At 36.7% G+C, this 144,179-nt stretch overlaps 7 protein-coding genes and 1 long non-coding RNA gene across 24 annotated transcripts in view; 2 read left to right on the forward strand and 6 right to left on the reverse strand.

Annotated features, from left to right (window-relative positions):
* Nucleotides 1–248: 248 nt before the first annotated feature.
* On the reverse strand, nucleotides 249–29,996 carry rpa1 (replication protein A1). Its single transcript, XM_051863983.1, has 17 exons — nucleotides 29,815–29,996; nucleotides 29,334–29,381; nucleotides 28,392–28,470; nucleotides 27,819–27,927; nucleotides 27,089–27,177; nucleotides 25,143–25,217; nucleotides 22,341–22,458; nucleotides 22,135–22,237; nucleotides 21,989–22,057; nucleotides 21,658–21,850; nucleotides 20,950–21,086; nucleotides 20,001–20,149; nucleotides 12,539–12,668; nucleotides 7,265–7,441; nucleotides 6,082–6,189; nucleotides 5,692–5,778; nucleotides 249–924 (listed from the first exon to the last, which is right to left on the reverse strand). Exons 1-17 carry the CDS (start codon nucleotides 29,845–29,847, stop codon nucleotides 820–822), a joined length of 1,809 nt encoding a protein of 602 aa, XP_051719943.1. The 5' UTR covers nucleotides 29,848–29,996; the 3' UTR covers nucleotides 249–819.
* A 911-nt stretch (nucleotides 29,997–30,907) lies between these two features.
* Nucleotides 30,908–37,731, reverse strand: serpinf2b (serpin peptidase inhibitor, clade F (alpha-2 antiplasmin, pigment epithelium derived factor), member 2b). 2 transcript variants are annotated; one of them, XM_051863996.1, is made up of 10 exons: nucleotides 37,220–37,435; nucleotides 37,061–37,090; nucleotides 36,154–36,225; nucleotides 35,675–35,752; nucleotides 35,288–35,588; nucleotides 35,011–35,154; nucleotides 32,278–32,466; nucleotides 31,970–32,112; nucleotides 31,682–31,886; nucleotides 30,908–31,492 (listed from the first exon to the last, which is right to left on the reverse strand). In XM_051863996.1, the coding sequence occupies exons 3-10, from the start codon at nucleotides 36,208–36,210 to the stop codon at nucleotides 31,161–31,163; spliced, it is 1,449 nt and encodes a 482-aa protein (XP_051719956.1). In that variant the 5' UTR covers nucleotides 36,211–36,225; nucleotides 37,061–37,090; nucleotides 37,220–37,435; the 3' UTR covers nucleotides 30,908–31,160. The 2 variants fall into 2 exon arrangements, with proteins under 2 accessions (XP_051719956.1, XP_051719955.1); XM_051863995.1 differs by having other exon boundaries at nucleotides 37,061–37,731.
* A 15-nt stretch (nucleotides 37,732–37,746) lies between these two features.
* On the reverse strand, nucleotides 37,747–54,217 carry wdr81 (WD repeat domain 81). Of its 2 annotated transcripts, none has more exons than XM_051863978.1 (12): nucleotides 53,972–54,217; nucleotides 52,513–52,921; nucleotides 47,293–50,810; nucleotides 47,053–47,160; nucleotides 46,757–46,950; nucleotides 46,379–46,560; nucleotides 46,083–46,248; nucleotides 45,757–45,922; nucleotides 44,845–45,672; nucleotides 41,343–41,488; nucleotides 41,024–41,206; nucleotides 37,747–39,669 (listed from the first exon to the last, which is right to left on the reverse strand). In XM_051863978.1, the coding sequence occupies exons 2-12, from the start codon at nucleotides 52,869–52,871 to the stop codon at nucleotides 39,343–39,345; spliced, it is 6,177 nt and encodes a 2,058-aa protein (XP_051719938.1). In that variant the 5' UTR covers nucleotides 52,872–52,921; nucleotides 53,972–54,217; the 3' UTR covers nucleotides 37,747–39,342. The 2 variants fall into 2 exon arrangements, with proteins under 2 accessions (XP_051719938.1, XP_051719939.1); XM_051863979.1 differs by having other exon boundaries at nucleotides 52,513–52,911; nucleotides 53,972–54,201.
* A 410-nt stretch (nucleotides 54,218–54,627) lies between these two features.
* slc13a5b (solute carrier family 13 member 5b) lies at nucleotides 54,628–66,235 on the forward strand. Of its 3 annotated transcripts, none has more exons than XM_051863984.1 (12): nucleotides 54,628–56,702; nucleotides 57,735–57,863; nucleotides 58,834–58,970; nucleotides 59,086–59,297; nucleotides 59,697–59,868; nucleotides 60,470–60,592; nucleotides 60,673–60,885; nucleotides 61,113–61,219; nucleotides 61,373–61,485; nucleotides 63,453–63,614; nucleotides 64,077–64,214; nucleotides 64,525–66,235. In XM_051863984.1, the coding sequence occupies exons 1-12, from the start codon at nucleotides 56,601–56,603 to the stop codon at nucleotides 64,648–64,650; spliced, it is 1,734 nt and encodes a 577-aa protein (XP_051719944.1). In that variant the 5' UTR covers nucleotides 54,628–56,600; the 3' UTR covers nucleotides 64,651–66,235. The 3 variants fall into 3 exon arrangements, with proteins under 3 accessions (XP_051719944.1, XP_051719946.1, XP_051719947.1); XM_051863986.1 differs by having other exon boundaries at nucleotides 59,724–59,868; XM_051863987.1 differs by having other exon boundaries at nucleotides 59,727–59,868.
* Nucleotides 59,104–70,205, reverse strand: LOC127496238 (uncharacterized). The gene is made up of 4 exons (XR_007925273.1): nucleotides 69,950–70,205; nucleotides 61,107–61,210; nucleotides 60,625–60,867; nucleotides 59,104–59,252 (listed from the first exon to the last, which is right to left on the reverse strand). It is a non-coding gene; the product is annotated as an uncharacterized LOC127496238 (long non-coding RNA).
* A 38-nt stretch (nucleotides 70,206–70,243) lies between these two features.
* slc47a3 (solute carrier family 47 member 3) lies at nucleotides 70,244–78,140 on the forward strand. 8 transcript variants are annotated; one of them, XM_051863988.1, is made up of 17 exons: nucleotides 70,244–70,539; nucleotides 71,163–71,264; nucleotides 71,407–71,475; nucleotides 71,558–71,706; nucleotides 71,846–71,888; nucleotides 72,096–72,140; nucleotides 72,215–72,312; nucleotides 72,411–72,508; nucleotides 72,615–72,728; nucleotides 74,350–74,417; nucleotides 74,492–74,600; nucleotides 74,788–74,863; nucleotides 75,592–75,661; nucleotides 75,873–76,005; nucleotides 76,866–76,960; nucleotides 77,050–77,092; nucleotides 77,177–78,140. In XM_051863988.1, the coding sequence occupies exons 1-17, from the start codon at nucleotides 70,423–70,425 to the stop codon at nucleotides 77,389–77,391; spliced, it is 1,644 nt and encodes a 547-aa protein (XP_051719948.1). In that variant the 5' UTR covers nucleotides 70,244–70,422; the 3' UTR covers nucleotides 77,392–78,140. The 8 variants fall into 8 exon arrangements, 7 of the variants coding, with proteins under 7 accessions (XP_051719948.1, XP_051719952.1, XP_051719949.1 ...); XR_007925272.1 differs by lacking the exon at nucleotides 75,873–76,005 and having other exon boundaries at nucleotides 77,177–77,380; XM_051863989.1 differs by lacking the exon at nucleotides 71,163–71,264 and having other exon boundaries at nucleotides 70,245–70,539.
* On the reverse strand, nucleotides 78,001–108,957 carry slc47a4 (solute carrier family 47 member 4). 3 transcript variants are annotated; one of them, XM_051863980.1, is made up of 18 exons: nucleotides 93,183–94,802; nucleotides 92,674–92,942; nucleotides 92,095–92,196; nucleotides 91,925–91,993; nucleotides 91,252–91,400; nucleotides 91,089–91,131; nucleotides 90,921–90,965; nucleotides 90,725–90,822; nucleotides 90,533–90,630; nucleotides 86,080–86,193; nucleotides 85,648–85,715; nucleotides 85,446–85,554; nucleotides 85,254–85,329; nucleotides 85,015–85,084; nucleotides 82,940–83,072; nucleotides 82,725–82,819; nucleotides 82,503–82,613; nucleotides 78,001–82,013 (listed from the first exon to the last, which is right to left on the reverse strand). In XM_051863980.1, the coding sequence occupies exons 2-18, from the start codon at nucleotides 92,812–92,814 to the stop codon at nucleotides 81,711–81,713; spliced, it is 1,824 nt and encodes a 607-aa protein (XP_051719940.1). In that variant the 5' UTR covers nucleotides 92,815–92,942; nucleotides 93,183–94,802; the 3' UTR covers nucleotides 78,001–81,710. The 3 variants fall into 3 exon arrangements, with proteins under 3 accessions (XP_051719940.1, XP_051719942.1, XP_051719941.1); XM_051863982.1 differs by lacking the exons at nucleotides 78,001–82,013; nucleotides 82,503–82,613; nucleotides 82,725–82,819; ... (12 more) ...; nucleotides 92,095–92,196; nucleotides 93,183–94,802 and adding exons at nucleotides 96,293–96,445; nucleotides 96,523–96,585; nucleotides 98,036–98,130; ... (12 more) ...; nucleotides 108,391–108,492; nucleotides 108,739–108,957 and having other exon boundaries at nucleotides 92,737–92,942; XM_051863981.1 differs by lacking the exons at nucleotides 78,001–82,013; nucleotides 82,503–82,613; nucleotides 82,725–82,819; ... (12 more) ...; nucleotides 92,095–92,196; nucleotides 93,183–94,802 and adding exons at nucleotides 96,125–96,445; nucleotides 96,523–96,585; nucleotides 98,036–98,130; ... (12 more) ...; nucleotides 108,391–108,492; nucleotides 108,739–108,957 and having other exon boundaries at nucleotides 92,822–92,942.
* A 9,716-nt stretch (nucleotides 108,958–118,673) lies between these two features.
* pitpnm3 (PITPNM family member 3) overlaps nucleotides 118,674–144,179 on the reverse strand; it is a 111,018-nt gene continuing 85,512 nt past the window's right edge. For all 4 annotated transcript variants that reach the window (XM_051863107.1, XM_051863106.1, XM_051863104.1 and 1 more), the window contains 10 exons: nucleotides 139,849–140,052; nucleotides 137,351–137,499; nucleotides 133,615–133,731; nucleotides 129,992–130,108; nucleotides 127,696–127,844; nucleotides 127,296–127,445; nucleotides 126,772–126,955; nucleotides 125,407–125,535; nucleotides 124,912–125,300; nucleotides 118,674–122,367 (listed from right to left, as the gene is read on the reverse strand). In XM_051863107.1, coding sequence (XP_051719067.1) covers nucleotides 124,980–125,300; nucleotides 125,407–125,535; nucleotides 126,772–126,955; nucleotides 127,296–127,445; nucleotides 127,696–127,844; nucleotides 129,992–130,108; nucleotides 133,615–133,731; nucleotides 137,351–137,499; nucleotides 139,849–140,052 — 1,520 coding nt within the window. In that variant the 3' untranslated portion in view covers nucleotides 118,674–122,367; nucleotides 124,912–124,979. The remainder of the gene's footprint in view (nucleotides 122,368–124,911; nucleotides 125,301–125,406; nucleotides 125,536–126,771; nucleotides 126,956–127,295; nucleotides 127,446–127,695; nucleotides 127,845–129,991; nucleotides 130,109–133,614; nucleotides 133,732–137,350; nucleotides 137,500–139,848; nucleotides 140,053–144,179) is intronic.

Below are 144,179 nucleotides of genomic sequence, written 5' to 3' on the forward strand. Positions count from 1 at the left end.
GCAACGTATGAAGCATCGCTCACACAGAAGCCACTTTCAAACCAAATGGCTTTCTGTTGGCAAACACAACAAATCCATGTGACAAACTCAAAACAGTTGTGAGATATGCATGGGGAAATCGTTTTTCGGCCTCGTGTGAAATTCCTAATAACATGGATTCCACAGAATGGTAAATGTAACCGCACCTTTAAGCTCCCAACCCATTTTCTGAAGCAGAAAATTCATAACGCAAAATAAAGCCACAAAAATAGACTCGAACACTAACAGCTTTATTACTTGTACAACAGAATTTTCAGAGACATACAGTGTACATCTTTATAAATACAGTGTGTGCATGGTAAGCACATGAGTATGAATAGGCTTATCAAGGTTCTGCAGGTTTAGTCCAGGCATTCTTACATGAAAACAGGGGTTGTACTTTCCTCTAAGATCGCAGCAGCTGACCTCTGAATGTACACTGATCTATAATTCTCCAAACTCCAAGTCCATTTCTTTTTCTATTTGTCTCCTACAATCCCTCCTCTACTTTATCACAAAATGCATCGGCATTTTTTTTTTTTTTTTATTAAAAAAAAGAAACTTCAGGCCCTTTTCAATCAGTCAATTCTGGGGACAACAGCGCGAGCTAATCCGATCCTGCAGCATTTTAAAAAAATGAAAAGTTGTATTGTGAAATTAATGGCCAAAATACAAAATGGGGAAAAACAGTAACAGAAAAGAAAAACAAACAAAAACAATTAGTACACACGATACTATAAGAAGCTCAAAAAAGCCACACAATGGCTGTGGGATTTGTTCTGTGTAACTGTGGCAGTTCCTCTACTGTGCAGCCAACTTTCTTATGTTGATGATCAGCCGTTTGCTGTATTCTCGGTGGTCCACCGGCTTGGCATCGACCACTGTCACTTTAATGCGAGATTCATCCTATGAAGATAAAACAAAAGGGATTATAATCCATGTCTCCAAATTTTTCAACTCAACCCCATCCAAGAGCGGTTGTAAGAAGGGACGTCCTGATTGAGTTTGTGCAACTGATCTGATCAGAGTCATTGAATGTTGAATATCTGCCAATACACAATCCTGGTCCGATACTTGTATTTTCCTAGTGCTTGGTGCATACTTCAAGTACACTGGAGTTATTAAAATCAATCCAATGTATACAGGGATGTGCAGGGGTTCAAATGTAAAAAAGGGGCATCTATCACTAGGAGTAATTCTAATATCTCAATTATGACAGTAATTATATTTTAAGGCCTATATTGTTATATTCTAATAATAAGATACACGTATATATACACACACTGTATAAAGACATTGGTAGATGACGTAAATGTTACAATGGTAGACTTTGTAAACAGACTGGTCACATTTATGAATAATATGGGACTACTGATATAAACTTCTTGTATTTTATATGAACAATAAGCAGAATAATTGCAACAAATAGGGGAAAAAATGGATTTAAGGTTAGAAAGCATGAAGCTCATGGTACCAGAATGTCTGTTAGTTAAGTCTGAAAAAAGACGCAACCCATAGTACCGCGTTATGGCAACAATGTCTTAGTCTAATTGCAGATAAAAATACACAGTAAATAAATGACTTTCGAGTTATTCATTACAAGAGTGCGCATCAAATATGCTAAACGTGCTTGATCGTGCGTGTGACACTAGAACAGCCCTCATTGGTTCTTGCACGTACACACATTTGATCTTTTCCCTATAATGGCGTTTGGCAAACCCACTTGAAGGCGCATACCGCTACCTAGTCACTTGTATGACAGCTGACGTTACGGATCAGGCTTAGGACAGCCGATACCGATCAGTAAAAAAAAAAAAAAAAACTTAATTGGCCTCAATACCAATCCTTGAGATCAGCTCGGGATCAAGAGTTGTAAGGTCTATAAATGGAGCAAATGTTTTCATTTTGAATATGAACTGTTGCTATTTTTAATCACAAATTAGTATTTATAGTATTTTAGTATTCATGAAGCAAGTAGAAACAGTGAATGATCTTTTTGGGGGAAGTGGTGTGGAGGCTCAAGCTAAGATTGACCTGTAAATAGACTACACTCACAATTTTGGAAAAATGATGAGCATCTTCTAACGACCCCTTTGAAAACTCCTATCACCATTAGTTTAACCTAAAACCCTATTTAGCCACAACTGCAGGCATTAAACATCTTTAAATGTGATATTTCCTCAGAGACAGAGAGGGCAGATTAAACGTAAATCTGCTATACATTAATAAGCTTTAATAAACTCATTCTCATTAAGACCCACAGGATACAAAAACAATCAAATAAAATGAAAATAAATAAGCATTTAGAAGGTTGTTGTTTTGGCATTGCAGAACTAGGTTTAGCACAAACTTCATTGCTGAAAGCAGATGATGGGAAAAGAGCCACAATCCACTGCCCGAATTTTAACAATCTTGTAGTAGTCATTTGTAAATTCAATCTTCCTTCTTGAGTCCTTGATTACATGAAACCTAACCAACCACATACACTTCTGCCTCAAGCCACTGATCGAATATTTTTCAGAGATAAAACCTGGCCATATCTTCCCAGAAACTAGACCATCATTCCTATGCAAAACCACATGAATTTTGCTCTGAGCACTGGACTGCACTTAAAAGCATGAGTTCATTGCCTGTTTCATAGATAATGCTTCTACTACTAGTCTATTATAGCACATACTTAAAAGCCTCCACAAAAAGTGTCACCAAACAGCCTGTACATATATGAACCATATTATATATATTAACCCTGCATTAATTTAACATTATATTACATATATTAACCTTACTGTAACCCGACAGACAGAGCAGTAATGAGAAAGATGAACAGCAATCTAATAGCAATCAAATTATTGCATACTATTTAGCTGTTATTTAATAACTATGAAACTAGACAGCTTTCTATTAATTTCAATTTATTGCAGTTTGCCTAAGTCTCAATTACAATTAGATAATCTGCAGGGGAAAAAAAAAAAAGTGGAACCAAATGAAAAAAAGAATTGCTAGTTTCAGTCTGGGTTAAGAGGCAGAAAAACATCTATGTTTGGGTTCATGTGGGTTCACTGGTTTCATTTACTAATTGCACAAAGTGTTCTTTTGCGTGCAGAAAAGTTTTACACACACCCACGGGATTCACAATATGTGCGTACACAAATTTCTGACATTTGGGTTATTCTAAATAATAATAGTAATTATCAAAACACATGTTCCAGTTATGTGCGTTTCAACATTCATTTATTCTACAGGGTTCCCAATACCTTTAACTAATGAATTTCTGAATAAAATAATAATAATAATAATAATAATAATGAGTAATATTATTACCATCATCCATTCCACACAATTATTTTTATATCATTTTAATATTTTGTATGAGATTATAAAATTATATTGATTTTAATAATTTTCACCAATTTTCCAGGTTTGATAGTTCAAACCAGGTTTTTATACTCCAAACTCTTGTACTTTTCCTGTCTGTGTGTGGAGAAACTCCTAAATCTGATAAGCTCCATATTTTTATACACCCAAGTTAAAGGTGACCTTCACGAGTGCTGACTGTGGCCTTGTATTCTGATTTCATTACCTGAACATGCAATTTAACGATCTCCAGAAATGTGATGGCTGGGAATTCGGATACTGATACAGCATTTCAGATGCATACTAATTTCCCTGCAGAATAATAAATCGCATTACACAGAGACTGACTGCAGCAACGCTATATGCCTAACTCGATTAAAGAAATAAGTTAACCAATTTAAGGCTATAAATGAGATGTAGCTAATATGGAATAGAGTCAAATTTAAGTTGATTTGAATTTTGAGAAGTAACATATGAATCTCAACTCAGGTAATCAGAAGGAGGAAAAAAAGGTGATGGAAAAGAAAACAGCCCCGAGATGTTCTTTGCATTGGGTTTATGACCAGGTGTGTTTGAGGAAGGCAAATGGAATAGGTGGCGTTTTTGGCTTCAGGTTCACCGAAACAACACAAACATCCCTATTATTCACAGCTAATCTGTCAATGCAGTTCTCACACAGATCTCGTGTAGCACGTCATGTGGAGAAAGGCACAGAGCAATTTTCATCAGCAGCGCTGTGATGGACGGGGCGGCAGAGATGCTGTCAATTTCCATAAATCACATCAAAGATGGAAAAAAAAAAAAAAAAAAAAAAAAAAAGATTCCTTCCACCTTGATCTCTATGCAATTTCAGCAAATATTTTGGCTTGAAAAGTAACAATGAAAAAAGAAAGATACAGCAGGGGTCTTCAACACTTTTCTTCAACATTACTGGAAATTAGAAATACAAAAAAAAAAAAAAAAACCAATTGTCAAATATTACAATTTTAAATATTACATTTCTTATTATCAATAGTTTTTTCAGGATTCTCTAAATAGAAAGTTAAAAAAAAAAATGCATTTATTTATAATAGAAATCTTTTCTAAAACTTAAATATTTATTGTCACTGAATTCATCCATTCTGAATAAAACAATGGCTTTATATTTAAATAGTTATATTTTATTTTTACTTAACACATTTTAAAGTGTGAGGTACAATGAAACATTTAGCTGAACTTTATATTTGGTTATTTTTTTTTTTTAACTTAAAGGGATAGTTCACCCAAAAATGAAAATTATCCCATGATTTACTCATCCTCAAGCCATTCTAGGTGTATATGACTATCTTCTTTCAGACACAATCCGAGATATATTTAAAGATATCCTTAGTCCTCCAAGGTTTATAATGGTTGTGAATGGTAGGCCAAATTCTGAAGACAGAATAAATGCATAAAAAAAAATAAAAAATAAAAAAATTAATCCATACGACTCCCGAGGGTTAATAAAGGCCTTCTGAAGCAAAGGGATGCATTTTTGTAAGAAAAATATCCACATTTAAAACTTTATATATTCAAACAACTAGCTTCTGGCGAAAGACTGCACGCAGAATGCGCAAGTCGACTTGCGCCAAATGAGTAATCCGTTGACACGATGTATGAAGCAGGATGTAGGAGTATCGTAAGTTTAGACACCTCTCACGGTTCAAACAAATACGGCTGGTCAACAAACTCAAGCTCCTCTTCTCTTATATCGAAATCCTCAGACATTTCTCTTTAAAAGTTTTGCTCTCTCCTCTGCACCCCCGCATGCGTCATCGCATCAGGTCAAAGGTTGCTCTTCCGCCCAAATTGACGTGCGCAGTATGCGTACGGTCGCCCGCCGGAAGCTCGTTATTTGAATTTATAAAGTTTTACATATGGATATTTTTCTTACAAAAACATATCCCTTTGCTTCAAAAGGCCTTTATTAACCCTCCTGAGTCGTATGGATTCATTTTTTTTTTTTATGAATGGACGCATTTTTTTCTGTCTTCAGAATTTGGCCTACCATTCACAACCATTATAAACCTTGGAGGACTAAGGATATTTTTAAATATATCTTGGATTGTGTTCGTCTGAAAGAAGATAACTGCTTGTATCAGGTCATATACACCTAGGAGGGCTTGAGGGTGAGTAAATCATGGGATTATTTTCATTTTTGGGTGAACTATCCCTGTAATACAATGTAGTTTTTTCATAAAATATTAGTATTACATCAAACTGTAATTGGCACACTCCCAGCTGTATCTCCACAGACCACATGCTGAAAGCCCCTGATATGTTTTTATCTGCAAAACTTACATTGTAGGTCTCCAGCTTCACTCGGTTCCGGAAGACAAACGTATTGAAGTTTGCATGCTGAAAGACCTCATCAAATGCAGCTTCGTTCTGTAAAAGCAAGGCAAGACAATATTATAAGAGGCTTACAAGCAAAACATTTTAAAGGAACATAATTTTTGTCTCTTAATATAGAGCACTCCATGAGAAATTGAATCAACCTCTCGGAGTAAGACCTTGTTAAAAATCCTTGGGCTTGAATGCCTATTTCATAAACGCACCACAAAAAGAACTCCAATTGATACACAATGTGCTGCTCCTCAGAGCATCTCGAGGCCAATCCTCAAGGCCACACTTTCATGTACCACACGGATGGGGAAAAGAATAAAAGTGAGGCAGGAAGAAGAAACTCACTGAGTCCTTGAGTTGGCCAAGATAACTTGAGTTTTGGCCCAGAAGGATCTCAGCACTGTCCTGAAAGCAAGTCACCCATTGGTTGTCTCCAAAATCAGCAATGTTGGCCTGACAAAGAATGAGAGGACAATTAATAAAAAGCACAAACGAATGAATTCATGCCTAATTCATTAGAAGTCAGTCCAACAACGATTCAGCAGATTTGGCAGTGAGGAAATAGAAAAATGAGACCTTTAAAGGTTTAGTTTAAATTCTGTCATTAAGTACTCACCCTCATGTTGTTGCAAACCCGTAAGACTTTCGTTCATCTTCGGACCACAAACGATCTTTTTGATGTAATTTGAGCGCTTTCAACTTTGATGCTTCAAAACTTTCATAAAGAGATGGGAAAACTAATCCATATTAATTGAGTGGTTTAATCCAAATATTCTGAAGAGACTCGATCACTTTTTATGATGAACAGATTTAATTAAGACTTTTACATGCATAAAAACTCAGCTCAAACAAACCTGAATGACGCACAAGAATGAACTTCTTCCGGAAGCTCAAACATGCTGCGTAACACGAGAAAAGAACACAAAAAGATCTTCATTTGCGTTCCAAAGATGAACGAATGTCTTAAGGGTTTGGAACGACGTGAGGTTGAGTAATTAATGACAGAATTTTCATTTTTGGGTGAACTAAACCTTTAACATCAGAGCCTCTAATGTTAAAGACAGTGAAGTGCTGTGCAGATGAAAAAAATAACTGAAGAGAAATCGACTTTAACAGGTCTGGACGATGGAACCAAATAGAGCCTAAATGGAGCTATAACATTTTTAAGCTTCTATTTTTCAAACATTTTTGGCTGCAGACCAGCAGCAAGAATTTGTTTATTTGCCCATTCCTGCCCTGTCCCAGAATTCAAGATGCAGCTTTAAATACAAAAAAGGAGCAATTAACAAAACACAGTCTGAGCTGATTAACAGCAACACAGAAATAAAGTGGCCTCAAATGAGCGATGCATTTAGAGCAGGAAAACAGCAACAAATTCTGCTAGCAATTCATTTCGTAAATGACTATTTTCAGAGAGCATAAAGAAGATGGCAGAGATATTTATTTTAGGACAACCAGAGAATACTGACTGGAGGAGCTTCATGTGTTATTTCAGAAGGGGCAAAAGAGCCAAGGGCAAGTCCCTTACCGAGAGCATGAGGCGATATTTGAAGTCTGGGAACTCTTTGTCGCATTTCTCACAGCGGTACATGCCATTCTGCTGGTCCACCACCTTCTTGTTGCAGTCTTTACTGGGACAGGCCTGATACAAGCAGTTCTCTTTTCGGATGTAGACAATGGTGGCGATGCAAGAGAAATAATCAGCCTGGGAAAAGAAAGACAATGGACAACACTTTAAAAAAACAAAATATACAGGATTTTTAGATGTATAAAAGGAGACATTAGTACTGTTTCTGCAATAAAGCTGATTCTATTAAACACAGTAGCAGTTTAATACTATTTTGCACATTTAACTATAATAGTCAAGACAGAGAAGGTGTCTCTAAAGCTGTAGTGATAGATGCAAGACTTACATAACATGATATATAGAGTTTAAAAAGAGAAAAACAATGCAACCTAGTTGCAAAATGGGCCAAGCAGAAAGGCATATAAAAACTCTATAGTTTATTATATAGACTTTTAAAAGTGGAATATGCAAAGCAGAGGATATGCATAAACATAAAAAGGGCTTCTGAACAAGGCTAGAGGCAGAAGGAAAAGAGCAGCCGTAGAGCACCTGGAGGGGAGGTCAAAGGCTCTGTGCTAAATGTATGCAGAAGAGACAATGGGAGGACAGGAAGTGCACAGCCACTGGGGCTAGAGATGAAATGGGAGACTGTGATACTAGGAATTATTTTGTGCAGTTGGCACTTTCAGTGAATACGGCACACTTTGGTGTCCCAATGACTTTTCTGAAAGCCTTAGGAGGCACAAACACCGTGTTTTTATTAAATTAGCTAGATAAACTATTATCTAATAAAAATAAGAATTTTGCATGGGAAGATTTAAAATTTATGTTTTTTTTCCAAACATTTAATGTTGACTGCCTTCATCAAGCTCAATCATTCAATCCTGTTACAGAAGTCATTGTAAGAAAAAAGGTCAAATATTTGCTCTCCTTAATATAGGAAATACGTTTATCAACAACTACAAACCAACATTTGGTCCTAAACATGCTTAATTGAGGTAAAATTCGCAAATGGATTTAAACAGGTAACAGGGTTGGAAAATTTGTATACAGAAAATAAAACCACCATTTTAGGCCCTATTCTGTAGCCTTTTCATGGGAAGTACCTCATGTAGCACAGTAGATGGGTTGAAATAAGAGAAAGATTGCATGTTTGGGGGTGAGAAGATAAGGGAGGTGAAACAAAGTCTTAAAGAATCAGCTAAGGGCACCTTACTGTTTTATACACATCGCACATTAAGAAAAAAGATGGAGGACAGACACAGGAGACTGCGGATTACAAGGTGAAAAAGGGGTCAGTGGCTGGACCTGAGCATGACTCTGCTCTTCACAAGGCTCTGGAGAAACGCATTAAATCAAATCTTTCTTATACAAACACACACAGCACCCATGTTTACCCTGGTGACAACGGTGCTGATGAGAGCACCAAGATGAAATTCCTCTGCAATGACCTACAATGGGCTTAAGAAACATTCCTCAGAACCACAGGTCTTGATTCAAATTTCTGCAGTAAAACTGGCTCTTTAATGAAATGCAAAAAAAAAGGGCACTTTGCCTTTCCGTGGACTGAGAATTCAGCTCGCAGTGGATTTATCTCTCTTTGGACCATAATCTATACAGAGCCTCTGGCAAAGTCTTAACCCCATATTTTCTAAGGAAATGGGATACGGAAAACAACAACAAATGACAAAAATGTGTTACTACTGTAATTGATTTCTCTTCTAACAGGTTTACTGCTGACCACCCAGTTGTTTCGCTTTGAGAATTCAACCCCAATTAACTTCTCGAAGGGCTAGAATTGATATTCCGTGTCACTTCAAATAAATAAAAAGCCTCTCAGGAAATGTGAACGACAAAAGGCAGAAAGCGGAGAGAAAAAAGGCTTGCTATTCAATAAGTGAAATATCCTCGTAAATTACTGTCATTTCACTTGGTGAAAAAAAAATTCCCTCTGAACATTTCTGCCTCTCTGAAATACAATAATTAATCCAGTAAATACCTATGTAATTATTGTCACATTTGTTTGGTAGATGAATGGGTCCTCACAGAGCAGAACATTATTTCTAGTTGGCTGTCAATGTGGCTGACAATTTCACTTATTTTATAGAAGATAGAGTTGCTATTTGTGAAGTTAGAACTTAAAGTTATTTGTTTCATCTATCAGCATAGATGGAAAAAGCATATGAAAAAGCACATGAAATCCTTGTTTCCAGTATATTTTAAAAAAAAATGCTCTCTTTTTAATAAGAACCCATTTTGAATTCCCAGCGTGGTTTCCATACCTTTTAAACAATGCATTTCCATGATTTTCCCTGATTTTAGTTGTTAATACTGGATAAGAATAAAAAATATATAATATCTTCATAACGACTTCATAACGAGTGCAATAGCTTGCTGATATAAATATACATTCACTACAGAAATATCCATGACTTCTCCAGGCCTGGAAATCAATTTTAAAATTCCCTTCAAATAACTTTGACAAGGAGTTCCATTATGGCAGCATGGGACAGAAAACTAGGACAAACTTTTGTCAAGGAACGTAGTTAATTACAGAGAACTGGCTGTGAGCTTTTAGCGACCTGACCTTGGTGTCCCAACAGAGCAGAAAGGATGAGATCAGGGTGAGAACATGAGTGCATCTCATCTCAGAGAAGAAACTCTTATGAGGTTAACGTCCAGGCCAGTGGTCCATCAAGGCCAGGTATTAGAGCAACTATACAACTTAAAAAGAAAATCCACTTAAATATGCGCAAAAACAAAAAACATCCAGTGTCTCTGTGCTAAATCAAATACTTTTTCACAGTACAGAAAGCATACTTCAGAGATTTACAATGATGAAAACAGTGTAATTTACTTCTTTAAAAATTGATGTCTAACGTGTGAAAATAGTCCTCTCATTTTTCACTCTCTCATCTGATATTGAGACTTTATTCTGTGTATGACCCTCCCCCTCCCTTTTTTTCCATTGTTGTGCTCAAGCTGATAAGCTTGTCATTTCTCTCTCTTTTCTGGACATCACCTCTTTAATATTGCTATCCAAACAGAGATTGTCATCTCCCATCATTCACGACTAAAAAAAACAGCCTGTTATGTTTAACTCTTGTTCTCAGTTAGAGAAGATCCTTGAAAACAAAACACTGGATATGGCAATTGCCATCCCTTATTAAAAAAAAAAAGAAAAAAAAAAAGGCATAAATATTAACCCAACAATATTACTATAAACCCTCTACAACCAAACAAGAACACATTAGGTAGGTAAATACATTAATACACATTTATTTAGTTTAATTAATTTAGAAAAAAAAAAAATGAAGTCCAGTTATTTCTAAATTAAAATTCTTTTGCTGTGATATTAAAATTGGCACTTACAATTGTAAAATTTCTCTGCTACTGGTATCATCCAAAACGTTGGTATCGTGACAACCCTACTCCCACATATATGCCTGAAATTACTGAAATAGGTAGCAGACAAGGTCAGACTTATTATGCAGCTTATCTCTAGTATAATCTCTTAATTATTAGGCTCAGTAAATGGAGTCCTGCTAATCTCCATTCTCAATCTTCAGCTCTGAATGTGAGTAATGCTTAAGCACACACCTTGGGAAGATGGGAAGGGCATTACAATGTGTGATTAATGAGCAGAGAAAAAAGTACCAGTGTAACTAAATGACTGCATCCCTGTGTCTTTTGTTTCAGAACATGCACCATGCAGGACAGACTGATTCCAACTAATCAGATGAACAGACAATGAGACAACCTATTAAGGTGATGCTCCACAAGACACTGTACAGAAATTCCTAAATAGGGTCATATTTATATAGGGTCTTATTCCTTCTGTTTTTGGCACAAAAAAAAAAAAAATAATAATAATAATAAAAAATAAAAATAAAATAAATAAGGCCATTTTCCACCCTCTCTCTGAACCTCAGAATTAATTAAGCCTGCTGTGCAGTCTTTTCTTATGCTCACCAGGAATGCATTTATTTTAGGGCTAAAACGATTAGTTGACATTAAACATAAAATTGTCAACAAATATCTGTCAAATAATGTCAACCGACCATCTCTTCCACTTTAGTACTAGTTACAGCACAAAATAAACATTAATGAACATCAGAAGGTATTTTGAAAGATACAGTACAACTTACCAAAATCATGTCTCATGTAATTGCTCATGTAATGTTTCAATCTCAGAAACACGTCAATAAAACAATGGTCACGTAACGTGACATTTACCTCAGAAAAGCCATTTAAATGTCCATAAACTCATTAATCAGACTCCAGAGATGAGCATTTTGATAAATAGATGCACTATATAGCATGTTCATTGCATTTTTACTTTAACCTGTTCTTCAATATTTAATATGTCTGAATAAATGTCATGTTTTATGACAGCTATCATTTAAATGTTTATATTTCAAGAAACAAGTAGAAACAAATTACACATAAAGAAGTTTTAATAATAATAACAACTTTTTAATGACATAATTAAGTAGCCTACACAAATCAGTTAATTTTAACCTATAATATTATAGTAATGTAACAACCGGGCTCCCTGTATAGTTTACAGTATTAGTTAGAAAATTATCTTTATCCACGTCCAGTAGACAGCCTCTGTTGTGGCGTGGCCTTTTTTTTGAGCACCAAATCAACATATTAGAATGATTTTTGAAGGATCATGTGACTGAAGACTGAAGTAATGGCAAAGCAATTTTCAGCAACCATCACAAAAGTAATTTTACAATTTTTAAAATTGTAATATTTCACAACTTTTTCTTTACTGTATTTTTGATCAAATCAATACATCCTTGGTGAGCATTTAAGACTTATCAACATTAAAAAAAAGAAAATCTTAATTCCAAACTTATGACCGATAGAGAAGGTTTGCTATATGCTACATAACCCATAATAAATTTTATAATAAGCTTTGTTGATGTATACGTGTGCAGCCGTGTTTTGGGTTCATGACATTAGAAATCTGACAATTTCAGAATAAGATGATTTAAAAATATTTTTTAAAAAAATGTAATTAAATATACATTTTAAATATAATCTTTTAAATATTAAATATTAGTAAATATTATATAAATAAACAAATAAAGGAAATAAACATTATTTTGTATTTTTTTTTTTGTATTCTAATATGTTCTAATGTATTCTAATATATTCTCTTCACAGACAAATAAATAAATAAATAAATAAATAAATAATACTAATAATATTTGGGCAACATACTTTGTCTCCATGGCCTAAGTGTTCATTCTTGACTTCCGCCAGGGTCTTCCAGTTTGTGTTTCCACCACCACCAGGTCCTCTCAATTCAGTCATCGACTGTCCATCCATAGCATGTCCTTCCTTATCATACCTGTTTAAAACAGACAAAAAAAATAAATAAATAAAAAATAAGCCTCTAATGGTGTCAATCAAAAAAAATGAATCAGTCAGACATCTGTTCATCTCTACATACAAGGCTATAGCTCATCTGTTCAGGCAGATAAGTAGCTGATATCTTAAGTAAATCTACAGAGACGAGAAGAGGCATTGACTAGCTAGGGAGATACAAGCGAAAAACAGCAGCGGTGGCTGCAGAGGTGCTAGGGGCTACTTGTGAAACGAATCAACAGTGTAGGAATGGTTCAGGGAGATGGGGTCAGGCCTGCAATGGTGAAATCAGAAACCCATTTTCACTCACGCTCCGGAGTGGCTAGAAAGACAGAGGTTGAGAGAGAAAAAAGAAAAAACAAAGCTCTCTCAGGATGAAGCCGTGTGTCTGAGGAATCGATACAGCATTATAATCTAGAGACCGTAGGACTGGGTACCGGAGGGGTAGGACGGGGTGGATCGGTAAATACAAGGGTTCAGGGCTTGTTTTGGGAAGCACGACTAATTGAAAATATCCAGGTTAATAGACAAGCGTGTGGCCCTGGATGCATAAGCTGTGTAATTTTTCCAACTGAAAAATGGGTTTAATTCTAAAGCACGGCCTCTCACCTATGCTTTCAGCTTCTTTGTTACATCACCACACTTATGTACTTCCTAAAATAATTTTCCAAATATAGCGCTAGTCATGCATTGCAAAAAGGATCAGCCTACTTCTGATAAAAAAAAAAAAGAAAAAAAAAAAGATTTTTGTCCCCAGCATTTCCAGCACGATTCACGATTCCAGCATGACAAGTGGATATTCAGAAAAGGCAGGCCTGTTGTCAAGCATATTCATATAGAGTGAAAAGTGATACTATGCTGAAAAGTAATAAACTAATTGTGAATCTTGCAGATGAGTCATAAAAATAAACAATACAGCAGGATAAAACAAACGCTTCACATGGCCAAGACCTGACGGTGTGCGGTAATTGGCTGACTGAGCTCGAATGTATGGATGACGGGCAGTGCCATCGAGGAAGGCAGAATGAACACCAGAGGAGCAAATTGGAAATGGCATGTGCTTTAGAGCAGTGGAGTGACAGGCTGGCACTCAGTGCAGCGTGTCTGAACTGAGCCGAGCAGACAACAAGAGGAAAGCAGCGAGATTGAGCACTGAACGGACTGTCACATGTCAGAGGACATGAAATACTTGTGACGGGAATAGTAAGAGGCGCAAGGAAAATGATAATATGCATGCATCTATCAGGGGCTTCCATTAATAAGTCTTGGCTGAGTGCTCTTTCGCAATAGTTTAAAAAAAAAAAGTTCTGCTTTCAAAAATGATGCATAAATAAACTATATTTGAGCAACATGTGTCAATAAGCACCTTCACCTAAAACAAATAATTAACTTGAACTTACTTAAACTGATTACAACCAAGTATACAATGCATGTCATAAAAGGCTTCATCAGCAAGATAATGAAAGGAATAAGCCATGTCTTCCCAAACCCATTTTTAATTTCCTTCTGTGTAACAAAATATGTTAGGAAGCTATCCAATCATCTCTTTATAATACAGTGCAGTCTTCTGAAGCCATAGAATTTGTATAAGAAACAATGATATTTTATATCTTCTCCTCCTGCCATAACTAAGTTTATGGGTAAAAAGGCCATTGTCAATAGTGTAGAGATGTAGCACAGTTCACACAGAAGTGACTTTGAGCTTTCTGTTGGTCAACACAACAAATTTGTGTGACCAACTTGAACTTAATACGAAATATGCTGGGGAAATCTTTCATCTTTAAACAATTTCCATTCACGCAGATTCCTATTGAAAATTATTTAAGTTTAACAGTGAAAATTCACTGAATAATGGCACATGTGGCTGCACCTTTACCAAGATTATTTGGCTGTATTTTTTTAGCACATCAAAATAGGGCACATGATGCATGACAATTTTGTTTTCCTTCAAATGGTGTAAAACCTGACATTACACATCCAAAGCCATATTTTTAATTGAACATAAGTGATGTGCCAGATATTTAAAATAAGATGCTAGTTATATATATATACACATATATATATATATATATATATATATATATATATATATATATATATATATATATATATATATATATATATATATATATATATATATATATATATATATATATATATATATATAAAAATAAAAAAAAAACTATTTGTGTTTCAGTTTATTTCTTACACAAAGCTATCGTATGGCTTCAGAAGACTTATACACACCATATAAACACACCAGTTACTTCGACTGCTTTCATGAAGCTTGGCAGTATAAATCCTCTTCTGCTGTATGGAAAAGCATAAACATTCTGCCTAAGATCTCCTTTTGTGTTTCACAGAAGAAAATAACACTAGGTTAGAACGACATGGGGGTGAGTAAACAATAACGTTTTCATTTTTGGGTCAACAATTCCTTTGACCTGGAAACAGCACGGCAGCCAACATTCTCTTACAGCTTACTGTACAATACAATAGTGTTCCTCAGGAAGAACTTTGGTCATGACAAGTGAGCCAAGCAGGCACCACCCAAAATTCCTTTAAACAAAACAGACTCACTGAAACTCGTGACCCTCGCTTAATATCTCAAATTGAGTTTGATGGCGATATCTAGTGTAGGTACAGGTGAGTGCAAGCACAGACTCCTGGATGTGTGTTGCTTTATTCCTCATGCTGGTTTGAAGGCTCTGACAGGTGGGGTGGAGGCAGGAGAGGTTTCACTGCCTCTGAGAAGACTGTCGAAAATGAGCCAGTCAGAGTAATTGGCAACCTATGAGTAAGAGTGCATCAGTGAACGAGAAAGAATGATAATGAACAGGCGAGAGTGGCAGGGTGAGGAGGAGCGACGAGAGGCATGACGGATGGATTATGAAGTCCACTCTGCCGGAGGAGCAGATTGAGAGTGGTTCTAATCTCTGACGCCATCTATTGGACAAAAGACGACTTGCATCATAATGCTAACATGTTTATTACCTAGCAGCATTAAGGGTTAGTTTATAAACTTATGAAAGCTTTGACCTAATATGTAAACTGACTGCTACACTAAAACCAACCGAGGTATGGTACCAAGCAGTAGCGACTGACCAACATGGGTTTTTCCTGATTACCGATGTTTAAAGAACTAGCTGCAGGGTGCAATGTGCATATTAAAGATGGACACCATTTGACCATTGAAGTTCCATGACTTTTCCTGTTGTTACTGATTACACTCACAAAGAGCAATTGCTTGCCAATGAAATATTTTAGAGCTCAGCATAAAAAGAAAAATATACATTCACTATAGAAATGCCTATAACTTTCTCAGGCTCGGAAACCACAAAATCAACATTTCTTGATATATGCAAGTCTCCAGAAGAGAATTACACAAAATTGACATTTATTTACTCAAAACACTATTTACACACGTGTGTGTGTGTGTGTGCGCGTGTATGCGTGCGTGTGCGTGCGTGTGTGCGTGTGTAAACAAAACCATGTGTCTCAGACTTTCAATCATTAATGAATTATTAACATTAAATAAAATAACAGAAGTAGGCAGGAACATGCATTAAACTACATATTCCTTCAATTCCTGCACTACAACTTCTAAAGAAATGAAACACTCACATTGTCTTGAGTGTCAAATTACACAATGCCAGAAATACTGACAGTAAAGCAGCACAGCGACGACAACTCCCCCTACACTGAGCTCCGGAGCGTGAGAACGAAGGATCCTCAATCAATGTGATTAATTGGATTGACTTTAAATGGCAGACAACATCTGAGTGTCCCAACATGTTCAACTCCACGAGGACCAGACTTCAAGGGTAAATCCCACTGGGCCTACAGCTTAACAGATCAAAGATGGACACGTCATTTAGAGTTAAAATGAAACTCCCCCTACACATTGCACTTACATGATTGTAAGGCATTTCCAAGAAAAAGAGACGCAACTGAATAAAATTCAAGGGTATGTGTGACAGATAGTTGGAGGGTAGGGGCTTAAAAAAAAAAAAAAAAAAAAAAGTGCTTGGTGACGGTCAGTCACAAGAAAAAACAAAGTATTAGACAAACTTTCCTTTGGACTACCATGCACGATAAGACTGGGAATGTGCATAAAGAAAGCAAATAGGGTCAGAATTTGGATCATATAAGCTGAACATTTACAGAAGCGTTAACAGTAAATACTGTAAAAGACATTCAGGTACAGTAATAGTTTGGTTCTCCAGTAAGTGACCATAACAGATGAATATCATTTATGGACAAAAAAAAAAAAAAAAAAAAAAATAGTACTTATCTTAGCACATTTTATTTTAACCACTGGCAGCAGTAAAATGGACTGCTACAACAGCATCAAATTAAAGTTACAACTTCGATAGGTCTCAGAAGTAGAGAACTGGCACAGTGTGTCAAGTGGCTGAATGAGTCCTTGTACTGCAGACCTCAACACCTCCAGGTTCAAAACACCACTTACTGTAGCTCTGCTAATTGAAGGACGTCTATCGATTCCACAGTGGCCTGCTGGACCTTCAGATATCTGGCCAAAAGGCCGTGCACTGCACATTGGCCCATGATTTGAAAGCTCATTATCACTGGCTTTCCAAGTGAGAAGAGGACAGACGTGACCCCAGAGACTAAGCGGTTGAACTTACCTACGACTGGATCAGCAAAAAATTCTGAAACGGTCGCTGACAAAGAGCATTTTTAGTCCTTCAAAAAATGCAAGGAAATGTGCCGGTCCAAGCCCTACGCACAGCCATGCATAGGAACCAGATGCTTTGAGCTGGCACTCTAAAACTATAAGGAAAGCTGCTCTACCTCACCCTGCTGTGTGCAGTCACATTCCACTACCCTCATTATGTAAATTAAGCCTTCAGATCCCCCCAAAATAATTACCCTCTCAAAATGGTAGACTAGAGGCTGGCGAAACAGGTTTTAATCGCTTGTCAAAATGTGCAAAAAAAGTGGCAGAAAATAAAGTGAAATTCAACTCTACAGCCCTGTTATGTACCACTTTCATCTTATTTCCCTTCGAGGCTGGGGGTCTGTGTTACAAGGATGTAAATAAATGGAGCACACAGAGGAATTGATTGAAACCTGCAGGGAGAATGAAGAGAGACACTCGTGGACAGCTTCGGCCAGGTGGGCTGGTTAGGTGGCGAATATGGATTGTAAACACAGGTGTGAAAAAGGGATTAGTCAGTGTGGTACTGTAACAAACAGGGTTAAGTGAGGTTCACGGCTGAGTAATACTTCATGAGTAGTCTACAGACCATTTAAAAAGATAGTTCACCCAAAAATTAAAATGGTCATTTAGGGTATGTTCACACTTGTAGTTTGGTTCGTTTGGTCTGGACCCAAAAAAAAAAAAAAAAAAAAAAAAAAAAAACATTTATTCCTGGTCCATTTAGCGTTCAGATTGGCATTTTTATCACCGAACCAAAAGATACCAAACCTAACGTTCACAATCTGATTGGTCAGCGTTTAAGACACATTGTCTATTTTGAGACGGAACTTACCGAACATTCCAAAACAATGCTGTGCGCTGGGCTAAATGCTCTTGTTGTGTGTGTGTAGCCTGCATATGATGCAGCATTTGACCAGCTGAGAACTCGTGAAGAGCTTATAAAATGTGTAAAGGAGTCAAAACAGCAGCAGGAATCCCTCCGTCACACACACACACACAATCTGCTGCGAGAAGATGCGGTTCTGATGCCTGTACCAAACTGTGATGGGCAACATCACAACTATTATGAGAAAAAACGTTATGCGTGCACATTCTCTCCTTTTTAGTCCGTGTTGCGTTCATATATCATTCAAACCGCACCAGAGTTCATTTGGAAGCAGACCGAGACCCGTCTTTTCAGCGGCCTCGGTCTGCTTGTTTGGTGCGCACCAGGGTTCAGATGGCAGTGTTCACACGTTCAAATGAACCGCACTAACAGAGCAATCGCACCAGAGTTCGTTTTAATCGAACCAACCATGCCAAGTGTGAACGCACCCTTACTCACCCTCATTTTGTTCCAAACCTGTATGATTTTATTATATTTTGAGGAACGTTAGGTTTGAAACAACATTGGACCTCACTGACTTTCATTGTATAGACAAAATAAAACAGGCATTTCTCAAAATATGTTCTTTTGTGTTCCACAGAAGAATGAATACAGGGTAAGTAAATGATGTAAACGATTACTTTAAGGGCAAACTACCCCTTTTTTGAAAATACACAAACCCTATATAATGTCACAGCAAGACTGAAAAGTTCCCATGATGCCTTGTGTAAGCATGGATCAGCTCCAAAAATATTTGCAGGTAATAAATTATTAAACAAATAGTTAAAATTAATTATCTAGTTAAACTAGGTAGAAGAAGTGGAATATTTTATATTTAAAAGGGGAGCTGCTCCACACTGAAACAATTTTAGTGGTGCACTATTAATATTATTACATTATAAAATAGTAGAAAATTGATGATCCCAGTTCATCTGCTGCATTCACCTAAAACTCTACAATAGAAAAAGCGCATTATTAAATGGATTTCAATATTCAGATGACAATTTCTGTTTGCCACTGAAAGTGCACAATGATTGTGGCTTACTCAAATCATCACAATCTGGTGATTATGTAATAACTGTGACAGGTCTATTTGGGATATTTTAAGATGCATAATTATAAATTTGGCAGCCCCAACACAAACCTGAATTGGCAAGAGAAAGCAGAACACCACATTAAATGAGTCATAAGTTTTTCTTAATTCCTTCAGTAACCTATAAAAATGTATGAGGATTAGGACAGCCCCTGTGCCCCCAAAACACAGGAAGTCATCATATACTCGTTGCTGTTGCCTTGTATGCAAGTATTTATAACATCATCATCTCTCAACAAGGCGTTCAGCGCCGTAGTTTCCCCATCTTCCTTGTTTCACATCCCCAGAGCAGAAATAAACATTCCTGTTCTCAAAGGACCCGAGTCACACGAGTCCACCAGGAAAATTGAACATCTTGGCAGGGGATTAGCCATGATTTGCATTCCTATATCAGCCTGAATGCAAAGCCCACCAGAGCGCAGCTGATAGAGCTAATCTTGATATCAAAGGCATGAGCATGCCCACCCTCTCGGAGTTCTGGAGTGTGCATTTTAGTGTCTGCTCTCTGCTCGTCCCAATTCTCACAAGTGGAGAAATAAAAATAGGGGAGCATCAGAACGCATCTGTTTTGTCTAGGACAAACACTTAACAACATATGCAGTGTATTTTCTGTATTGTACAATTTGAGAGACAGAAATAGAGAAAAAATAAATAAATAAATAAATTCACTCACCAGCCCCGCAGTTTGTATGCTTCAGGAATATCAGGGTTGATCATGACTGTGCTGCTGTAGAGAGTGGAGAGAGAACGCCCACCAAAGTCAGATAATCTTGCCCCCTTAATGGCCAAGATGGGCTGCCCACTGCCATCAAATGTCTCTGCCTGCAGAGTGAGGAAATAAAGGGGGAATAGTTAAGCACTGGAAAAAAAGGTCATATATTCCTTCTACAGCGTAAACATCTTTTACGTGCTAGCAGCAGTGGATCAAAAGATTTATAAGCATTTGCAATCTAACTGTGGTTTTATGCATTTGGTCTTTCATGGCAAATACTGATGAGATGAGAATGGCTGACATGTGAAATAGAAGCCGAAATCTGGCAGTTGTAATGGAAGGAGGACGTTTTTCTCCCACTGTTTGAGAACATCATCTGGTACAAGATCACAGTGTTTAAGGCTGGATGTCACTGTTTGCATGAGGATTCCAGTCAGCTGTGATTACACTACCGTGGTCTGCGGTCAATACTTTTTTAAAATGAAATTAATATTATTCAGCAAGGATGAATTAAATTGATCAATAGTTACACGTTTTTTACGTTTTCAACACACACACACATTTTATTATATATATATATATATATATATATATATATATATATATATATATATATATATATATATATATATATATAGTGTAGAGTTGGCAATTAATCTAGCTTTTAAAAATGAAAAGTCTATTGTAAAATACTGTATTACAGTTTTACGGAGAACAAAAGTATTCTGACAGTCTTATGAAACTTTATGATCCAAAAAACAATATATAAATGGTAATGAAAAAAAATGATCACAATATTATTACAAATTCCTAATTTTTAGAATATTTGACATTTTACTCAGCTGTACTATAAGGCACTGAATAATGTATAATATAAAATGAATAAAGATTGATCTGGTCTGTTACATACATCATTACCCCACATTGTGAGCTGGATGACTCTGCCGGACATGTCCATCAATTGGACGTTCCTCTTGGAAACCTCACGACTGTTCTTGGTCGTGATGCGCGTCACATCCTCTGTGTTTTTACATACTCCGATCACATCTGTAAACACATACGCCACACGGGTTCACAATCACAACTGCTACTCCCCCAGATTTACCAACAGCAAACAGGTTTGGGATGACTATAACACTCATCCAGAATGTAATTCCACAACATCCGTCAACGCTCCATTACAGCGCGCCATCTTAATCCTCTAATATCAGACGCCGTTATGAATCATTTAGCTGCCATTAGGAGCGTTTCACAAATCACTGCCAGCACCTGACTCAAATCTCGGATAAGAAATATGCCTGCTGCACCTCGGCATGCTCCGACTGCCATTACCATAATTAGAGGCATGCTTATTGACTCTTCATTCTACCAGTGACAGCATCTTTCTCCTCTGGTTCTGCTAGAACCCGACAGGGACACAAAGTCAATCAGCGCCACAGGCCATTACTGTCATAAGCATTATTAATATTGCGTTCATCATCAACGTTATAATTACCACAACCTCCTAGGCCTCAACACATTTGTTACACAGAGCCACACTACTGTCTCCAACACGGTTAATTATTAAAATGCTGGTTATTGATGATGCCAATCGCACAGGCCAGGGGGAGATGCTCACCTACGATGGTCTCTTTCTCCCTGGACTCCAGGTCAGCAATGGAAATGAAGTCACACTGCACCATGGGGACATCATGGCTGTCCTCGCAAGGGATGATGCTTGTCTCACCATTGAGAGTCATCTCGTAGTCGTTCTTGAGTGAAGAGAACTGTTTGTTAGCAATCTTCAGGGTGCCTTTGGAGATGTAGTAGACCTAAGGACAACAAGAGGGAAAAATCTGGTCACTTGACCAACAGCCGGCTTAACTTTTTTGTTCTGATAAATTCTTTAGCCCTACTTCCACGCCACATTATTTGACAGCTAACACAACTGATAAGGAAGTATGCCTTACTTTTCCCTGCTCGATGAGGGAGTAGAATTTGTCCACCTCATGATTAAATCCAGTTGCTCTGATCTCACCCTATAATAAAGCAAGATGTCATTACATATTAATACTCTTACAAGTTTCTGATCTGATCACTGCTGATAAATGCTTACGCTTTCATCCACAAGCTCCATGGAGAAAAGCTTCCCATCTCCCCTGGAGTTACTCCATGTGCGGATGGAACTCTTGTTGGTGACTCGGGCTCTAACAGTCCACCTAAAGAAAACAACGCACACTTATGAATTATGCACAACACAGTGTGATATTCAAAGGTCAAAAACCCTGGAAAGAGGGAAGTAGATGTGAAATTTAGACTGACTTTGACTGGTATGGATTGAGGCCAGCAATAGGCACAACTTTAGAGCTGCCTCCAGGAGTGTTGGGGGCAGCCATGGGCTTTTTCCCGAAGCTCTGAGCAGGAGGTCTGTTCATTGAACCTAATAAGAGTAGAGGAGAAAACAACAGATCACCACAAAGAACTAAAACAGAGTCAAGATAAATCACAAGATAAAATAGACATCAATTTTGCATTTATGACGTGATGTTATGTCATGACACGACACCTCTAAAACAATCTTCTGTGACAATCTTTTAAGTTTGAATTAAAACGGCTGTCTAACGCAGCTTTTAAATCCACACTGAAGTTAAAAATGTCACCAAGATTATTAAACTCTGTGCCCAAAATAAATGAAATTAAGAAGCCTTCAAATGCCTTCATTTTTCAATAAAAAAAAAATGGGTAAATACATGTTAAAATAAAATGAACATCACCTCGGGTGTGCATTATTTTTCTAATAATTCAGCGGCCCATCGTCAATTGTTCCTTACATGTAGATTACTTTGTGAAGAAATATTATATCCCACCTCAACAAAACCACATGGTTTGAAATTCACAGGACAAGTTTACATTTAAGTACTCATAATATTCACTATTTGTTGGATCAAATCTCTGACAAGAACAGGGCCCTATGATTTCCGCGATGCAGAAAACGCGGACAGAATTGCAGAATCCAGTCATAAAAACGGAATTTAGTATATAACGCAGAATGTCACGGAATTTGTCAAATTTTTGTTTAATGAATAAAAAGCAGGTCAGTACACTTAAATCAAATTGCGATATAGACTAGTGTCCGTGAATATTACACTGCAAATAGACTATAATATTAAATATGAATACTGCATGTCTGCGTGCCTCTGAAACACGCACTGAAGCACGTGCGACGCTCGCGATGTTTTCATCCTCTGTCGCCTCACTATATGAGGAAATGAACGCACGAAATTCATCTCCAGAGCCGCTCTGAGTCACTTCATCAGCATTTAACCGCTTCGTTTGAGAAAACTATCATGAACACAGAGAAACTCAAAGCTCTCAGCAACCCGTCAAAATAAAAGTTTGATTTAACTTGACAGAAACAGTGTTGTACAGTAGAATTTAGATAAGTTAATTTAATAAGTTATTAAAAACTATCTTTTTAAGGAATAATCTCAGTTTTTCTTCAATGTTTTAATTTTAACAGTAAAGCTCTGTGCAGCACATTGTTTGACAAAAAAAAGTTGAATTTCATGATTAAAAGAAATTAAATGGTATGCGTTCATTTGATTGCCGAAAAAATTAAAATACGGAACAGAATTTCTGAGGGAGAAAAAAAAAAAAATTAAAAAAAAAAAAATTCATAAAAACACTTTTTTTTTTTTAATAAACTTTTGCTGTTTTGAAGAATTCAATAAATTAGACATGCTTTTTGATTATTAAATTGTAATTTAACCATTAAAATGGAACCCAGAAAAGTTCAAACAGAAAACAGAATTTGCTAAAAATAAAATTTGGGGAAAGAATAAAACGGCTATCATAGGGCCCTAAAAAATTTAATTTTTTGTTAAACTTTTAATAAATTGTTGGTAAATTGGATAAGTTTCATTATTTCCATTAATTAGACATGCTTTTTGATTATTAAAATTTAGTTTAACCATTAAAATTGAGAAAAAAAAAAAAAAAAAAAAAACGGAATCCAGAAAAATTTAAACAGGAAAAATGGAATTCAGGAAAAATAAAACGGAATTCAGGAAAAAATTAAACGGATTTCATAGGGCCCTACAAGAAGTACAAGCAACTGCTTAAATGAAAAAGTTATGCTTTCCTAAGGGGCCGTTCACATATCACATATTTCTCCTCCTTTCCACAAGCGCTTTCGCTCCCGTGGCGTCTGTCGTTGCTATGCAACCATGAACTGCGCTCTCCACGACAAAGAGGAAGTATCAGCAAAGGATTAATTGATTTCTAGCCCTTGCATTAGCTTTACTACTAGATATATTGATGGAGATGAGAAATAAAAACCCGCCCTGTACAGCTATGATCAGCTGAGCTTTCAGTTTTGTTACAGAAAGGCCATAGCTGATCGGTTGGTTCTTGTCACATGACCTGCGGTGCGCTTGCGGCATTCTGAAAAGTTGAGAATTTTTCATCTTGACGCGCCTGGAAAACGCACCGCATACGCGTCGCTTCCATTATGAGCGCACCTGCCGCAGCTACATATGAAACAATGAATTTGTGCGCGCAAAAGATGCGATATGTGAACGACCCCTTAGAAAGCACAACTAACAGTAATAATACTGTAGAAAATATATAAACGCACAGCAGACAAAATGGCTCCTACCTTTTCTACTGGTGTTCTACTTAATACTGTTTCTGCTTTATTCTCAGTATTCCACGCATCCAACAGATGCTTTAAAGTGTGTTATTTTTTTTTTTTAATTAATAGGTAGTTTGTCAGTTCACCTAAGAAAACCGTTGGTCAGTGTTAATTTTCAAATCAGTTACCATAGTAACAATCATTTTGTCATTTTATACTTATGGCCTTAAATTTTGTGAATTTTAAGACATCAACACTCTAGGACCTATGGGTGTCTTGAAAATTTGTCAGCTTTCAACTAAAATATTTTAGTTATTTTAGCATTCATATGGTTATAATCTACAATAATTTAGCAATCCAGAACTCCGTAACACAACAGTCAGCTAATGCATTACAGCTCAGTAACATTATGTCAATGTAAACATTTTAGGGTTTTTAAACAAGCACCTACACTAAATAAATTAAATACATATCAATGTTCATTTCTTTACCATCACTTCCATTCTGAGGCTGCAATGGACGTACAGTTGGAGCTGGAGCTGTACTCTGTTGTGCCTTTGATTGACCTACAAAACAAAAAATTTTATCCCTTAAAACTCATCTTTGATCACCAAAATGACACATTTAAACATTTTTTTGTGTAAAAAAAAAACAAAAAAAACCTTCATGCATTAAAATAGCTTGAATGTAACCCTACACCCTTGCTTCATTTAGTATACGCGGACCTATGAATAAGCTAGATAGCCCCACCTCCATTCACTCGCACGAGCTCAGAGATCCACTCAGTCAACTTACTGAGGTAAACGCTGCACAATAGTAATGTAAACGCTTTTTACAAAGTCGGACAGATGACGGTAATTAATATGATTAGCCAGGACAATACCATCTCGTCTAATATCTTCATGTTTTCTCCCGATGTTCCAAAGCAACTGACACTTGATGTAAAAGGTCTGAAGAGCAAATTTTATCTTCTGCAGGTGCAAGACATTTAGGCTATATTTGATGTTGCACTGCCAGAGAAAGAGAAACTAAATCACCAGCGTGTGTGAAATGTGCTATACAAATAAACTTCACATGCCTTACCAAGTCTGTGTTAAATAGAACTTAATGTACAAGAAAAAAGGTATCTGTCCTACAGCGTTTTTCTACTTTACCACAGTAAAGGATGTGAATATAGTAATTAAAAGTGAATGAAAGGAAGAAATGTTTATAATCCCCTGCGGAAATGGGTGAGATGTAAGTAGATATCTGGAAAAAGAAGAGATTTCATGTCCAGTAGAAGAAGAAGAATAATAATGGAATATTGTTAAATTTGTGGAAAATCAGGTGACCAGATTGCAAAACAGAATACAAAGCAGACAAACGGCTGAAATTTATGGGCTCATGTACCTCTGTCATTCGGCACAAATCCCAATGTTTCTGTGGCTGCCATGTAACATTTAATTTGTAACCTATTATTTCTTTTATAAAAAAAAAAAAGCTTTATGCTTCACTCATGTCATAATTTTCACGTTAAACAGCATTCATAAAATATGTTTTGGCACTCTACCACTGTGGTGTGGCGGTTGCCAAGTTGACCAGCCCCATTCACAGGGGACGCATATGAAATGCATGATAATACCAGGTCTAAATGGTAATGCTTCTTGGTTGACCACTTGTGATCAGATCACCGAAAGCACATTAAGTAATATAACATTCTTTAATAACATAATAAGTGCCATTATTAAAAGAAGCTTTTTTCATCTTTGGTCTATTGCCAAATTAAAACAGTTTCTTTCAACAGGGATGCAAACAGGTAAGGGGGAAAAAAAAGGTGAGAACATTGCGGGGGCATGCTCGCACTGAATGCTTTTTTAAAGTTATTTGCTTTACATGCTCATTTGTAGGAATTTTTTCATTTATTTTTTATTACCCTATATGTCAAAAACTTCCATTCTCTGTGAAGTCCTCTACCACATTGTCCACATTCAAATCTAGGTTGAAGACACATCTTTTCTCCTTAGCCTATGGTGTTGCTTGAGCTGTATAGTGGTTTTAGTTGTATGAGTCCTACTTGAAATTGTATGACTTGTTGATTTTAAGTTCTTTTATTTCCTCTCTCTCTCTTGCTATCTTACTCTGTTAATTTTAGCTAATTTTAGGATTTCCCCTGTTTCTTTTTATTGTATTTTCCTAACTGTACAGCACTTTGGTTCAACGTGTTGTTTTTAAATGTGCTTTATAAATGAACTTGAACTTGATATTAATGCCAGGTGGAAATAGCGTCTCTCACGTTCACTCGATTTCCAGGATATTGTACAAATTTGCAGGCATTAGGAGCCGCTATCAATTTGCGGGAAACTCTAGGAATTTCCGGGAGAGGTGGGATGTCCGCTTTATATGAGCAAAACAAATTTAAGTTTCCATTAAATTTGACATGTCAAATGTACTCTCTCACCCTCCACATAAGGAGTTGGGTCTCCAATTTTTCCTGGCATCTGGTCAGCAGACTTGAGTACTTCCATGTCCAGTATAACCACCACACGTCTGTGTACAACAAACATAAAAGCTTAATTATATGCATTAATGAAAATGTACTACTGTTCAAAAGTTTGAGGTCAGTAAGATTTTTTTTTATAGAAATGAATAGTTTTATTCAGCAAGAATGCATTAAATTTCCCAAAGGCATAAACACATTTGCTTGAATAAACACAAATGCTTTTTTTTTTTTTTTTTACTTTCTATTCTTCAAAAGATCCTGAAAAAAAAAAAGTTTCCAATCACAGTTTCCAAAAAATATTATTCAGCACAACTGTTTTCAATATTGATAATAAGAAATGTTTTTTGAGCAGCAAATCAGCATATTAGAATGATTTCTGAAGGATCATGTGACACTGAAATCTGGAGTAATGATGCTCAAAATTCACAAGAATAAATGACATGTTTAAAATAGAAAACAGTTATTTTGAAAATGGTAATAATGTTTCATAATTTAACTATTTTACTGTTTTTTGATCAAATAAATGCAGCCCTGGTCAGCATAAGAGACTTTGTACAAAAACATTTTTAAAAATCTGCCCCCAAACCTTTAAATAGTAGTATAAAAAAAGCAAAACCACAGAGAAGCTTGCTAATAATAACTGTAAGAAAAAGAAAAATCAGATCAAGACCTGGAGACGAATGCTTACCGTCCATCCTTGAGAACATTAGTGACGCTCCTTTTCAACATACACACACAGTTAGAGGCCAACTGGTTTTGCTCAGCCATGGGATTGAGCTGTGTGGAGAGCATGAATGCTGCATGCAGGGAACATTTAATAAAAAAAAAAAAAAAAAAAACACATGAATTTAGGACTCCCTTTCTCACATTTGCATGTTTTAGAATAGCTGGGGTTTACATCCCAATGATATGAGTAAAAGACTACATTAAAAAAAAAATAATAAAAAAAAAAAAAATCACTCACTCATAACTTTAAAGTAACGCTGCTCATCCAAATTATCTCAAACAGACCATTTAACTTTCAAACACATAAGCACCTAACATGGACATTTAAATGTTTATGTAACAAAATTATTAGAGAAATATATGGCTTTGGTGCTGATGACGATCAAGTCCCACATGAGAACTCAAACTCCAGTAACAGCTGTTTTGTAAAAACAAGCCCAAAACAACATCCTCCAGGACATGAAAATTACAACAGATTTTAAAGGCAGACATCAAATTAAACACACAAAGGCATCTGAAAACTCATCAAACTTACAGGACATAGTGTGCAGCCCATCACTCATCATGAGACGGAAACGGGACAGTCCATTTCCACCATCAATCTTGCGGATGTTCTGGAGAGAATATTCAACATTTTACAGTCTTACACTATAGTTGACTAGAATGGAAATAAATGGTCTGGTGTAAAAGAAAAAGAAACAAGCGTAAACTAAACTTTCAGAGGTTAATAAAAACATTAAATTACTAACAACACTGATATGAGCAATGAAAAAGGTAACACTTTACAATAAGGTTGCATTTGTTAAAGAGATAGTTCACCCAAAAATGAAAATTGTCATGATTTACTCACCCTAAAGTTGTTCCAAACCTGTAAGAATTTCTTTCTTCTGCTGAACACAAAATAAGATAGTTTGAAGAATATGGGTAACCAAACAGTTGATGGGCCCCATTGACTTCCATAGTTATGGGGGGGAATGCTATGGAAGTAAATGTGGACCATCAACTGTTAATTTTTGGGTGAACCATCCCTATTACATTAGTTAACTACATTAGTTAACATGAACTAACAATGAACAATACTTCTGCAGCATTTATTAATCTTAGTTAATGTTAATCTCAACATTTACTGTAACATTAAGATCAAAAGTCATATCACATAGTTAATGTCCTGTGAATGAATATGAACATTTCTATTAACTAACATTAACAAAGGTTAATAAATGCCGTTAGAATATATTGCTCATTGTCAAATGCATTAATGTTAACAAATGAGACCTTATTAATACATTTTTTACATGATACATTATTTTAATTTATACATTAACATTTTATTTCCCTCAGAAATCACAAAATCTGTTATTGACATTAGTGTCTACAATTATTATTGGTCTTAACATCACCATCCCTAGAATATATGGTGATGTAACAAAATAATTTGATTAACTTGTAAACAGTGTGCAAGGAATCTGACAGTTACCACACACTGAAGAACAGGGTTGCTGACTTCAACTCCTTTAGTCAGGGACTGAAAAGAAAAAGTATACAATCCAACACTTAAGATAAAAAAGAACAAATTAATCATAACAACAATAGTGAATTCAGGTATCTGCCTTATTTCACACACATATTCTAAACTCGGGAAAGAAAAATTGACCACATGAGCCATTTTCCATCTACAATGACTGTTTTTATATCGTCTGCAGTGTCAATTGCTGCTATTGCATTGAGCAGACAATATAAAAACAAGATTCTTGCATTTCATCCTCGATTTTAACCTTGTTACAGTTCAAACATGCAAACATGGGGGAAAACATAACTACATTAAACACAAGGCAATGGTAATAATTTGATTTTATCTTCCTGTCATAGTCCGAAACCGCAGGAAAAACTTGCTGGCTAACTCACTTAGCAAGCTAATGTCTGCAACGGTTGAAATAATGCAGCGGTCTTATTCTTACCTCAATTGCCCCTTCTGACAGTCTAACAGTCATCTTCTCACAAAAAGTATTACGAACGAAAGATTAAATGTTGTAATGACAAAAGATCACAACCGTCTCTGGTCCTCTGCACTCTGCTGTATCCTCGCGCCAACTCACTCCAAACGCGCGAAAGTGCGACACGCGATGACGCGTTTCCCGTTTCAACCTACTTCCGCTGAACGTCAAAATAAATATGCGGCTTGCCAAATGTTTCTTGAAGCAGGATAGTGTTATTCCTTCTTTGATTCACTAAGTATTGCGAGGCTTAAAAATATTTTAATTAATTTGTTGTAATATTGTAAACTATTTAATTCTATTTAAACCATTTTTTGTAGCTTAAGTGTTTTTATTCAATGCCACAAGAACAAGTCTACGCTACTGACAACATTATCTGCCAGACATTACCTCCCTCTTTTTGTTGTTTGTATCAAAATATTTATAAATAATTTAAAATAAGAATAAGAGCCATGTACAGTATGGTATTTTCTTAATAAACAATGTAATTTTTTTTTACATTACAAAATGTCGTTCTGAAAGTAAAAAAGCATCTCAAATACACAAATTTCATACACCCCAGTTTTATGTTAATGTAGGTTTCCAAATCCTTCCAAAATAATATAACAAATGCACAATTGTTTCTTTTTCCAGTCCACAATTTGTTCTGTTTAAAACAGATAACTGTGATAAATCATATTATGTATTATAATAAAATAAATTTTCATTCGAATCCAAAGTTGTGTCCCCTGCAGCATAGTATAAGAAAAACTGACACTCAAACCTGCTTTGTGTTCAGCCATGTGACCAAATACAATTTAATTGATCAAAAAAAGTTGAATTATAAATTGAATTAAATGCAGTACATTTTTACCAGTATTTATTAAAAAATAGTAATAATCTGGAGCACAAGTGATTTCTCTTAGTAGCAGTGCAGATTGTTATAGTACCTGAAAGAGATATTTAACTAAACTAAAATGAAATAAAAATTATACATTTTTCAATAGCATAAGAGTGAGTAAATGATTTTCATTTTTGGGAACCCTTTAAATAAATACGCTTATGAGGCACTGAGGAATTTCTCTTCAAATTTCTTTAATTAAAAAAAAAAAAAAAAAAAAAAATGAAGAAATAAATCATGACTTTTTAACAAGATTTGTTCTAGCAAGGACATTTAGAACAACATTAATTCACATAGGGGGAGTAATTTCAAATTATCTTATAAACCTCATGTTTACTTTTAGAAAATATGTCCTTAATTTGCCTCCCAGTGGGGACCAACTATGCAGTCAACAATCATTTATGGACTCATTCTGCTAAAAGTATGAAAACTACTTTGGATGAACTTCAAAAGATTGTGGCTTGTCACTAGTTTTGTCTGAATTGCCAGAGTTTGTGACCATAGTGGATGCTCCAGGGTTTGGGTTGGAAATTACTCCCAGAAAAAATGGCGTTTGACTCAAGTCATCCATTAGGGCAAAGAAAAATGGCTGATTGACAGTAAATGAAGGGTTGGAGCGTGAGATGACCACACTTGTTGCCGCCGCTGCCTCTGCCCCTTCTTCATTGATCTCAATACTGGACATATGCTGCACACTGGACACAAACAAGGGGCCCTCGGAGATGCGGTCCAGCTTCGGATGACTAAATAGCATCCCTAGACCTGTATTACAGTAGAATTATATATTTGTTAGTATACATAATTAGAAGGAATATTAAAATGACTGTGAATCCAGAATGCTCTCCTTGGATTATCATGGGGCAACTGAAAATGCAGTAGATATTATAGGTCTTAAACATATTTACCACTAACTAGTCATAATGTGCACATACTGGATGCAAGACATCTTACCCATGCTTGTCATGGCATCTTGGAGGTCCTGGTTGAAATCAAGTTTGAATTTTGGGAGTTTGACCTGCATGTTTCTTTCTCGTGGTAATCGAATATAAAGATCTGAGATATTGAGCTTAGCTGCAATGGCTGACACATTCACATGTCCAGATGTTGGCATTACCACTAGTAGACTCCTGTCGCCTTTAAAGGGGAATCGAGCAACCTGTAGAGGTCAAAGAGGAAAAAAGGTTAGGAAAAGAGATTTAATCAGTGCTATTTATGAAGTAGCATCTTAATGGCAATAACCTGGGCATCCAGCTCATGGTGGGTGAAAACACTGAGAGGATACTTAGGCCCAAGCATCATGTCCACATTAACAATCTGGTTTTCATCTATGTAGAAGAGCTCAGAGGAGGTGAAATGAGGGTCAAAGCGGGTGAGCCACTCTCCTGTCAGAGAGAAAATTAGACTTGGATTCTATGGTCCTTTTTTGATTTACACTTTTGAAATAACAAGGGAACGATAATGCAATGGATGCAAAACCTCTGATGTGACTCACTGAAGGGCAAGAGAAAATTGCAAAATACTTGCTGGTAACAGGTGTTTGTTCTGACCTTTGTAGTGCATAGCATTGATCAGCATCATAACGGTGCTGAGAGGGAGACTGGACAGAAACTCTGAGATGTGTCCATTTGTGGCTTTCTTAACCCATTCATTGATGTCACTGATATCAGTCAAAGTGGCCGGCTCTGAGTCATACAGTTTCTGAGAATTCTCCATGAACGCCTGTTTTGCTTTAAATCCTGAGAAAAACAGAAAACCATTATCTTTGCATAGTATAGTAATTGATTGTTGTTCAAATATCGGCTAGTACAAAAATAAAAGCAAATTTCCAATCCTATTTAAAACAAATGGAAGAATTAAAAAAAAAAAAAAAAAAAAATTCAAATAGCCTATAGTGAATGGTTAATAATATGATTTTTTTTTTTTTTTTTTTTTTTAAATACTATCCATAAAATGTAAAAAATGTATTTGGATATTTTACCACTTTTAAAAAATGCATGTCTTTGCATTATTTAAGAAAATTTAAAACCTTAAAATAAATGAATTAATTCTGAATTTAAAGTCAGCATGAAACGGAAGTTGCGATTGTTCTTTTTTCCCCCTATTGTGACGTATATCCGCGTGAAATGGCTTTTAAAATGAGAGGAAAAAAAATTGTAGGGCGGTCCTTCGGGTATTGTTTGGGTCGTTGGAAGTTGGGTGTTGCTAACAAAATGGAGGCAGAAACGTGACAGAGCGCAATAGCCCCGCCCTCACACCATATCGCATGACAGGAAGAGAAGTCGTTTTGAGGGGGGAGGGAAGGTTAACATTTTTGATTAAAGATTATGAGGGCACATGAATTAAAAAAAAACAATGAAGAGCACAGATAAATTATTTATAATAAACACTACAATATAACATAAAAAATAAGAATGGTCAATTTTGATTTCATGGTGACTTTAAAGGGTTAGTTCGCCCAAAAATTTAATTTCTGACATTAATTACACACCCTCATGTTGTTCCACATCGGTAAGACCTTCGTTCATCTTCAGAACACAAATTAAGGTATGTTTGATGAAATCCGAGAGGTATATAACTCGTCCATAGACAGCAATATAGTCACCACTTTCAAGGTCCAGAAATTTACTAAAGACATCGTTAAAACAGTCGACGTGACTGCAGTGGTTCAACCTTAACCCTTAAATGCATACCTCGGGTCTTTATCGACCCGGGATGTCATTCACTACCCTCCTCCTCATTCATTTTTTAAAGTTAGACATCAACCTTCTTAGTATTCCTCAATCAATTCATTATAAACAATATAACAAGAAAAATCATAAAATTATAAAAGAATGCCTGTTTTCCCATTCATTTTTTGTAAAAAAAAATTGTATAGGGTCGCTAATGACCCGAGGTGTGTTTCAGTGTATGTATATTTTTTTCTGCACAACAATAATTGAATCTTTGATGACGGAATAAGCGCAATTCACCTTTATTCCACAAGGTGGCAATGTCTGATACACAATGATGAAGTGACGTTTCATTCAGACAGAAAACGAAAGAATAGGCAAAACATGAAATGGCTCAGCGATTTACTGCAGAGCAAGTAATGAACGCAATCAAATATGACTGTCACTGTCACTTGATGGATCTGGTGACGCTGTCAGCGATCAAAATATTGATTTTGAAGATGTTGAAAATGATATCGTTTTTTGAGATCGCGAATGGGCTCATATTCGTGATCTCAAACATATTCTCAAAACTATCATTTATGAATTCACTGGAAAAATAAGCTCTGACGAGGACAGTGATGATGGCATTAAACATCTGCTCAAACTGTGCCCTTCCAAGTTTCAAAAGGTAACAAAATATGCTTTATTTTATTCTTCTGTAATTGTTACTCTAATATCAGAGGAGTTTTATATTACCGCGACAGGTAGAGATCCATCCGTGTTAGATATAGTTCCGGGTCGTTAAAGACCCGAATATGTAAGAATAACTGGCGAAACATTCATGCATTTAAGGGTTAATGTTATGAAGCGACGAGAATACTTCTTGTGTGCAAAAACACAAAAATAACGACTTTTCCCAACAATTTCTTCTCTTCCCTGTCATCTTTAACGCAGTTTCCGCAGTAAGCACAGTGAAGGCTTTCGTGTTTATGTCCGAATGCCGGCTCAGTATTGGCCAAAGCTGATCACGTGAGCAGCACAACGCATGCTTGTGATGCTGACGCGGGAGCTAACCAATAATGAGTCGGCATTCTGACCTAGAACCTGGAAGCAGTGGACATAAACAACGTATGCATGACACAGAAGAGAAGATATTGTTGAATAAAGTCGTTATTTTTGTTTTGTTTTTGCGCACAAAAAGTATTCTCATCACTTCATAAAATTAAGGTTGAACCACTGCAGTCACGTCGACTGTTTTAACGATGTCTTTAGTACCTTTCTGGACCTTGAAAGAGGTGACTATATTGCTGTCTATGGAGTCATATACCTCTCAGATTTCATCAAAAATATCTTAATTTGTGTTCCGAAGATGAACAAAGGTCTTACGAGTGTGAAAAGACATGAGGGTGAGTACTTAATGACAGAATATACATATTAAATATGTTCTTGTGTGAACATCAGGGGAAATTACTTCATAAAGGTACTAATGCATCTAATGCATAATTCATATGATTTTAAGTGACCTAAATATACACACACACATAAAAAAGCTTTTTGGGGCCACTGTATAGACCAGCATGCAATTGCTGACAACGTACATGTTTTGTGTTACATGTGCGTTTCTCTCACCAGTTGTCAGATAGATGCGGCTGGCGATAGACAGGTTCCTTTTGCGGAAATTACGCAGGAGGCTGCTGAGGGCAGCGTGGTAGCAGGGCAGCGTGTCTGCATGCAGGTGGTGTAGAAGCAGCTCTTCCGTCTCATTTGTTGCTCCTGAGATTCAGATAAACGACAAAAGACTGTCTCATTGTTTTTAATATGTACGCATGCAAAAAATGAATATGAACTGAACAGAAACCAAACCATTTTTTATTCTCTTTGTTTTTATTGTAGATTCCAGACTTACCCAGCGCTAGCTGTGAGAGTGCAACGGACAAGCTAAGAGGGGAAATTATGACATTGGGCTGCTCTGGACTAGGCTTCAAGTTTTCCAGGAACCAAAGGCCAAGCTTCATAATGCCGTTGCCTATGGTCCGCTTAATCTGTTGGCTAGACATTTCCCCATCACAGAGCGTATCAAGGTCCTCCTCAGAGGAGCCCTCTTTCTGTCCAGGAGAGGGAACCGTGGCTGAAGAATCTGCTTCCAGGCCATCTGGAGTACCCGTGTGTGCTTCTGTTATGGTGGGGTCAAGAGTGCCCTTCACATCCTGAGAGGGACAGTGCGATTGGAGTGTCAAAAGTCTAAACATATGTATACCCTTAAGGATGAGCACTGAGCATTGTGGGTTCTTACTGATATGGGTTCACTTGGCAGCAGTGGGATGATAGTAATTAAATGATCCGCTCCATCCTCTGGTTCAATTGTATCTTCCTGCAGTGAAAAAGAGCAATTCATGGCATTTAAATGGAATAAAATCATATGAAAATAAAAAACAGGTAACACTTTACAATAAGGTTCATTAGTTAACATTAGTAAAAATGAACTAATAATGAACTGCACTTCTACTGCATTTATTAATCTTTGTTAATGTTAATTTCAACATTTATTAATACATTATCAAAATCTTGTTAACATTAGTTAATGGAACTAACATGAACAAACAATGAACAACTGTATTTTCATTAACTAACGTTAACGAAGATTAGTAAATACAGTAACAAATGTATTGCTCATGGTTAGTTCATGTTATAATACATTAACTAATGTTTAACTAATGAACCTTATTGTAAAGTGTTACCAAAAAACAATATAAGATCAGTTGAGTGCTTTACCGTCCAGCCTTGCTTGGCATAACAAAGGAGGAGGAATGCCAGAAAACACAAGTTCATGTTCTAGAAGATTGTCTAAAAACCAAAGAACAAAACAATTGATACAGTACTTGTAATTATTTGGTTTATTGTTCATTGATCACTAGTCATTTGTTAAAAGGTACTCTTCCATTTTACATACTATCCTTAAATACTCATAATTATTATGGATAAAATACATATTATATCCATTAATACAAATTTTGGGTGTATTATTAAGATGTTAACACAAGAAGCACCCTCACACATAGTATATTTGTTGATGATAGAACATATTTTTTTTAAAATAATTCATTTAGGTCTCCCTCACTTGCACAGAAATCCATGATCCATTAAAATCTGGCAATAAAATACAAATATAGACATGAACTGATTAACAGGCCCAGTTTAAGGTGGATTATTTTTTAAATTCGCAGATTGTTAAACAATCAATAAACACTTAACATGGCTAAAGGTCTGTCAGCTGTTGCATAATTCCATGGTTAAGCTTTTTGTTAAAGCTACAGATTAAAATAAATTTAGATCACAGGAAAATTATATATATATATAAATTATATATATATATATATACACAAAATAAAAATAGATATGGAAACGTTTTTACAGAATTTTACTTCTGACACAAAATGAACACAAATACGTATTTTCAAAAACAGTTTTATGAAAACATTCTCATGGGAATTAACTGATTATTAATTGATTATACATCAAAAACACATAAACAAAGATGAAATGTACATATTTACTAACCCAAGAGCTGGCAGCAACAGAATCAACTTCTATATTTCAACACAAAATCTTCCAAATACATTGCAAACAACTATTTACGTTGAAAACGTATACAAGACAACAAACAAAACTGCGTGCTTACCGTGCAAATCTCCAGTTGTAGGATCCAGCCCTGAATTAGGAAAGAAAAGCACAAAATAGGCAATGGGAAAATTCTTGGCTGTAGGGGTTGGCAGTCTCAGAGCAGGCTGTTACATTTCAACTTTCATTGATCTTTACCTCATATAGTCTTAGTACCTACCTCTTCATAGATGTAAATATTGAGAGACCTTGGGGTCAAACATCAAACTCGAGTGTGTAGATTCGTGGATCTGTGAAGTATGGAGTAGGTTATAAACTGGTACTATATAGTTTGCTGAGCTAAATCAACTCACTGCTGACAGTGCATGTGAGACACTGAGTTTGAGTAAACATGCTGCACAAGAAAAACTGCACAATAAATGAGGAGGAGATGACAAGTCAGCACTGCCAATGCTGATATTAATAAAGACTGTTATTGGATAGAGGGCTTTTATATTGCCACACAAACAAACCAGTGGCATCTGCCAAGATCTCCAAATTGAGAGCAGTTGAAAAGCAGTGCGTTGCAAACAATCAAATGGACTTTGTCCTACCAGAATAACCTCTCTGGTGGGTGCTCTGGTTCCAAGCACGAAAATCTAGAGCGACCCAAACAACTGACCATCCCACTCATTCATCAACGGGTAGGTCATTCAATCGCCCCATTCCAATGTTTTTCAGATGAAATTTAAAAAAATACAAGACACATTTATTATCTATTTCTTTTACTTTAAATCATTGAAAAGGTTCATTTTAGTGAGTATATAGAAAAAGGTCACATTTTAAAAATAAAGAAGAAAAATACTCACAATGAAATACAAAAGAGCAATGGCCAGTGTGGTTTTAGACAGTGTGCTGCTTGTGTTATATCAGACAGATGTTTGCCAAATCTCAAATGGATATTATATTTAGCATGAATAATAGTGAAATAATAACCAACTGCATTTTTAAATACTTATGAGGAGTCAGATATGAAGCAATATCCACTTTTCCAAATTGTCTGACCATACAGGATTCAATGAAAACCTCTACTTAGTAACATAAAATAATGTGCTTTTCAAAATGAAAACTAGAACACTAATCAGTTATAATAAAGACCTGAACTCATATCAGAACTCATAATTCACAAGCCAATTCTCCAAACCTGACAGCTAGTGGGTTTCAGAAAATATATTGTGGTGAATTAGAGAGCCAGTGACGCATGTTTTAGAAATCTGAATAAATTCTCACTAAATATTCTAACGTTGTATATACGGAATGTCTAGAGACGATAATGTTTTACATAAAGCATTCCAGTAATAAATTAAATAGGTTAGATTTTAGTTCATATCTATTCAAGGATGTTGCAAAAAAGTATTCTTTAAGATCATAAGCATTAGGCTCAACAAAGATATATATCTCGTATATCATTAATATATAAATGTGTATGTATATACAAACATACATACAGTATGTTGTGTGTAAAATGTAACATGTCACTTGACCTGGGTTTGATGTGACAAACAAATGAATTAATACATCATCAAGGTTAATAAAGCATCAAATTGATCTAAATAGTCGTTAGATACATTTTAAATGTCAAGAGGGTCCAAATTCAGGATTCAGGACCACCCCATTGCATATTAGGTGTTTACACTCTTAGTCAGTGTACAATAACAGAATGAAGACTCATCTTGGACTTGACCAAGGTCACATTGTCTTGTTCATTATGCTCCATTGACGTGGATGTAGAAACGTACTGCGTAGTATAGAAAAAAGTGCCAAACATGGTGCACTATAAACGTCTACCATGAATACTGCATAGTTGCTGAGCAAGTCTGGTGAATCGAATCATATGATATGATCAACATAGTCTAACCTGTGATTCTCACAGTGTTGTTTTTGGTGATTTCACTCGTCTAATGGAAAGTGTAAATGCTACACTAGAACCACACTTGAACTTTCCTGAGCAGCTCATCTCATGCATGCATATAAGAGTCCATTCATTTGACTTTTTTGAGTCGATTCTTACATACAAAGCAGCTAGTGCAGTTATATCACATGAACCCTAAAAATCATAAAAAAAAGACCATTCTTTTGATTGTATGAATCGGAGGCAATATTCAGTTTTGGTTACTAACTAAAGAGCGAGGTCGCAAGTTCTTTTTCAGCGAGGTTAATATGGAAATATCAGGCTTGCTCCTTCTACAACTGAAACAGGTTTCTTTGTGCATGGTTGGCAAGATTGTTTCATTCTGGGGAAGGAGCCAAAAGTGGCACAAGGAATATATTATATTCTGAAAAAGCAACACAACACTTGTTCGTTTAAGCCAGCAGCCTGATGGCACCGTTGTCAGAGCCGAGCAGCAGAAGTCTCTTGGTGGGCAGCACAGACAGACTTGTGAGAGTCCCACGAAAGTTCTCTGAGCTGAGCTTGGTGGATCCCACCAGGTTGGCTGTGCTGTCCAGAATGGAGTACACCCCGATCTTGTTGGCAACAGTTCCTGCCACAATCTCAGCACCGTAGAGATCAAATGCATGGATGGGGTCGGATGGAGTCCTGTACTGGTGGAGTGGCTTGTGCTCCACATCTTTCCAAACGGTCAATGTGTGGTCAGATGAAGAACTAATGAGCAAATTTCCCTCTGTTGCCTACAAAATAATACATAAAATAATCACTGTCAACAGGTGGAGAAGTATCAACATTTTTTAAAAGACCCAGTACTTGATTTTCACTTGACGTGTCAACATTTTTACTGGCCCTACTATAAAAGAATGATCCATTTTTTAATATTCGCTATGAATATTCTTACTTTTCATTTAATGCTTAGTTTTCTTTACTATTTTTTTTTGCAACAGGCTCGAAATTATATAGCTATAAAGTAACCCAATTAATTTATAAACACACTTTTGCTGGAAAATGATGGCATACTGATTTTTAAATGTTTTTGACGTCTCTTAAGCTCACCAAGGCTGTATTTATTTGATCAAAAATATACCTTTTTTCAGTAATCTTTGATAAATAGAAAGTTTAAAAGAACAGCATTTATTTGAAATTGAACATTTTGTAACATTATAAATGTCTTTTTACTGACACTTTTGATCAATTTAATGCATCCTTGTGGTTTAAAATTATTATTTACAATCTTAAGGACCCCAAACTTTCCAAAGACTGTCCCAAGTAATTTTTGCAAAAATCTGTATTAACCAGCTAGACCACATTATCTTGTTGACTAATCAGAAGAATTTGTGACAATTAAGTTGAATATATCAGAAAACCAAACAGTTAAATTCATAAAATGCATAAAAATCGATGTACAGGATCCATAAATGTGAGATTATCAGTAGCAACATGGCAGCAGCCCAAAACTCCCTCAACAATGGCCCTGGGGCAGAAGAAACCCTGCTAAATATTGTTGAACCCTGCTAAGGTTCATCCATTTCCTAATAAGTCAAGAATAATAAAGTAATTGTGCAGCAATCTGCATGGCTCATAGATTTTGTCCTAATGAGTAACTCATGTCTATATTTGCCCAAACATGGGCCTCTGGTGGCAGAGACAGACCTTTGACCCTACAAATCAGGGTTAAATAAAGTTTGCCTAGTTCTAGTCGCTTGTTGACTGCATCTGAACAAACCAACACAGTACAAGTTTTACTCATCATACTGCAATTTCAAGCACTAATGTGAAGACACTGAAACTGAAGTAAAAGTCCATTTCCAGTAATCCACTGGACACTCATGATTTCTGGTTCCTTTCCATTCTAAAACAAGGTCATGCAGTGGATGTAATCATTTGGACTAATAACTCATGATGAGTGGTAGAGAAGTAAACAATCTGATTCACAGTTTTTATGAACAGTGCGTATCCTTCTTACATAATGTCAATAAAGGTGCAATTATTGTTTACAATTATTGTTGAACTGTGAAAACATCAAAGGACATTAGAGTGTGCAGTCGTATGCGCGTCTTACATTACACATTAACCAACGACTTGCATACTCACTTTCATTTGCAGTATATCTCCCTCGTGACCAGGCCAGCCTCTTAGCACCAGACCCGTTCTTGCATCCAGCAGCACTATGAATCCAGTGGAGAAACCTGCCGCCACAGTGCGGCCCCCCGGACTGACAGCCAAGCAGCGGATCAGCCCAGCGTTCATGTTACTGTAGGCTAGACGGAACTCATGCTGTCAACAGAGAAAAAACAGATTCCTTACTGGTAATCATAAGCACTGCAGGAAGGAATAAAACAACAGCCTGGCCACTATAATGCTTAATAAAAAACAACTGATGTAAAAATGACTGGAGAGGATTGAGCAGTACCTGCAAGCCAGGTTTGCGCGGGTCTATAAAACGCAGCACAGAGTCAGCGCTAGCAAACACTATGCTGCAGTGAGGAGCAGGCATTGTGGTGACGGCTGTGATAGGGTTCTTCCCGTCCAGAGGTTCATTACAGCGTAAATTCTTACCTAGTCATATGAAAGAGAAAGAGAGTCAAGGAATCATGTTAAATTTGTTGGTCTGACAGATAGTCAAAACACGCAATATGTAATGTACAAGAAATGTATTCTTCTTTGTAATGGAATGTTTTGTATATTTATGATTCTATTAATAATAGCATTCTATGATGGAAATGCATTTTTGTGACTCTGGCCTATGGCTAAATTAACAGTTACCATTTTATGTATTCAAAATACACAAAATTAACTATTATTTTCATAATTTTTACATCATTTGCCAAAATTACAGCTTAATTGGAAATTATGCACAAAAATATATGACATCTCATATTTCACTGCTGTCACTGGAAATAACTGTGGAACAATGGTAATTTAAAAAAATATTTCACACAGTAAATATTTGAAATATTTCATTATTTGATTATTTTGATAAAAAAAAAAATGTATTTAAATATTAATAAATGTTTTGTAAATTAAATGTTTAGCCGACAATTTTTTTGTTTAGATTGTTAAATGAATAATTCATATTTCAGGGTTTCTACAGGTTTCATCAAATCTAATTTAATGCTTTTTAATGCCTTTTTAATGCCAATTTTTTTTAATTTTTAATGACATATATATATATATATGTCGCTAAATGTCGATAGATGACATCATAAGGCAATTAGAATATTCATCATGTCGTTGTATTCGCATTCTGCCAAGTGTCAGCCCAACATTTGTTTGCTTCTCTGGTGCTACCCTTTTTGCTCACATAATATATTTTAATACAGCCAAATTCCCAATAAAATTGTTTCATCTATAAATTTTTCTGTTTTTCTTGTCAGACAATATGAAATGGTGACTGCGTAAATCGGTTATTCACTTGTACGAGTAAAACAGTTGCTTGTCTGGAAAAAAAAAATAGGATATATATATATATATATATTTTTTTTTTTTTTTTTTTTTTTTTTGTGAAATTATAAATTTGTTCTGAAGCAATATCCTTTCAGAATATTGCAGCTTTGACATAATTATGTAAATCTGCATATTTGTGATAGATAACAACTGCATTAAATAATGTTATGGGATTGTGTTAAATATTTTTTGAAAATACAAAAAAGAAATGTTGGGGGGAAAATGACACTTTTAAAAATAAAACTACACCACCAGTAGGTGGCAGCAAGTAACTGTCTTAATGAGTGAGTCATTGAGTCATTCATTCAAACGATTCATTCCAATGGCTGATACAATCAATAATGAGGCAATTGTTTATGAATGGGTCATTTAATCTTTGACTCAACCGATTCGTTCAAAACGCTGAATCATTCAGTAATGAAAACGGCTGAGTATTGTGCTATGGTACTGCTGCATTCCTTCTAAAATGTAAGTTACTTAATGTTAACTACTTGTTAATTGAACTGTTGTATGAAACCAGTGTCACGTTTTTAATCGTGATGGTAGCCTATTTAGGAAAACAGCATTCTTGGTGGTGTGATTTTGCTTACCAGTATCAAGTTATAAAAACTCCACATTTTTAATATTTACCGCAGTATGTTTAACCAAGTTTCTTTTTGTGTGCGCTTCGCTCATGTTTCCATTTCTCCTCGAGATGGTGCGCGAGCCTCAGCGCAACCTTGTTACCGTCAGTACATTATACAGACTATTATTATCCACTATCGATCGCCACTAACACTAAATGTAATAAAATCAGTCATTCTCGCGTTTTGGTGACTCCCAAGTTGTTGTTTTTTTTGTTTTTGTTTTTTGGTATTGACATTTTAATCAGGTCCTTGCCCGGCCAGGAAAGTAAAATTCTCTTTCACTTGCCCCTTCAAAAAAAATCCACTTAACCCGGAATAATGGACAAGCGTTAATGTCGAGCCCTGACATGTTACACCAGCACTAAAATCCTGATTTATAATCGAGACGTTGTCTGACAAAAATCACCATACACATAAGATAAAGACATTTGCTGTGATTTTGGCTATATGTACACGTAAAATGATCACTCAGGTTAGAAGCAATAGTATCTATTTTATTTGTTCTCTGACAGAGCGCACATCCTCAACTGAATGCGCTGCTGAACCAGAGAGGTGCGCCTGCGGCAGGAAAGCAAGATCTCGCGCTCGTGCGGTAGTACCGGGGGGTCTCGGAAGCAAGATCAGGTTAACAAGTCGCTATATTCGTCACAACACGCTTTCTTAGAAAGAATTTGCAAAAGAGGTCTGAAAAGTCACTAAGTTGGCAACACTGATGCAGCCTTCCATCTCCAGGGCTGTGTCCGAAATCGCCCCCTATACCCTTAAATAGGGCACTATTTGAGGGGACAGCCATTTGTAGTGTTGTCCAAAACCATAGTGGATGATGTTGAGTGCACTCATTCAATCCCACAATGCACCGCAATAACGAGCGTACAACCGATGCACGCTCAACGCTATAGAATACCCATAATGCACTGTGAGAGTCGCGCGCTGAATGAATTCCCGCGTCTCGCCAGGAGATTGCGCCCGCAGCTGGATTATCATCCATTCATTTTCCAAACCGCGCTGGTCCAACATTATCATACAGGTATAAATTCCTTTTTAATTAATCATTAAATCATTTAAAAGGTTTGAACATAGTTCAACATAAATATTCATTACTTCTGGAGCTCCCAGTTTGCTACATTTCAAAAGATTATTAAACAGCAGCAGCGAAATCGGCAGCCCTTCCGGTGCACTCAGTGTCCGAATTCACTCACTCGTTTCATTCACTCCTTCAAGTGGACTATATTAGTGGAGTAATGTAGGGAATAGTGAATGAGGGTGTAGGGGGCGATTTCCAAACCGGCGTTACGGCAATTTTGCACCGGCCGGAGGCAATTACCAAACTGGTTCCGTGTGCGTATCACACCAATGTACATATTTTGCGACAGCAAATCAAAGTTATTAATTATTTAGGCTTTATTCAAAATAAACTGGTAGTATTATTTTTCTTCAAAACTATCTAAAAAAATTTAATGCCTGTAGAAATAAAATTGAATGCTTTTTAATGCCATTTAAGGCATTAATTTTCGCAAAATCCATTTAATGACTTTTAATGCTTTTTAATGCCCCACGGATACCCTGTATTTTATGATGAATTTTCAAAGTTTAATATTGAAAGTCTAGGTCAGGGATGAGGGTAAACAATGAAGTCTACGCATAAATCTATCTGAAAAGTTGCAAAAACTAATTATTGAAGGCATGATAAAAAGTTGAAAGTTGAAGAAAAACAATGTTACTCATACGAATGAAAAAAAAAAAAAGGTTAATCACACAAAAATGAACTATTAACATATAGTATGCCACAAAAGGTTAGTAATACTACAGATGCTCAAATTAACAATATTATTACATCCTCACCTGTGAATTGATCCCACAGATGCACAGTTCCATCACAGCTCACCACTTCCTGTAAGGCCTCTAGCTGGCCAACATAAAACACAGATTTGCGGTGCTCTGCGTATGTGAGTCGGGGTTCAACCTCTCGTGTGCCATCACCGTGGTTATAAAGCGGCCACAGCCTTACAGTTTTGTCTTTACTCCCAGACAGGAAATAGTCCTCCCCTGCTAGTGGTGCCAGACATTTTGCAGTGCCCGAGTGGCCCAAGAAGCTCTGAAGACGGATCTGGTGGAAGTGGAAATGCAAGTCCTGCTGGTTAAGGCCAATCTCATACTGCCAGTATGCAAGCCAGTTACCCTGCAGGGAGCGGCTGCTGCGTGGGAGGTCCTGTTTCAGTGCGCTGTCCTCCGGAGTGGATCCCAGGACCCAAGAGTATGAGGAGTGAGAGAAAGAAGGTCCAGCTGAGGAAAGTGTAGTGGTGGCTAGACTCGTCTGAGGAGCATTGCTACCATAAGGCCTCGTCCATGTTTCCAAAGAGGACAAGTTTGGACTCCCACAGGCTTCAGTGTCCCGGGGTACCTGGATACGGTTTCCCACCAGATGACTGCCAAAGGTTCCTGACTCAGGCAGGATGTCTCCACCTAGTGGTGTGGAAGTGGATGAGGGAGCAGGGAAGGGACTACGACCCATATGGCGGCCCATACTAGGAGAGAGGCCCGTAGCAGATGTTCTCTGTCCTCCAACTGGGTTGGCTTCTGGGCTACCTGGACTTGCTCGTTCATGATATGATTGGGCAAGACTCCAAACTAGCTCGTGATTGAGAACCAGTTTGCGAATTGCTGCATCACCTAAAAACAAACAAGTGAATAGAACACCTTTATCAGTGCTTAAAAGGTGTGTTTGTCAAGCTAACCAGTAGAAATGTGTTTTACCAACGAGACAGTAGAAAGGAATGTAAGATGCATATGCCATTTCAGGATTAAACACAGCCTGAAGTTCCTCCAAAACCCCAAGCTCACAAGTAACCTCTGTTCCGTCTGGAATGCACACGTCTAGGTATGTGCAGTCTCCAACCTCCCTCCGTGGGGCACTTCCCATCTGCATATACAGAAAATTCATTTATATCATTAAATAATTATGTTTATTTATTATACAATATCCAATGTAATATTCGCCATGCTGTTGTTGAAAATAAGAATTTGTTGTGACTTGCTTGGTTAAATAAATAAAATAATTATTGCAAATTGTCTTTGGTTACCTGATTTTGCAGACAGTTCAGGAAGGAGAAAACTTGGAAGAACCTACGGAGGGTTTCTGCCATGTTCTGCTGTACCATCTCTCGGCCAATACGCAGGCAGATCAGTGCCATGAGGCTCAGGGTCTTCAGACACAATGCGGAACGAGTCTGCACTCCACTAGGAAAGCTGAACACAGAGAGACAAGTTAATAAAAGTCCATTTTAGCCCATGTGGGCCACAAACCAGAGGTCAGCTCTGATTCTCATGGGAAGTTTTAACTTCTTAACCATGACTGATGCACTATGTAAGATTATACCCCATCTTAGTTGATGTTAATAAATCCAGCAGAGGCAGCAGAACCTCCTGGTTAATCTTCATCAGCATGTCCATTAGAGTGGTGTCTGACAGGAACACTATAATCTTCTGAGTGAGTACTGCAGCACCCAAAAGCCCAGCCTCCTTTCGAGTGTTCAAACGGCAAGAAGAAGGTGGAGAGACCTGCAAGTTTCAAGGGAGCAGAAATTTGAATAAAAACTATGAAGAAAAAAAATTACGAGAAAAACACTACTATTAATCGATTCAAGTGAATTATTGAAAAATAATCTCTCAATTAAAATGAATTCTTTAGGTTTGCCAGGCTATTTTTTCCAAAACTGTTTTTTTTTTTCATAGATATTGAGATTCAAAAGCTTACCAAGTAACCAATGTAAGGTAGATATTGGTAAGTCAACACTGGTTCTCCGTAGAGATGCGCTATGTAAATAAGACACTCGAGAACTGGTCGTGCAGTCTGGTCACCAACAACTGGTTTCTTTTCATATACACTTCCTATGCTTTCAAGGCTATTTTCCTCATTCGCAGAGAGCATGAACTGGTGTTTGTCAAGACCTTAAAAAACAAAAAGATTATTTTTAACAAATGTTCAAAGCCAAAACCACAAAGAAATTTAGAATACAGAGATAAATGTCAGTTAAGAGACTGCAGTTGTACCTATGTAACATGAAGTAAGTAATCGCAGCAGGTTCCTAGCGATGAATCGAGATGTCAATGTCGGCCCCAGTTTTGCAGACAGCCATCTGACAGTTTTGCAAACAGTGTCTGGAAAAGATAATGTATTTTTTTTATTGCATAATTCAGGTGTACTGTTGAATATTCTAAAATATAGTATGAATATTAAATATGTACAAATAAATCAAATGCATAAAAAGATACATCTCTGTTCTAACTAACCTAATAATATCTTGTGTTCTTTTTCCTCAGAGTCCTCTAAAGTGTCATGTTCAGTCTCTTCTTCCTCCATGTTTTTCTCTGCATCTTCTTGCGCAATTCCATTCATGATGTCTCCCTCAAGTGTGGCCACGGTTGCCTCAGACTCCTCTGTGCAGACTGAAAGAGTCATCTCTAGACTGGGCACCCTTTGCACTGTACTCTCTCTGTCTTCTACTGTCTCCTCCTCATCCTCAAGCTCTCCACCATCCTCACCATCACTAGTTTGCTTCAGGTCCTGACAGCTGTCAGCAGATTTTAAACTTGCCCGGTCTCCAATGGACACCTCACTAGCGCTGCTCTTGTCGCTCAGTTTCCCCACACTGAGAGATTCCTGGTCTTGGTCTTTATTTGCTGAGCATTGGTTCTGCTGTTTGGCAGCTCCAGATGCATTATTATTCACATAAAAGCCATTCTGAAAGTCCTCACCTTCAGTCAGAAAAACCTGGTCATTAAGGCTGATGCCTGATGAGTAATCCACAAGTCCTTGGTCTCCAACAACACCAACGCCTCCACTAGCACCTCCACTGCCTCCTCCTACTTTGCCAGAAGATGTGGCAGTAGACGACCTCCCGTCCTCACACTCATAGTCCTCCTCTTCCTCATCTAAGGAACCAGCAGCTCCCCTTAAAACCTTCAAGCCCTCCCATTCAGTCCCTCCTGCTGTATTGCAGCTTTCAAAGCCAGTGATGACCTGCAGAAAATGTGGAAGAAGGCTGGAAAGAAAGGCCTGCAAACCAAGCCTTACGATAAGCTGCAGTACAAAGCAATCCGTGTAGAGGTAGAAGCGGCCTCGAAGGCATCGGGGATTCTCGTACACCCCTATCAGAGGCTTTAGTAGGTACTTGGAGGCATTGCGAGGCCCAAGAACCCTGGACACAGGCTCAAATAAGTACCAGGCCGCATAAACAGCGGTGGACTCCTCGGACATCAAAGAAAGCACAAAGGGTAGAAGAATCTCAAGGCCCTCTGCAGTTATGTCACCCTTTAGAAGTGTCTCCAACTGTTGCCATAAGTTGAACACAATGTCGCGGCCCTGGATACTGTTAATGGACTCCATCTTGGAGTGGTAGGAGAATATAAATCTATGCAGTGTTGGGAAATATGCTGGAAAGGGTAGAGGGGACAAGACAGGGCTAAGCAGTTGCCAAGGGTTTGGTGGTGGAAGACCCTCATAAATAGGGTCATATTTGAACAGAAACGGTAGTCCTTGTGGGTGTATTGTAAATATTTCTGTCTTGGAACAATGTTTGTGGACCTGCAGAAGAGTCTCCAGTGCATGATGGAGTGGTAGTGGAACATCTCGAAGGTTTGTAAAGCACAGCTTTAATACTGCTTGAAACCGATCACTCAGATGTGTTCCTGGACTCAGTCCTCGCAGTTTGGAGGAATAAAAGATCTCAGCGATGAGAACACCCAAGGCTTGCATATCTCTCTGGAAAAGATCTGTGAATGACAGAGGAACTTTCATTACAGGTCTTAAGTCTTTCTGGTTCATGTCAAGTCCTGTTGTATGATGGGCTTGGGAGTGTAGACCTTTCACCAAGAAGATGTTGAGCTTTTCTAACTCTTCCAAAGGTTGCAGAGGTTTGAATCCCTCTGGCAGGCTTATCTTGAAATTCTCAAAATTAGAAGCTTCTGGCTTTTTACTAATTGACGCTGCTCTGTGAAGCATGGATGTTCTAATACCTGATCCTAGGGTATTCGTGACATTTCCAGGTGTTTCACCAGGGAGAGAACCATGAGAAGGAGACACAGCCAAAGAAACACTCTCCCCACTGGACTTTCCACTAGAACCAACCATAGGGATTGGAACAGAAGTAGATGATGATGAGCCACTTAAGTCAAGAGCTTCCATTGCTTGCTCAAGCTCCTCGTCTCTGCCTACCACTGACCAGCCACTGGATTCACATCCTGTTGCCTCTGGGACCAATCCATCCACACCATCCAGCATGGTTTCAAGTGGTGGAATCTGCCATGTTGTTACGTTCACAGGACCAAAATGAGGAGGTTCTGGAGGTGAATACTGGTAAGGTGCAAGACGAGGTGGGTGAGGGTGTTCAAACAGTTGCACAACTCCGTAGCTGGTGAGATGGGTGTGGTTATCCACCAAGTGCAAGCACACGTTCTTAGCTTTGACTGCTTCTTTACCTGATAGCTTATAGCCAAACGTTAGGTCAATCCAGTGATGCAACTGTTGAGACACTTCTCGACTCTCTAGCAGTTGTCTATGCACAGAAATAAACTCTTCATAGGAGTTACACCATGGAGGTACATCAAGGTCTGGCATGTCTGGGTGAATGGAGTGGAATATAGAAGGATCAGTGTAAAATTCTGGAATGCATTCATCTGGGGTCCAACTCTGAATACGTTCCATACTAGCTGGATATTCATTGGGCTCCCACTGGGAACGAACATGGCTACACAGTACAGATTTGGGCGTCTGTCTAGCTTTGTAGACATAATAAGTGATGTCTGACAGAACATCTGAGATATGATGGGGAACGTGGAGGTGATCCGACTGTCCTGAGCCACCAGGTACTACTGGTCCACCAATATCTGAGGCAAAATTGCTTCCACCACTTCCATTAGCTGCTGCTAGTGCTTCTTTGGTCATTTCGTACGTGAAGTCCAGTTGTTTATCACCCTTATTCAGACGAAATTTCGACCTCTTGAGATCACGAAATCTTCCATATGGCACAGTGAAATCGACCACCCAAGGTAAAACCGGGTGATAGTTTGGGTCTCCCTCACGCCTCCCAGCCAGTCGATTTAATTCCATCAGATATTGGAAGTTGCTGACTCGACCGTTGACCCAGTCTAGGACCAGGGATTTGAGCTCATCCAGACAATTTTGACAAAGCTGTTCACTCACACCACTGTTATGACTCTGATTGTCTTTTGCTGTAACACTTGTTGGCACTCTACCTTCTAATGCATACGACACATCATCCCTGTATTCTCCAAACTTTTCATAATGCGCCAGTGAGACCTTTAGGCGACTGCAGAGCTGCTCATCAATTGCAATGTCAAGTAAGGAGAGTTCGCCACACAATAGCCCTGAGGCATGACATTCGCGCATTGCTATGAGTAGTTGGTACAAAATGAACAATATCTTAGCGTGGCTATTAGCCAGCTTAGCTGGACTGTATGTGACAATGTCATGAACAGTGTACTGTGTGTATGGGAAAACCATGTAAAGAACCTCCTCTGACTCCAACAAGCATTCTACAGGAAGCACATTTGGACACAAACTGTCAGTACTTTGTTTGGGGGCTGAGCTGCCGGATGGGAATGGGCAGTCTTTCTCCTTCTCTTTGGCTGGAGAGAGGGACGGTGACACTCGATCGGTAGAGATAAAGCTGGAGCAAAACAGTTTCTGCAAGGCTTGCCGAACAGCATCTATGGCCAAAACAGGTGTCTGCTCAATCAAATCTGCATATGGTTGCACATGGTTCATGTAAGCTTCACGCCACAGATTTCTGAAAAAACAAAAACAAAACAAAAAAACGCTATATGTGGGATATTACAAGTAAACACTGATTCACCAAATGCTTATTGCTTGGAAAATACTATAAAAAATTTTTTACAGAACAATAGGTCTCACGACGTCATAATGCACAGTATGAAAAATGGAAATTATGCAGTTTGAAATTTGCTAAAGATTACATTTAACAGTGTTATTAAATTATTATTGTTTTTAAAGAATAACTGGTAACACTTTACAATAATGTTCATTTGTTAACATTAGTTCATGTATTAAGTAACATGAATTAACCATGAGCAATACATTTGTTACTGTATTTGTTAATCTTTGTTAACGTTAGTTAATAAAAATACAGCAGTTCATTGTCTGTTCATGTTACTTCACAGTTCATGTTGCATTAACTACTGTTAACAAATACAACTCTTGATTTTAATAATTTATTAGTAAATGTTGAAATTAACATTAACAAAGATTAATAAATGCTGTAGAAGTAGAGTTCATTATTAATTCTTGTTAACTAATGTAGTTAACTAATGTCAACTAATGAACCTTATTGTAAACTGTTCCCAAATAACTTTAATTGAGCATTGGATTATAGCAAAGGTAATCTAAATGTAAAAATAGTACAAATGAGCAAGACAAAATAAATATCCAATTCTTATATCAGCAAAAAACCTGATATATATTGTTTGATATACACTGCCTGGCCAAAAAAAAAAAAAAAAGTCGCTGTTTGGATTTTAATAGGCAAATACTTAAGAGTCTATGGATGGATCATTATTACAATGTTTATTTTTTTTCTAGCATGTTATATGTTTGTCAACGGTTCTTTTAACCCTAAAAGATGGAGTGTGTAGCTTTTCATTTCTTAAACAACCATGTATTAAGATGTATCATGGCCATATTCCAGGATGACAATGTCAAGATTCATCAGGCTCAAATTGTGAAACAATTGTTGGGAGGGAGCATTAATTATTTTCACACATGAATTGGCACTGACCCTAACCTCAGTGTAAGTTTTTGGGATGTGCTGGAGGAGACTTTACAGAGTGCTCACCTCTTGCATTGTCAATACAAGATCTTGACCAAAAAATGATGCACCTCTCGATGGAAATAAATGTTATGATGTTATTTCCTTTAAGAGGTGCATTCATTTTTGGTCAAGATCTTGTATTGACAATGCAAGAGGTGAGCACTCTGTACTCCAGCACATCCCAAAGACTTTCAATGAAATTAAGGTCTGGACTCAGAGATGCCAATTCATGTGTGAAAATGATTCTTCATGCTCTCTCAACCATTCTTTCACAATTTTAACCCTGGTGAATCTTGACATTGTCATCCTGGAGTATGGCCATGATGTGTCTTCCTACATGGTTGTTTAAGAAATGAAAAGCTACACACTCCATCTTTAAGGGTTAAAAGAACCATTGCCAAACATATAACATGCTAGAAACATAATAATCACTGTAATAATGATCCAGTCATAGATTCTTAAGTAATTGCCTATTAAAATCCAAACAGCGACTTTTTTTTTTGGCCGGGCAGTGTATATTGCATGTTTACACATCTCAATAGAAGTTTATATTTAATAGATTGTTTTAATCAACAGAATTAAAAAAAAAATATATATATATATATATATAGAGAGAGAGAGAGAGAGAGAGAGAAAGATAGAGAGAAAAGACAATGTACTGTACCTTAAATTAGACTGGGATACTCCCTGCATCAGAGTCATGAAAGAGTCCCGAGAGAGTCCCTCCCCATGGCAGCCTGGCTCCCTGGCTAATCGGTATCCCAGTTTGCGCTTTCTAAGGCCTTGGATACAAACACGTGTCCAACCAGATGGCAATTTCATCTGAGAGCGCTGGAGAAGAGTGCATATTTCCCCCTCACTAAAGCACTCATATCTTGCACATCGAGTAACTCTCCTGTTTCTCAGGGCCATTACCCAGCGAGTTGGGACCAGGACCACCAGTTCATTGGGTCGCTGACTGGGTCTAGTCTGCCGCTGATCAATACCCAGGTCCCTTTCCAAGGCTGGCGCTAACCACTCCATTATCTCTTTCAGTTAACCAGACTGTGGCCTTTGTACGCCCCTGTAAGAAGCTAAGAAAATGTCAGGAATGACAGGAAGTAAAATGAAAAGCACTATAAGATACTACTAGTTATCGTAGACCACATATGCTCATTACATAAAATAATAATAACTTAATTGGAGACACATGGAAAATGTGCATTATATCCACTGCAAAAGACTGCAAACTTGAGTAATATACTGATGTAAACTTGCTTACATAATGCACTGTGTGCAAGTCTGATGACACTAAATAAATAAGTTACTATAGATCATCATAGATGATCTTAAAAGTGTAATCTAAAGAATATTTATAATAGTAAATATTTATTAATTATATATTTATAGTAGTACATAATTTCTATAGTACGATACTACATTTCAGAAGTAATCCACTCAATAATGCCACCAAATGACAATAATGCATATTATTAACAAAAAATATTTAATGTAACACTTATGATGTACAGATGTAAATTACTGTAAAATAAAATACTGTAAAACATTGTAACTTCATTTAAAATAATTACAATCTTTAACAATTGTATAATTATTTTATTATACAAATAATGTTATGCAAATAAAATATGTAATATTTAATAAATTTGGTTGTCCTGCGTGCATATGTTTGCACAGTAGAAGCTTGCAGATCAAATCATCTTCACTCTAGCAACAACTAATGATTTGTCGAGGGCACTGATGTCATCACACAAAATGTCATGCATTACCCCGTGACTGCTCTACCATACTTCAGCAGAATAACTACTATTATAATCATAACATAATCATCTATAACATAATCTATTGGAAATATCGAGCAATAAAATGTAGCACGTTACATAAACTCATATTTAATTTCTATAACACTTTAAGTTCCTCTTTAACACTGCCCAGAGGAAAAGGAAATAGTGCACTTCTGTCAGTTCTCGCCTGTAAAGTTACAGATTCAGAGGAGCACTAAGTTACTCTATACATTAAGTCAAAAGGCAACCTGTTTGGCTGAAGAAACTACACATGCTCTACCGTTAAGCAAACATTTGGAAAAGAAGAGATCAGTCCATCTAGCTGTTGTTGTTGCTCACCTCTGCACTGTTTGCTGCTTGTCAGCAACTGAGCTCTGGAACAGCTGCCGTTACGATGCCAAGTCCCATGTTTGCGTGATGTATAAATTGTATTTCCAGTACTTTAAGAACCACCATAACCGCACAATAATTTCCTAAGAAGTCGAGAATATTTTGTTGTCCTCAGAAGCCATAGTGTTGAGTTCAGAGCCTCACGTGACTCTCATCTCTGTGCGTGCGCTCCCAGACCGTGTGATTCTCAACCCGTTGAATTGTGTCATAATACAAGTCACCGCAATATTACAGAGAAAAAAAAAAAAAAAAAAGATTAAAAAACAAATGACCATATATACATGGTTTAGTTTTATATATAGTTTATAGCAATAGATTTTTTTTTTCGATTTTTTTAGAAAGCAATTACCTTAACTGATCTGGTGAAAGCCTGTATAGCTAACAGTTCTTTGCTAAGAGCTAAATAACAGTTGTTAATGAGATTAATAAAAAAAACTGAATTTTAATCTTTTTTTTTTTTTTTTAATAATTTTGAGTCATCTTGGCTAAGGACCCCTGATCCATGACCCGCTTATGACTTAATAAAGAAATAAATAAATAACCAACCAGGTCAGAGGTTTAACTTGTCAATGAGAAAGATCGTAGTCTGCAATAATGAAAATAATAAAGCAATCATAATACAATAACGCAATTAAAATCTCTCTTCAAAAAATGTATATGATTTATCATTCCTTATTTTTATTATTTCTGCTTTTTTATATATTTATAAATCTTTTTAGAGTCTGCATGCTCCTTATGTCCCTAAGTCCGTTGTTGCTGCTTCTTTTAGTATGCAGTGGCCCTTGTGAACTGTGGCCCTTTAAGATCTCCAAAATCTTTAGATCATTTTCATATTTGTGCAGCACTGTTAGTTTCACGAGATGGCACATTATCTTTCTCACTGCAGTTGGCTCTCCAAATAATTCTGCTTGTGTTTCATGAATAAGGCCAATTGTTTTATCACTGATTTAGAAAAGTGTAGACTGTAGTGTATTTTTGACACTGATGTAACCAGTGAGACAAACATAGTGTTAATGAGACACAGACTGTTATTATCACTTTAATACTGATGTCACATTTTGTCTATTTTGATTAGTATTTCCATACAGTGAATTAAATTTGCAATTTATACCACCCCCTTCTCAAAATAAACATCACTTCCTCGAAACTTGTTTGTGATCTTTATCTGACAGATACAACAGAGCCAGTGTTTGTCATTCATGCTCATGGGCGCCCCCTATTATTACTCATATTTGGTGTCTTAATAATCTGACAAATATGACATTTCAAGTCACAGAGTCTGTGAGGTGAAGCGTTCAAAATGTGCAGTGTTCGGTGCACAAGAGCTGGGGAAACACTAGAATCGAGAACAGCAAGATATAATTGTTAGTTGTATCCACAAACAGCATGATAAAGTATTAGAAGCTAGTATTTTGCAATTTACTTAGCAGCTAATGATAAAAACACGCCATGCCTATAAGTCGATTTTACGCTGAACCTTCCCGGATAAACCTGTTGCCTATAGAAATCCACTAGAGGGCGTCCTGCTATTGTTTCTGTTGTGGATCAAGCCTTATAACTGACAGTGAGTTGTTATAATGATGAAAATAATTGCAGCCTACAGTCTTCATTTTCAGTTCGGCAATTCAGTAAATGACGCATGAAATTCCACCAACTTATTTCTTGTAACTACAGATTTTCTTAGGCTAAACTACTTAAAACTCTTAGACATTATGGCATATCGGGCCTAGTTGTCTCATGGGAAATTTGTCACAGTAGCATCCCAGTAGGCTAATTATAAGGTTTTTGGTCAAAAGTCGAATCACACAAACATGTGTTTTCTCTAGCAGTGGTTTTCAAAACCCTCCTAAACTAGAATTTTAAACAAATTCTGTCCTCCAATCTACAATTTCAGTGTCATATTTTATAGCTGGCATTTTTAGCTATTGGGTAACAAGTGATAAACCCACCACACAATAAAACCCCACTGGCAAGCATTCAAACAACTATTTTTTATATAAATGTTAGCCATGAGCAAGATGTCACATGTTATTTAAACATGTTAAATCCAATTTAATATTGCAATAGCTGTCGGATATTTTCTGTTACCTTTCACATTTTTTATTTCAATTATGTGATGTTTTTAATTCAGCTATAAAGCCTATAATAAGCTGTTTAATGGAAGGTTGAATTGGAAAAAAAAACATTAATGAACATCCAACTAAACATTTTACTACATCATTCCTTCTTAAACAATGCAGCACAATTGAATAAAACTTTTTTGTTAATGGTACATTTGACAAAGCTGTTAATATAGCTGTCTATAACCATGTTAAATAATATCCACTTTTCTTCTAAATCTCATCAGCCCAGAAACAGCAGCTGGTTCCCTAGAGTATCATCAAATTCTAAAGATAAGAATATGATTTCAAATCTGGCTGTGTGCAGAAGTCTGTAATAATAATTGCTTTTTCTCTCTCACTCTCCCTGTCCCTCACTCACTCACTCTCTCTCTCACTCCACCCCATAGAGCAGGTTAAAAGGACGCGTCCAACAGTGTTAAACTTACTTTATATGTACAAACTGTCTTTATTTTGAGATGTTCCCAACTCTAAAATCCATATGGAACTTGAAGAATGGGATTGTTCTTTTCTTCACACCTTTGATTCTTCTTCCACTCCCAGTGGTCATCAACACAAGGGTATGTAAATTAAAACTTTTAACTGAATTGAACAAAATTTGGGTAATTTTTTTTAATTCAGTGCTGAGTGCTTAAACTTATCTAATTCTATTATGTAGATTCTGCAAGGTTTTGTCTGTGGTTATGCACCTGTCAAACGCTGTAGTAACGTAAATGAAAATGTATTCTGTGTTTAGTACATGGGGACTACATTTGTACCCTGAGGCCTCCATGTACAATAATTCATTGTGCCTCAAAATTGTTTTTTTAACCCTTTGTCATTGTGTATGTTCAAGCGTGGGAACACATAGTAAGTCTAAATTCCTGACTAAGTCAATGTGTTGTGATCATGACCCTCATGTGCATATTTGAGACAGTGCCCATATCACCTGCTCTCATTGATAGTTAGATTAACAAATGTCAACCTCTCAAAAATGAAATATGTATTCATCCTCTGCATTGCCAGGCCCATTGAAGCAATTTCAAAGATCATATTTAACATATTTAAAAGGGCAATAAAATTACAGTGGGGTCCAAAAGCCTGAGACGACATAAAAAAATCTGGGATTCATCACTTGAAAAACCCCCCAAAGTTTTTAGATTTTGTAAATGTTTTAACAAAGAAACCTTATGATATAAAATAATAAACAAAACAAAGATCACATCACTATTTGTAGGCTACTAATCAAATAAGTATCATGAGAACTTCGTCTACGTCACAAGATGCTCTTAAGATGATTCTCAAATCACGCTGGACAACATGAGTGCTGCTGTCATTAAAGCGCAAGGTGGACATATCAAATACTACAACATTCTGAATTTATTTTAATTTGAAAAATTAAAAAAGAAAATTAAACTTTTCAGTCAGATTGTCTTGCTGATTTGTAATAACATAACACAACACAACATAACATAACATAAAATTAGCATTAAATGCATTCAATTAGTAAAATATGACTTTCAGACATTTGGACCCCATTATAATAAGTGCCTATCTGCAATGTAGAAGCACACTAGCTTGTAGTTTTAAAAGAGCACGTTTCTATCTTCCAGGAGGCCAGCTGTGCCTATGTAATCATACTGATGGCAGTATACTGGTGTACTGAGGCTCTTCCTTTAGCTGTCACATCACTGCTACCTGCTGTCCTCTTCCCCATGTTTGGCATCATGCAGTCCAAAATGGTAAGTTGTTTAAAGGGTTAGTTCACCCAAAAATGAAAATGATCCCATAATTTACTCACCCTCAAGCCATCCTAGGTGTATATGACTTTCTTCTTTCAGTCAAACACAATCGGAGTTATATTAAAAAACATTCTGGCTCTTCCCAGCTTTATAATGGGAGTGAATAGTAACTGAGATTTTGAAGGCCAAAAAAGCACATCCATCCATCATAAAATTAATCTATACGGCTCCAGGGGGTTAATAAAGGCCTACTGAAGTGAAGCGATGTGTTTTTGTAAGAAAAATATCCATATTTATAACTTATAATCACTATAGCTTTCGGTAACATCCGTCCGCACGTTCACGAGAGAGTCGAGTTCCGGCATACGACGTACATAGCGTAAGCTTAGGTGAGAGTAGGTTCACACAAATAGGGCTGGGCAACAAACTTAAGCTCCTCCGATATTTCTCTTTAAAATTTGTCGTTTAGACTTCTAATTTGTGACCGGTGTTTTATTTTGTTCTATCCGCTGTGCTTCCGCGTTTGTCAATACGTCATGCGTTGCCTCAAAGTTCACTCTTCCGCCGGAATCGAATCGCGTATGGAAGCCAGTGATTCTAGTTATAAACATGGATATTTTTCTTACAAAAACTCATTGTTTTATTTCAGAAGGCATCGTATGGCGTCGTATGGATTACTTTTATGATGGATGGATGTGCTTTTTTGGGCTTCAAAATCACGGTTACTATTCACTCCCATTATAAAGCTTGGAAGAGCCAGAATATTTTTAATACAACTCTGATTGTGTTTGACTGAAAGAAGAAAGTCATATACACCTAGGATGGCTTGAGGGTGAGTAAATTATAGAATAATTTTTATTTTCGGGTGAACTAACACTTTAAGTGTTTCCTGTTAAGGAAGGTATGAATGAAGAGAAGAATAGCAAGAAAGCACACATCAGAAAGCTAAAGCTTTGATGTTGTTCTCTAGGTGTGTATGCAGTACCTGAAAGACACTAACATGCTGTTTGTGGGTGGACTGATGGTCGCTGTGGCAGTTGAACACTGGAACCTCCACAAACGTATCGCCCTGAGAGTGCTGCTCATTGTTGGGGTGCGCCCAGCGCTGTAGGTTAAATCCTGTACTGGGCACAATAATTGTTAGATTGTTAAATCCAATCTTTATTCATGTAGATTTCACTCTTGTATTCACATTCTGACTGCTTCCTCTGTTTTAATACAGCCTGATGCTGGGTTTCATGGGGGTGACAGCTTTCCTCTCCATGTGGATCAGTAATACGGCTACCACGGCCATGATGGTCCCCATTGTGCAGGCTGTGCTGGAACAGCTGAACAAACAGGAGACAGAGCCTTCACAGATGACCTGCAGTGAGGAGCGGCCCCAGGCCCCTGAGGCGGAGTACAAACAGACGGCAAAAGACAGAGACAGAGAAGGTCAGGTGAAGAACAAGATGTAGTACATACACTACCATTCAAAAGTTTGTGGTCGGTAAGAATTTTGAAAGAAATTAGTACTTTTATTCAGCAAGAATGGATTAAACGTCAAAAGTGACAGTAAAGACATTTATAGCCTAATGTTAAAAAAGATTTCTGAATGACATTTTAAAATAAAATAAAATAGAAAACAGTTATTTTAAATTGTAATAATATTTCACAATATTTAACTATTTTTACTGTATTTTTGATCAAATAAATGCAGCCTTGGTGAGCAGAAGAGACTTCTTTTAAAACATTAAAAAGTCATACCAATCCCAAACTTTAACCACTAATTTTAAGACATAATGTTTATTTTTGGATAAACTATTGGTTTTAAGTATATTCCCTATTTCTTAGTGGTGCTACGCATTTTGGATGTCTCAGCAGAGGCCAAGCAAAAGGAGTCAGCAGAAAAGCGGCTCATGGCTAAAGGCATGACTCTGTGTGTGTGCTATGCTGCCAGCGTTGGAGGAACGGCCACACTCACAGGCACCGGACCCAACCTAGTACTTAAGGGCCAGATGAATCAGTGAGTATTAACCCTACACTCTAAAAAAATGCTGGGTTAAAAACAACCCAAGTTGGTTTGAAAATGGACAAACCCAGCGGTTGGGTTAAATATTTACCCAACCTGCTGGGTAGTTTTATTTAACTCAACTATTGTTTAAAAATTACTGTATTGCTTGCTTAAAATGAACCTAAAGTATGTTGGAAATTAACATTTATTAATATGCTTAATAAATGAAATTTTTTAACAAGTTTAATGAATAATAATGAATGCAATACAATACAATAAACATTTATTAAATTGCTTATTAATAAATGTTCACCTTTTGATTTTTATTGTTGCCTCTAGTAATTAATTATGTGTCTGATTTTTAATTTCCAACCTGGATTCATTTTTAGCCAGTCATATAGTAATTTTTAAACAGTAGTTGGATTAAATAAAAAAATTGCCCAGCACGTTGGGCAAACATTTATTACCCAACTGCTGGGTTAAAACAACCCAATCGTTGGGTTTGTCCATTTTCAACCCAACTTAGGTTGTTTTTAACATAACGTGTATGATAAAAAAAATAAACACTTCTCCAGTTTCAAGTAACTGAACCCTTTGCTTTATTTTCCTCCAGATTATTTCCTGACAATGGTGATGTCATCAACTTCGCCTCATGGTTTGGGTTTGCGTTCCCCAACATGATCATCATGCTGACGATAGCTTGGCTCTATCTTCAGTTCGTTTTCATGGGATTCAAGTATGATATATAATCACTTTCGTAGAATTCACCTTTGCTTTTTCCATTCCTTTCATGAAGCGCTTTGTTCACATCCTCAGCATTAAGAAGACATGGGGATGTGGGGCGGTAAAATCTGAGAAGGAAATAGCTGCCTACAATGTGATCCGGGAACAGCATCTTCTGCTGGGACCAATGTGTTTTGGTGAACTCAGCGTTCTGGCTCTCTTCAGTTTGCTTGTGGCGTTGTGGTTTACTCGAGATCCTGGATTTGTGGCAGGCTGGGCAACACACACCTTCAACACTGAAGCAGAGTATGATTTAGTCTTAGATCATTGAATTTACTGCAAAGTTGCAATTTATTGAAGTCACTAACCATGATTGATACCAATCAAGTCATTACCAAAGCCACTTATCAAAGATATATATTATAAGTGGTATATTATATATGATATTATATTATATTAAAAATATATTTATTATTCAAAACATATTGGAATAATAATATTACTTTTTGGTGTTTAATATTCCATACATTTAGATATGTGACAGATGCTACAGTTGCAGTCTTCATTGCCATGTTGCTCTTCATTCTTCCATCAAAACCACCGCGGCTTTGCTTCTGGTCATCAACTAGCTCTGAAACAGGTAGAGAAAGAATTTTACACAACAAAATGTCTACAACAAAACTCTGGAGCCTATCAGTGCTATATGTTGGACGGCTGAGAGTATTGATAATGGTTGCTATGACTCTCTGCAATCAATCAATCAGTCAATCTATCTATCTTCATTCATTCACAGAGCCTCAGCTATCTTCAGCACCCCTGCTCTCCTGGAAAATAGCTCAAAAGAAGTTACCCTGGAACATAGTTTTGCTTCTAGGTGGAGGATTTGCCCTGGCCAAAGGTAGTGAGGTGAGAGTTTTATGTACTCAATGAAAAAGTAAAGTCTCTGCTTTAAAACAATAATTATTGTGTTTCTCCAAACCGTTGTCAAGATATAATCATTTAAATGGTGGCTGTCATAAAACTTGCCTCTAAACATTTGCAAACATTTTTCAGAATTCTTTTGACAGGATATTTATTAAAACATACAATAATTAAGACATCAATAACAGGATAAATAAAAACATAATGAGTTTATAATATAGAGCATATATTTAACAGTGTGGAAAAATTTTGTTGACAAAAAAGGTTTGTTGTCAATAAGCGTATCAAAGTATGAAGCATGGCTCACACACACTTTTAAAAATAAAGGTTCTAAATGGGGGTTTTCAAAGTGATGCCATAGAAGAACCATTTTGAGGTTCCCCAAAAAACCTTTCAGTGAAAAGTTCTTCTGTTTCTTAGTGTGCAGAACATTTTAAAAATCTAACCTTTTTCCACTATTAAGAATCTTTTGTGTGATGGAAAGGTTCCATCACATGTTTATGGTTGTCAGGTTTATGTGCATTTTGTTTTGTGATTTCACCGGAACGAATAGAAGTCTCTGCTAGGGATGGGCGATACCACTTATTTTGTTTTCGATACGATACCGATACTTTCAAGGCCAATATCGCCGATATCGATACCGATACAATACCTCTAATATGAATTTATAGATTTTAACATTTATTCAGTTATTGAATTACTAAGAGTAAAATGGGTTATGATACTCACTTAATATTATATTTGAAAGGCATTTTAACATTCAATATGCCTTAATTGCAGTTTATTAGATTATATTTTTGTTTACACATAGTTAAAATGTTTACTTGGTAAACCAAATCTACAAATAAGCCTACTATATGCCACTGGTTCATTTTCATAAGCTGCCAGTGACAGGCTGTTGCACCCATTCAATGCAACATTTGTATTCTGACAGAACATCAGTATGAACTTTTAACCTTCAATGTAAATAAATGTAATTGCACAAAGTATGTAGGCTACTATTTCATTTTGTTTATTGTGAAATAACTAATAATAATAATATTATATTTTTCTGTCTTCTGTTAAGCATTGTTCTGGGCTGCGTTTTCCAAAAGCATCAATGCTTTTGGAAAACGATACTTTCTTACGATACTAAACGCAGCCCTGTTTGAATGTAGTGTCGGCAGTGAGCGAACACTCTGTGATTGATTGGTTCTGACTTGCAGTATCTGCGTGTTCAGATGAGCAGGAAAATACTTCTGCTACAAATTATTCGCTAACATAGGTTATTTGTCCAATTCAATGTATATTGTATGCATTAAATTTACTGTTAAATAAACAAAATAACTGGTAAAAAAAAAAAAAAAACACCTTAATATCGATATTTTAATTTGAGTATCGATACTTTCAATACTCAACGTCTGTATCGATATATCGATACTTCATATCGATCTGCCCATCCCTAGTCTCTGCAACAGCGTTGGTGATAGATTGAAGCGCTCGTTCGTGTGAAGACTGCGTGCACGAGCGCCAAGAGAACATTGCGTCACTGATAACAGCGACAACGCGCACTCAACATGATTTAAAAAACAACACATCCCAGCGCCAAAATCGCCTATGATTTAACAAAAACGAACGAATTGCTAATCAACTAGAGATGTTTCTTTTGGTATTAGATACATCCGTGCCGCGAGATGTTTCAAAAAGTGGTGGGGACATGGCCCACCCGTACCACCCACAAATGATTTTGAAAACAAATTTCCCCAAGCAACGATAAATTTGACCACACCTTTAGGTCTCATATTGATAGCGCACATCACATGTTTAAAACCTCATACTTTACTCTGATAATAAAAACCATGACTAATTAGCTTGAGCATACAGATGCATTAATCATAATTATGATTAAAATAGTGAATAACTTACATATTTTTGACCTGCATTTGACCTCATACATCTCTTTTGTATCTCAGGAGTCAGGTCTATCCAGATGGATGGGAAACCAGTTAACTCCCCTACACAGTATCCCTCCCTGGGCCATTGTTATCATCCTGTGCCTCTTGATTGCTGTTTTCACTGAATGCACCAGCAATGTGGCCACAGCAACCCTTTTCCTACCTGTTCTTGCTACAATGGTAAGGATTGAATGTAAAACCAGGGGCAAAATTGAAAGCCTTAGGAAGGTATTCTCATACTTATCAGGAAATAGGTGCTGGAAAAGCCTTCAATGCAACTAAAACATGAGGAAATTACATACACACACACACACACACACATTCTATATGTATATTTCATGTGATAATCATATCTGTACACTCATTTTTTTACCCCCAAAAGGGGCAGGTGCTCAAATTCTTGAAATAGCATCAGCCATAAAGTTGTATTGCTCACCAGCTGTGCAATGCTTCAATAAAACGGCGGCCTCCGTGCAGACATGACTCACTAATCTCTAAGAATTACAGCCCAATTACAGACACTTTGTGACGAGCTTAGAAAACACGCACTTAGATCAGAGACACATGAGTCAGCGCTGTCCACAATTAGATCTTGTTTTCTGCTTTATAAATATGTCAGACATTTCTGATTGTGTTTCGCAGTCTCAATCTGTTGGAATCAACCCTCTGTACGTCATGGTGCCATGCACACTCAGCGCTTCATTCGCGTTCATGTTACCTGTGGCAACTCCTCCAAATGCTATAGTCTTTTCTTACGGATACCTCAAGGTTTCAGACATGGTGAGTTCCAAAATCAGTTTTATTCCAGATCAAATTTTCGCATTTCCTGGTTTGCTCAGCCCAAGTGCCACTTTCAGCTCATTTTCATATTCAAAAGCTCATCGTAACGCAAAGGAACTGGTTTAAAGGATCAGATGTCGGACATCAAATGTATGTAGTTATTTCAGTGATGTAGCATTGTTAAAACAAATGTGGCCCCATATATAGACAAACCATAAGCTATTTTACCACTTCTAAAAGATTTTCTTTCCCAGCTGCTCCAGTGACCAATAAACTTATTCAGTGACATTTAACTTTTTGTTTTTCTCAGGCAAAAACTGGCATGATGATGAACATCATAGGGATTTTATGCATCACCTTAGCCATCAACACCTGGGGCAAGGCCATGTTCAACCTAGGTTCTTTCCCTGCATGGGCCAACCAAACAGTAATATGATGGACAGTACGAGGCCAAATGCAAACCAGCAAGCTGCTCGTTTTCTTCCCATTATTCTCATAAACTTCATGGATCAAAGCTGTAGCACAGAGAAACTGGAATTTGCCATGTCTTGCAGGATTATTTTGCACATTCATAACCTCTTTCACTTAAGGGTCTGACTAACTAAGCAGCAACATATGCTATGTTCAAAAATTTGGGGTCAGTAAGATGTTTTGAAAGAAGTCTCTTATGCTGACCAAAACTGCATTTATTTTATTAAAAATACAATAAGAACAAAAATATTGAGAAATATTATTATAAATTAAAATAATTTAGTTTTTAAAATATTTTAAAATGTTTGTGTGTGTGTGTGTGTGTGTGTGTGTGTGTGTGATGGGAAAGCTGATTTTTTTAGCAGCCAATACTCTAGTCTTTGTCTCCTTTCTGAATGAAAGCATTATTAAAAAAAAAAAAAAAAACCCTCTTACTGACCTCAAACACTTTTGAACAGTAGTATACATGATCATCACATTTTGAGTTGACAAAAGTTTATCTAACAAATATATAGTGACTCAAAATAAGAAAGCAGAGAACGAACAAGAAGTGGAACCAATTATTTTATACATTTATGTATTTTCAAGCATGTCTTTCACACAATGTTTAGATGACGTGCTAATCTGTCAATCTGACAAGCAATCCTTTCCTTAGCTAAATAATAAGCCAGCATAGTTAATACTAATTATAATTCACCATTTGAATTTCTCTGGGATAAATGTGCCTGAAATATGAAAGCCTCACCTAACTGCCTTAAATCTCAGGGCACTGAACTGGAAAAACACATCGGGCAATTTCCTACATTAAATGAAGCAAATACCTCATGATTTTGACACATCATAGTTCATAACAGGTGTACTGAATATGTTTTGGACATTTATAAATTTGGGCAATCAGACTATTAAAATCTCTCTATGTTGTTGTTATTTAACAGCGTTTACAGTATGTAAAATATGCAACTTCAATACTGTGTGTACATCTATCGTTCAAAATTTTATAATTCCACTGAATCCACCAATCAGTGATTACTGTACCTATAGCATAAAAATGACTTGAATATTTGTAAAATTAAAATACCACACAATTGTAAAGCATATGACCTTAGTTTGAATGAGGGATGGTCTTCCAGAGTTTAATGCACCTAAAACTGTATCTTCCAGTGTGATGTGTGAGTTCATTGATACACTGTATCTCATTTTGTTTGAATGAATACTGCAATGCTTACTGAATCTTTCTTTTGGAATTTTGGAGAAATTATAAGAATAAATCTGTTTATGAAAATAAAGCACTTATAGGGCATGACTGTAAAGGAAATTTGTCCTCAAACTGCTGTTCTGTTATGTTAAAGAGATAAATCTGAATAAAATCCATATCTTTCCCTACAACGTTATGCTTGTTGTTGATCCTAAATGTCACATTCCTTTCAATGTCTTGTATACAGACGTGGACAAAATTGTTGGTACCCTTGATAAATATGATCAAAGATGACTGTAAAAATAAATCTGCATTGTTTATCCTTTTGATCTTTAATTCATAAAATTAGCAAAAATCTAACCTTTCATTGAAGGAAAAGAATTGAAAGTGGGGGGAAAATCACATTATGAAATAAATGTTTTTCTCCAAAACACGTTGGCCACAATTATTGGCACCCCTAGAATTTTTTATGAGTAAAATATCTCTGAAGTATATTCCCATTCATATTTACATTTTTATAGCACACCAGGGTAATCATGAACATGAAATTTTCCAGCCATGACTTCCTGTTCCACAGGAGTATAAACATGAGGAAACACAAAGGCCAAATTCCCGTAATCATTCATCACAATGAGAAAAAACAAAGAATATGGTTCTGATGTGCAGCAAAAGATTGTTGAGCTTCACAAAATAGAAAGTGGCTGTAAGAAAATAGCTAAAGCATTGAAAATCCCCATTTCCACTATCAGGGCAATAATTAAGAAGTTCCAATCAACTAAAGATATTACAAATCTGCCTGGAAGAGGACATGTGTCTAAATCATCCTAATGCACAGTGAGGAGGAAAGTTTTAGTGGCCAAAGACTCTCCAAAGATCACAGCTGGAGAACTGCAGAGATTAGTTGAGTCTTGAGTCTCAGAAAGCCTAAAAAATAATCAAACAGCACCTACATCCCCACAAGTTGTTCGGGAGGGTTTCAAGAAAAATCCTCTGCTCTCATCCAGAAACAATCTCCAGCATATCAATTGTCAGACAAGACTGGAACTTCAAACGGGACCGGCTTCTATGGTCAGATGAAACTAAAAAAAGAGCTTTTTGGCAGCAAACCCACCAGATGGGTTTGGTGCACACATGGATAAAAAAGTACCCAGTGCCCACGGTTAAATATACTGCTGGATCTTTAATGTTGTGGGCCTATTTTTCTGCTTGAGGTCCTGGACATCTTGTTCGTGTTCAGATACATGGTATCATGGATTCTATCAAATACCAACAGATAAAAAATCAAAACCTGACCGCTTCTGCTAGAAATCCTATAATGGGCCGTAGTTGGATCTTCCATCAGGACAATGATCCAAAACAAACATCAAAACCAACACAAAAATGTGTCACTGAGCACAAAATGAAGCTTCTGCCATGGCCATCCCTGTCCCCTGACCTGAACCCTAAAGAAAATGAGTGCATTTGCAAAATGAGTCCCCCCCCCTAATTTTATGAATTAAAGATCAAAAGGATAAACAATGCAGATTTATTTTTACAGTCATCTTTGATCATATTTATCAAGGGTACCAACAATTTTGTCCATGTCTGTATATGCTTCTGGTAACATCTCAAAGGAAAAAAGTGAAATTTAGCATTGATATATTCCTTTATATCATAATGGCATATGATGAAAAAAAAAAACTGACACCAGCTGTTGTTTTAAATAATTATAATTATGCAACTTAAACTTTGTACACCAAGGACACTAAAAGGACAACTTTCATTAAGTTCAAGAAGTTTCATTAAGTTCAAAGTGATCCCGCCAGTACAAATTAAATGTGAAGCAAAAACTATTTGGGGAAAAGGCATGGCACAGAAGTAATGACAGCACTGACAATGTTCTATAAACACTGAGTCCTATAAAATAGCTCAGCTGACTCTTTCATGCGAGCAGAACCAGAAATGCTCTTTGTCACTTAAAAATAAAGTGCCAGTCTGTAATATAGAAAGAAAGCAAACAGATTTTCCCAATTTGTAAAGTCAAATCCTTAGTGTTTCAACTTGCCTGAAGCACAAAAAAGGCAGTTTTCTACATGACGGATCAGTACAAGAAATAAAACTCTTGAGACTGACAATTCAATATATTTTGTTCTGCTTAAGTTTATCAAACACAGAACGTTAGCATATGGTTACTTTAAACAATGTATGAATAAATAAAGGATGTTCTCTGTAGGTTTAACTAAAAACTAACCTTGTCAGAACGTTACAGGGAGTTTTTAGTGACAACCTAAAGAGAACGTAAACAGAACGTTCTCTAATAGTTATTTTTACATTCACAGAACTAAGAATTGTTAGCTGGGCTGAGCCTTTATTTGAGAAGAAAGTGTGGGAAAGTTCTGGTCTCAAGCAGGAACATGATGTACGCTTACAATTAATGTCAACAGAAAGCAGGGGGTTCCACACAAAGAGAGTGAAAAGCGGTTAAAACAGTGATGATTTTAAAAGTCAATGTTTGGTTGTGACTGTCAAGTGTCAAGCTAAATCCTAAAGGGAGACAGCTCTGCACCTCTGCAAATCCACCTGATGATTTCACAAACCTGCCAAGGTCAGAAGCACTGGATTAATGATAGCTCATGGTCTTGTGGAGACAAAAGACTAGACTTCACAACCATGTGTTTATAGTCTCCATGCAGCCAGCGGCCACACTGCAAGCCCATAGTGCATCATAATCCTCAATTGCTGAGGTATGACCAGGTTGAAACCTCATGATAATTTCTTGCAATTGTTGCAATAACTACAGAGGAATGTTGCAATTTTGGTCAGGTTTAGATCACATGCATGCGGCCAGAAAGAGGGAAGTGTGCCAAACTAAGAAATCCTTTTTAAAAATAGCACAGTCACATACACACAAAAATCTTTGGCATAAAACAAAGCGATAAAACTGAATTACAGAAAGTGATCCTCAAAAAGGTCTGCCTTTCACCACAGAATGCCTTTTTTCTATTTAAGAAATTAAATTGTTATAGGACTAACAAGTAAGCAGCTAACAAGCGGTTGGGTGTGCAGTGACACTGTGATCACTATGATCTTACATCTTTGAGGGAAGGAACAGATATAATTACAGTGCCTTTTTCTGCTTTTCGGCATCTCTGACACCCACTCATTATCCATCTGATCCAAAAGCGCATATACCTCAGCCTCCAATTTTGCTGTATACATATACGAGCCCAAAAAAATAGTAAGCATAAAATTCATTTTTTGCTTGGATGTTATTCTTGTCTAAGACCTTTTGTTGAACTAAGTGAATATGGTTAACTCTTTTCTTTCCGGTAAGTAATATATGTTGGATAAAAGGCTAATTCATTTTCAAGTAGCCTGTAATTAGTGACAAAATGTAGTATACTACTTTGGGGGAGAGCAGGAAGTTTACTCTAGCAAAACATTTTTTTTTTTTTTTCCCTTTTGGTCAAGAACTAAATGTAGGCAAAGTAGGAGCTTATATAGAACATAAGTAGATTAACCCTAAGAAATATTCATTGGATTAAAAATTGTAGCCAATCTATTATAATTTTAGGGCAAATAGCTCCACCAAATGGCGACACTAGGAACTAGTACCCATGAACTGTCTGACTACATTGTGAGGATAGCGTTCAAAATTTCATGGGTTTTAGTAATTTACTACACATGAAAGCTACTGCAAGCAGTAGCTGTGTGGACTGTCACAAAATGGAGCAGTCTCTGGCCGCTTAGTTATCTGGCTTCTGGATAATTTAGGAAAGTTTTGAGGGTCACATTTGCTATTATATAATATAAAAACTGTTATAAAAGTAAATGTTACTATTTACACGATTAAGACGTGTATAAGATACGTGCTCTTTCTCACTAACATCTGAAAGTGTTGCTCTATCCATTTCTTCAGTGACTGGTTTTTGTGTGTTTCAGTATTTCTGTGCGTGTTGAAATAAGCAAAAGAAGTGGTTCCTATCATACAAAACTGAGTGCTAGAAAAGCCTTTTCCCACTTCAAACCTTACGATACGCATTCATTTGGACGACAAACAATTAATAAAACCACTAGATTAAAAACTCACATAGTATTGTATGTAATAAGTGCGGAGTGATCCTCTCAAACAGCTTTGCCACACAGTATCCGAACTTTCGAAATATTTTGCTGCCTTCATGTGCTATCGGAATTATCGTAAAGACTAGTTTCTTAGTTAAAAAATTGGGCATGAATGCCCTCTCAAGTCAAATTTTGAATGCGATAAGCTCGTAATCACGACTACAGAAGTGGGAAGTAGGAAATTTCCAATAGCACATGAAGGCAGAATTAATAATTCAAGATCGATCCGCCCATCTCACGTGAGCTGGAGTGGATTACTATAGTGACTTTATTGTGACCAGGAATGAAAAGGAGTACGGTTGAACCATAGACTGTGAAAAAAAGGGTTGAACTTTATATTCAGTACACTACAGAGATAAGAAGTGAACAGTCATCTGAACGGCTTGTTCTCACTGCACGTGCTGCAGGTTTCTGTGAATCAGCCATTAAATTATTTTCAAGATGAACGAAGCAGAAAATACATCCACGTGTCAAAGGTGCTTGAGATGTTTTAGAAGTTTTTTACCTGTCGACTTCACAAGAGAAATTGTTAACTTGTGCTCTCTAGCTCTGCCTGTGGTAAGTACAGTAGGTACAGTATTGTTTATTTTAACTCTAAATCGCTTTTAACTCCAACTTAATGGTTTAATCGATTAACTGATTAATGTTATCATCATTTTATCAGTATTTTTTTTTATTATTTTAACCAGTATTTTATTTTGTACAGTACATCAATTTGTCACCTTTAAAGGTGAAGTGACATTTTTGTGACCCCAGAGGAAGCAAACGGAATTGCAAAGTAGAGCTGTTATGTAAACCTTTATTCTTTCTCCTCTCTGAAAAAACGAGATGCCCTCTAGTGTCCAGCGTCCTACTAGGCCTACCTGCAACCAAACAGAAAATAGATAATAAATAAATAAATAGCCTAAATAAATAGAAAAACTGCTTTTTTGAAAACCCATAAAAAAAAAAAATCCTGAGGGAACCTATTGCCAATTTCTGGCTTGGCGCACAAATTTATTTCTCATTATTGTTCCAAGGCAAGCCAAAAGGAGCAGTGTATTATCATAATTTTTGAGGGAAAAAAGCTTAATATAAATCATTCTTTTGAGATTTAGCTTGGCTAACATCACAGAAATGACACAATTCACCTTTATTAATAGCCATGTTACCCATTAGACTGTCTCTGTGCTTTCTTATAGTTTTTGTCCTATCTTTTCGACTATTTAATAATTTTTGTAAGCACTGTGTTTTGTGGACATCTGGGAAAGATAGAGCTTGATGGTGTGACTCTTGCCGTAGCTGTGAGTTTTATATATTTATTTCCTCTTAAAATGTGCATAATGTAATATAGATGTAATAATATTCATATAATATAATATTCATAACATTTTAGATGTAATAAGAGAGTAATTGCAATAAAGCTCACTGTATTCTCACCAACAGGTCATCAATGTTATGGGTATTTGTACTGGCTATGGCTTGTCCGCAGCATGTGACACACTTATTTCTCAGGTAGAGGCTGCAGTGCATTACTTACACACAAACAAATACAACAACGTTATATGTCTCTTACGCTGTCGCTCTGTCTTTGCAGGCTTATGGAGCTGGGAACTTGCCTCAAGTTGGTGTTATAACTCAGAGAGCAATTTTAATTCTGCTACTCGCATGTTTGCCATGCTGCGCCCTTCTTATCAATACAGAGTCAATATTAGTGGTCGTGGGGCAAAGCCCAGAGGTTGCCAGGTGAGCACTATACAAGACTGTCGTTATAGTAACATCCTTAAGTAATAGCTTTTTAGAACATTTGTGTATTTAACTGGAATTAGTTATCAAGAAACATGCTACAACATAATATATTATCATTAACCTTATTCTGTTTCAGAGTATCTCAGCAGTATGTGAACATATTTTTGCCTGGTCTTCCGGTATGTTTTCAGTGTAACACACACTCTTATTTTGTCACATCTCAAATCTGCTGAATGCCAAAACAAGGTAGTTTGCACCACTTTTGGTCTAATGGTTGTTATTTTATAGACTCTTTGACTAAAATACAAACATTTTATGACCAGGTACATCATTTAAAGTATTTGGGGCTCTCAGAGAAGTAATACTGTGTTATTTTTGTCTTATAGGCTGCATTTATGTTTATTCTTGAAACGAAATATCTACAGAATCAGGTAGGAGAAAAACATTCAAATGTAATGCTCTGAGAAAGCATTAATGTGAAAGTTAATGAAATCTCTCATTTCAGGGAATAATTTGGCCCCTGGTCATTACTGGAATATTGGCAAATGTCCTAAATGTTTTAATCAACTATATCCTCCTCTTTGTCCTGGACATGGGTGTTCCGTGAGTTTCCATAACATTTGCTTTTAAACTACGGGAGAGAAAGTAACATGGAAATCAAAGACAAGATAGCTTACTGACCATGTCTATTTCATCTGCAGAGGATCAGCAGCTGCTAATACCATCTCCCAGTACAGTTTGGCGATCATATTGTTTATCTACATCCGATGCAAAGGTCTTCATAAGGACACTTGGGCTGGTCAGTTCAAAATCTGTTATTATATGTTATAATATTATGTGTATCATGCAACAGCCATAGCCAAGTTCAGGGATATATGTTAAAGCAATTCTTTGTGGCCATATAGGTTGGTCGATGGACTGTTTGCAGGAGTGGGACTCATTCATCCATCTGGCCATTCCATGTATGCTCATGTTGTGCGCGGAGTGGTGGACTTATGAGATTGGAGGGCTGCTGTCAGGTTAGAGTGCATGCTTGTCAAAGGGTTAGAGATACAACAAATACAATTTTTTTTAGAACATGTCTAGTCATTTAAGTATTATTTGAGTTGATGTAAGAGTTGGATAGGCCACAAACCACAGGATGTTGAATTGGAATGACAGAAAGAAGAATTTACTATAGGCAGCAGCTATTTGCACTTAGTGTAATTAGCAACAAAATGTATTTTCTTTGCACTAAACATAAATAGTAGTTAGATGCTATTTGTACTAAGGGAATTGTAGTATATTATAAAACAGTATGCAGTAATAACAACATATTCATTGTATATGACTAATTATTAAAATCATAATTGGATGCTGCCTTATTGGGACATTACTTGTCCCTGTCCCTACCCGTTAAACACTTTATTCCAACTGTTAAATACATGTTAGACACTTTATTTCCAAATATTTTCTTAACTTTATTAAGAAGCTAGCCCCAGTAGCCTTGCTCTCCACGCCACTGATCCTGTTATCAGATGGGTTTCTTTTGTAATTTTGTCTGGCTCAGTCAGATAATGGTGGGCAGAGTTAGTGTAAATAGCCTCTGCCAACAAGATGGGCTATTTGCAATTATTGGAAATAGACACTTTGTTTACAATATTGCAATGACAAGAAATTCAACACAGAGCAATTTCATTAGCTTGACACAAGTTTTCTGACAAAACATAAATACATCATTAATTTTGAGTAATTATGCCTTTAGTATGTTTTTTTATTCCATTTTATAAGACTTTGGGGTAAATTTTAGGAAAAATAAGCATTCTTGTATAAATATAAGTTTATATAAATATATGTAACAAATAAAAACAGATAAATAAATATCTGTTTCATTAGGTGACAACATTTTCTTTTTCTTTTGATGGTTATTTATATATTTTTTTATGTATTTATGTATATGATAACATGAAATTGAAGTGTATTATTAAAAGATTGGTTCACTTTAAAATGAAAATTACCCCAAGCTTTACTCACCCTCAAGCCATCCTAGGTGTATATGACTTTCTTCTTTCTAATGAACACAATCGGAGAAATATTAATAAATATCCAAGCTTTATAATGGCAGTGAACGGGACCAACGAGTTTGAAGCTCAAGAAAGTGCATCCATCCATCATAAACGTACTCCACACGGCTCCGGAGGGTTAATAAAGACCTTCAGAAGCGACGTGATGCATTTGTGTAAAGAAATATCCATATTTAACAAGTTATGAAGTAAAATAACTAGTTTCCGCCAGACCGCCTTCCATATTCAACTTATGAAGAAAGTGTAACGCCTCTTGCAGTTCAAAATGATTACGCTATGTCCTACACCTTCTGTTATGAAAAAAACATAACTGACGTGACGTAGTTGAAGGTGAGTAAATCTTGGGGTAATTTTCATTTTAAAGTGAATTAATCCTTTAAAAACTACTCTTACAGCAGTTAAATTCATTTCCTGGGATTTCATTTCATTTTAATACTACTTTGTTAAATTTTAAATCAAATTACAATCCCTTTTAATTCAAATTCAGGAATTAACTTGAAATTTAAAAGGGGTTTTCAATCCAGTTGTGAATGGCACAAAACCCTGTTCCTGACACCTTTGCTGTTTTTTATGGCAGGTCTGATAAGTGAAGTGGAGCTTGGAGCTCAGTCAGTTATGTATGGGCTGGCAAATATTGCTTACATGGTATATTTTCATTAGTGTGAAAACGTTTTATTTCAAGCTTGTATGAACACTACAAGTGAGTGGCCTGTGTTCAGTTCCCTATAGGTTTCAGTGTGGCTGGAAGTGTGAGAGTGGGGAATGCCATGGGAGCAGGCGATGTTGCTCAAGCCAAGCTCTCTGCTAGACTCTCTATGATTTGTGCAGGTAATACTAAGAAAGAGCAAATGGCCCTCTGTATTGTATATGCTCTTTGCAAATAGGTTGCTTATCCATCACTTGTGTGTGCTCATGTACACTGTATAGCTACTGTAAACTATTTTCATACCATCCTATTATTCTTATGAGAAATGTGTAAATGATGATTTTATATTTCATTCCATTTTATTTACAGTTTCTGTTGCAGTGGTTTTGGCAACTGTCATTGGTTCCTCAAAGGATGTAATTGCTTATATCTTCACAAATGACAAGTGAGTGTTCTTCCTTTAATTAAAAACGTTTCAGTCATGACAACTCTTGGAGTAGAATATTTCAACCAGCAAGGGGCATGGAATATACAGCTTGATTTTGGCGGACGAGATCTGGTACGCGTCTGCACATATGCAAGTATTTGTTCAGCTTAGTCAAAATGACAAACAAAAAGGACAGGCTGCTGCAAATAAAATGATAGACCCCCCGTAGCAGATCGCTACAGGTGGCGCTGAGGAGGAGGAGGAATATACAGAAGTTTTCATAATCGCACAGCAGGGCGATCGCAGGCAGGAAGGAAGTACTTCTGATTGGCTGATGCCACGGCATTGGAAGAACAAATCAGCGCTAGGTTAGAGTTTCATGCCTGAATTATGTATTTTGCAACTTTTTTCCATAATTATCTTCTGTGTAATTTGTTCCTTTTAAATTGGAACTCCAGAATGAACTTTGCTCATGTAGTGCTTTAAATATTAATTTTTATATTTTTAAGGCATTTCCTCAAAAAGAGGCATATAATTTGTTTTTTTCATAATAATTCTAGATTTTGCATCTGGAAACAACATAACATTAAACTGTTTTTAAAAAAAAACATATTTTCAAAGCCCCAAACTCATCAAATGAATAGCCTCAAAGTCATAAAATAGATAAAAATGTTACTTGAAAACAGCATTTTGACAAAAATAAGACTACTAGTAAGGCTACTAGTTTTCTTTCCTTCCTCTCACAGAGACATCAGAGCTAGGGTTGCCACGGTAATGGTTTTATATGCTCCTTTCCATCTTCTTGATTCCACAGCGGTAAGTCATTAGCCGAGTTGTGTTAGAGCACTCACAGCTCTCATTAGTGTTAATAACAAAACTGACAACAACACAATGATCATGAGAGTTGAGTTGAAACCTTAATTAGATTGGATGTTGTCCTTCACACATAAATAAATCTGAGACTGCACTGGAATGGGTCATCTGGGGAAATTATGTTAATTATTGTTTCTTTCTTTAATCCAATCAGGCAGCAGGTGGCAGTATAGTGAAAGGTCTGGGAAAACAGAAATTTGGGGCAATCTGCAACCTTGTGGGATACTATGGTGTTGGCTGTCCAATTGGAATATCCTTGATGTTTGCTACTAAAATGGGAATTTTTGGTGAGACATGTATGATATAATGTAATTCATTTTCTAATTTCTAATTTTAATAATATTAAATTATTATATAATTCATTATTTTATTATTAAATACAATTATATATATATTTTTTTATACAATTTAATAATATTACATATAATATATAAACATTTAAATAATAATAAATTGTATTTAACATTTGTTATAATACAAATATATATTTAACATTTAAAATATTTTATTATATTTAATAATTTCATGATATTTTTAAAAAAAAATTTCACTGTCTTGCTTTTTATGTAAATCATTCTATACAGTTATAAATATATAGTTTTGGTGAGGCATGTATGATATAAAGTAATTATTATAATAAATAATATATATATTATAAATAATATATATATTATATATTATAATAAATATATAATTTTTGGTGAGACATGTATGATATAATGTAATTAATTTTCTAATTTTAATAATAATAAATTATATAATTAATTATTTTATTATTAAATACAATTATATATATATATATAATTTTGTATACAATTTAATAATATTACATATAATATATAAACATTTAAATAATAATACATTGTATTTAAAAGGTATAATTTGTTATAATACAAATATAAAATTAATATTTAATATTTTTTATTATATTTAATAGTTATAATAATTTTTTCACTGTCTTGCTTTTTTTACGTAAATCATTCTATACAGTTATAAATATATACGCACACACACACACATATATATATATATATATATATATATATATACAATTTATTGATCTGACATATATAAACATATAATAATATAGTATATGTATTCACTGTCTTGTATATTCTATGTAAACCATTCCTTTAATTTCCTCAAGGTCTGTGGACTGGCCTGTTAATTTCAGTATTCCTTCAGTCAGTGTTCTTTATGGTCCTTCTTTTCAAACTGAACTGGGAAAAATCCTCTGAAGAGGTGAGGAATTTAGGATTTATTTTCATTAAAAGTAGCTTTAGTTCTTGTACAGTGCATTTGAGTGAAGCTTAATCTAAATGTGAACTCAGGCACAGATCAGGGCTGGTGTGCTGCTGAGAAGGACGGATGATGGTAATATGTTTGTTTTGACACTAATAATTCAAAAGTCTGATGATATTTAATGAGCCATTCTAATAAGAGTCATTTTCTTGACAGATGCACAAGTGTACGGCGGACTTATTGAGGACTGTGATGTGAATAATGCTACAGATATTGATGGGCTAGTGGATGAGCAGACCGATGTGGTAATCGCTACAGTGAAGGTGCAGCTGCCATTGAGGATGTTAGTGCTGCGCCGTGGCCTGGCTCTGGCAGCTATGCTTGCGCTCCTTGCTGCTGGACTCATTGTTAAGTTCTTTCTCAACAGATGACAGCCTGGTACTGGGGAAATGTCTTAAAGCAGAGAGAGTCCACCCAGAGCATGTCATAGGACGCCACCCAAAAGGTGCACACCTGTGCTACATGTCCACTTTGTATCTGAAAAGCAGGTTCAAAGTGGGGCACCTTTCTGGGATTTCAGATGTTGTCCATGCATTAAGTATCAGTGCATTGTTTTGTTTTTACATGACATGGGGTGAATCATTTTGTACTTGCTCATAATGTTTATATTTATTTATATAAGCATACTTATTCATCTGACTCTGTTAAACAAAAACAACTTGTACAATCCCAAGTCCTGTAATTAATCCACTCCCTCTCGCTCTCACATTTTTGCCATCTCATGAATTTATATTAAAAAGAGCAAATGTGTTGCAGAAAACATGAATATCAAAAAGATGTTTAATAATGGGGAAGAAAATACTATTGCAATTTCTGTTTTATGCAGACTTTAATTGCTGAGACACACTATAACTTTGTCACATAGACATTGTTCGATCAACACACAAATATCAGCATCTTTTTATTATTTGTGTTTTTTGTCCTCAAGTGACCTGGCTCTAAATATAGCTGATAAAAAAAGACCCAAAACACTCAGAATATAATGGGATAGTGATTTATTGAACCAGGGATTTAATTTTGATAAGCTGCTCTGAATCAACTGTGCAATTTTTGCAGCTGTTTTAAATTAGAAACTAATTCTAATTTTAGATTATCTTTTTACAATAAACAATTATGCAGATGGGGTGTGTGCTAAAACACTGCCCAAAACAGGGCATAAAAATCATGTGCTTTTTTTATATTTGTAATGTCTGAATGCTGAATTACCCTTCCATACATGACACTCATCTAACACCATCTAAAAACAGCCCAGAGTCACAGTCACATCAAACTGTTTAACCAGCAAAATTACTATTATGTGTTAATCCCAATGGCCTATAGGTGCATCAAACATTTACATATAACAAGTTAGCAACAAACAATATGACCGCAAAGCTCTGGATGGACATATCACAATGAATATATTTAAATATTTGTAGGCGTATTAAGGAAGCAGCATTAGTATTTTGGATGGAGAAAAAATTAAAGATAAAAGTAGATTAAAAAAAAATAGTACATATAAGTGATGCATATTGTTTATGCACAAAACCACTTAAATTTAAAAATAAAAATGATTTACAGTACAAATAAATCAAAAACTTACCGAATATATCAGTCATATGTCAATAGAAGAAAGCTAAAAAAAAACAATTTTGTATTCATTGATTGTCTTAATAGAAAGTGAAAAGATACGTAACGGATGTCCAACCATATATAATGGATGACCTTAACCAGATGGAGCTAGCACATTGTCATTTCACTAGTTACCAGTGAACATTTACTGTAACCTTTAAAAAGTCATATGTAAGCAATGTCTTACACTATGTCTACAGCAGACACGAGCAGTGTCAAAAGCAAATAGAAACCATTATAATCAGTGATTTTTTCTACACTGTATGCAGTGTGACACAACGAGTCACTGACAATAAATGCCCCCACCCCCTTTTTTTTTTTGACGCACATTACTCAACATGGTCGTGCTACTTGCAACAACAGTACGAATGTATTTGGAATGTTCACTTTTGACGTGTCCAGTGTAGAAAACTTTTTAGATGTCTGTGGCAAGCAGGGCAGGCCGAGAGCAGTGGGAATGGAGAGAGGCTGGTGGTGCAAGTGTTAAAGGGTTAGTTCACCCCAAAATGAAAATTCTGTCATTAATTACTCACCCTCATGTCTTTCCACACCCGTAAGACCTTTGTTCATCTTCAGAACACAAATTAAGATATTTTTGATGAAATCCGAGAGGTATCTGACTAGTCCATAGACGGCAATGTAATCAACACTTTCAAGGTCCAGAAAGGTACTAAAGACATCGTTAAAACAGTAAACATGACTGCAGTGGTTCAACCTAAATTTTATGAAATTTTTGTGCGCAAAAAACAAACAAAAATAACGACTTTATTCAACAATCTCTTCTCTTCCCTGTCATTATCCTTCCGCAGTTGACGCAGTAAGCACAGTGAAGGGCTTCCGTGTTCATGTCCGAATGCCGGCTCAGTATTGGCCAAAGCTGATCATGTGAGCAGCACGATGCGTGCGTGTGATGCTGACGCAGAAGCCGGGCAAGTCAGCGTTCTGATGTAGAACCTGGGAGCGCTGTATGTAAACAACGTATGAGAATGACACAGAAGAGAAGATTTCAGGCCTGGACTTTATGTTAGAGCTTTATTTTAGTTTATGCGGCAGTCGTCCGTAAGGGGCTGCCACTTTACTTTCGTTTGTTTATTTTGTGATTAAAGTTACGTTTACTGTTCACCGGTTCCCAGCTCGTTTTTCCCTGAGCCTTTAACATTGTTACAGGGTCATTTACGCAGAATTTGTTTTTGCGTTTGAAAACGCAGGATGCAGGGCAGTGTAAAAGGTTATTCACAAAGAACACATTTTTGTATTCCACTGTGCTGCATTTCTTTGTTCTTCTATGAAACTTGCGCTAGACAAATGTCTTTGACTGTTGTGTTCGCATCTCACATCTTTTGCAGCCTGTAGCACACTACACTGTGTTCTAAAAATGCAGCGTTCAAGTTAAAAGAAGTTCTTGAGACCTTGCTTTTTTGTCCATTCCACTGCTCACTACAGGCAAAGTCTAGAGATTTTTTTTTTAAACTTAAAGGTGCAATATGTAATATTTTCTGTCCGCTAGAGGTCGCTAGAAGCCTATTCAAAACAAAAGCGTAGCTTGATGATGCCAAGTTTGAGCGTGGAATCTTGAGACATGTGGTCTTCACCTCAAAGGCCGGTGGAAAAGAATTGGTATAGGACTCGGGAAGAAATCATGTTTATGGATGCGATTATTAACGTCACTGTAGTATGAAGCAGAGCAGGTCGAGTGTTGTGGGAGCTGAACGAGGCCGCTGGAGCGATTGCGCAACACGCCGCGAGCAGAACTTTTATTATACCACAGTCGCCGGCGCAGCTTCTGCTTTTCCAGTCACGAGTATGAGGTAACGCAGCTCTGTTTATCATATTAGATACATTTGAGTGTGTTGAAAATGGTGTTATAATGTTACTCTGTGCGTTCGCTCAGTGGCTGCTGTGAGACACTTGTTTCACACTGCAGTAAGATAGATCGATTTTAGAATATCATATTAAATGCTGGATGGCTTGTGTTGATAAATGGCATGCAATTAATTTTAAAACGTATTGTATGATGGAGAAAATTCTGTATTACTGTTACTAAAAATAAAGCTGCATCTGATTATGCTATGTTAGCTACTTCACAAAATAGTTGTTCCCTTGCCTATTAAAACATGTAAATATTAAAGTGTCTTTGGTGTTTTCATGGTTTCTACAAAATAAAACGGAAACCGAGGGGTAACGCGGGTATGACACAATTGACAGGCGACTCCTCACATGTCCCGGAGCCTTGGTTAAAATTGCAATTTTCTCACGATTTACAAATAGTTGCAAACATTTGGGATATTTTAAGTACTCAAGAGAACAAAATATATAACACTGGCCTAGTGGTTTTTGGATATTTTACTGCAAAATTCTTACATATTGCACCTTTAATCGCTGCATTTTTAGAACGCCATGTCGAAACGTCACATGTTTACATAGAAAGCAACTGAAAAGTAACGCGGTGGAATGCAAAAACACATTATTTGTAAACGGCCTTTGCAGCAGTTTGCGCACGACATGGCTAAAAATGCGGCGCTCAAGTTAAAAGAAAAATTCTTATAGACGCATGTCTAGGCCATTTTTTTTTATTTCATTCCACTGCCCTGCAACTCACATTTTAAAAATAAAAAAGCACATTCTGTGTGAACGGCCCCTCAAGCAGTTGTAAACACGGTGTTAGGTAGGAATTCCTATGGTGCCACATGCAATTGGCATTTGCTTCAAGTTCCCACAGTTCCGCCATGTTTATTAATGCAGCATTTGACAGCGGCTTTGTAGAATATCTTCTTTTTGGCAGTATTTCCAGCAGCCACCTGACTAGAAATGTCAACTGAAGAGATTATATGACTTTGTCACTGGGGAACAGACCTTTTTTTCTGCTAAGCCGGTCAATTTTCTTACTATTTGGCCTAATGATGTGGACAAAGCAAATGCACTCAGAATAAAAATATGATCATCTGTCTAGGTCTACAATATACAGCCCCGGACCACTGTAAAAATGCCTCTATTTTTCTAATTCAATTAAATTTCTTTGTTGCCTCTCACAGCATACAGATATAAAATGTTCACAGTGAATCTATCTGAGGTCCTGGTTTCAAATGATACTGGTTGAATAGATGGGAGTGGCTGTGGTAAAGTTTGAGACCAAAGTAGAATTTGCACCCGCACGATAAGATATCTCAGGTAAAGGCACAATGAGATGGATGGCTATCCCTACAGCTAGGATGAGAAGAGCAGCGAGGGTGGTCAGACCCCTCCTGAGGATCAGCTGAGAGGTAGAGAGCAGAGCTACGGGCTTTTCATCCACTTGAGTCACGTTTGGCCCCTCATGTACCACAGTACTGTTGAGCCCCTCGTCCTGATCGTGAGAGCTTACAACCATGTATCCATTCCCATTCTGAAACAGTGAGACACAATTTTTCCATTATAAGTGTTTTAACTGTGCCATGGGTGCCACATTTTTTAAAAGGGCATGATAAGGGGATAGTTCACCCAAAGATCATTTTACTCACCCTCATGTCATTTCAAACCTGTATGACTTTCTGAATGAGGAACACAGAACTGAAAAATGCTTCAGTGTTTTTTGTCAATACAATAAAAGTGAATGAGGTCGAATTATGTTTTGGACCCCATTGAAGTTCATTATATGGGCTAAAACAGTTACAACATTCTTCATAATATCATAGGAACAACATGAGGATGAGAAAATGACAGTTTTCATTTTTGGTGAACTATTCCTTTAAAAGTGTATGTACAAATGTACGAATCAGCTGACAGGATTAAAAGCATCAATTTTTAGCATGTTATTTTTGTAACTGTTGTAAAATAATGCATACTTTTTTATTAATAGTTTTAGCGATTATATAAAATGAAAACTATAAATTACCTCTGTATTTAGGACCACCTGGTAGAAGCTGTTGCGATGGTTTGTACAAAACTCAGGGGTCATTGCTCCATTTGCTGCTCCATTTGCACTCTTTCCTGTACGCTCAATTGCCTTTCAAAGAGAAATAACCTCTTTCAGTCACTGAAATCAGCAATTAATCACATGATCATGAGCAGCATAATTAGAAGAAAGGTTCAGTTTTAATAGGTCTGATATGCCTACCTCTTCTGTCATTTTCTTCCAGTTTAATTTGAAAATGGCCACGACGAAAAAAATCGCTAGTAAAAAGACCGCAATGAGGAGGCCCAGCCAAAAGCCTGAAAGAACAGGCGATAAATCACTGTAGATATTAAAAGGTTCCCTGATCATTTGTGTAATTAAACACCAGTAATTGTGACTGGAGTCAATATGATGCATTTAGTTGTAACAAGACGAACCAGCAACTTGTAACTTGGCCGTGAACATCAGAACAATGCTCGATGGGAGTCCAATGCAGTAGTAGCCAAATAGGTTAGCAATAGCAGCTATCTTCTGCTGCCCTGTGCCAAGGAGAACGCCCATGCCAACACACTGAAAGAAGGAGAAACAAACTGTAATATAGGATCTCATAATAAAATACTTGAGTGATTCAAAATACTACTGCATTTGATAAGATAAATATGAATATATAAATAAATTTATATATAAATACATAAAATTATATATTTTAGTTTATATATATATATATATATATATATATATATATATATAGTATATGTAAATTATTATTTTTTTAAATCTACAAAACCCTTTAAAGGGATAGTTCACCCAAAAATTAAAATTCTATCATTTACTCACAATGAAAGAATATTTGTAACCAAGCAGATCTCATCCTCCACTGACTTCCATAGTATTTTTTCATTTTAAATCAGCAATATAATCTGACAACAATTATAATCGTTTACTTTTTTTTTGTTATTTCAAAGCAAAATACACGTTAACTAAAAATGAAATATTAAAAAAAGGGTAACACTTTACAATAAGGTTCATTAGTTACACATTAGTTAATGTATTAACTAACATGAACTAACCATGAGCAATACATTTGTTACTGTATTTACTAATGTTCGTTAATGTTAGTTAATGAATATTAGGGGTGGGACGGTTCGCTGTAAAAATCGAACCGTTCGGTTCTCCACCCACGGTTCGGCACGCGCTTGCATCGCGGTTCATCCCAAATCTGACGACGCATCTACGTGCAAAACAGACAGACAGATTCGGCTATAATGTATGTTTCAGTTGATGGATACACATTCTGGTTTCACAATACGTTGATAAAAAGAACATGGACAAAACAGTCACTCGTTGTAAACAAATGTTCAATGACGTGCCGAAAGCTCTATGACCAGTCATTTACGCCGTCATCACCCGGCTGTTGATAGCGCGCGACGCGAGCGCAGGTGAGACCTGAACATATCACGTTGCTATCTATGTTTAAACTAAACTCATTTAAACCATGCCAATTTAAACATCCGTAAGACGCGAAAGAGGACTCGCGCGCGCAGTGAGGAGATTTGTGTGTGCGCTTATCCGAAGCGCGCACATGGAGAGCCTCGTCAGAGCGCGCAAATTCTCTTTCAAGTCTTGCACCTGAACGGACAAATTCAGACAAAAATTATGTCAACATGCCCATCTTAGCGAGTATCCTAACAAACATAGTAGGTTATGTCTTAAGAGAAAAACGAGACAGACAGCACATGTGTATCAGTGTACTGGATCTTTGAATTATGTCTTAAAGGGACAGAGTCTAATATTCCTGCTCTATGTGTTTTAATGTTAATCAAACGACAAAAGACGAAGAAATCACTCTTGACTTAATAGCTTTTGTAACTTCAGTAATGTTCCATCTTTATTTAATTATTCAAAGAAGTTTTAATGCAGTGTTATTTTATATTAGATTACTTTATTCAATTTCTATACCTGAAAGCTGTTAGATACCTGAAAAACCTGTAAAGCATTGTTTATTTTATTTGTATCTTGGCTCTCATGTATTTATTTGTGCTGTTTCTTGTAGTTTGATTATTTGTTTTTATTTTATTTATCTTTATTTGACAATTGTCCTATTTTTTACTGAACATAGCACATACTGAACTGTACCGAAACCGTGACACTAAAACCATGATACAAACCGAACCGCAAGAAATCTGAACCGTCCCACCCCTAATGAATATATATATATATATATATTTTATGTGAAATCAAAATATAAAAATGAAATGCATTTCAAAATATGAACAGAAACTATAATATTAATGATACTAAATAACTCTATAAGAATGGTATCGTAAGTTGTGCTTCTTTAGTTCAAATAATGCTTAAAATTTTCTGGGGACTGGCTTTTTAAAATAAAATGTATTGAGCCCATATTGAGCGTTGCAATTTCTCCAAATTCATTTTTATACAGGTGGTCCGTCTCCTCCCCCTATATACTGTCTCTGGTGAAATGAGGAATAAAAGTTTGTGAAGAACTCACCAATATTCCATTAAAGAACTGAAGAGGGCAGTAGATGTTCAGTAGCTGAGACACAAGCTCTGCTATAGTCCTAAATATACATCACAATGGAAATTTGAAACACAGCTGTTGTTGACATTATTTCTGTTAAATCTTAATTCTTAATGTTTAGACTAGAGCGTTTACAGATTTGTTAAAGTGTACTTATGCCCACAAACATTTTGTTTTACACGCTTGTAATAATGAGGAAAGTGGCTTACTCATCTGAAGTGAATATGAAGCCAATGACTGTTTTTGTTGAGGCCAGGATAAAACCTTGGATGATTGCTATAACAGCTGGGGAACAAAATGAACATTTATGAGACATCAATTGGTGCTTCATATGAGTAAGTGTCATGACAAGCTTAGGAGTGATTGATATTAAATGAAATTAGTTTAACTTATGTTTTTACCTGAACTAATGAGGGACACCTTGCTGGTAAGGATGGCAGCAGCTGTTTCCCCAGCGCCAAGTGCGTTTCCCACACGAACACATGCTGCTCCTTGCATTCCTAATGGGATCTGGAATATCAAGATGGAGGTGAAAAAACGGATAAAAGGATAAAGGTGAATTTTATATGATAATATGAATATTCTCAAATTATCCAAACACACCATGTAGTTGATGTATGCCAGCATTATAACCACGTGTTGAGCAGCCAGGTCCACCTCACTCAGCATTCCTGATGGGATGAGGGGAGTCAGTAGTAAGGGGATAATTCAGTGGAAAAGCAATATTAAAATCTAACTTGTTAAATACACAAACATAAACATGTATTTTTCTGTGAATATAACAAAATTCATTCATTTATTGTCATTTTTTAAATGTTCATATAACGTTATTGTTTTCTTAATCTTATTTCGGTTTTAGTTTTTTTTTTTTTTTTAGTACATCTAGTTAAACTAAATAAGCAAGAAATGTTGCCTTGATAACTTGCTGAAATAAAATTTAAAAATACCTGTATTTTATTTCAGTTGTTTTATTGTATTTCAAGCAACAAACGTGTTGTTATGGTTTTAGTTAACTATAATAACCCTGGAACGTACCTGCCAGGAAGCCTCCAACTTCATAGATCCACCATTCAAAACAGATCATCAGTGTGCTGGGGATGGCCAGCTTCATGTAGGAACCCCATTCCTGCAGGGCCTCAGAAGACCACCCTGTTGGAATAACAGTTAGAGATTATGGAGCAACCAAGCTCTAAAAACAAACAAACATACAAATAAATAAATAAAAGAAAGTGCACGTTTATACAAAGCCTCATTGTGTTCCGTACCTTCACAATCCCACTAATCATGTCACAGGAAAGCGCATTGAGACCAGCATTCATGTAAGCAATAAGGCACTCGAGGCTAGTGCTGTATCGTGAATAAGTCACGGCTGAAGGGCGTTGTTAGGTACGACGCGAAGTGGAGTGCCTGCAACCCATTCAGCCGTGACTTATTCACGATACAGCACTAGCCTCGAGTACCTTATTACTTTTATAAAACGGTTACAACACAATACAATTATTAAAGCCAAAAATATGTATCATGCAACTCTAATGAAGTAAACTTTCACTAAAAGTCTTACTTTCCGCCGGAAAAATAGTCCCTGGCCATGAACAGCAAGAAGTTGCATTATTACACCATTAGATGGCGGCAAAGACTGTCTTTATGAGTGTGTCAGTCAGTAGCGAAAACTTTTACATTTAAAAGACTGAACTGTTGTGAACACTGAACAAGACGCAACTGACAAATGCTTTGACTAGCGCTGTAAGTCTTGGGAAAACCCCTTAACTGTTAAAAGGGACAAGATAATACATCGGACATTCAAACAGATTTTTTTATTATGAACATAGGACTGACCTGAAGGAAAATGCTAAATCTGAATGCAGGTAATAAACTCACTAATACAGTACATTCCTAGCTTCACTCAAGCTTCCATGAACAATATCAGTTGAGAACAGTTTACGTTGCTAAGAGTGGTTGCTAAGGTTGTGTAGTGATAGGCTACACAGAACCTGTGAAGCAGTCATAGCCGTGTTTTATCGTGAATAAAATACAGCTATTGACCAATCAGAATCAAGGACAGGAACTAACCGTTTTACAACTGTAGCGACTAACTTCTTAGTTGCACAATTAACAAGGTAATTTTTACAAGTATGAGTACAGTAGCAACGCTGTTTTAATGTCTCATATTTCGCGTCGACGTCGAGCTAAATGAACAAATGCGCTCTTCCATTTAGGATGAACCGAATCACTACTACAATAATTCGGGATTTCGTATGCATATGACAAAGAGCATTGTTTAGGATGAGCTGATTCACGAAATTGAATCAGACTTTTCTTTTTTGTGGCTACAAACTGTATGAGACTAGAGAGGGCCAGTAAAGGGACAGTTCACCCAAAAATAAAAATTATCCCATTATTTACTCACCCGCAATCCATCCTAGGTGTCTATGACTATCTTCTTTCAGACAAACAGAATCGGAGTTATATTAAAAAATATCCTGGCTCTTTCAACCTTTTTAAAGGTAACGTTAGTGAATGGGGGGCGATATTTTAAAGCCCAAAAAAATGCATCCATCCATCATAAAACTAATCCATATGGCTCCAGGGGGTTAATAAAAGCCTTCTGAACAGAAGTGATGAAGTGATTTTGTAAGAAAAATATCCATATTTATAGCTTTATAAACTATAACCACTGGCTTCCGGTAAAAGCCGTATGCGAGGAGTGAAGAGTAAACTCTGACCTGACGCATGACGCAATGATGACGAACACAGAAATGTAGAGGATAGAGCAAAACAAAACACTGGTCACAAATTAGAAGTATAAAATAAGAAATTTTAAAGAGAAATGTCTGAGGATTTTGATATACGTAAAAAAAAGAGGAGCTTGAGTTTGTTGTTGCACAGCCCATTTTGTTTAAACCTTGAGAGGTGTCTAAACTTACGCTACTCATCATATGTCATACATCACATCAGGGGTTACTCTTGTGGTGCAAGTCGACTGGCCGGTCATCTGCCGGAAGCTAGTTATTTTAGTTTATAAAGTTTCAAATATGAATATTTTTCTTACCCCCATTCACTACCATTATAAAGCTTGGAAAAGCAAGGATATTTTTTTAAATACATCTCTGATTGTGTTAGTTTCAAAGAAGATATTCATATACAGTATTGTGAAAAGTTACTTTTACTTTTACAAAAAAAGTCCTATTTTTGGTTAATGTAAAGGCCCTTTCACACCATAAGTGAAATGAATAAGCCTCAGGCTGAAGGAAATGCATATTTACGCCTGTACAGTAGAGGGCGCAGCTCAAACAAACCTTTCAGCTGTGCTGCCATACTGGATTAAAGAATAGTATACAGGAGGAGGAAGATCAACACTCTTATTTCTAAATCTAATCTAAGGTAATTTTTTGCGTATTAGTAAGGTTGAATTAGATAATTGAAGGTCAGCAGCAAAGACATTGGTTAATAAAGTGAGATTAAATACATAAAGTGTATTTGTGTTTATTTAATATATTTAATTATTACAGGTTTGCGTAAAATTGTGAGATTGCATTTCACTGGTTTTATTCATTTTGAGGAATACTGAATGTTTTCATGCAAGTGAGATGAGTAAATGCACGTTTACATTTAGTTTAGAAATACAATAACCATCATGTTCACACAGAATGCCTCTGCACTTACCCTGTTTCTCTCAACAAGGGGACAGTAGTACTGTCGGTCAATAATTGTGTAAACAAAGTAACTTGTGTTACTTATTTAAAAAAGTAACTTAGATATTTTGTTGTAAATTGAAAAAACTAATGCGTTACTTTACTAGTTACTTGAAAAAAGTAATCTGATTACGTAACTCACGATACTTGTAATGTGTTACCCCCAACACTGGTCATATGGGATAATTTTGAAAATTTTGGGTATACTATCCTTTTAAGGATGAACCGATTCACTAGAATAATTCAGACTTATTAAGCAGATGACAGAGGTTCACTAAACTAGTATGCCCAATTGTATCGAATCAGTTCATTTGTACTTGAAATGAACAGATAGCCCCATAAAAACTATTTGTGTCCACGGATTCGAGTATAGGTATTTTTATCGTAATGATTCTGCTGCTCATTGCTATGTTTTTTATATTCTATATAGGCCTATTCTTTTATATATGACATGGGCTCGGTTTCACAGACAGGGCTTAGCCTAAGCCACGATTAGGTCTTAGTTCAATTACGATATTTAAGTAGCTTTTATAAACATACACTAGAAAAAAATACATTTACTGGTGTGCATCTTGCGACAAAACAATGGCACTGACATATTTTAAGATATGTCAGTACAAGTTTCTTTCAGTTAAAACAGCTCAAACATGCACTTTAGTCTGTGACTAGCTTTGGCCTTGTCTGTGAAACCGAGGGATAGTCTATTTAGTTTATCAAGTCAGAAGCTGTCACCTGATTAAGGCTGTGAATTTGTTAATTTCAAAAGCTCGTTATTTTTGTTCCAAGCAGCGATGACGGGCCCAAGCCCAGTGGCACCGCCAACCCGGTGGCTTCAGGGCAACTGTGCATGGTGGGCGCAATAGGCATTTAAAACGGGTAAACTAGGGGTGTGCACAAATAGTCGAATATTTAATCTGTAATTAATGTTCAAATAATAAAAATACTATTCGAGTTTTACTATGTTGCTTTGCTGGCCGTAAATACAGTGAATCCATGATAAATCCTAAGAACTAAAACTCGCAGTTATAACTAAATGCACTGGGTGGCGCTGTGGAGCGTGTTTAACAAGTTTATTTTATTTGATCGTCACATAATGTTGTCGTCTGCCTCGCGAAGTTTGGAATTACTTAGATGAAAATGATCTTACAAAATGGAATTACTTTTGATCAAATGAATTAATGAAACCGAGTTATCATAATATCACCACCATATTGAGAAAACACATGAAATCCAAACTCCCGTCGAATGAGGAAAGACAGCTGTCCATCACTGCATTCACGACAGGTAAGCGCAGCTGTAACCCGAGTGAGCCGAGAAGATAACTTATCATAAAGCAAAATGATCTCGAGACATATGTTTCCTTTAAGTTTTGTCGAGGGAGACATATTTACGAACAGAAAACACAAAGTGCTGCTGTTAGAAACGGAGCTTAGCCCACCGTTATCTTTGTGTCTCTGCAACGTCTGTCAGCACAGCGCATTTTCTCACCCGAGCATGTGGATATTGTTTTTCTCAACATGAACATGTGAAACAATATGAACACGATAACCATATACTGACTCGAGTGTGCCTTAGTGGCTTGGGCCCTAATTAGAAACTTATTCATTTAAGAAAAAAGTGTCCCTTCAGTAGATTTAGGCCTATTAGTTTTTGTTAGCATCTTGAGGTGTTTAGTCTTTTTTTTTTTTTTTTTTCAAAAGTGCTAGACTAAATTAATTAATAGTTTTAAATGAGTAGTCGGTAGCTTGACAAACTAAAGTTTCAAAGTAACTTCCCCAACACTGATAGACACTCACCTCCCCAAGTTTTTTCATGGAGCCTCTGCCAGCGAATGAAACAAAACAGGGCAAAACAATTAAAAACCTGAGCAAAGGTGTTTGCAGCAGCAGACCCACTGAAAGTGCACAGAAAAAAAAATCTTATTATGAAAATTCTGAAAACCAAACACGTGAAAAAACACAAAATATGGAAAACATATTTATACTCACTAAACTCCAAAATCCCACCAGTACAGCAGAAAGTAGTTCACTATCACATTGGCAATATTGGCAACTGCAGATGCATACATCTGAGGCTTGATCACTCCCTATACAGTGTGTTAATGAGTATTACAACATCAACATACAAGAACGGAACTATTTAGTTATTAAATTGTTGATTTTCTTGAAAGATCATTTTATGTACCTGGTTCTGAAGATATGACAGTTGCAGCTGATACAGAAACATGGCCTGTAATATAGACACATGGCAGACTCGACATTAGGATGAACAGCAATGTGTACAAAGAATTATTTGATTCGAGTTCCTCTGCAATGGAAATGCAATCCATAATCATCCATTAGTGGACCTTACCGGAATTGCAGGCAAATATGCAACCACATAGAGTTGTGCAATCCTGAAAGACAGAAACGGTTAGTTTTCAGTCAGACACCACAGACTGGTTTGTACTCTAGTATTCAACAGTCAATATCAATTCATATGTTCAGTCAGGAGAGTGTTGAAGAGTGTCGCTCACCTGGCCACCTCGGGGTCCTGTCCCAGATAGAGAAGGAGGGGCTGGGTGTTCAAAAGCAAAGCCCAACAAGGCAAACTGAAGAGCGTCAGAATTAGGATGCCTCTCTGCAGGATGACGCCTACATGGAGAAGGTTCTTACTCCCGAATGTCTGGGGGCAAGATGCAAGACTGCCATAAGCTATCAGTTACTATACATGTGAGAAAGGTCTGGGGGGAATCGACCTAATAAGGTTTATTACAAATATAAATGTCATGAGAGAATCTTTAACTGATTGATTTTTGGATATATCCCATAAAACCTGTTAACGTGAGCTGCGAGCTATTTATGACAGATGTTGTTTTTGGTCATATTTATGGAATGCAAGACAATATTATGCTTGCAAAAACTATCAAGAATCAACTTATCCAGGATTTATTTGTTTTTAAATGCCTCTGAAGTATTTTAAAGGGTCAGTTCACCCAAAAAATGAAAATTCTCTCATTAATTATTGAATTATTCATTAATTATTGAATAATTAATGACAGAATTTTCATTTTTGGGTGAACTAACCCTTTAACATTAAAAATGAAAATTATATACATGAAGTGATTCTTAGTAGGCCTTTCATTATCCATGGCTTTTGGTTTATTATTTTATTAGAAAGTTGGAGTGCTATTTGTATGGAAAACACACCTGTGATACCAAAGTGTCGCATGCCAAAGCCAGTCCTAACCCCGTCGCTGCAGCTGTTACATTTATAGTCTGAAAAATAAATGTATTGGACACATTGTGTGGGCTTGTAAATCACTGCTCTATAACTAGCACATCTCAATACAGAGAATTTTTTATTCAAGCAGACGTACAGCTGAAGCCATGGCGTAGCCCGCTAGGACAGTGTTCCCCAGACGTCCACAGAACATTGTCACCACAAAGAAAAGGAGGAAATTCAGGAACCGGCACACAAGCTAAGAACACAAACAAAGAAATATTTAGCACAAAATGGAGATGAAAGTCCTGGACTCACATGGACTACGGTTATTAAAGTTCACAGTCACATGGATGAAAAACAAAGCACCTATTTATATGGAGCTTCATGAGAGAATTTTTACTAATTATTTTAACGGATCTAGTCTGGAAATATACTGTAAAATCTGTTTAAAACATAATTTTCAAGCAATTTTTTGGGCTAATTTTTATACAGCATTTATTTTATACAGGATGCAAGACTATTTAACAATCAAGAATCAACTCATCCAGGATTAACTTGTATTTAAATGGACATGCATGAAGACATGACACAGAATGTACCCAAAACAGATCAGGGTCTATTCAGGAATGGATCATTTCTATGTAAGCCACTGCATTTCTCTGCCAGCTCTCTAAGTATTCAAATAGAACAAGCATAGCACATTATCATGATGTGTATTTGACAGAATCCTCACCAGGGGTCCAGTCATGCGCAGGATGTGGTAGAGCTCTTCTCTGTATACCAGAGGGATGCAACGCCTTACAAAACCACAGCAAAACAGCTTGGCACTGGGCTCCATTGACAAAGCGTCAGTTCTGGGACTCGAGACGTCCATGATCTTCAGTTGTGATCCTCAAAGCCACTGTAAGGGGCCTGGTTTTGCTTCATAGACTGTAAGGGGCCCTGCTACAGCTGTTCATTCTTCAGGTCCGCATTTACCACCTTTGAAGGCTTACCGATTAACTGAAGTGAAGACAATGAAACGCTTTGATTTAATCCACAGGATGGGAGGAGGATGTTTGCAGACCTTGCAAAGGGTTGCATTGCGTGACGACAGATTGTTTCGCAAGATCAATCAATTTTTTTTTACAATCCAATTACAAGTTGAGTAACAGCTGTATTTACAACATATAAATGTAATCAGCGTAATGATATTGAATATATCCTGTGCTGCTTTGAATATTCACAGCTTGGTGTACTTACAGTAACTATGTAACAGCTGAAGACTCCCAGCTCTACGTAACCCTTGCCACAATTACAGTCCTGGCTCTAGCTCTATCACAACAATGAAGTTACAGCTTTTTTGGAAAGCATCATGTATTACTTATTGTTACTTAACTTATTGTATCACAATTTGGTGGAACATTTACTAGTGTACTCTGGAGTGTATGAAAACTGCACACAGGACTCTCTGACAGGATGCGCATATCCCTGAATGACAGAAACAGATTACCTAAATAGTTTTTTGAGGCTTGCAAAGGCATTGAAATACTTTGGTAGCACTATTTTACAGTCCTGTTCCCCATGTACCATATAAATAAATAAATGCAGCCTTGGTGAGCATTAGAGACTTCTTTTAAAAACTACAATTCCCACAGGCTCACCAAAATTGGACAATAGAAGATTGGGAAAATGTTGCCTGGTCTGATGAGTCTCGATTTCTGCTTAAAATTATTTTTATTTGAATTATGCATGACATACACATTTTTGCATGCTAGGTCTTCTTCATTTTTCACATCCCCCTCCATTAACAGATATAAAATGATTCATTCAGCTGCTCTTTCAGTTTTCAAATTAGAATCACAAATATGACTTTAACATTTCAAAACCCAAGATTTGTTCATTACAGCTTGCCTTCGATCGCCCTTTGCCGGTAATGTCACTGTAATTGTAGATCTATTTTGGTGTGTTTTTACATACAGTATATCTCACAGCCACACAAACATTAACAAAAACAAATCAGTGAATCATCAATCAGGTTCCAAAAATCAATTTCATGAGTGACTAATATCTAAACTAACGAACGTTAGACACATGATGTGTTGGATTATCATATATATGTGATTTCAGAAAAATTGTTACTTTTTTAAAGGACAGAAATAAACATTAACACCCTCCACAGTGCCTCACACTAACCTTTGAACTACTGTGATGTTCAAAAAGCTAAACATTCTGGCAAGATTTCAAGAAAAAGAATAAGAAGGAAGAGAGAGAAAAAAAGAAAAGTGTGTTGTAACAGCTGCACTGAGTTTCTGCAAAACTGGGCTCATGAATTTTAATATTGTAAATATATGATGAGTAATAAATTATACATGCATATGTGTGAGTGAAAGCTGTCCTCTTAGCCAGAAGAATGTGAACTTACTCTTACACTTAAATATGTAAGTCATAAATTTATTACAATAATGCTCCCTATCATCTGTCAAATAAATCTTGCCCATACACCAATCTGTCTAATTTTATGTCTTTTTAGTTAATGCTGTATTGAATTAAGTATGTGTGCTAGAGATGAATGAATATCAGAACATCTGTTTTATCATTTTCAAATTTAATTCATTTTTTAATCAATACAAATCAAATCAGAAATGCCTAATTCTATAAAATATGATTCAGAGACTGTTTTGATTGAACATTCTGCTGTTACATTAAGCTGTGCAAAACTGAGATGTTTAAAAATAAATGTAAAAAGTGTTTTGCTTTGTATTTTGTTTCTTTTAATAATCAGAAATGCTAAAGGCTTAAAGGGATAGTTCAATCAAAAATGAAAATTATCCCATGATTTACTCACCCTCAAGCCATCCTAAGTGTATATAACTATCTTCTTTCAGACAAACAGATAAATTTAAAAATATCCTTAGTATTACAAGGTTTATAATGGTTGTGAATGGGGGCTGCGTTTTGAAGCCAAAAATAATGCATCCATCCATAAAAAAGTAATTCATACGACACCAGGGGGTTAATAAAGGCCTTCTGAAGGGAAGCGATGCAGTTTTTGTAAGAAAAACATCCATATTTACAACTTTTCAAATAACTAGCTTCCGGCGGACAACCGTACGCAGAATGCGCAAGTTGACTTGCACTAAATGAGTAATCCTCTAACGTGACGTATGACGTAGGATGTAGGAGTATCATAAGCTTAGACGCCTCTTGCGGTTCAAACAAATAGGGCTGTGCAACAAATTTAAGCTCCTCTTCTCTTATATCGAAATCCTCCGACATTTCTCTTTAAAAATGATAATTTTAGACTTATAATCCGTGACCTGCACCTCTGCGTTCGTCTTTACGTTATGCGTCAGGTCAAACGATAGAAGCTAGTTATTTGAATTTATAAAGTTTTAAATATGGATATTTTTCTTACAAAAACACATCGCTTCACTTCAGAAGACCTTTATTAACCCCCAGAGTTGTATGAATTACTTTTTTTATGGATGAATGCATTATTTTTGGCCCCCATTCACAACCATTATAAACCTTGGAGGACTAAGGATGTTTTTAAATATATCTCGGATTATGTTCGTCTGAAAGAAGATAGTCATATACACCTAGGATGGCTTGAGGGTGAGTAAATCATGGGATAATTTTCATTTTTGGGTGAACTATCCCTTTAACGAGCCAGAGGACGTGAGTAAAATAAGGAAAGGCTACAAATCCCCGTTTTTTAGTAGGGATTGTGGCATTTTCCTTTCTCATTACTGCAGAACATGTTCAGCATGGGCAGGGACTGCTTCATTCAAGGTGACCGTAAAAATGAGTTTCTGCCCCATGAATCCCTGGGGAAAAGTTAATGGATTATGTCTTTCTTGTCACTCCCAAACAATCTCATTCAGACATTAGAGTCAAATACATTAGTAATTGCTGCTACAGCCAGCTGGGAATAATAAAACATAAAATAAATTTCAAATAATAATCTCAAATTTCTAAAAAAGAAAAAAAAAGACAAATCTGTATTTCTTAAAATAAATATTTCAAAATATAATTTTCTTAATCAGTGTTTGTCTTACTTTCCAATTAGAGATTAATATAATATAATATAATATAATATAATATAATATAATATAATTTATTTTTTAGGTGTATGTAATGCTTCAGCAATTATTTTTGTTTTAGAAACTTTATAACTTTCTAGAAAATGGCTAATAAAATACCTGGGATATACCCGTAAGAACAGTCACAGGTTCTGGTTTTCAGACTGAGATTGAAGTTGAATGGATGAGAGTTGAAGGTGTGGTAAAGTTTGATTCCAAAGTAGTATTTGACCTCAGAGCAGAAGACACGTCAGGTAAAGGCACAATGAGATGGATGGCAATCCCTACAGCTAGGATGAGAAGAGCAGCGAAGGTGGTCAGACCCCTCCTGAGGATCAGCTGAGCGGTAGAGAGCAGAGCTACGGGCTTTTGCTCCACATGAGTCACGTTTGGCCCCTCATCCTGATCATTTGAGCTCACAGTAATGTACTCATCCCCATTCTGAGAGCAGACAAGACACAAGCTCAGTTTTCAGAGATGTTTTGTGTTATAGATACAATAAAAGCCAACAGACATACCTCACTGTGCCTCCCATCAGGGGACACTGCAGAGATTTTATTCTTTCCAGCTCGTTCCACTGCCTGAAATGTTAGGTATCATGTCATATAATTCAGATGAGAACAGAAATTAATTAAAGTCAGCTTGAAACAGAAGATGTGATAGTCTTTTCTTCCAATATTGTGATTTATTTCTGAGAGAAACGGCTTCTCGAACAAGAAAAAATGAAGGGCAGACTTGATTTTGTCCATCTGGAATTGATTGGATGATTGTGGTTTTCTAGTGATGTCATGTGAGTGACAGGTTGTCCTGCCCTCACGCCAGTAAACGTCATCAGAGAAAAAAACTGATGTCGTTGCAAGTGGGAGGGGAAGTTATTTTGATTAAAGTTTATGAGGGCAACATTAATTTAAAAAATAATGATGTGCATGGAAAAAACCTTTATAATAAATACTGCAATATTTCATAAAAACAAGAATTGTCCATTTTGATTTCATGGTGACTTTAAAAGCTTGGAAGTTTTAATTGAAATTACACTTGCATTTCAAGAAGGAAACTGGAAGGAACTGTAATTGCGAGACAGTTTTTTAAACTGGCTTTACTCAAGAATAAATACACTTGAATGTAATTTTTAAAAAATTATTTTTTATTTATTTTCTGTTGACATCATTTGGGCAATGCAGCCGAATCTGATTTAACATGTGTGCAACATGTTCCTGGATCAACATATTTGTTGATCCTGGAACAACATTCCAATCAACCAATCAGATTTGGATAGGGTTAGGTTTAGGGGTATAATTAAGATAAAATTTAGACCCAGGAACTTTTCTAATGGCAAAATCAGGACGTCTAGCCAGGGTTGGCAGGTTTTCACAATAAAACCCGGCAAATTGCTACTCAAAACTAGCCCAATCGCGTTTCAGTGGGGGTCCCCCCAAAAAAAAAAAAAAAAAAATCGCATTCCGGGGGATAAAATCCACTTTTTTGCAGGTTTCCCCTGGTAAAATTTGCATTCCAGGGGCTAAATGTTATTTGGGGGTCGCTTCAACCCGCAGACATGAAAAACAACACGCGGCATAAGTTTTAAAGTAGCCCAATTCCATGGGAAAACTTGGCAACACTGCGTGTGGCAGTGCAGGCTACTGGATAATGTAACAGACTGCTTTAAAAAAAAAAACTATTTAGTCATTGTTTTAGCAAACTCACATTCAGTCTGGCTCCATTTTGATATATAAAAGCCACTTTTCATAATCCGATCAAATCCTAATGACAAAAAAAAAAGGCCCATCTTACATTTTGTTTCTCATTGAATATCTGTTTAACTCAAAATTATGTCACATTATGGAAATAGTAAAACGGATTGTGAAAGGTTTACAAAACCCTAAGCACACCTAAGACTGAAATATAAAGTATACAAAAAGTTTAAATGAAGTCTACAAAATTAGCCAAAGTAGAAGAAGAAGAAGAATAATAGAAAAAAGTGGATTATTACGAGAGTGCTGCCTTGCAAATGCTGTAATAAATCTGGCCTACCTCTTTGGTCACTCTTTCCCAGTTGAGTCTAAAAATGACTGCAATGAAAAAACTGGACTGCACACATACACAAATGAGAAGTCCCAGCCAAAAGCCTGTGAAAGCAAGAGAGGACATTGCTCTAGGACAGCTGTTATCTCATTACAGAAATGTTTTAATGAATGCTGTTCTCTGCGCTCGAGATGTATTAATGCAATTCTGCAGGGACCTGTGCTGGGTCCACTCATGTTCTCTACGTGCTTCAACCCAATGAAATTCTGATTTATAAAGCAGATGCTAACATGGTGACTAGAGAAGATGACAAGTTCACAGAATATTAACAAGTACAACGAGTGACAATTTAAATATTAATAAGATCATAGAATGAAAAAATGAAGGAAAACAAACCAACAACGTCTAATTTTGCTGCAAACATGAGAGAGATGCCAAGTGGAAGTCCAATGCAGTAATATCCAAAGAAATTAGCAACGGCTGCAATCTTCTGCTGCCCTGATCCCAACAGGATACCCATGCTGACACACTTTAGGAGACAGTAAAAGAATACATTTACAGACTTTATCTAAAGCGACTTTGCATTCAAGCAATACATTTTTATCAATTTGTATGTTCTTGCAGTTGAGCTAAACAAACACTGAAATGATCATGCTGCAAAAAATAGTTTACTCTACGTAACATTATGTAGGTTGACATTTGTGCTGGCTACAGGCCACCAGGACACCATACAGACTTTATCAAAGAATTTGCTGATTTTCTGTCGGAGTTAGTATTGGCTGCAGATAAAGTCCTTGTTGTTGGTGATTTTAATATCCATGTAGATAATAAAAAAGACGCATTAGGATTGGCATTTGCAGATATTCTAAACTCTATTGGTGTTAGACAACATGTGTCAGGACCCACTCATTGTCGTAATCATACTTTAGATCTAATATTGTCACATGGAATCGATATTGATGCTGTTGAAATTCTGCAGCAGAGTGACGACATCTCAGATCATTATCTAGTCTCGTGTATACTACATTTAGTCAAGGCGGCTAAAATATGGTAGAACCATCACTTCTACCACTAAAGATCGCTTTATAAATAATCTTCCTGATCAGTTTCATCGCCTTAGCATACCAGAAAGCTTAGAAGACCTCGATGTTGTAACAGAAACTATTGCCTCTGTCTTTTCCAGCACATTAGACTCAGTTGCTCCTTTGCGCTTAAAAAAGATTAAGGAAATTAATCCAATACAGAAAGGCCTTAAAATCTGCTAGATCTGCTTGTTTTTTCTTTCTTTTAGAAGAAAATAAACACAACCCTAGGTATTTATTTGATACAGTGGCTAAATTAACAAGAAATAAAGCTTCAACTTCTGATGTTTCCAAAGAGCACAGCAGTAATGACTTTATGAACTTCTTTACTTGCAAGATTGATAATATTAGAGAAAAAATTATAACCATGCAACCGTCTATTACAGTATCGCGTCAGATAGTGCATTGTAGTGTCCCTGAGGAAAAATGCAATTCATTTACTGCTTTAGGAGAGGAAGAATTGTCTAAACTTGTTAAATCATCAAAATCAACAACATGTATGTTAGACCCTATACCGACTAAGCTATTGAAAGAAATGCTTCCAGAGGTTATAGATCCTCTTCTTAATATCGTCAATTCATCTTTATCACTAGGACACGTACCAAAAACTTTTAAGCTGGCTATTATTAAACCTCTTATTAAAAAACCACAACTTGATCCTAGAGAATTAGTCAATTACAGGCCGATCTCAAATCTCACTTTTCTGTCAAAAATACTAGAAAAGGTAGTATCATCACAACTATGTTCCTTTTTAGAAAGAAATAGTATCTGTGAGGATTTCCAGTCAGGATTTAGACTGTACCATAGTACTGAGACTGCTCTCATTAGAGTTACTAATGATTTGCTCTTATCATCAGATCGTGGTTGTATCTCTCTATTAGTGTTACTGGATCTTAGTGCTGCATTTGACACTATTGATCACAATATTCTTTTAAATAGACTCGAAAATTATGTTGGCATTAGTGGAATTGCATTGTCATGGTTTAAATCATACTTATCTGACCGTTATCAGTTTGTAGTAGTAAACGAAGAGATGTCATATCGATCACAAGTTCAATATGGAGTACCGCAAGGCTCAGTACTAGGACCGTTGCTGTTCACTCTGTACATGCTACCCTTGGGAGATATCATTAGGAAGCATGGCGTTAGTTTTCACTGTTACGCTGATGATACTCAGCTCTATATTTCTTCAAACCCTGACGAAACTTACCAATTCACAAAATTAACAGAATGCATAGCTGATATAAAAAATTGGATGACCAGTAATTTCCTACTACTAAATTAAAAAAAAACAGATTCTAATTTTTGGACCAAAAACTTCTTCACGTAATAACCTAGAATAATGTCTAACACTTGATGGCTGCTCTGTTAAGTCTTCGTCGTCACTTAGGAACCTGGGTGTGCTCTTTGATACCAATCTTTCATTTGTAGGCCATGTTACTAGCATCTGCAAAACCGCATTCTTCCATCTTAAAAATATATCTAAACTATGACATATGCTCTCAATGAAAAATGCAGAACAGTTAGTTCATGCGTTCATGACCTCAAGGCTAGATTACTGTAACGCTCTACTGGGTGGTTGTTCTGCTCGCCTGATAAATAAACTACAGCTCGTACAAAATGCAGCAGCTAGAGTTCTTACTAGAACTAGGAAGTATGACCATATTAGCCCAGTTCTGTCAACACTGCATTGGCTTCCTGTTAAACATCGTATAGATTTTAAAATCTTGCTAATTACTTACAAAGCACTAAATGGTTTAGCTCCCCAGTACCTGAGTGAGCTCCTAATTCATTATAGTCCTTCACGTCTATTGCGATCTCAGAATTCAGGCCAGCCGATAATACCTAGAATATCAAAATCAACCGCAGGCGGTAGATCCTTCTCCTATTTGGCACCTAAACTCTGGAACAATCTTCCTAGCATTGTTCGGGAAGCAGACACACTCTGTCAGTTTAAATCTAGACTAAAAACGCATTTCTTTAACTTGGCATACACATAACACATTACCAATTTATATTTTCAAATCTGTTAAAGGATTATTAGGCTGCATAAATTAGGTCAGCCGGAACCGGGAACACTTCCTATAACGCCTGATGTACTCGTTACATCAGAAGAAGAATGGCATCTACGCTAATATTAGTCTTTCTGGTTATCCCGAGGTTCACCGTAGTCAACCGGATCCGGGCCGTATCCAGGTGAGACCAAGGACCTGCGCCTTGACACGACCACAACACAGCCCTGAAGTATCAGCAGAGATTGAGTCAACTAGATCATCCACTGTGAGGGCCTCATCGACACGACAGCCACGACACAGTTCCTCAACAACCGTCCATACCGCCGTGATGAATACGATCCTCAATTGGATGGAACTGGAATAAATACTTTGAATGTTGCGATCCTGTCGGACTTATGATAGCTACCTGAATCGTAACAAAGCACTGTTGGCCAGAGGAGAACTGGCCCCCCGACTAAGCCTGGTTTCTCCCAAGGTTTTTTTCTCCATTTAAACACCTATTTGCCACTTGCCTGCCACCTGATGTCACCAGATGGAGTTTGGGTTCCTTGCCGCTGTCGCCTTTGGCTTGCTTAGTTGGGGACACTTGACATTTGACTTGACATTTGATATTCAACAGTGCTTTGATATGCCTGCATTGACACTATTCTTTTAAGAGCTGCTGTGCAGCCAAATAATATACCAGTTATCAATGTAAAGCTGCTTTGACACAATCTACATTGTAAAAAGCGCTATATAAATAAAGGTGACTTGACTTGACTTCTTTTTAGCAATGCATTTGGAAAACACTGCCTTATATAAAACCAGAAATAACAAAAATCAATTCATCAGAAAAAGTAACAGCAATGAAAAGTTCTCACAACAAGACCATCAAAGAACTGAAGCACACAGTAGACGTTCAAGAGTTTGGAGACGAGCGCCACAATATGCCTACAAAATAAGACACAATCATCAGTACAGTACTATGTTTAAAGAACATCTTTCTGATAAAGAACATCAGTCTGATTTGGGAAAACAAATACTTACCCATCTGATGTAAATAAGAAACCAATGACGGTTTTTGTTGATGCTAGCACAAGACCCTGCAAAACAGCCAAGGCAGCTGCATCCAGATGATAAAGGAAAAGAAAAAAAGACATGTCAAACATGAGCAGACAATGAAAGATGAATGTGCCTCAAAGGAATATGACTGTTTGTAAACCTGTGCAGGTGAGAGAGACCTTGCTGGTGCGGATCGCTCCGGCCGTATCTCCAGCTCCAAGTGCATTGCCAACACGTACACATGCTGCACCTTGAATCCCTAATGGAAACTGTAAAACATGTTAAGAAAATAAACTACTGTTCCAAAGTTTGGGGTCAGAAAGATTTTTTAATGCTTTAAAAGAAGAATTCTCTTCTGCTCACCAAGGCCGCATTTATGTGAACAAAGATACAGTAATATTGTAAAACAATTTATAATAACTGTTTTCTATTTTAATATATTTTAAAATGCAATTTATTCCTGTGATGGCAAAGCTGAATTTTCAGCATCAGTACTTCTCTTCAGTGTCACATGATCCTTCAGAAATCATTCTAATATGCTGATTTGCTGCTTAAGAAACATTTGTTATTATTATCAATGTTGAAAACGGTTGTGCAGTTCTCTATGATTCTTTATAGCCTATACTTGTTGTTTGTCTGGTTATGTGTCAAGTAAATAATTGTTTGATAAGGGAAGTAGTGGGAGAAAGGAAGCATGTGTTATGTTGACCGTTCGCTGGGAGTTTGATTGACAGGCAATCTAACCAATCATAACGCCGAATCCACCATTTTGTCCAACAAAGCAGTCAGGGGAGTTAGTAGATTAACGTTGGTGGACTTGAACTTGAAAAATGATGTGTACTGACATCTTTCTGTGGTTGAAATGTGGTTCATTCATGTTTATTTGATGATATAAATTAAGAGATGATCGGTTCATGAGCAGCTTGATCTGAGGAGCTACAGCAAAGACACTAAAGAGCCACAAAACGGTATATATTGTTTAAATTTCTTTAAAAATTACAAAATTTGAAATTTGAGACTTTGTTTCATATCAAAAGTAACCTGCTCTGCCTTGTCTGTCGATGCGTTGTCAGCTTCCTCTTTGCTCTGCGTTGTATTTTTCACTGTGGCGTAAGAGGGCCATGGCTTGTCGGACATAGAAACACAGTAACTAAAGGGGGCGGGTCTTCACGAACGGTCAATTGGGTAAATATTGGGGCTTAAATTACCATGTAGTTGATAAAAGCCAACATAATGACTGCATGTTGAGCTGCAAGATCCAACTCTCCCAGCATGCCTGAAAGAGACGGACATAAGTGAATGTGTTTGACGGTATTATAATGTTGCATGTAAGTGGTTTCTCTTTCTAGTTAAAGCTTTTACACAAGCCTTTTCTATTTCCTGTAGCAATCATGCATGAAAAATAATCAGAGGCTAAAATTAATAGCCTGAAACCACATTAAGCACTACATCCAAACAAACATTGTAATTGGAGGACATTCTTCATGTCTAGGCCTAATAAAATGTATAATCCTATTACATTTTACAGGCAGTGTTTTCTGTATATTAGCACAAAGGGTTTGTTTTTTTGACTTTAGTCCTTAGAAATGACCTGCTAGGAACCCTCCAACCTCATAAATCCACCACTCGAAGCAGAGCATCATTGTACTGGGGATGGCCAATTTCATATATCCATCCCACTCCTGCAGTGAGTCACATGACCAGCCTGTGGTGGGCAGATATCGCAGACACAGATGGAGTGGTATTTTATGCATTTATTTAAACATTGTAGGAAGCTTGTATGGTTTATCAGTAAGTTTAACTAGCTTGTTAGCTTACCTCCCCATGTTTGAACGTGGAGCTTCTTCCAGCAAATATATAAAAATAGGAAAACACAAATATAGATCTGAGATATGGTATTGGCAGCAGCAGATCCACTGAAATACAAATACCAGAAAAATGCATGATTTTAAAACTGGTACAGTAGTTGTATATCTTTATATAGATGGACATATAAGCAATATCAAAAGAAAAAGTGCCCTGTGGTTAACAGATGGATTGCGTGTAATATTGTTTTTATACAATATTTTAAAATTGCGTTCCGAGGGGTAAAATAAAGCAATAAACCCTGTGAAGCCGTGGTTTACAGTGAATTTATAACAGCTAAGGGCCGTTGTTAGGCATGACGTGGAGCGGAGTGCCTAAAACCCCCTTAGCTGTTATAAATTCACTGTAAACCACAGCTTCACAGGGCTTATTGCTTTTATAAAACGGTTACCACACAATACAAATATTAAAGCCAAAAAATATCAATGCAACTTTCATGAAGTAAATTCATTAAAAGCCTTCCTTCCGCTGGAAAAAAATAGTCCCTGACCATGAACAGCAACAGAACATTAGATGAGCGAGTCACTCAGACGCAAAGACTTTTATATTGAAACTTGTTGTGAACACGGAACAAGACGCAAATGCTTTGACTAGCGCTGTCAGTGTCCGCAGGGCATGAGAAAAACCCATTAACTGTTAAAAGGACAAGATCGCAGCGGATATTCAAACAGATTTTTTATTATGAGAACTGACCTGAAGGAAAATGACAAATCTGAATGCAGGTAATACACTTGGTCACTCGATATCTCTCTCACAACACTCTTCTACATAATACAGTAAGCTTCAATTAACAAAATCAATTGAGAACTTATTTTTACGTTGCAAAGAGTGGTTGCTAAGACAGATGCAGCAACATACACATTCAGTGGCGCAGCGATACGTGTAATGCGGCCAGCTGTATATTTTACAACGGCTTCGAACACGGCTCAACCAATCAGAATCAAGGGCCGAACTATCCGTTTTATAATCCGCGTTTTTGGCGGGGTTTTTCGCCTACGGTTTTATGAATTTGAACATACTGTTTTTCGCCTATTATATAATAGGAAAGTATGCAATTTCGGATTCAGACAGTCACTTGATTCGTTCCTGAATAAATCAGATTGTTTTAATGAACTTGACGCCACCTACCTGCGTAGCGATGTAAACTGCAGAAATGGAACGTGCAAACAGGCACAAGCGAAATCGATATGAAAAATCCCTGTAGCCTACTGCAGGACTAAATATTAGGGATCTTGGAACAGCGCTTGAACAATCAATTTTATAGGACAGTAACTAACTGTTGCATAATTTTGTGTAAATGAGTGACAGGGATGACAGCTCCTCAGACTTACTATAACCCAAGGTCCAACCAGTTGATAAGGATGTAGTTTGTCACCACATTTGCAACGTTGGCTGCAATGGCTGCATACATCTGAGGCAGAGTCACACCCTACAGGCCCAAAACAGCCACTGTCAAAGCATCCTTTGGATTTACAGTCACTGCTGTGACATTACATTGAGTGACACTTATGAAGTTACATTTAAAAATCGTACAGCAAGATGATCTCTGCCAGTAAAGATCATAATGTAACAGTTGGAGGCTGACTGTGATAGTTAGGATACTCTGCAGGTCTTAAGATCTTGCATGCAACAATGCTTTTGAAGAGCTCAGCTAAGGTGCTTATCTACATTTATCTGCCAAAGAAGATTGCATACCTGGTTCTGGAGATAGGCTACTTGCAGCTGATGCAAAAACATAGCCTATGTGAAGAAAGAGAGAAAGGGAAACACTGAAGGTGGGGTGTATATGTGTATCATATTTCAAGCTATATAATGTAAATTATATGACTGTGCTGGCAAGAAGAAAATGACGCTATTTTTTTATGACTCACTGGGACTGCTGGCAGGTAACAGACCACATAGAGTTGAGCTATCCTGAAAAGGAACACATTTGTAACTGTGATATAGAGGACAAGGCACCATGAATGATTTTAAAAAGAAGGCTGTGAGTTATCACAGCAGAATAAATCTGCTGCACACTGTCATTTCCATCCTGGCCTGCATCTAAATTGAGTATTAGAATGTGTGTCTGTGCACATTAAAATGCCTCATTTAACAACATCGTCAACATTTATTTAGGAAAGGAAGTTGCAAAATACGTTTGAGATAGGGAGGACTGTCATTCTCAGACGCTATCTTGTTTGCTCAAAACCTTGGGAATCTATAACTTTACACTTACATGAATAAATATTGCTCATTTTTGGGGGGGTTCTAAACATTCTAAATAGTAAACAAGTCATTCAGCACATACTTTTTTTATCAACCTAGATTTAGCCTCACGACTCACTCGCAGAGTTTCAAACTGCAATTTTCAATGGACTGTATGCCACCACACCATAAAATTTTAAATCAGTATTTTTGTCTTTTAATCCTGTAAAACATCTGAACATCTATAAAAACAAGATTTTCTTGAGAAGCAAAATTTCATAAAATATGTTTTAGAGAATATATATCTTGTCTTGTTTTTGCCTTGTTTTTAGCATAAACATCAATAGATTTTGTTAGAGTTAAGAAAGGAAAAGCAAAAGCATATGAAAGTGATATGTGAAGGCCAAGTATGGTAACCCATACTCAGAATTCATCCTCTGCTTTAACCCATGTGGATTAGTGCACACTTATTAGGAGTAGTGTGTAGTGAACAGACACATCTGGAGCAGTGGGCAGCCATTTTGGGGGTTAGGTGCCTTGCTAAAGGGCACCTCAATCATTTCCTGTCGGTATTGAGAATCAAACCCACAACCTTCTGGTTACCAGTCTGACTCTCTAACCATTAGGTCATGACTGATCTATATATATGTATATGTATGTATGTATATGTATATTGGGTTTACTTTATTTTGATGGTCCCCTTTAGACATTCTGTTGACTATAGCCACGTTTCCACCGCAGGAACTTTCCCCAGGAACTAGGGACTTTGGAGTGGTACTCGGTGTGGAACCAGGGTCTAAATGAAGTTCCGGGTAAAAATTTCCCCCTCGGGAAGTACCTGCTCGCTAGGTAGTACTTTTCCAGAGTTCCAGAACTTTCAGAGGTGGGACATGGGTGCTGAACATGCTGATTAGTTGAGTTCACACAGCATTTTGATTGGTTGACTCCACAGCATTTTATTTCAACCACCATTTTTAAAAGTCTGTTGTGGTGCGTCAACAATGGAGTTTAAAAATTCGACTGATGGGCCGATGACGAGGTTCAGGCTTTATTAAGCTTATATGCGGAGGATGAAATCCAGCAGGAACTGGAAAGTTTCGTCACCGGACTTAATCTTCATGGTACTTTAGATTGCGATGGAAACACATACTGCAACAGGTCTGGGGGAAAAAAGTTCCTGGGACAAATTGTTCCGGTGGAAAGGTTATGGTTATGGTTAGTAAAATAAGGGGTTAGGGTTAGTAGAATAAGTTGACATGTACTTGCAAAGATACTTATAGTCAGTAGAATGTCTGTTGGGGAGCATCAAAATAAAGTGTTAGCAGTTATTAAGCATAAAGTCTACTAATATTCTAATGAGAGTTAATTGACATGTAGGTATGTATAGTCAACAGAATGTCTAAAGAGGACCATCAAAGTAAAGTGTTACCAACTTATTTTTTTTCTGTATTTTTTGAATCACCTGGCCACCTCTGGGTCTTGACCCAGCAGCAGAAGGATGGGTTGGGTGTTGATGAGCAGAGCCCAACATGGCAAACAGAAGAGCAGGAGGATCAGGACACTTCTCTGCAAGATGATGCCAACACGCTGCAGATTCTTCCCACCAAAGGTCTGAGAGGAACATAAGGCCAAATCTTAGACAAAACTCTTTTTAAATTGATACTGTATTCATGAAATTCAGAACTTCAGCAGAACCTTATACTGTATTAAATTGCAGGAGTTCCAGTGGGGTACAAAAAAATGCATATTTTGTAATAAGTAAGTAAATTAATAAATAAATAAATTTGCCCCCGTTTTTTTTTTTTTTTTTAATCCTAGATCTTCAGTGTGGTCTGAGACTTTTGGACCCCACTGCATATCAACACATATTTTCATACCTGAGAGATAAGGGTGTCAGCCGCCAGCGCAAGACCTCCACCTGTAGCTGCAGTTGTTATGTTTATCGTCTGATAAATCAGAATAACAAGCATCAGCTACTTCTCAGCCATGCTCTGAACTACTTCAGTACACTAGCTTCAAAACCAGAGGCTTATGATATGTCAAACCCCTGATGACTGAACTTTACGATACTGTGCCAACATTTGCATTTCATACACCAATGTTTCTCTTTTACCACAAAGCAAACAGTGTGTAGCACTCCAGAGGAACAATAAGCAGACTGAAACAAACTCACAGCTGAGGCCATTCCATAACCAGCCAGCACACTGTTTCCCAGGCGACCGCAAAACATTGTTATGACAAACGGCAGGAGATAATTCAGAATGCGCGATGCAACCTGGAATGACAACCTGAGAATTCTCAGTGAATGAGAAGAATATGAGAGCACTAAGCCATTTGGAAGAATAATGGCAGTTCTTTGCTTTTCTGGTTTGCAGATTAATTATTTGCCACATGAGATGAAAGTGATATAAAACTTCCAAAGTTTCTGTTATGTTAATATGAATACATGAATATTTTATCCTTATATTCATTTTCATGTGCATACATTAGTGTAAGTGAGAGAAAGAAGCTGAGTTCATACCAGGGGTCCGGTCATTCGCAGGATGTGGTAGAGCTCCTGTCTGTAGATCAGAGGGATGCAACGTCTCACGAATCTACAGCAAAAAAGCTTGGAACTAGGCTCCATTGACGAAGCTTCAGTCCTGGGACTTGAAACATCCATGAGCTCCTTCGACCTGATCTGCAGTGAGGCCGAGACGCAACAGGGGACTATCCTGCTGCTGCAGCTGTGTTTCTTACAGGTCAATGTGGCAAAGTTTCACCATCTTAAAAGCTTACTGATTAGATGAAGCCACTTTCAATACTGTGTATGAGCGGACGTGTTGAAATTTGCAGTTAGATGACCTAAATACTACAGAGACCACTTATACAACCCCAAATCCAGAAAAGTATTTTGTAAAATCTGTGATTTTGTTGATTCTCTTTAACCTTTATTTAACTGACGAAAATAAAGAAAAAAATTCCAATGTTTTCATTGGCCAAATAATTGTATTTTGTGAATATAAACAAATTTTGATTTTGATGGCTGGAACACACTACAAAAAAGTTGGGACAGAGGCATGTTTACCACTGTGTCAGTTACACTTTTTAAATGTTTGGGAATTAAGGATAATAATTGTCGCAGTTTTGCACGTGGAATTTTTGCCCAATCTCGCCTGATACAAGTCAGCTACTCAACAGTCCGTGGTCATCGTTGTCTGATTCTCCTTTTCATGATGGGCAATACATTTTCAATGGGAGACAAATCTGTACTGTAGGCAGGCTAGTCAAGCACATCCACTCTACTGTGTAGAGTTTCTACGAAACCACTCTGTTGTAACGCATGCAGAATGTGGCCTGGCATAGTCTTGCTTCCCAGGAAAGATATCATCTTGACGGCAGTTTATGTCTCTGTACAATCCCAGTATACGTCTCCACGTTAATGCACTGACGCACCCCCATACCATGACAGATGTTTGCTTTTGCACCTGTCGCTGATGAATGTCTGGATGGTCCCTTTCGAGTTTGGGACTGAGAACTCAATGTCAGTTTTTCCCAAAAATGACATTTCTGTCATTAAGTACTCTATAAGACCTTCATTCATCTTCGGAACACAAGATATTTCTGATAAAATAGAAGGGTTTCTGAACCACACACAGGCAGCAATGTCATTGCACCTTTCAAGGCCCAGAAAGGTAGTAGTAGGCAACATCGCTAAAATAGTCCATGTGACTACAGTGGTTCAACCTTAATGTTATGAAGTGACAAGAATACTTTTTGTGGATAGGAGCGTAGGAGACTGACAGGAAAGAGAAGAAAGAATAAAGTCATTTTTTTTTATTGTTTTTTTATTGTTTTTGTTCACAAAAAGTATTCTTGTCACTTCATAAAATCAAGGTTGAACCACTGTAGTCACATGGACTAGTTTTTTCTACCTTTCTGGTAGAAAATCTCAATTTTTTCAGAATGATTGACCGATTCACGATTTCGATTTCTTTTTACTGTTTAACTAGTCAACTTAAAAACTTAACTACAATATGATTTAAGTAACATTCTCTTTATTAACAATCTGGTTAAAAAAAGTTCCAAGTGCACCACACATGAAGCGATCAACATGGTGTAAATGTAAAACAATTTGTTAAATATCTTTGCAGAAAATATGCCTAAAATATGAAGGCAAATGTTGTACAAACTTATCTTAAACACATCCTATATACTCAGAAATAATATAAGAAAATGCTAAATATTTCTTAGACAAAAAGTAATAGCAATAAATAACACCAGTAATAGGCTATTATTAACAGCAAATGCTTTGTAAAAACAGAAAACAACAGCAGCTTTCAGCCTGTCACCATCATGCAAACATGAAATATCAAACATACAGCAGTAGTCCTTTACAGGTTTTTGCATTCCTTTGCGCTATTTGTCCTATTGTTTTTATGTTTGGCGGACATATTTAGGTGTTGCACTTGTGTCTCGCGTCTTTTGCAGCGTCTCACCCATGAAACGGCATTCTAAAAACACGGCGGTCAAGTTAAAAATAGTTCAACTCGCGTTTAATATCTTTGCCTTTTTTTTTTCTCATTCCACTGCCCGCGTCTCATTTTTATAACGCAATAACCCATTTCTGAATGAACAGCCGCTTAAGAATAGTGATGTGTTCTACGTTCATAGAGCGTCACATGAGAGCGGTTAATCAGGCGCGCCGGCGCCATCATGAGGTCGGATCATTTTCTTCTCCTAATACGGTTATCATTGCTGTGTATTGTCAACATGTCTAATTGTAACGCTTGTAACATTTTATTCAAAATCGCGATTTCTCGATTTAAAAAAAATAATAAAATCGAGGCAAAACATTAAATTCGAATTAATCGAAAAAATCGCCCGGCCCTACCTTCTGGGCCTTGAAAGGTGCCATGACATTGCTACCATGGTTCAGATACCTCTCAAATTTCATCAAAAAGGTCTAACAGGTTTGGAACGTCATGAGGGTGAGTACTTAATGACAGAAATTTCATGTTTGGGTGAACTAACCCTTATTATAATTATTTCATCATTTGGCACTTCTTTTTCATAAACATTTAGGCTATTCTTTAAAAGTGCTAAACGATTCATTAATAGAACCATAAGCAACTGGAATGGTTCCAGATTCCTATCCCTGTTACGTCAATGTGATTCTACATCAATATGAACTAACATTTGAGGCCAATGACTGGAGTTAACAGCATTAACTGCACACAAGAGGGGGCAACAGTACTTTAATTAGAGGCCTGTATGGACGATGCAGTTGTTAGAATTCAGTTGTCTAGAATTTATTGTCTTTTATAAAGTGCATGTTTTCAACAAAGGCCCACCGTGATAGTTTTCTGACAAAGAAATATAGTAATAATGCATAACAGATACAATATCTAGTGCATTATCATCAAGGGAATGTTATAGGGAATGTTATGATATTGATTTGCTTGTCCTTACAGCTGAAAACCAGTGTCAGTGCTTTATGCATAGATTACTCACTTCAAAAGTACACATGACAGAGTTGAATGAAAATCATTTTATATCTGTAAAAGCAACAATAACAACAACAACAGCCTATACAATTCTAGAATTATTCTGAGTCAAAGCAGCAGGCTAACTTAGGCTTGTTCATTTGTTAACTTCTCTAATTGTTTATAATACAACATTTACATATGCTTAATTCCGCAAATTTAATTTTCTGCACCAGATTTAGTGTATCATCAAGGTGTGATCATCCACTAATTACCCAGGATGTGGTGCAGAGAGGAACAGGGGTCTCCATGGTAACTGTAGGATTACTATGCTAACATGTCTTGATTTATAAGCACACTGAAATGCGTGATTTGGGCTGACATGATGTAGATTGTGTTGTCATGTTTTGCCGATTATAATAAGTTTGAAAAGGTTGTCAAAGACACCTAACAAGACGATTCCATGTAGTTTTAGCAGCAATTTAATTCTGAGCATCGTGCTGTTACGATCAGACCTTAAATAGCGATTCAATGACAGTCTCTCTCGGTATTCTCTCCACAGACTTCCCGATATCACCAAACAAATTGCTTTAGAGAGCAGTGAGGGTGACAGCAAATGATAGAGTTAATGAAATTCTGCCAATTACGTTGACTCTTCGCTACTGTTATTTAGTTTGCTGGTAGTCCAAATCAATACGGCTTGATTTCCATACAGATGCATCAAATCTCATTGTCGTATGTGACTTATGTGTCAGGTGCTTGTTTATTCCTGCTCCTGTTATAACCAGAAGTGGGCTCTCCAAACACTTTCAGCCCGCTGTTGGCTATTTCTGTCAGGTATAATGTATTGTCCTCTGCATTTAGCTTTGGCAGTCTGGAATGAAAATAACCCAAATGTGAAGGGTCTTTCGCCCTCTCCTGTGCTTTCTATATCATTCGGCAGCAGGTATAGGAAAATAACAGCATCATTTATCCTGCACAAACTATATGACACATTTGTAGCTATAAAGAGACTTTTCCATTATAATTCAGCAAGATGTTTTTTTTTCTTTCAAAATTCTGTTTGACACATTTAGAATGAACAGCTGTTATAAATGCTTTCACTCACCCTAAATTTGACACTTTCTGTGCTTTGAAATTGGTTCTAGAAGAACCAGAATGGAAGAAAAATAAGGACAGCATAAAAAAACTCACATTTCGAAATAAGCATTAGCAAACTGATAAGATCTTTTTTCTATAATACGAAAGATATCCGTTAGCATTCCTGTTTGTTTCAAAGGCAACTGAATGCCGCCATCTTTGCTCAGGCACCATATACTGGAGATATTTTTAGCCAAACATATTAAATAACTATTAGCCATAATGCAAGTATATATGTCAGACAGAATAAACTCGCCACAATTCACTCAAAAAAATGAACTTTCACTGTTGTTAGTTTCACTCAAACCATCTTTGTTCACATTACTTAAACCCATGTAACAACGTGAACTTAATTTAACTGAGTTGTTTCTACTAAAAATGAGATTTGTCAGCTTTACTTAAGTGTTTGTTCAGTCAACTTAAAGGTGCAGTATGTAGGATTTCTGTCCGCTAGAGGCCTATTCAAAATAAAGGTATAGCTTGATGACGCCAAGTTTGAGCGCGGAATCTGTGGACATGTGGTCTTCACCTTAACGGACGGTGCAAAAGAATAGGGATAGGACTCGAGAAGAAATCATGTTCATGGATGCGATTATTAACGGTACTGTAGTATGAAGCAGAGCAGGACCGAGTGTTGCGGGAGCTGAACGAGGCCGCTGGAGCGATTGCGCAACACGTCTCATGAGCAGCGGAACTTTATGCCACAGTCGCCGGCGCTGCTTCCGCTTTTCCGGTCATGAGTATGAGGTAACACAGCTCTGTTTATCATATTAGATACATTTGAGAGTGTTGAAAATGATGTTATAATGTTACTCTGTGCGTTCGCTCGGCGGCTGCTGTAAAACACTTGTTTGAGACACACTGCAGTAAACTAGATCGATTTTAGAATATCTTATTAAATGCTGGATGTCTTGTGTTGATAAATGGCATGCAATTAATTTTAAAACGTATTGTATGATGGAGAAAATTCTGTATTACTGTTACTAAAAATAAAGCTGCATCTGATTATACTATGTTAGCTACTTGACAAAATAGTGTTTTTCTCAGAGGCAAGGTAAAGCATGGTACCCGCAAAAAATCAAGAAAATTAGATTTAAACAATAAGACTAAACATGTTGAGCTATATAACAACAATTAGTTTTCTCACGATTTACAAATAGTTGGAAACATTTGGGATATTGTAAGTACTGAAGTGAACAAAATATATAACACTGGCTTAGTGGTTTTTGGATATTTTACTGCAAAAATCTTACATATTGTACCTTTAACATTGCTGAGTGAAAAGCACAAATTAATGTTGACATAACTAACTGGGCAGTGGATCCATAGTTCCCAGCATGCTTTGCAAGGGACTGCATTAGGAGAGTAAATTTAGGGATTAAAGTGTTATTTTATGTTTTTCAGTAAAGGGAAAGATGTTAGTTTATGTTAATGTTTAATGTTCAGTTATGTTGGACATTTTGAGGAGTTTCTGTAATGTTTTTGAATTTTGTGGTTACCATATGCAGAAGAGTGGCACCTGTGTTTAGCACTCATATACGCATGTTTATAGGATGGAATTCTTGCTCTCAATTAAATTGAGTTTGTTCAATTAGTTATTTTTTGAGTGCATTTTGTAGAGCAAATAGTTAATTTAATAAGGTAAGTCAATAAATGTGTTCACCTTACGTAATAAACATTATTAAGTAAATTGCACATATAAATATTACGTAAAACTGATAAATTCAAATGATTTGTATTTACTCAAAGAAATTTTGTCAGCTGTACTCGAATTTCTTTTGTTTATACAACTAAATTGTTATTTGTATAAATTACTCAATATAGTTGCGTGGGACCACTTGACACTTCTTTTTTAAGTAAATTCATTTTTTTTGAGTGTTCCTACATCAAAAAATAAAAAAACAAAGCATGCCACGCACACTTAAAAATAGTTTCATTTCAAGCCAGTCATATTTTTTTTTTTTAATTTGTTGTGCCAGAAGCCATACAGCTTCAGCATATGCTATTACCCACAACAGTTCATCTTCTTCAGCAGATGGTTTAGAAAAATTATGCAATCACCCCATCAAATAGAACAGTGTGAGAGAAAGAATTAAGCAGCAAGACAGCTTGTTTGCAAATCTTACATTTACAAAATCAAACGAGCAAAAAAACATATACCTAAAACATATTTTTAATGTTACCTCAGCTGAACACAAATAAACAAGCTTCCTGGAGAATGAACAAATGGGTGTATTAAAAAAAAAGAACCTGATGACGACCGGGTTACCTTCACATCACGTAAAAGGCAGAGCCCACCTAATGAAGATGGACAAATACTTTGAGTCCTGAATGGAGGTGATGTATGACCTCTTATTGTCCATCATTGTTCAACCATTTTAGAGAGAATGTACTTTCAAAGATAATTGGTTTAAGTGACGTAAAAACAGCCCTGTTGCTTTGTGGTTAACACTGCAATATATTGATCGTTACGCAATCAAAAAGGCTAGTACATAGTGCACATCCTCTCTCGGGAATGAAAGCGGCAACAGTGATTGAGGCTGTCCAGTATGCTAACCCTCAATGTCAGGCTGGAGGATGGTTACGCTCTGAACCAGGACATCATGGTCACGTGTCTCACTAAATCCCACAAGGCTTTCAACTGTGGCACAAAACCCTCAACAGAACTTATTTCATCTGTGTCTTTCTTCTCCAAAGTGACTTTTTATATACTAGACCAAAAGCAGGAGCAGGTCAAACTGCTTTGTGGGGCCTTGAAGAAGAAGATGATGATGATGAAGAAGAAAAAAAGTTACCAGGTCACATTATTATCCACTAAATTACCTCCTCCTCAAACATCACATTTCATATGTTGATGTATATTATAGTACATATACCAAATGTGCCCAAAATATAAGATCATATCTCATGAATCTAAAAATAAATTATGGAAATGACTAGTTACCATGAACTAATTTTATCACTTTCAGGCATCAATAGTTGGAATAGATGATGCAATAGTTATTTTTTTCTGGATGGGGTAGATATCAAATTATGAGCTATCTCAGGAAGCATGACTGAATCATCTGAATAAATCACCACAATGATTTCAGCATCTAATAGAATAGGTTACACATTACAGTAAGGCTGGATGAAGTCATGTCATCTAAAACCCACAAAAGCTAGAAAATTCTAGTTAAATATTAATGCTTAGGTTGAAGGCAGAGTCCATTGTGGTGTCTGTGGACAAAAAGAGAAAAAGTGTTATAGCCTAAGATACCATGAACGCCTGGGAACGAGTAATAGAAAAATAGAGAAGAAATGAAACTGGTAAAACAAAACAAAACAAACAAACAAACAAACAAACAAAACCTGAAACAAAACCACAACTAAATAAAACATTTGAAAAAAAAAAGACAAATCTAAACCTCAAGACAAAATAACAATAAAAACCAAACAAACAAACAAAAATAAACAGGAAAAAAGAAATAATAAAATTTCAATAAAACAAAGAAAAAAGAAAACCAAACAAAACTGCAACAAAGCACAGTACACAACATAAAAGCTCAAAAACCAGAATGCAACAACAAAACAAATCGAAGAACAGTAACACAAATCAACAGCAAAAAACAGTCACAACAAAACAATTCAAACAGCAAGAAACACAACAAAGCAAATCAAAGAACAGCAAAAAACAACAAAAAAACAAAAAACAGTAACACAAATCAAAGAGCAAAAACAGTAGCAACAAAACAAATCAAACAGCAAGACAATAAAACAAATCACAGAACAGCAAAAAACAGTAAAACAAATCAAAGATAGCAAAAATCAGTAACAACAAATCAGACAAGAAACACAACAAAATAAATCAAAGAACAGCAAAAAACAGTAACAAAACAAATCAAAGAACAGCAAAAAAAAAAACAGTAACACAAATCAAAGAGCAAAAACAGTATCAACAAAACAAATCAAACAGCAAGACCATAAAACAAATCAAAGAACAGCAAAAAACAAAACAAAAAAAACACAAGACGAAACCAAAACTAAAACTGAAATAAAGCTCAGTACACCCCCCCCCCCCCCACCCCACAAACCTCCCCCAACAAACACAAAAAACTACAGTATAACACAAACAAATTAAAATAACCAAAAGAAAACCACTAAAAAAGGCTCTAAGGATATGAAAATCATACAAATTCTAATTTTATATGGTTACATTGTGAATATTTTAAATATTTAAATTTCCTAAACTATTTTCTGCTGTTTCACAACCGTTAAGGCAGTAATGATGATTCTGAACATTTCAACAGTGCCTTTAACAGGAGCTTGCTTGAGACGCTGCTGGACACTACATGACTTTCCCATGAACAACAGTGACTGGGAAACTAGTCCCCAGGGGCTCATGGGCTTGACCCTGCAGCTGAAGAATGTTCTGTAGCAGGATATGGTTTTTGACAGACTAGCCACTAGTGTGAGAACGCTAGTGTGTATTTGTGGTTATTTTGCAGAAGGTCTGTTTTTAAGGTAAGCTCTCCATCCCTGAGTCTTGCTTGTCAGGTCAAAACATGTCCTGTACTTATATCACAATCGTCCAGAAAGTCATTTGATACTAAACTGCAGTCTCAGAAAGTCTCCAAAGCTCCAGATTCACACAAATCCACACGTTAATGCTGAAAGAACGCTTCAGTAAAACTACTGGTCTTAAGGGCCCTCTTGACTGGAATCATATCTACTGTGTGTGTTTGATTGGCTTCCATAAAAAGGCTGGGAAAAAAACTAACTAAATTATGGTGCCGTGCTGGGACCAATCTTCATAATGACATGAAAGGCTCTAATATGTAATTATTCATTTTTAAAGCTACCAAGTTAAAGCTACAGTATAATATCAGATTGAAATACGCTTTGTGAGGTTTCAAACATGGTCCCTGCCTTTGAAAAATGTTTGTGGCATTTCTACAAAAGGAATAATTGAGTTCGGGTCAGATCAAATGAAAATGCGAAGTGTTAAAATTTGTATTAATCTAAGCTTATAATCAACCACAGGATGGGACATTTTTTCCTTCTCAAAGCAACCTGATGATGGCAAAATATAAACATGAATTTTGCTTTGCTGAGAAGATGATTAATAGTAACGCTCATTTTGGTGATAAAACAAGTGATTATATGCAATATTTGCAAAGAGTAATTGCCACACGAGTCCAAAACGATAAAGATGCATTCAATCAAAAATGTGCAACAATGCTGGCACATCGAGAACAACAGATTAAAGAGGGCACATCAATAATCCCAGCGATACGTTCACACAATTTGCACATGCCGACCTCTCCAGCACACGTCTGGAGAATTAATCAGCTAAAAGTGTGTGAACTGTGATTAACGGACTATTTCCATAGCATGCAAAAGAATGAGCGGTTCACTGTTGCGACACTATCCTGCAAGGGAAAACTGTCCCTTGTGGGGGAAAGAAAAAGTTAATTTCATTAGAAACCTGTTGTCTGCACATTTGTCGCTTTCAAGGATAGATGTTATTTGAGCTCGGTTTAAACTACTCAGAGTGGCGGACACAATGCTGAAGACAAAACCGACTGGTGTGTTTTGGTTTAAAGTCACTCACTCTTTTGCTCAGGGATCATTTACATCAGCGCAAAAGCAATTTGCATACATATTAAAGAACAGGACCAGTCTATCTAAAGCGTTGCGACTCTTGACAGAGTAATTAGTATGATAACACCGAGCTGCTTCCTCTGACAGTGTGTGTGTGTGTGATATTGATAGAGCTGTACTCACCTTTCAGGCTGGTCAGAAAAAAAGGTCACAGCTTCACACGTCTTCACAGTACTGACAGAGCTAAAGTTTACACAGATATATCAAGCAGGTTTTACAATGGTTTATTGAGTGAGTATACAGCTCGGTATAGGCCCAACAGAAGCACATCCACTGAAATAGACTGACTGGACCAAATACCACAATAATACATGTTTGTCAAGAGACCTTTTATGGGAGGCCACTGACACAGTTGAGTATTGAATATGTACTTTACATGTTTTTAAAATACAAATATACTTTTTCACACACCATCTGAGAATATAGATATTAGACAAATAAATATACATCTTGATAAGGCTGAAAACACGTCCATATACAGTATATTGACAATTCGGCAATGTCGTTTCAATGATCACACACACGAAAGAATTAAAAATTCTGCCTATAAAATCTACACAAATTACAGGCTCAGTTTAAAACTTTAACTATCAGAGGATCAAAAGGCCACTAGCACGATTTCTGAATTAAAAATATGTACAATAAATACAAAAATCTCCAAACTAACACTCATACACGTAATGTACATGCACACATATAGATACAGACCCACACAGACCAAAACACTCATGCCTACCCACTTTCACACAGTTTCCAGGGTAATATAAAGAATTACAGTTAAATATACAAGAAAATAAAATTACATAATAAATACTTTAGCTGTAAAATTACAATTTTCAATAGACAGCCCCATACAAAATACCAAAAATCAGTAATTGCAATAGGAAAAAAATGACATTACAAGAACTACTGACTATGGACACCCTCATGGTGACACCAGCATTAGAGTGGCCTGATAGTGTCTTTTGTTCAAACACAGTAGTTTATTTACTTTTATTTATTGTAACACCAAGGTTATCCTCAAGTATAGCATAAAATACTAATATAGTATGTTCTTCAACAAGACCATCATACTCAGTGCGATGGATTTACATGTAAACAATATCAATGTGTCGTTGTACTGATAAAACCGATTAATGTGACATAAGGACATCTTAACAATCACAGTCACTTTACGATACAAATTTAAAACGGTAATTTGGCCAGTTAAGGTGCACTACAAAAAAAAAAAATTTCTTAATCAGATTTTTTATTTTTGGTTTTCAGTCAATATATCTGAATATTCTTAACAAGATGCATTTACCTGAGAAACAACATAAAAAACAAATATTAAGACATGTATTCAGAGAATATATTTTGAATTTACACACTAACGTTCAAAAGTTTGGGGTCAGTAAGATATTTGAATGCACTGTAAAAAGTAATACGCTCTCTCTACTCAATAAAATTGTGGCAACAGGTTACATGCAATATTATTAATTAAATTCAACATAAGAATTGAGTTAGAATTAATCAAATGAATTTCTTAAAAGTCAACCATTTAAAATGTAAATTAGCAAACAACATTACAAAAACCACAAACTGACATTAAAAGCAAAGAGTCAAACTGCCCAACTAAATGAAACACCGATCACCATAATAGTGACCAAACATTTTCAATAAAATCAACACCAACATCTAAACCTCTGTTAATTCTTGTGTTTCTTTTTTCTTCAGTGATTCTGCTTGTTATCATCAGGTGTCTTCAATGTTGGCAACAAAATAAAGAGTTCTTAATTCATCTTTGACGTCTGTCTGTTTTTCAGATATTTTCGTTTAAATTTTTCTTGTTTTAAATGGTTGACATTTAAGAAATTAATGTGAGTAATTCTAACTCAATTTGTTGAATTTAATTAATAATATTTCTTGTAATCTGTTGCCAAAATTTTATAGAGTAGATATAGCATATTACTTTTTACAGTGTGTTTTTGAAAGAAATCTCCTATGTCTTGCTTTTATATGTCTTCCTCAGATGTAATATCACCACATATACTTAGTGCTTGCTCCATTTCTGTAAATCTGTTTTTGTGAATGAATGACTCTCTCAGGATTGCCAGGTTTTCACAATAAAACCCACCCAATTGCTACTCAAAACTAGCCTAAAACTAGCCCAATCGCATTTCAGAGGGGTTCCCTGGTAAAAATTGCATTCCGGGGGTTCATGTTATTTTGGATATCATGTTATTTGGGGTCGCTTCAACCCGCGGACATGTAAAACAACCCATGGCAACTGTGTTAAAGTAGCCCAATTCTTAAAGTAGGGCTCGCTGCAGCCTGCGATGCACATCCAACCCGGCCCACATCCGAGTGTGACGTCAGAAGCCACGCCCATGCCCTCGTGACTCCCCGCTAAACCACTTCACCAGAAATCCCGCCCTGCAGGTAATTTCATTGGTTACAGTGACAGGTAAGTTTAGGGATCAGTGTTGGGTGTAGGCAATCAGTACTATGATTGACATGACAAATAGAATCTTAAGAATCGGCTGCAGGGCGGTACGGGCGTGGCTTCCGACATCACACTTGGATGTGGGCCAGGTTGGATGTCCACCGCAGGCTGCAGCGAGACGATTCTCCAATTCTTAGCAACAATGGACTCTTTCTAGATGTTGCTCTGGTCTTCGTCTACAGCCACTTGCACCACCTGCTGGTGAGGAAGATTAACAGCAGATAGAGATTATGCATCGGTACTCGACTGCTATTCCTGCAGTTCCCATATGTGCAATGTTGAATTTTCTGTCGAATTTGAAGCACTGAATTTGTGGAAGCGAATTTGTAAAGCAAAATAAAATGGACCCGAAAATTGGATCGAATATTACAGGTTGTATTTTTAAACAGAAGTGAAATCTGAAAGGTGAATATGGATTACTGAATTTTTAATAATATTTGTGAAATGTTTTGATGTGAAATATTCATAGCTTAAATGTCGAATTTCAGCCCATAAAAATTAAAATGCAAGCACGGTAAATGCAGTGCATATTTTTTCAATTAGTGCAATTGAACAAGCTTTTTTATATCAAAAACATTTGTCATTAAATTACTTCCATAATATACTGTCTGAAAAGAAATCTTATGTTTCAAGTAAATTCATCTTGTTTTAAGGATGTTTAAATACTTGTACTGGAAAAAGAGACAAAAATACTGATTAAGCTAATGTTTTATTTGTAGTGTGAGCACTGCTGCAGTCAGCTATTGCCACGCTCATATACATCAAACATACTATGTTGGTCTCAGTGCCACTTATATATACAACACAGGTAAGAGACAGGCACAAGAAAAACCACCGATGGTTATAAATATGCTTCTGCAGTATACCAGAGTGCTGCAAGTTGACCCATCAGAGGAGTGGGCGGAGTTCAGTAGCAGTGGCCATCGCTGTCAGACTCTGTTCTGGCTGAGTGGCTGAACAGAGACAGGGGCGACAAGAGTTCAGAGCAGGTCGCCACACTGGCACAAAAGGTTAATGTACAGTTTTGCAAGTCCGTCTGGCCACAAGCAGGCCGTAGACAGCCGCCCAGAGAGCAGACAAATGCCTGCAATATTAAAACAGAGGGATTATTGCAAGAGTCATCGCTGCCACCTGTCCGAGCAGCGGGATACTTGCCCTCCCTTTTCCTCCGTATTGCTTAGGCATGAGGAAATTTGATGTTTTTTCTTATCAGATATCCTCTTTCTTCCTGACGGGTGATGCGAGGAATCCTTCGTAGGATGCTAAATAAATCCAGAAGCTCCTGACGTACAACTCCAAAGTTTGTGTGCCGTCGTGTCTGATCCATGCGGATGCCACTTCCGCAGGAGTTTTTATCAGCTCAGGTGGGATTTGTCTTATTATATGGTGTGTAATATCAGCAGAAGTAGTAAAGATGCTGTGGGGTTGAGGGAGGAGAGAGATTGTGAATTAAGGAATGCTTCACACAGCAGTCACGCTCCAATGAGCGCCCATATAAATATCTATTTCATTATGAAAATCATCAGAGAAAATTACAAACGGTTTCCCGACGAGCCTCACACAGGCCGCGGTCGGCATCTATCTAATCATTATTTGGCAAAAAGGAGGAGTGCTGGAGATGGGGCATGTCTGGGCACTCTATTTGTGGATCACCGGGCCCAGCAGAGCAGCCCCTCAGTTGCACATTTGCATTCAGATTTGCACCGCGTGATGGGATATGAGGCGGTGGGAGGCCGAGCTCTATTAATAATCCTTCAGCCTTTTCTACAGTCCTGATTATGAATGAACCGGAGCTGGAGGAGGGGTACCCTCTGATTTAATGCAGAGATTCAGAAGGATGTCGCGCCACTAGTACTGTCCCCTAATCACTTTTTTCCTAAAGCCGCTAAATCATTCAAGGAGAAAACTGATACCGTGGGGGGTTGAAGTCTTACTGGGTTCTGAATACAAATTTTGGGTTATTAATTCAGCGATGCTGAGATTGAATTTAGGAATGTTTTACAGCACAATTGTGATGCTGTGAGAATATTAGATTTGTGCTCATTTGAAATTTTAATTTAATTCAAATTTAAAATATGAACATGCTCCATCCTCATACAAAATGTTTTTATAATGATTAGAGAAAAGAACAAAACAGCCTAAAGGCTGTTCAATACTTGTTACGTTTGTGTGTTTAAAAATAAGGAAAACTGGAATGGGGGGGGATCACAGGGTCTTGAAACATGTTTATAAGCAGCAAGAGACAATGCAACAGATGAAGACGTCCGTCTAGAACAGTGATTCTCAACCAAGGTCCCTCACAGTCGAAGAAAACTTTTGAAGGCCCCTCAAGGTATTATTGTTACTTTGCTATAATAACAAAGCAGTTTCATTTTTTACAGAAACTAGGAGGTGGCAATATATTAAAATAATTACATTAAATAATTAATTATAAATAATTAAATTCCGTAAATCTAAGAACTAAATGTTTTCCAAGGTTTACACTTTTTATTACCAATGAAGTTACATGACTTTTCCATTTTGTGATTACTGGGTTTTTCAAAAAAAATCTACCCAATAAAATGTACAATTTTTATACATTTTAATGTGTATATATTTGTTTTTATATATAAAAACTTGTATTCATTATGAAAAAAATGATTAAATGATTTAAGATTTTATTAATTTCCATGACTTTTCAAAGTCCAGGAAAAAAAAAAAAAAAGGGTTAGTTCACCCAAAAATGAAAATTCTGTCATTAATTACTCACCCTCATGTCATTCCACACCCGTAAGACCTTCATTCATCTTCAGAACACAAATTAAGATATTTTTGATAAAATCCAATGGCTCAGTGACGCCTGCATTGCCAGCAAGATCATTTCCTTTTTCAATGCCCATAAAGGTACTAAAAACATATTTAAAACAGTTAATCTGACTACAGTGGTTCAACCTTAATATTATAAAGCGACAAGAATACTTTTTGTGCACCAAAAATAACAAAATAGCGACTTTATTCAACAATATCTAGTGATGGCTGATTTCAAAACACTCCTTAATGAAGCTTTACGAATCTTTTGTTTCGAATCAGTGGTTCAGAGCGCCAAAATCACGTGATTTCAGTAAACGAGGCTTCGTTACGTCATAAGTGTTTTGAAATTTCAATAGTTCACGTGACTTTGGCAGTTTGATACGCGCTCTGAACCACTGATTCGAAACAAAAGATTCATTAAGCTTCGAAGCTTCATGAAGCAGTGTTTTGGAATCGCCCATCACTAGATATTGTTGAATAAAGTCGCTATTTTGTTATTTTTGGTGCACAAAAAGTATTCTCGTCACTTTATAATATTAAGGTTGGACCACTGTGCTCACATGAACTGTTTTAAATATGTTTTTCGTAGCTTTATGGGTACTGAAAAAGGAAATGGTCTTGCTGGCAATGTAGGCCTCACTGAGCCATCAGATTTTATCAGAAATATCTTAATTTGTGTTCTGAAGATGAACAAAGGTCTTACGGGTGTAGAATGACATGAGGGTGAGTAATAAAAGACAGAATTTTCATTTTTGGGTGAACTAACCCTTTAATATAGATAAAATGCAAAAAGGTTTAAGCAGGAGATGAAAACAGTACAAATGTTTCAGCTGTCTGCCTTCATCACACAGCCGAAACGTTTATACTGTTTTTATCTGCAGACATTTTTGCATTTTTATCTACTGAAACATAATTACCTGGGAGAGTGCTTTGATTTAATAAATTAATATAGGAAATATGATTTCAGATTACATCTTGTTTTATAGCTCTTTTTAGTTCATTTGAAATCTTTTTTTGTCTTATTTTAAATCATTTTAATCGAACTTGTGGCCCCCTTGGAAGTGTGCTGAGGCCCCATAGTGGGCTCTCAACCAAGGGGCTGGGACCACTGATCTAGAGCATGTTTACATAAAAAAGCATTGTTTTTTGTGTGAATGGCCCTAACGCTTACCTAGGATCTGTCCACCAAGAGATCATTCTCATTAGTCCTTTTTATATCCCTCCTATGTTTCTCTTGGGTCAGGGAGTGGTATCACCACGGTGCATGGACCCCCGTGCCCACAGGGCATGGCCTGGACCCCCTCCACCCCCATGGTCCTTGTCCGACTCGGGTTGGCTCTGTGCTCGTTCTGGCTTAGGGTTGGGTGTCATGGGCGGATCAGGCTGCTGCACCGACATTGTGCGACGAAGGTGTGTGCGCTTACACAAGAAGTCCGGTTTGGCTGACAGACCAAATGAACCCTTTCGAAGCACCATTCGCACTGAAGAGCTCTTCTTGGGCCGGGCTCTGTGACTGAACTGCAGGGAGGACAGATGTACCGCGTAGCCCTCGCTCAGAAACTGATGGATCACAAGACATGAGAAAATATTAGCAAAAATTTGATCATATTTGACCAGTTATGGTGGAAATTGAATGAAAGACAAGGAAGAATCAAATTCAGTTAACCTGGCACTGATTCTGGTACTTCTTGGAGGGCCGTCCCACTATATATATCTGGTTTGGGCTGAGGCTCAGCATGCTATAGACGGAAATATCCTTCATGGAGCCGTAGGCGCAGTTGATTTTAATGTGACACTGCCAACATGAGAAAAGGGCAAAGTGTGATAGACGGCCTGAGGACCCACTAAGAAAACACCTCAGTTCACACTCATGTGAGACAGGGGAAGTGAGCATGAGAGAACTAGGCCAAGAGATGCAGAAATAAAGGAATAAAGAAAGTGATGTGTCTTACACATGTTCATTCCTACTATGTGGAATATTTTCATGTCCCCATCATATATTTATAATATACACTGCCGTCCAAAAGTTAATGGTGATACATTTTAAAATGTAATTTATTGCTGTGATAGCAAAGCTGAATTTTCAGCATCATTACTCCAGTCTTCAGTGTCACATGATCCTTTAGAAATCATTCTAATTGGCTGATTTGATGCTCAAGAAACATTTATTACTATTTTCAATGTTGAAAACGGCTGTACTGCCCAATATTTTTGTGGAAACTGTGATACATTTTTTGTGGAGATTCTTTAATGTATAGAAATTTAAAAGAACAGTGTTTATTTATTATAAATGTCTATACTGTCACTTTTGATCAATTTACTGTGTTAGTTAGAATACAAAAAAAAAAAAAAAAAGATCCCAAACACAATTGACTGAACATAAGGGTGAATCTTAAATAAATCTGGTTTTAATGGGGACTTCCAATTCTGCCATATTCTCAGGTGCATCTGACATGAAATCTGGCAATTTCTTAATTTTTTCTTAAATTATAATATTTCAAAACAAAACATGTTTTCTAAAGAAAACTGTTTTAACTAGTAATTCATCTAAAATATAGGTCCTCATCTTCACTTTCTATTATGTTAGTTTACCAAAAGCAAGTTCCTCAATGACATCATCCTCCACCAGCAGGTGACATCATTTTTGTTGGGAAGATAATAGCAAAAACACCACTAAGTATTAGCAATAGATTTGATGAAATCTGAGATGTTTTGGGGTATTAGTGGGTTATTTTTTTACTCGTATTTTCATATTTCCTCACTGAGCAGTGGTTAAATTCAGCTTTTTATTTCCATCCTGTTAGGCATCCGGTTCATTTTCCATTGTGTACATATTAAGAAGTTATGATTCATAAACTTTTTTTAAGTGCCTGAGCTTGACAAAAGCAAGTCTAGTGTACCTTTTTATAGAAACACTTCCTTTAACTACAACACAGCCATATTCATATTTTACAAGTTACAGAGTTCAAAAAAGTACTGCAGAACAGGAATGACCGATATAATGTGTGGATATGGTAGCAGAAAGATTTACCTCATGCACCAGGTTCCTGAGGAAGATGGTTTTCTGGCGAAGTGGGTCGTGCACCAACCCCTCCGAAAAGAAGATCATTCCCTGTGGGAAGTTGTGTTGAGACAGCCAGGACACAACCCTCTGCTTTTGCATGTCTGGACGGCCAGTGATGTAAATGATCAGGTAGCCCAGGTCCTGCCAGTGTCTGCATGCAAAATACTATAATTTACCCTCTGCGCAATGCCATAATTTGAGGAATGATTTCCGGATAGTCATAGCGCCTGGTCCTCAAACAACAGATTGCATTTGACAAAGCAGTAAATTTGCCCAAGGACAGTCTGGGAAACAACCCAAGATTGTCCATTTGTGAATCCCAAACCCCATCTGATATCTGGTATCAGCACTTCCCTATCTCTCTATTAAATGAAATCCAATTGTGTTTCACCGGCAGGCCGGTTCTTTTCAATATCGCTATGGCATGAAATGAAAGCATCGATTCTCTCTCACACACATTTACACACAAAGCCACCCAGTGAATTTGTTACCTGACCACATCCACAGCTCCAGGCCGTACTTTAGGGTCACTGCCCATAATAGAGACGCTAGCGGCAAATGAACCGTCGATGCTAAAGACGACACACTCCATCCCCCGTGGCAACACAGTCAGGAAGGCCTCTGCGCTCGTCTGGTCACCCCTGCAAGGAAAGAGTGACATAAGGTGCGAGGAGAACAGATCCGGCTCTTGATCAAACTCGTGATGTGGCAAAAGGCCTGAGATCAATTTTATAACAAGGAGTTGCTCTCCTTCAGCCCTCAGGGTGAGAGTTTTATGAGTGCCAATTGAACGCTTCTTGGTATCCTCGCAAATTATCCCCACTGAGACAACCTTGAGATACAGCCCTTTTGGATACATTACAAGTAATCTTCAGAGTCCCATTGACTTACTTGACAACCATTTTGATGGGGTAGACTCCCACGGCCAGCTTTTTGCTTTTGGGGATTGTGTAGGTCACTCTGCCACTGCTGTTGGTCACCTCGGTGTCTAAGTGCACCCAGCGACCCGACTGCGGCTGGGTCATCACGTACACATCGACCTGAGATACAAAACAACAAAGAAACAGACAATGAGAATAAGATGGAGGGAGATTATTGAGGCACACTAGGGTTGTCACGACACCAAAATGTCAGTATAGTCAAAATGTCAATTTTAATACCACAGAAAACACCATTTTGCTATTCAATGTACTCTTTATTTGAGAAGTTAAACATTATTATACTAAATATTATTCTTATTATACTATGTTCAAAAGTTTGTGGTCAGTAAGATTTCCTTTAGAAGAAATGAATACTTTTATTCAGCAAAGATATATTAAATTGTTTAAAAGTAGCAGTAAAGACATTAAAGAAAAGACAGTAAAGATTTCTATTTCAAACAAATACTGTTCTTTAAACACTTTCAATTTATTAAAGAATCTTGACCTCAGATCTTTGAATAGTAGTGTAAATATTACGTTTATTATGTTCACTTCATATTAATATTGTATATGTCATGCAGTGTTCAAGTATTTGTCAATAACATTAAATTGTAAGTAATTAAAAACATTCAGAATTAAAAAAATGGTGAGTGGTTTTGTCTTTTTCCTTTTTAATATTGCTTTGATTAATATTTACAACATACACAGATATTTTAACAACAATTTTAGATTTTTCTCCCCGCCTCTTAACATTGACCAGCCTCTTAAAGTCACCATGAAATCAAAATTTAAGTTTTTTGGCTTATAGTATGAATATGTTAGCCCTACTCTTATCTATAAGCTAGTGTGCTCCAAAACAATGACAAAATTTGCATTTAGAAAATATAAGCGTTCAAAACTTACAGTCTCTCACTTCCGCCAATATGGATTAACGATTTTGATGACATCACGCTACACTTCTCATCAGATTTTCTGTCCAATTAAATGCTCTCTAGAATCTAAAGTGTCCCACCCCCCTACATTATAAATAGACGCTGAAGCTGCGGCTAAAATTCACACATTTACTACTTTCTACATGGTGAATGTTTCATAGTGCACTATATAGGGGACAGGGAACAATTAAGACAGTGTAAATATGCTTTCCATTGAGGCAAATGACAGCACAGCACAGAGCCGATCATTAGGGATGGGCGATACCACTTATTTTGTTTTCGATTCGAAACCGATACTTTCAAGGCCAGTATCGCCGATATCGATACCTCTAAATTGAACTTTTAAATTATTAAATGTATTAATTTTTTTAATTACTAAGAGTAAAATGGGTAATAATACCAACTACATAATATATTTGAAAAGCATTTTAACATTCAATAAGCCTTAATTGCAACTTATTAGATAATATTTTTGTTTACACATGGTTAAAATATGTTTACTGTAGTGGTAACCATGGAAATCTACAAATACTATAGTTAAAAAAAAAAAAACATCTTAGTATCGATATTTTTTATTGAGTACTGATACTCATATCAGTATCGCTATATCGATACTCAGTATCGATACGCCCATCCCTACCGATCATATGCACGAGTCTGTGCAGACCACAAAACGTATCGGACCCATTTGAATTATGCACAGAATGCTATATTATAAGTGATACGGAGGAGATTAGAACGAGAAACGGTTAGAGATTAGAAGGAAACTGAGGCTTTGCTGAGCTCAACAGCTCTGGCCGAGCTGTGATATAAATGAAATGCTATTGGCTATTTTAAAAAAGGGGAGGAGCTATTCAATATGCCCTGCCCTGTCTTCCTGTTTCAGTGGAAATTATGTCAACACATTGAATGCAGCACATTCCAAGGCACTTCAGTGGACCTTTAAAGTATAACTTGATAATGTTTACATTAGAACTTCACCAAGATGGCCAAAATATTAGTTATTGGCTTCAAATATATTGTGAATAATGAATACTTTCCAATTGATGCATCTAACTGTTTACATACGCAGCCACATATTAACACAAGGTGCAAGTACTATTTACAGCAAACTGAGTGGGTACTGATACTGTAAAAGATACTGGTAAGGGAGCATATTTTTTTTTTTACCAGTACTTTTGTGTATAATCTCTGAGTTAGTATGCATTGTAAATTGTAATTGGATTGTAAAAAAATAAATAAAAAAACACCTCAAAATTTCCACTGACATTTTGGTTGCATGCAAATAGCTTGTATAAATGCATAATAAGTGATAGCGGACCACAGCTCTCTCACCTTTTCGCCAGTCAGGGTTACCATATCCAGAGGACCGTACATGAAACGACCAACCAGGGTCTGGTGCCCGTCCTCGGTTGCGATGACATCATTGACTCTGTGGTTGGCAGTGACATTCTGCAGGCAGGAAGAGGAGATATTAGGTTGTCTCTGCTTTTCATTTTTTATCCATTGCCACAATAAGAGCAAATGACATTGATAATACACCATTATGGCCATGGACCATTACTGACAGATGGGAAAAAAAGAGAAAGGGGCAGTTTCATAAGTATGCAGTACAAAGTCCTTCCAAAAGAGGGTGTCACACTCTAATCCTTCCCTTCTTCAATAAATTTCATTTTAATGATAACTCTGTTCAACACAGAGCCCAGTGAAGATAAATCCTACAGCTCCTGCTGAGGCAGTCGCGTTTAAATGTGAAATTAAAGCAAGAAAACACAGAGCTATGCAAATCCTGAAAATCACCGTCCGCAGTCACCTTCATGCCAGCAGAAAAACATAGAGAGGAAGATAAACACAAGAAGCTTTTACTCTGCCACTTCATAGAGCCAAGGCAAGACTTTGAGACAGCGTCTGAATTCACAAAAGCTTTCCCCATAAGCCTGACTCAAACGTCCCTCTCATATACCAGCTATTATAGTAACACTAATACTCTATGCATGAGAAATCATCATACTATTACTTGAATTAGCAAGCCTCACTAAAAAAGTCATATAAACATTGAATCTCTGAACCAGAAATCGCCAACTCTCATTGAAAATTAATAACTTCAAGTCATTTGGTCATGTTAGTGTAAATGTCACTTTAAAAAATAAGTTCTTAGCATGGCCACTTTAGGATGAGAAGCTAAATACTGTGACTTTGTTAATGTTATGCTATCATGTTAGCATGGCATGAGTTCACACAGAGCTGTGCAGCCCCATAAATGATTAGTCCACACAAGCTAATGAGACTGATTGTGCAGATTTGTCATTTAATGAAGCGATTAAACATTACCCAGCTTGCAGCCATCTGCATATTGATTAAGTCAGTCAATAAATAATCTTGGCATGGGCCCATACATGATTGCCATATGATGGGCTTCCAAACAAACACATATGCACACAAGGCCAATAAGCAGCACACCGCCATATGTGCTGGTGAAACACCTGAGTGGATCTTCAGACACAAGTCTGATTCATAGGAGCATGCTGCTATTTAGGAAAAGCATGGATTCAGGTTGGTGCTGACTTGCAGGTCTCACAGGCCGTTCACTGAGCCAAAATGATGCACAAGCGGATAAAAACATTCAGGGTCTCACAACAGAATCAGGAGAGTCTTTTGAAAACAACACGACCGCATTGAAACGGCTTTGAAAGGCTAGCAAGAGCTCTGATCAAACGCTATTGAGGCTATCAGCGCATTGAGAAGGGCTCAGCGGGCAGAAGAAATAACCACGATTTCAGATCAAGGTCTTGAGTGATCAAAACATCATTCCCTGTGAAAAGAAAACACAGAGAAGTGTTTCTGTGAGCTATACTTAACCTCAGTGAAGGACTGTGAAGAACTGGTCTTTGTTATGGCAGGTTCATTTGAACGATAGCCTAACACATACCCAAGTAAACTTGCACAGGCAGTAGTTTTCAACAGCACTGTTAGGTAATTGTGTTGATGTGCCTCCGAGCAGTAAATCAAGGTCGGCCGTGATGCCTATTTTTGTAAGGCGCAGATTTCTGCCCACACACACTGAGCTATTGTGCCGCATTTGAGAATCTCAAAGCATTGGCAGAGAGGGGATATTTTTAGTTCTTCTACAATGTCAGGACTCTGCTGCAGTCCACATTTTTACTTGAGTGATATGTGTGTGTGTGTACGTCTGTCTGCAGACCAGAGTCAGAAATTAGCCAGGGCTCGGAGGGAAAAAATGCCATTGAAAAGGACATACTGTAAATGCCCTTAATAATTAAATGTAGGGGCTAAAAATCCAATCGAAATTATTACGCAAAATCTACAGTGACAGCAGACATTATACTTTACAATCTGACATTGAGACCAGCCAATTATTTTAAATTAGGCACTGATATCGATAAACGGATAAATATTTTATGTTATGGCTGATAATATTTTAAAAATAAAATATTAAACATAAAATATATAAATATAAAAAATATAAAATATTCCATAATATTTTATTTAAATTAATTAAAAAATAAAACAATAATGACCTCGTAATTTTTTAATCAAAATGTCATAAGTCGATAATTCAGTGAAAACTAATGATATATGCTGGACCTTTCCAATCATTTCATCCACACATATCCTGTCTATTTCTTAACAATCAGCTGCAAGCTTGCGTTCAGATCGGTCTCCATCCAATCAACAACTGATGAACAGAAGCAAGTAACAGGCCTAAATTTTTGTGTTTGTTCCTGGACTTTTGTGTTACTTCCTCTCTTGAATGCCATGTTGTAGTCCTTTGTAATTTTTCCCCTTGATTATCTTTCCCAGGTGTGTCTTGTTAATGTTTTATCTTGTTAAGCCTGTTTGCCCCTGTGTATATATAGCCCTTGTGTTTCTCTTGTTGTTTTGTCAGTTGTTGTGAATGTAATGGTTAATGTTCTCCTTGTTTTTTTGTGCCACATGTGTTTTTTGTTCCCCTCCCCCCATTAAATAACCCGTCTCTTCCTGTTTTCTCCTGCTCCCGCTGATGTGTAACAATATGGTAAAAAAAGATCTGCAGCTACTTCTGTATTTACATTGTGACTTTAAAGGGTTAGTTCACCTAAAAATGAAAATTCTGTCATTAATTACTCACCTTCGTTCATCTTTGGAACACAATTTAAGATATTTTTGATGAAATCTGAGAGGTATATGACTCTTCCATAGACAGCAATATAATCAACACTTTCAAGGTCCAGAAAGGTACTAAAGACATCATTAAAACCGTCGACGTGACTGCAGTGGTTCAACCTTAATTTTATGAAGCGACGAGAATACTTTTTGTGTGCAAAAACAAAACAAAAATAATGACTTTATTCAACAATCTCTTCTCTTCCTTGTCATTATCCTTACGCAGCTGACGCAGTAAGCACAGTGAAGGCTTCCGCGTTTACGTCCGAATGCCGGCTCAGTATTGACCAAAGCTGTTTACGTGAGCAGCACAACGCATGCGTGTGATGCTGACGCAGGAGCCGGCCAATAATTTTCATTTTTGGGTGAACTGACCCTTTAAGGATCCAACATTGACAGATATGATAAAAAAAAAAAAACGATTAGCCGATAAGCAATATAGTACCAATATATCAAAAATAGCAGTGCAATTTTTTATGGCTGGACACACAATATTCCCACATATTAGCTGCTGAAAATCAATTCCAAGGGTCAAATATTACTTCTTAATAAAAATATGACACTGCTGCAAGACGGATACTCCTATCACACTGACTGATGGCTAACCTTACTCAGCAGATTTCATGCACAGAGCTCTATAATTAATCACAACAGACACTTATATTGAAGAGTAAGTTGAACTAGCATCACGTCATCGGCAGGCCTGGGCGAAAGCACAAATCTTAATGGCGTTTGGAGGTCTTCCAATGCATGTGAGAGTGTGTTTTTGTCAGCATGGCCGTGTTTGTCCTTACCCTAAGCTTGACGTGTGTGCGTCTGCGTAGCCACTTCTCTCTTGGACTTGAAGGGGAGAAGGGGGCGGAGTCAGAGTTGTCTGTCTCTTGGCCTTTCACATAGTCACAGTGCATCACCTGTCAATCAATCACACAGATATTAGCAACCAATCATTACTGTAGAAGCTGTTCAACCTCTAAGGGAGGTTAAAGGTAAATTGTGTAATTTATGCAGCACTAGAAGCACCACACAGCAATTGCAATTGTTTTCCAACAAGTTTCCTGCTTGCCCTTGGTTGGACAAATATATAATCTTGCCCTAAAAGTACGCTATTGGTTAAGCCAGCAGAGATGGCTTAGACAACTAATTGCTTATAGTACTATCTACACATTATACTTGGATAGAAATTACTCAAAATAGACAATAAAATGTCATGTCATCCTTATTTATATACCGTTTTATACAATACAGATTGTTTCAAAGCAGCTTCCCAGTTTTAAAAAGGAAAATAACAGAATCAATGATGCAAACTTCATCAAAAATGAGACATTCAAATTCTGCTATAAAGCAGCTCTAAAAGGATAATAATGTCATTATTCAACTCAAGTCAGTTCAGTAAATCCACGTACAGTAGTAAAATCCAACTATAAATCAGCAGTATTGTCCTTTTCTCTTAAGGGATGAATAGTCAAACTGTAATTGTTTTCCATCCAATAGATAATAAGAAATGCTATTTTCCTCAAGGATAAACAACAAAACATTCTTTAAATGCAGCAACTGTACAGGTCTGATTGAATAAAAATGCAGGTATAAAAACTTCAAATGAAATACAAGTCACAAAATTTATCATTCTGCAGCACTATAACTACTATGAGAAATACACCAGTTTTTATGACCTCTGGTATTTCACAAATAAATCACTCAGTCTATTCAGGTGTAGATGAAACGTCTTTGTTGCTGTAACATTTGAGCTGGATCAAGGGGATCATGTTTACTTGTCTTACTTGTATTAATCTTAAGGCTTGAGGATTTGCTGAATGTGAGACGATAGCTGCATTTGAGGACATAAATCTTTGCAAAATTTTGTCAATCTTTGACTTTGATGAAGTTGTTAATATCGTATGATCATTTTTCTGTTCAAACTGACGCGACAGTCACAGCCAATCAGAATATATTTGATTATTCAAGCTTGTTTAAGATTGTTACAGCTATGTGGAGAAGGTGGTTGGGAAAATTAGATTTTAGTGATGCGGCAGAAATAGAAATCACAATGTCACAATGTTTTTACTGTTAACTAAATATGAAACTATTTATTTTCTCTGACTGAAATGAAGCTGAAATAAAATAAAATGTAAATATTGAATTGAAATTGTTGCCTTGCCAATTAACTGAAAATAAGTTTTAGTACTAAAATTACTAAAACTAAAACTGAAGTAAAAGTTGGGACGGTTTTTAAATTTGAATAAAATGAAAGCTAAAAGACTTTCAAATCACATGAGCCAATATTTTATTCATAATAGAACATAGATAACATAACAAATGTTTAAACTGAGAAATTTTAGACTTTTATCCACTAAATGGAGCTCATTTCAAATTTGATGCCTGCTACAGGTCTCAAAAAAGTTGGCACGGGGGCAACAAATGGCTGAAAAAGCAAGACATTTTGAAAAGATTCAGCTGGGAGAACATCTAGCAACTAATTAAGTTAACTGATATCAGGTCTGTAACATGATTAGCTATAAAAGGGACATGATTAGCTATGCCAATGGTTTTCGGGCCCTCAGACAACACTGCATCACTCATCGGCATGATTGTGTCAAGGACATTACTAAATGGGCCCAGGAATACTTCCAGAAACCACTGTCGGTAAACATAATCCGCTGTGCCATCTGCAGATGCCAACTAAAGCTCTAAATTTGACATTCTTGTTGGAAATCACGGATGCCGTGTCTTCCGGGCTAAAGAGAAGGGAGACCTTCCAGCGTGTGTTTTCAGCATTCAGTTCAAAAGCCAGCATCTCTGATGGTATGGGGGTGCATAAGTGCATACGGTATGGGCAGCTTGCATGTTTTGGAAGGCACTATGAATGCTGAAAGGTATATAAAGGTTTCGAGACGACGTCTATTTCAGGGAAGGCCTTGTGTATTTCAGCAGGACAATGCAACACCACATACTGCAGCTATTACAACAGCATGGCTTCATCGTAGAAGTGTCCGGGTGCTGAATTGGCCTGCCTGCAGTCCAGATCGGTCACCTATAGAGAACATCTGGCGCATCTTTAAACGAAAAATACGTCAAAGACGACCACAAACTCTTCAGCAGCTGGAAACCTATATCAGGCAAGAATGGGACCAAATTCCAACACCAAAACTCCAGAAACTCATAACCTCGATGCCCAGATGTCTTCAAACTGTTTTGAAAAGACGAGGAGATGCTACACCATGGTAAACATGCCTCCGTCTCAACTATTTTGAGACCTGTAGCAGGCATCAAATTTGAAATGAGCTCATTTTATGCATAAAATTGTAAAATTTCTCCGTATAAACATTTATGTTATCTATGTTCTATTGTGAATAAAATATTGGCTCATGTGAAAGTCTTTTAGTTTTCATTTTATTCAAATTTAAAAAAACGTCGGGTTGTAGAAATATATAAAACAAAAACTAATAAAAATGACAAAAGCACATAACAAAATTAATAAATTAAAAAGAAAACTAAACATTAAAAAATAAAAGCTAATAAAAAATACGAATAAATTCTATAATAGTTTATATAATAGTAAAATAACATTGTGTAATGTTGCTTGAATGCACAGAAATCCTTAGTTTCTCATACTAAACTACCCATATTCAAATCTCTGAATGACTCTACACACTTCAGCGAGACTCTATCCTTTCACATGACATTTAGAAATGTATAAGTGGTGTGTAATGACTTGATCATGTCAATTGTGTCTACAACAATATCTTTCCATTTAACAGGCCCTGAGGAACACGTAATACACTAAGGAGAGTTAACACAAACAGATTAGACTAAATACATAAAACATGAAACCAAAGCACAAAATTTGCACACAGATAACAACACTATCTGGCGTGTGACACCTAAACGAACACTGCAGCTGGAACTCTTGTCAGCTCTATCTCTCTTTCATGCAGGCAAAGACAATTATGAAGGAACTGCATTCAGAAAGATAGATTGGTCTATGATTTGCCTAAATTGACTACTTCCTCCCCACCTGTGCTGAGACATCTTCTTAAGAATGAATTTAATAAGAGGTGCTATTTGCATTTGACACTCTGAGCGTACATCTGCATTGAGAAGTACATTGGTGATTTGATCTTCAAAAGTCTCTGAAAGTGAAGGATGTGCCACATTTATTTTTCTCTCAGCCAGAGGTAAGGTTGATATGAATAAAAAAAAAAAAAAAAATATTAGAACAGGATACAGTCCTTCAGGTGAATCAAAATTTCCAGCAAAAAAAAAAAGACCAAGAGAAAGTAAAGGGGACGAGTTATGGACCTTATCAAGAAGAGCAGGCAAAGAGCCTCCTTTGATAGACGATAGGTAGAAATTGTGAGAACAGGGTATTTAAAATCTTTCTTCCTGCAGTTTTGTAATGTAGTACTAATTTTCTGATTTATCTGGCATGAGAAGAGCAATAGCAATTTATTTGACCTTAAAGATGCACAACAAAATAAAATACAGTTTTACCAGATCTGAGTGGGGCTTGGCTGTGAATTGCTCTGAATGTACCTGTCGCAAAAGGAAGGCGACCACGTCGGTGGATTCCCAGTAGGAAGCGTGGAACAGGTGAGGCAGAGCCACTGTGGGAAATGACGTCAGGACGTCCGGGCAGTACAGAGCATAATCCAACCGCTTAGACCCCCACCATGCGCTGGAGACTATCACACACACACACACATAAATACACACAGTTTAGTTCAGAAGTTGGGGTCAGTAAGGTTTATTTATTGTTTCCGCACTTTTAAAGGGACAGTTCACCCAAAAATGAAAATTCTGCCGATAATTACTCACCCTTGTGTTTTTCCAAACCCGTAAGACTTTCGTTCATCTTCCGAACATAAATGAAGATATTTTAAATCAAATCTGAGAGCTTTCTGTTCCTCCATAGACAGCTACGCAACTACCACTTTGACGCTTCGTAACACTAAATTGTAAAACTAATCCATATGAATTGAGTGGTTTAGTCCAACTTTTCTGAAGAGACTCCATCGCTTTATATGATGAACAAATTTAATTTAGGCTTTTATTCACATATAAACATTGATCAGCGAACATAAACAGAAGCTCAACGAACCTGCGTGATGCACGGGAACAAAACTCCTGCGGAAGCTCAAACGTGCTGCGTAACACATGAGAATAAACCTCACTGCGTTGATGAATGTTTATATGTGAATAAAAGCCTAAATTCTAACTATTCATCATATGTGTTGCGATGGAACATTTTCAGTAAAGTCAAAAAATAGGTCGAAAGTCATTTTCATTTTTCATTAAATTATCATTCTATAACATCTTGTCTATCATCTCTGAAAATATCTTGGCAAAATTCGCCTGTTAAGTGCAGAAAATTAGCGATTTATCGTGGCAAGGCTGTCTTTCTCTAAGGTTACTGTTTAAGAACACACCCAGCGGAGGTTAAAAAAAAAAAAAAAAAATCAGCCATAGCTTTCCCTCTCTTAACACTACAAAGACAGTTCACCTATCAAAATAAACCACATAACATGAAGAATGAAGGTGTATTAATGCAAATTTCTCACCAGTCCTGTATAAACTATGGCACGTAAAGATTTTTTTTTTCTAATACAACGTTATCGTGAGAAGGCGGAGCACAAGAGAACAACGGAGCTATAATGAACACACATGTTCTAAGTATGTGTTTATAATAGGTTGAATTCAAATCAAATACAGCCAAACTGCCCATACTACTTCTGAATAGGATGTCTACTTCATAAAATGTATGAAAAAAATAATATGGTTCATATATATAACATATGGTTCAGATCACTCAAATAAATGGAGGCACCCTTAAATGGTCAGATATGGAGCTTGGGTGTAATCTAGTGAAAAAGTTTGGTACTGCGCCCAAACAAAATCTTACTGAAAGCTCATTTTTGAAATATTTCAACCTAAAATTTGGAATGTTGACATTTTTGGCTTTGATTTTCTTGCAGTTCAAGAGTAAAACAAGTTTTGTAATATATTATTATAAAATATAAACAATTATATTTTTACATTTTCATAAACTTAAACTTCTATAACTTTTTTTTTATTTCACTTTCCTAATTTATTTCACTTCTACAATAATCTGACAAGTGTCTTCTTTAAAACAAGACCAACCTTAGGTCTATGTCCCAAGCATTCTTGAATTACAACCATTTATGTTTGGATAGTGCATTTTCATGTCTATGCGAAAAAAGGGGGGTGACAGTTATTTAAACCGGTTTTTCTCAGAATTCCGTTCCTGAAAATCAGAGCGATCAGCCGACTTCAGATAACTATAACTTTTGTTACAGACAAGCTATGAAAGAAGTAAAAAACGAAAGGGCTGGAATCCAGCTTTCATATGGTATTGAAACCTTTGATGGGTTTTCGCAGATCACATCACATATAAAGCGATCGTGTCTCTTCCAAAATTTGACCAAACCATTTAATTCATATGGATTAGTTTTACAATCTCCATATGAACTTTTTGAAGTGTCAAAGTGTCAGTTGCGTAACTGTCTATGGAGGAACAGAAAGCTCTCAGATTTCATCAAAAATATCTTCATTTGTGTTCCGAAGATGAACGAAAGTCTTACAGGTTCAGAATTTTCATTTTTGGGTGAACTATCCCTTTAAGACCATTTTTATAAATGATGCTAAACATTATTGCACACTCGCCTCTATTTTACCATTATATATTTCTCGTTAGCAACAGACAGATCTTGTAAGAATAAAGCAGTGTCAATAAAACTGCCATGTTTTGGACTAATAACTGCCATTATGTCCTTTCTCTGCAGCTGAGATATGATCTACTTGAACAGAGTTAAATACACTGCGGCAGGTCTTTTGGCAGCACAGCGAGCTCTCAACACTGCATTGCTTGGCTGGAGAGCAAAAAGCATCTCTAATTATGAGGTTTGTGCAGTACGGAGTAAAGAGCAGGTCTGACGAAAGATCAAAGAGCTTTAGATAAACTTAGTGAGAGTTTAATTTTGTGCCCGAAGCTCGCCCACCCGCTGCCCACTCACTGTTGGCGATGGTGCTGCTCAGCCTGCTCTCCCAGCAGCCTGATAACTGGCTGTCCATGCTGGTCAAACTGGACCTGCGGACCTCACCACCAACCCGCCCACGTGTGTTGTGTTCCGTCTGGGGAGAGGAGGAGTGCGAAGCGCCCACCGGAACTGCACTACCGCCGGGCAGGAACACGTCAGGGTAGCTGTGGATTTCATTGACTGGAGGGAAAACATGAAGGTCATGGTGGTGAATGTTGGAAATGTAGACAGATTAGGGTTGGATCGATATCAAAATTTTGGCTGCGGTACAATATCAGCCTCTGGTACTAATACCAAATCAATACCTTAGGCAGAACAAACAGCCTTGGGTGACTAATGGAGTGAAACAAAATGAAACTATAAATGAAACAAAGCTGCAATAATACTTCTCCACATTTTACTTTTACATACATACATATATTTCAAGTTACAATTATTTAAATATTTTAATGTTTTCAAATAACCAATTGATATGTGTCTGATGCTTTGCTAGGGTAGAATGACTAATCATTTAGGCAATCATTTTTAGAGATTCTCCTTGATTTAATGGTATGAATGCGTGTTTGTGTGCAAAAAAGACAGAAAAAATGAGAACTGGATTGATTATAGACAACACCACATCATGACCCCAGAAGAGCCTGTTTAAATTGAATTTATAAAACCCTCAGCTACTGCACAAGCAAACAACAAAAGCCTCCCTTTCACTCTCAATATAACTCACCACAACGTCAAACTATGTTTGTGCAAGGGTTCTAAATGATTCCTGACAGAGATCAAGCGCTCTCCTTTCCTCCCTCTTTGAGAACACAGAATAACATGCAGGCAGAAATTCTTTAAGTGACTGTCCTGGCTAATCTGTCCCTTTATATGCCTGCTGGCTCGTGCACACATGGCCTGTTATTTCTGACAGGGGCAAAATGAATCTGTTTTCATTAGTCCAGCAGCCTGTGCAGAAAACATCCCATTAGGCTGGCCCACATTATTGGTGCAACCACACGCATGTGTGAGCATGAATATGTGTGTGTGACCTTGGCAGCTGTGTGCCACTGACCACTACAGGTGGTAAAGAGCACCCCTCCTCTGTCATTCCAGCAATTGGCTTCTCTCTCATTTGCCACTGGCTCACAAATGGCCAGGGCTTCAATTATGATGACAGTCACCAATATGTGGGGGGTGGGGATGGTTTGATGTCAGGAGCGTAGGAACAATCCGAAAAGTGAGGGGAGGACACATTATAAATCATATCAGTCTCTTTTCACAAGTATGACATGGTTTTAAATGCCTAGTTGCCACGGATACACTCCTATTGAAAATTTTAAAACAAAACTTGACAGAAATGTCCATCACTCTAGCAACAAAACTCTGCCTAAAACACTGTAGTGACAACTGTAATTAAAAAATACACACACAGGTTTGTTTTGCTATCAAAGTGAGGACATTCCATAGGCGTAACTGTACATTCTATCCCTCTACACTACCCATAAACCTACCCATCACAGAAAACATTCTGCAATTTTACATTTTTAATAAAACATTGTTTAGTATGTTTTTAAAGCTATTTTAAATATGAGGACTCATGAAATGTCCTCATATTTCATGTTTACGTCGTAATATCAGTGTAATACCTATGTCATTATACAAATTTGTGTTCTAATAAATCACAAAAACATGCGCACACACAACACACACACACACACACATATATATATGTTTCATATATATGGTTTCATATATATATATATATATATATATATATATGAAACCATCTAACCAAAAATGGCCATGGCAAGGCACTAAAATTAATTTTCATAATGTTATATGATGCAATATTTAATATGTTAATATTTTAACTATATATATATATATATATATATATATATATGTATGTATGTATACATCATTAAAATTAATATTAATATTTTTGCTATATTTATATCAGATTTTATATATATTTTTTTATAAAATATTATATTTAATATTTTTGCTATATATAAATTGCTACATTTTTATAGCTATTTATTTGTAGTATTTTTTTATTTTATTAATTTATTCTTAATTAATAGTGTGTGATATAATTGTTAAATAATTGTGTGTGTGTGTGTGTGTGTGTGTGTGTGTGTGTGTGTGTGTGTGTGTGTGTGAATGGTCAAACAAAACTATGAAAATACAACATTTTATTAAATTATTATTAATAATAATAAAAACAATACATGTAACATTTTTATAAATCTGCCAAGATTTGAGAAACAATTTTCAATGTTCTGTAATCGTAATTACGCACAGTTTGCCATCTATGAACTGGCAAATCTTACAAAAAAGGAGATGGGATGAGTTATAATGATTGCTACACCTCTGGTAATAGGGGTCTGGAAAAAGGGGAAACAGAGGGCTGGGAGATGAGCAGGGTGGAGGGCTGGTAGACAGGGAGCACAATACTGAGGCTGTATGTGAATTCTAAACAGGGGCTGCCCTATCAGCGCCGGCCATCAGAACGAGCTCATGCAATTTTATTGCTTTCCAGTCATGCTGACATCTCTAAGAGCTGGACTAAGGGCGTGTTCAGAATGTGCTTATGCCCGCTCCAAGCGTAGCCACAATCTGCAAAAGGCTCCAGAGGGCCAAGCTTTCTGCTCTCCTATCTGGGTACGTTTTTGCAGAGTTAACCCCCACAGTCTCTCAGCTTGACCTTTTCCGAGGAGTTTTCGCCGGGCGCAGGACGCATGGCTACACTGCTTAATTTCTCATGTCACTAAAGGCCTCGGAGCCAGACACAGAATACAAATTCACAGGAGCTCTCTCTTCAGAAAACGTGGACTGGAATCAGACAGCACCATTACACCAATCCTGGATGAATACAGGAAAGAAGACTGCTCTTTATGCAGACATGAGGAACGAACAGGGAGACTGATCACACTTTCGATACAGAGTTCATTAGTGTTACCAAAGCCATCTATTTATGTGAGCGATGGGCTTTTTACAACAATCAAGCTCAGTCTTACCAAGATGAAGCATGCATATAAATGGTAGCAAACATATTCTGTTGTGATCACGACACTGACGAAAACATTTGTGTGAGAGATTAGTTTGACAAATGAACAAACACTTGACTTGTGTACAGCAAGATTGCACAGATGCAGTGCTAATACATCAAAGAGGATAACCGAAAACAAATAATTAAATAGCCACTTCCTAAGTTCATGAGTCATCCATTCAATTATTATTGACAAGTGAGACATAAGCAACAGAGAGAATAAGAGATAAATGAAAACAGGAAAAAGGGGACATTGTCGTCATGTAAATGTACCCTCAGTGAACATAAGAGACTTCTTTCAAACACATTAAAATATCTTACAGACCTCAAACTTATCTTAAAATATCTTACAGAGCCGTAAAAGTAGTGTAAATGTTTCCTATTCTGCATCTTTCTGTTGGATTTGGCTTAAATCAACAAACACAGTGGGACCTGAGAAAAAATGACTCAAATTGGCCATTTTTTAATGAATCAGTATAACAGATGTTTCTATTAGTTATTGCTTTGAATCAGTCTGACTCCCCAACTCACTGAATTGGTTGAATCAGTGACTCAGTAAACGATACACAACTGTGAATCTTCTCCAGATAAGTTTGTTTATATGTGTTTAGTGTCACTTACAATTACCAACATGTAATTTAAAGAAACAAAATTGTACGATTTTAAGAATTAAAATGGTATGCATAGGTTTTATACATTCTTTTACATCCCTTTATCACAGAACATGTCAGTGATTGCTGATACAATTAGGGTACGTTTACATGACAAAGATGTACCTTTGTGCTTTTTCTGTATAGAAAACAACATAAAACGCTGTATTATGCATGCCAGGCCAGTACTTGGCGAGGTCACCTTGTAAAGAAAAACTATGCGCCTATAAACTGAACACGTAATAGGCATGTGCATGATGTCATCGTTTTCACAAATTCGCGTTTTTGTAGTTTACACGGCAATAATGGTATCATTTTCAAAAACATGCATTTTGAAACCCGTTTTCAAAAGTATGCGTTTTCAGGCCCCCAAAATGCCATTGTCATGTAAATGAATGGCCAAAAGGCATAAAAAGTTTTGTTTTTAGTTGAAAATGGTGTTGTGTAATGGACCCTTAATGAGCACTATACATCAGGGGTGCAAAACAGCCTTGCAGAGTTTGGTGCAGTGTTGCCAATTGCTTTCAGATGAAAGCTGCTAAAACTGGTCGCTAAATGTCGCTAGATGAATATATATAAATATAGATCAGTCATGGAATCTGGATAAGGTTTGTCCAAGAAGTTGC

This window comes from Ctenopharyngodon idella, chromosome 15 (assembly GCF_019924925.1).
Source record: "Ctenopharyngodon idella isolate HZGC_01 chromosome 15, HZGC01, whole genome shotgun sequence".
In the NCBI taxonomy this organism is placed as follows: Eukaryota; Metazoa; Chordata; class Actinopteri; order Cypriniformes; family Xenocyprididae; genus Ctenopharyngodon; species Ctenopharyngodon idella.

Coding starts and splice junctions, on each gene's coding strand:
- rpa1 (XM_051863983.1), bottom strand. CDS start 29,847: ATGACTGTTAGACTGTCAGAAGGGGCAATTGAG. Junction 29,382..29,814: donor TGTCAGAAGGGGCAATTGAG/GTAAGAATAAGA, acceptor TTTTCTTTTCAG/TCCCTGACTAAAGGAGTTGA. Junction 7,442..12,538: donor ACTTAGGCCATGGAGACAAA/GTATGTTGCCCA, acceptor TTCTTTTCCCAG/GCTGATTATTTCTCTTGCAT.
- serpinf2b (XM_051863995.1), bottom strand. CDS start 36,210: ATGAACTTGTGTTTTCTGGCATTCCTCCTCCTTTGTTATGCCAAGCAA. Junction 32,113..32,277: donor CAATGCTATGCACTACAAAG/GTCAGAACAAAC, acceptor TCTCTCTGACAG/GAGAGTGGCTCACCCGCTTT. Junction 31,493..31,681: donor AGATGCCATGACAAGCATGG/GTAAGATGTCTT, acceptor ACTGTAATACAG/GTCTAGGGATGCTATTTAGT.
- wdr81 (XM_051863978.1), bottom strand. CDS start 52,871: ATGGAGTGGTTAGCGCCAGCCTTGGAAAGGGACCTGGGTATTGATCAG. Junction 45,923..46,082: donor TGAACTGTCTGCAAAATCAG/GTAACCAAAGAC, acceptor CTGTATATGCAG/ATGGGAAGTGCCCCACGGAG. Junction 39,670..41,023: donor GAGATATACTGCAAATGAAA/GTGAGTATGCAA, acceptor ATTATTTTGTAG/GCAACAGAGGGAAATTTGCT.
- slc13a5b (XM_051863984.1), top strand. CDS start 56,601: ATGTTCCCAACTCTAAAATCCATATGGAACTTGAAGAATGGGATTGTT. Junction 59,298..59,696: donor AAAAGACAGAGACAGAGAAG/GTCAGGTGAAGA, acceptor CCTATTTCTTAG/TGGTGCTACGCATTTTGGAT. Junction 59,869..60,469: donor CTTAAGGGCCAGATGAATCA/GTGAGTATTAAC, acceptor ATTTTCCTCCAG/ATTATTTCCTGACAATGGTG.
- slc47a3 (XM_051863988.1), top strand. CDS start 70,423: ATGAACGAAGCAGAAAATACATCCACGTGTCAAAGGTGCTTGAGATGT. Junction 72,509..72,614: donor TCATAAGGACACTTGGGCTG/GTCAGTTCAAAA, acceptor GTGGCCATATAG/GTTGGTCGATGGACTGTTTG. Junction 74,418..74,491: donor TGGCAAATATTGCTTACATG/GTATATTTTCAT, acceptor GCCTGTGTTCAG/TTCCCTATAGGTTTCAGTGT.
- slc47a4 (XM_051863980.1), bottom strand. CDS start 92,814: ATGGACGTCTCGAGTCCCAGAACTGACGCTTTGTCAATGGAGCCCAGT. Junction 90,631..90,724: donor TGGTGGGATTTTGGAGTTTA/GTGAGTATAAAT, acceptor GTGCACTTTCAG/TGGGTCTGCTGCTGCAAACA. Junction 85,555..85,647: donor TGGCATACATCAACTACATG/GTGTGTTTGGAT, acceptor TTGATATTCCAG/ATCCCATTAGGAATGCAAGG.